This window comes from Anopheles coluzzii, chromosome 2, assembly GCF_943734685.1.
Source record: "Anopheles coluzzii chromosome 2, AcolN3, whole genome shotgun sequence".
NCBI lineage: Eukaryota > Metazoa > Arthropoda > Insecta > Diptera > Culicidae > Anopheles > Anopheles coluzzii.
The window spans coordinates 36,050,455-36,194,633 of record NC_064670.1 but is presented as its reverse complement, the minus strand read 5'-3'; the positions used below and the strand labels follow the sequence as shown (position 1 = coordinate 36,194,633).

The 144,179-nt window shown below is 43.3% G+C and overlaps 8 protein-coding genes across 20 annotated transcripts in view; 4 read left to right on the top strand and 4 right to left on the bottom strand.

Annotated features, from left to right (window-relative positions):
- The window catches only part of LOC120952976 (antigen 5 like allergen Cul n 1-like), a 2,226-nt gene extending 2,121 nt beyond the window's left edge, over positions 1-105 (top strand). The window contains exon 3 of the mRNA XM_040372592.2: positions 1-105. This exon is cut by the window's left edge and continues 306 nt beyond it. The gene's annotated coding sequence lies outside the window, so the exon portion shown is untranslated.
- A 41,194-nt stretch (positions 106-41,299) lies between these two features.
- Positions 41,300-42,555, bottom strand: LOC120952451 (antigen 5 like allergen Cul n 1-like). The gene is made up of 3 exons (XM_040371780.2): positions 42,128-42,555; positions 41,804-42,048; positions 41,300-41,711 (listed from the first exon to the last, which is right to left on the bottom strand). The coding sequence occupies exons 1-3, from the start codon at positions 42,419-42,421 to the stop codon at positions 41,468-41,470; spliced, it is 783 nt and encodes a 260-aa protein (XP_040227714.1). The 5' UTR covers positions 42,422-42,555; the 3' UTR covers positions 41,300-41,467.
- A 4,701-nt stretch (positions 42,556-47,256) lies between these two features.
- On the bottom strand, positions 47,257-48,449 carry LOC120952450 (antigen 5 like allergen Cul n 1-like). The gene is made up of 3 exons (XM_040371779.2): positions 48,027-48,449; positions 47,711-47,955; positions 47,257-47,616 (listed from the first exon to the last, which is right to left on the bottom strand). The coding sequence occupies exons 1-3, from the start codon at positions 48,318-48,320 to the stop codon at positions 47,373-47,375; spliced, it is 783 nt and encodes a 260-aa protein (XP_040227713.2). The 5' UTR covers positions 48,321-48,449; the 3' UTR covers positions 47,257-47,372.
- A 4,537-nt stretch (positions 48,450-52,986) lies between these two features.
- On the top strand, positions 52,987-54,086 carry LOC120948702 (uncharacterized). Its single transcript, XM_040365333.2, has 2 exons — positions 52,987-53,287; positions 53,362-54,086. The coding sequence occupies exons 1-2, from the start codon at positions 53,085-53,087 to the stop codon at positions 53,543-53,545; spliced, it is 387 nt and encodes a 128-aa protein (XP_040221267.1). The 5' UTR covers positions 52,987-53,084; the 3' UTR covers positions 53,546-54,086.
- A 1,788-nt stretch (positions 54,087-55,874) lies between these two features.
- Positions 55,875-85,425, top strand: LOC120948701 (band 7 protein AGAP004871-like). 6 transcript variants are annotated; one of them, XM_040365326.2, is made up of 4 exons: positions 66,920-67,575; positions 69,073-69,144; positions 83,879-84,395; positions 84,486-85,425. In XM_040365326.2, exons 1-4 carry the CDS (start codon positions 67,476-67,478, stop codon positions 84,880-84,882), a joined length of 1,086 nt encoding a protein of 361 aa, XP_040221260.2. In that variant the 5' UTR covers positions 66,920-67,475; the 3' UTR covers positions 84,883-85,425. The 6 variants fall into 6 exon arrangements, with proteins under 6 accessions (XP_040221259.1, XP_040221260.2, XP_040221261.1 ...); XM_040365325.2 differs by lacking the exons at positions 66,920-67,575; positions 69,073-69,144 and adding an exon at positions 55,875-56,338; XM_040365327.2 differs by lacking the exon at positions 69,073-69,144 and having other exon boundaries at positions 66,921-67,575.
- Positions 85,426-87,571: 2,146 nt separating this feature from the next.
- Positions 87,572-91,171, bottom strand: LOC120952412 (uncharacterized). Its single transcript, XM_040371728.2, has one exon. The coding sequence runs from the start codon at positions 90,919-90,921 to the stop codon at positions 88,822-88,824; it is 2,100 nt and encodes a 699-aa protein (XP_040227662.2). The 5' UTR covers positions 90,922-91,171; the 3' UTR covers positions 87,572-88,821.
- Positions 91,172-93,902: 2,731 nt separating this feature from the next.
- LOC120949311 (phosphoenolpyruvate carboxykinase [GTP]) lies at positions 93,903-97,474 on the bottom strand. Its single transcript, XM_040366531.2, has 3 exons — positions 97,100-97,474; positions 95,742-96,345; positions 93,903-95,626 (listed from the first exon to the last, which is right to left on the bottom strand). Exons 1-3 carry the CDS (start codon positions 97,126-97,128, stop codon positions 94,307-94,309), a joined length of 1,953 nt encoding a protein of 650 aa, XP_040222465.1. The 5' UTR covers positions 97,129-97,474; the 3' UTR covers positions 93,903-94,306.
- Positions 97,475-114,824: 17,350 nt separating this feature from the next.
- LOC120948468 (uncharacterized) overlaps positions 114,825-144,179 on the top strand; it is a 93,520-nt gene continuing 64,165 nt past the window's right edge. For 4 of the 8 annotated variants that reach the window (XM_049605541.1, XM_049605542.1, XM_049605545.1 and 1 more), the window contains exon 1: positions 114,826-115,375. The gene's annotated coding sequence lies outside the window, so the exon portion shown is untranslated. Of the gene's footprint in view, positions 115,376-125,900; positions 125,945-133,949; positions 134,168-144,179 lie in introns of those variants that run through there. The other 4 variants (XM_049605547.1, XM_049605543.1, XM_049605539.1 and 1 more) reach the window with 3 other exon arrangements.

Below are 144,179 nucleotides of genomic sequence, written 5' to 3'. Positions count from 1 at the left end.
AAAGTGACACTATTTATTCCGACACGATCCGAGCAAAAAGCGACCAAATGCAGGACAAGCACGTGATTGTGTAGCGCTTCCCCCCCAGAGCGGGCGGCGGGTGAAGATGGTTCGTTTGTTTGTTCTTTTATTTATCCATTCGTTGCCATTCGTTTCCAATTGCGGGCTCCGCTCAGGCCCTCTGTCTCGGGGGCATTTCGTTCAAACTTCTCCTCAAAACACCGAAACAGATCGCGCACGTCAGAACCAGATGGACCAAAACTTTTGTGACGTCTTGTCTATCCAGTTTGTGCGTGTTTGCGTGTGTGTGTGTGTGTGTGTGTGTGTGTGTTTTGCCTTTTTTCGTGACTCTCCTAGGCACGAATCAATTGTCCTATCACCGTTAGCTACGCCTGACTGCCGGCCGGGGACAGGTGGGGGAAAACAAAACACAAACATTCAAACTAGATTCCAGCCATCGTTCCCGGAAATGGAGCACAAAGTTAACCGCAGCGATAAACATGATCGGACTGATTAATGATTGTTTACCAAACAGCGACGGTAGGGTGGATAGTTTTGATTCCAAGTTTCGATTGCCTCAGGGTACAACAGAAAAACGGCTTGATTGTCTTATCAGTGCTTTTCGACGGGGCTTTGTGTGGTACAAGGGTGGGAGAGGTATCGATGGTAGCTTTAGAAGCCCCCTTCCACTGCAGCCGAGTGTCGATCAAAAGTGGGTAAGTTGAGATGTCAGAGATGTCACAAACAGTACCCGTTTGGGTAGAGAGGGTATAGTGACGGAATTAGATAGTATCTGGATTGTTTGGGGTAGAGCAAAACTGAAACGTTTATACAGGTCTGGCTTTGATAGGACGATAATCAATTACATTTAGCAATCGTTTTACAAACGCTGATTGCTGTTGGTTAATTAAACTGATACGTATGTTATATTTTTTTCATTTCACCGGCATTAAACACACGACGTATTAATGCTATTTGAATACTTTTGAATACCTTTAAGACAGTTTAGTGAGCCAATGCTTCAATTATTTTCTTCTATAGCGGCTTTTTCACCACATCTGGTATATCGATTCGAACAGAAAGTTGTTCATGATGTTAAAGCTTTTCAGCATATCTCGAATCGATAAAAAAATTGTTTGCAATGCATGCTATCTTTTCCAGGAGTACGTAAAGATAGCAAAATTAAACCAGTCTCTTCAAAAGGCGCTAAAAATATTTGTTAATTTAAGTAACAATTAATTGACCTTAACAATTTAAGTCACAATGCCCTTTAATCCTTTTGACAATGAAGTATAAACCATTGCTTGGTCGGTTCGGTAAGTTGAAGAGCAAAAAGTGTGACCTACCACCGGAGGTCCAATGCACCGATGAAATGCATCCTCTTTAAAAGGTATTAGTCCCCCGACAGTGAAGGTAACGCGAAGCCGACAAAGCAAGCACCTACACAGGAATGGATCCGAAAGAAAGTTGAGACGATTTATGTTTGCAATTTTCCATTTGATATTTTATTCATGCCATACAACCGGTAGCGGTACGAAGGGTATGGAGGGCCCTTTTTCCCGCACTTACACACTGATGCAAAAGAAAATCTACAAGAAATCGACCTCCGATACTTGAACGAAGTTTTGCAACAAATACAGCAGAAAGGAACAGAAAACATGCTCACGAAAAAAGGAAGGAAATAGAAAAGCACAAGCAAAGCCACGCCACTGGAAAGCGAATTACCAGTCGAATAACACATATCGTTCAGTCCATGGTCGGAAAAGAGCAATCGGTTGAACCGAACGTCAACGTTGGTTTTCGTTTTGTGTTTTCTCGGTTCAGTGGCCGTCGATTGTGGGTTGTGATGATTTTGCTGTGCTTGCTTCTTGCTCATTCAGCCCCCCTCTCCCTTTCTTCTCCACTCTCCTTTACCATGCCGGGCAAGAATGTGCAACTAGTTGGCATAGAGGCATGGCGCTATCGATACCCGTTGCCGATCGATGCGATTCGATTGCAACCCGGACGGTGTTCGATCTATTCGACTCGTGGTCGTCGTTACATTTGCGAACCGGTGAGTGCACCGGAACATTGGTATGCATTTCGATACGATCTGCCGAACCGGACCACACAAACCCCAATCAGCGTTTCCCTTTGCTTTTACTTCCCTCGGCCACCGAAGGAAAGTAATGATACGGACACGGCTGTGCGCATTGGTGTCCACATCACGTCGCCCGACGTAGCGCTGCAACGCGGTTGCAAAAATCAATAGCTTCCAGCGTGAAACTTTTGACTCGTCCGTTCTGCCGTCTTTCCTCGTCCTCGTTTGGTGACAAGTTTCCTTACCCACTGAGGTGGCCTGGTTGCCTCCCACGGCAAGACGACGGCGCAAAGAACCGATGACCCGTTTCTTCGAACCACAATCGATCGTTTTGCCGGCGGATGGAGTGTAACCGTTTACTTCATTTTTCAATTCCAGCTCGCTCTTTCCACCTAATTGCCTATCAATCAATCCCGCAGCCAATGGTAAGCGTGGTGCTGCTTGGTGGCACTGCGTTTTACAACCCTCCAGTAGGACGGATAACATTGTGGAACGATCTACGAAACGAGGCGTATTATATGTGTTCGCCCGGTCGTAGTGCAGAAGCAAGTGTAATAAAGGTAACATCAGATGCAAAGTTATTACACTGTCCTGAAGATGCTGCACCGGAATGTAAAATGAAGCTTTTACACCGTGCTTGGTAGCTGGGCAGGCAGATTCGCTACAATGTGTTGAAGTGCATCGCGCCAACTGGAGCGTAACACTGTGCACGGTGGCCATGCAGGAAGAGGTGAAGGTATGTTCGTATTGCAATGCAAAGCATTCGGGGAATTTGGAAATAAATTGTTCCGTCGATTGGACAGATGTTTTTCCCAATAAAAGACGTCACTTAAGCGTAATGAACTTACCCATAAACCGTTTTACATATTGATGATCAGATCTTGCATTGTACCCTGGCATCATTTAAATGTATGAAAAGAAATTATTTTTTAAGGTTCTTCTATTGAACAGTTCTTTTCCTGCTGTAGTTACTATGCTATGCTCATTAGACATTTGCGCCTACAATTATTTTTTTCACACTCACCGAAACCTGGACTTGCGAGCTAAAAATTTATAGCTGCACTTACCTTACTCTAAACCCTCTCTTGCTAATGAACTTGCCAAAGATTCATGCCCAAATTACGGATTTATGTGCTCATTATTATGTTCAGTCCGTACCTCCCGCTGGAATTGGGTTTGGGCGTGCGGTATGCATTATGTTCCGGACCATTGCTCGACACAGTGTCTGGCAAAGTTAATTGAAGCAATAAATAAGGACATGAGTGCGAACATGAAAGTATTCAATTTTAAGAACCACTCATTCAACCGTTCGTTCCTGTGCTAGTCAAGCGAGGAAAGCGAGAGTAAATACCATCGTTCTAAGCATATCGTAAGGATCCACCATCGACCGCCATAAATTGAATGCATCTCCGGAAAGTCAACCCTTCCGTTAATTTATGTTTCGTTATGGAATATGAAGCAATTTGCGTAAAATTTAATGAAAGCAAACACATGAGGGCTGGAGGATATTTACACATTTTAGTGGATTTGATTTTTATTAGTTAATAACTTACGAAGAACGTTATATGCGATGTATGATAAATCTATCACCCATTTCTCAAATATTTTCAAATATCTACTCATAAATTAAATCCAAACATTCTACTCAAATAAAATCTAAGAAAAGTATATCCCAAAAGCTTTTATTTGTACACTATCAAATATCTCTTCCATCACCATTGGCATAGCTCATACCCCCATCCGACTGAACGATGCAGTTTTCCGTGTCAGTAGAAACTGCAATGTATTAAAAAGCAAACCCCACAGCCAACTCCTTTTTCATTAATTTTGAAGCGCTATTCTTTGCAACCTTTTTCGGCTACTATTTGCACTGTGCATTCCGTGTCCCGAGAGCTGAATGCACAATGAGACGCCATTGCAGTTACTGTCACAGAATCGCTCTGGTTTCTAGTCGAGGACTACTTTTTCTGATAACCACCACTCATGTGAAACATCATAATTCAAACTTTCCGACAGGCATTAATCCTCCCGAGAAGCTTGGCTTAATTACGCTGGCTGAACGTTTGCTCGACCCGGAGCGTCCTCTTGCTAGACCGCACTAAATCCTGTTGAATGGCTAATTAGAGGAAGCTGTGTGCCGTAGTAGGTGGGCAGGTGGGGTCAAGATCGATGCTTCCGGGCAGGTGGACGTCGTATCGAGGCGGTTGGTAAGACATCTCATCTAACCGGAGATTTGCGGTTTCATGTGTGAGCGGGATCACAGTGTCTTTTGGCCTCACAGTTGAGACACGTGTAGAATTCTATATGCTCAATGCGCCACGCTGCAATATGAAACACTCAAGAGCATTTTGGCGAACTTCTATTTCAGATGTACAATCTGTTGAAAGAGTTGAAAACGATAGCGAATGAAATACAATGAACAATGGATTGTTGGCAGCTAGGGATTAAATGGATGATTTTTTTCAAACATTTCCATTCATAGCGGTTCTTTTTTGTACAGTTTTTGTATAGAATGAAAATCTATTTGAATAATTCGAGTTGTTTTTAAACTCATGAATGTAATATGGTAGAGATTAACAATACATAGTGCAAAGTTCTAGTTCATTCTTATATTCTGTAAATTATTATCAAACATTTTCTTACTATAGCAGAAGCGTGGAAGAAACAGAATACTCTTGGGAAAATTAATAACACGCAGGAACTTCTATTCAAATTTGTGCTCCTCACACGTAAATTGATTCCCATAAAAAGTATTTGATTTCGTAAATGCCCCAAGCACTCCACTAGACAAACTCAATATCGTCAATTTGTATCAGTTATCGAAATAGATAATCCTCACCGAATCGTTTCCACGAAACAGCGACCTGTTCCATCGACGCTACACACACATAACATAAATGAAGTTATTCACTAAATCCTTTAATTGAAAGCCCTTTCTTTGCCCCTCACATCATCAAGCACAGTAAAAGTTTCCCGAAAATGTAAAGTATTCCCACACCATCGAGAAAAATCCAGCGACACGAATACGGCTTACCACATGTACAAATTTGAATGGAGGTTTGGAAAAGATTTTTTCCCTCACTATGAGCCCAAACCGTCTTTATCTTGCGTAAGCATTCTTCGAAAAAATACCCCTCCCCACGCAGCGCATGGATGTGCGTCGCATTCCGGAAAACTTTCACCCCAACAGCCTCCGTCCTAACAAGCACATCCCGTACGCACACGCTTTAAAACCACTCACGATCGGTACTATGGCAACGGCAACTGCGTATTGTTATTGCCCGCCCGAGCGTTTCGAGCAACCCGTAACGATGCTGCGCCCGATCAGTACAATGGGAAACGGTGTCAAAGTTCCGTGGGCAAGTCGTTTGCCTTGTGTGCCGAGAAGGAGCGCTTTCTCCGCCCCAAAACCCCTGAGCAAACACGAACCCTTTTGCCCTACACTATGTTGTTATAATTTGAAAATCAGCTACATGACACCCGAACTCAAAAGCCACTGCCACCAAACCACGCCAACGAACCACTCCTAAGCTCCAATTCTGCCTCACCGTACGACCTCGACCTGGACGTACCCGCCCACCCGGACCATTGTACAATTGTTTGGGAAGCCATTTTTTATGACGCTCTTTTCGCAAACGCGCGCATCGTTCCCTCCATTGTGCCATCTTGTTGGCACTACGCGTGTGGCTGTGTGTGGATGGAATACGAGCTGGGTAAAGGAAAATGTAAACTACCCACCCACTTAACAGCTGTGTTAATTCGTAAGAGGACACGATTAAGACATTACTAGCAGTGTGGGCCGCTGCGGAAAATTACGTCCCGATGAAGCTTCAATAAATTCCTTCCGGCTGCCCTGCCCTGTTACTTCCCAGCGCGCAGCATTTGTGCTTCCCCGGGTGAGAGTTTCCCCGAGCACAACGGTACGGCTCTGATTATGGTCACACAGTGAAAACGGGAAAGACTGCGTTGTTGGTAAACAGACAAATAAGCTTTAGTCGCTGTCTGTCCTGCCGAAAACGAACGAACCTAATAGCAAAGGTCGTCGTCGTCGTCGTCGTCAGCGGAAACAATTCAATTGAGGGTAAACGATGATGATGAGCATAATAGGAGGAAAATCGTATCATTATAAGGATAATTACTAAATTAGTTCATATCGAGCGGATATGGAGAAGAGATAGCTGATTACGGTTTCGTGGTTGCCACGGTTCGAATTATAATTAGTGGCATATTTTCCTGCGCATGGTGAACGTTTGGAGTTCCTTTATAACTATTATTTTGTTCATATATTTAGAAAATTAAACATGAAAACGGCGTAGCAAAAGCAGGAGGAGCTTCTGTTAAAAATACCAAAATTATTGATTGTTGGAAATCAACAAAAAACCCGTTTTTTTATAGAAATCACATTTCCATGCCGCTTTAAACCGGCAACTAGTGGTGTTTACTACACTTTAACTTACCCTTTAATGCTTCGTTACAATGAGCGTAACACTTGGGAACAGTAACGCTTTCAAAGGTATCGTGCCAACCAGTGGTAAAGGAAGTGGTTTAATGTTTCACCAGAGACTATTTAATTTTTCATTCGATTCCACAACTTTGCACGCTGCTCCTGTTACATCCCCGTTGATTCGGAAGAGCGCACACGAGGGATAATGAAATGATTTAAAGTGTGAAACCTTCCACGTGCTTACACTTAGAAATGTGCAGTGTGCTAATGTGTGATTCTCATCGTGGCGTGCATCCATTAATAAATTCCCGTGATTGTAATTCATACTGCACTTGCACAGTTGCTTTATGCGCTGGTAACGTTTGAACTACAGCACTACAAACCGCATTCTATGCTTTATGTGTGAAAGTTTTTTTTACTTTATTTTTACTCCGAAAACTCCTCCACCTGTAACGACATTATCGTGCCTTGTATCACACCACAAACGATCAAAAACACACTCAAGCAGCGTGCCGCTCTCTTCAAGTGCCACCTGGGTGTGCACTCGATGTCGATGCAATTGCAGGTTTTTTTCCAATATTTGTTAGCAGCAACGATGGACTCAAAGAGTTTTCCCTTTTGTGCAACTGCTTAGAACGACTGAACGGAGCTGTTGCTGTTGCTGCTGCGCTTGCTGAATGCGTCCGACTGTCCGCAATGGCAACCGCATTTTCCCTCATCTTTACAGCAACCATCATCCCACCAGTTGCCAGTTGTTGCTTCATCGGTTTGCCGGTAGTACCCACTTCAAACGGGCCCTTCTGTCAAGTGCGTTGGGCTCATCTTCCGGCGCCACTGTTACGACACACCGGTTTTAAGAATCTTTCTCTTAACCGACTCTTAGTGAACGGGTTTTCACTGCACTGCGTGCTCATCCCGAGGTTGACTTGAAGCGCACGGCATGTTTTCCGCTCGAAGTGTGCAAGTACCCGGTTTAGCCGGCTGGAAAGGTTTTTATTGTTTTCAGCAAACCATAAAGCTGAAAATTCATCCCACCCGGGCGTGATGACGGGGCGCAATGGTTTGCGGGTGTTGTGCTTGGGCGCGAGACGCAGAATCCGTCACGCCAACACAACTGTCAGCCAGGGCTTGGGTAAAAAGGTTAGGCCCAAACAGACAGGTTGAGACCTTATGCTGGGAAACTGGGAGTAGATTTTGGTGCGGAGGGTGCCATTTTGGCTAGAAGGCAATACGGAGCCCGAACCCGAGTGAAGCGCGCGTGATAAGGAAGCAGTTAACGCGGCACAAAAGAACAGCCGGAAGTTTATGATGAGCAATACACTTCACAAGACGCCGTCAACTAGATGGGACCGTGCAGATGGGACGACGGTAGTTGTGAGCCAGGTTTGCACACACACACACACACACACACACACACACACACACACACACACACACACACACACACACACACACACACACACACACACACACACACACACACACACACACACACACACACACACACACACACACACACACACACACACACACACACACACACACACACACACACACACACATATACACACACACACAAAACGAAGGCAACGAGTTAATCGTGCGCCAAATTCGAACCGGCGACAGCGACCGCCGCATGTAAGCTGTGCACCGAAAAATTCGGCTTTTCTGCAAGTAAACCCACTTTACGGCGGTCGGGTATGGCTTGACATGATGGTTGGCTTTAAAGTCACATAAAATTTGCTACGCGCGCCAGAAACGGCACACAATTTATATGGCGGTTGAGCAATCGTGGCGTGTTGAATAGTTGTTCTTATCTCTTTGGCGATGGGAATAAAGCGATGGATCCCAATAGAGCTGTCTATTTAGGCGATGTTGGCGAGAAAATTGCCTGTACGATAAGAGTAAGACGATGAGACATTCGCTTGATAGCGTTGTTGTGCAATCCAAAATCATAACTTTAACCTTAACGTTTCCTTCGCACCAACAAAAATTCGCATCCATACCGAATCGATTCGATTTTCTACTAAATCTGTTCCACTTTTGTTTGCGACTCTTCTTGCTTCAAATTCCTGTCTCTCGGAACACCAAATGCCTATTGATTTGTATCGCAAGTGTATTAGATAGGAAGCAACGCTACCATCACAACCCAAAAGCGATCCACTGCTACTTCGGAATGCAATCAAGCGGTAAATTTCAATCATCCTTTACAGTAATGCTGCTGCCCCAGTTACCGCATAGCGCCAGGACAACGCAGACAGAAAGGCAAGCTGGCCGTTCAGCTCACACTAAGGCACGCAAACCCACAAAAAAAACTCATACACACGCACGGCATGGAGAAATAGGACTATCTTTGCGACTGAAAATAAGAACATGCCTTTTTTATACTTGGGACAACCTTTCTTGCACTCATCCATGGCAAACCAAATGGAAAGCAGGGAAGGCGAACGAACGAAACGGTGAATCAAAATTTAGTTCAATCCAGCAGGAGTATGCTTTGTGCGGTGACCATGCGGGGAAAGGAAGGAAAACCCAACGGCGACGTACCTTAGGTGATGCGTCGCTATTCATTTCCTAGCGACCAATTTTCCAAAATCTGATCGGACCCTAAAGTTCCACGGCACCATGGCAATGTCCAATTCGTTCGATTGGGTTGTTTGCTTGGATGATTAAATCACAATCAGTGCAACGGGTGTGGGTGGAGGACAGACATTCAAATGATGCCCGTCGGTGGAAAAAGCATTGCTTTTTTTCCTCTAGTTTGAATTATCTCACCGCCTCCTAAAATAGCCAGCAATTGCAACGTTATCTCTTTTGCGTTAGCGTTCAAAAAGTGCCAAGCAGAATAAAGTGAAAGTAATTCAAATACTGAAACCACCACCCACTGTGGTGTAACAGTGGTGGGTGCTTAATACACGCACCCACACTATTGCTTCGAGACATAATTTACTTCCCCAACCTTAAAGAGAAACCCTAAACCCCACGACTCGGCGCAAGGCGACAAGGTTATCCGTGCAAAAGCGGTCCTGTAAGTGCTGCCTACCGTAGGCCGCCCAGACCCTGCCCGTACCCAACAATCCGGCACGTTGTTTCCCCAGGTCCCCCCCTTGACAGTTTTGCCGCGGGCGTAAAATAGGGCCAGACGACGCCGACGCCTAATTTTCACATCCTTAAGAACGGAGCCGGGTTTGGCACCTACTTACATTTTCACACCCGTCACTTCCTTTGGGGGTGGAGATCGGCGGGCGAAAATATGCGAAAAACTTACACCTCGTTACCCGCGCGAGCCGCATGCTTCGCTGCCGGCGTTGGGCCGGATAACGCTAGTGGTTCGCGCACCAACGCTAGCACCTGCTCCAGGGAAAGCGTCCTGTTACTTGAAAACGCGTCTATGCTTTCTAGTTTGTGTTTCTCTCTCTCTCTTTCTCTCTTTCTCTTTTTCTCTCGGAAAGATGTGAACAATGTTTGGCAGTGAGTGGCAGCCTTTTTTTCGTGCTTGCCGTGCTTTTGTACGTGCTGTACAAATGTGTCACTATGCCGCTTCGCTTCAATGAACCGGAACAAGTTGGGTGCTACGCGTCGCGGTACAACTCGGATGGGAAAAATATCCTTTCTTTTCATTTTTGGCGTGTTTGCCTTCGGTTTTTTTCCTTCTTTTTTGCACATTTTGTGCATTTCTACCCTGTAAAAACGGAGTAGCTCTATCTTTTTATCCCTCTACTTCCTTGTTCGTGGAAAACTTTTCAGCACGCTTGTTCCACACACACACACAAATCGCATGCCTAACTATGGTTTGAAGTGCACCCGGTATAGCCTACACCGAAAGGATTGGTTAACGTGCCAGCTCTTTCGTTACATTGCTATCAGGCTTTACTTTCCGGTCGCCAAAATTCAAGGAATTGCGTTTTGGCTTGCATGTATTTGGTGGATGCGAGACGCGGTGTGCACTATTTAAATTACTAAAACATGCCAACCAGACACAGAACGATACGTATTATCCCCCGGGCCAATCGTGGATTTGCCAAAGCATTATGCAGATTCGCTCTGGGTTCTTGGGCTTGGAGGAGCAAAAGCAAGCATTCTTTTAGCTATTTTTGCCTCGATATTCCCTGTTCTGTGGTTCTAAATTTGTTCTTTTTTATTGACCCCCCCACACACTGGAAACTGCTGAGATCATCCGCTTGAGGAGATGTACTATATACATATCGGTCGCCTCACCAAATGATCTAATGGACCGTGTTCATCGTACTGATGTCGGTGGCTAGTCTGGCTTGGTAAACGTGACCGTACACAGTTGGCAAAGTGAGCGTGAACGAGAGATCGATCGAAGCACGGCAAACAGGACAGCTGGCAAGGGCGAACAAGCAAACAGCCGGTGGAAATGGATTATTCATGTAAAGGCATTACACGCCAGCAAAACCGTAAGCCTCCATGTGAATAATTGCGAACAATAAGACGAAGGCGAGGATAATTTATCGGACCACGCCGGACAAGACGATGGTGTCGGTAGTGTTTTAAAGCCAGTTCCAAACAGAAAACTGCAATGGTGTGCATTAATTGTCTCTTTAATTCGCTGGTGGAGTAGAGAGCTATTTGATTGTCAGCTGTTTTCTTTTTCCAATTTAATTGTTGAGGTATAGTCGTCAAATAGTACGACTTACCAACATGCCCGTCGTGGTTTCAAGCCTCATATAAACCTTCTTCCCGTTACATGGACTTTTTTTTCTTTATTTTTATAGAGACTTTGAGTCGATTTGCCTCATTCGCCTCTTTTAATAATTTAATTAATTCTTTACTTAAATTCTAACATTCTTCTATCGAGTAGACTAGGTTTACTTCAAGCTATTAACTGTTGATTTTATTTAAAAGGTGTCTGTGACAAATATGGTTTTGGTTGGTAAGCTTAGTAATACGAAAACATTTTAACAGTTTACGCTGGCAATCGCTGTCTGGTGAAAGAATGGTATCTATGTTGTGTTTCAATTTGCAGGTAGCAATGACTGTAGGCTTAACCGCGTATGCCATAACACCAAATAAAAAAGATTGTGAAGTTAACGGAGAAAGAACATAAAGAAATGAAATTAATAGCAAATATTTATCCAAATTCTCTCAGAATTAGTAGAGCAAATTGGAAAGCTTTGAGGTCTTGCTAAATATTACTCCACCGAAGCCGTATCGCTCTTCAAACTCCATTAGCCGCCCTCATTGTAACACATGCTTACGATTGTTGATCGGTTTGGCGATGCTAATCACGTATATCACACATACGTAGAAGACGCAGAAACATGAAACGGTTCAGCGGCGATTACAAAGCTTCACGCAACGCGGATTGCGTCTGTCCGTTAATCGACTGTACCGTGTTCGGGGCACATAAGTAATCACCAGTAACAACCACCAGATGAACTGCTTAGACCGAAGAGTTAACTACCTCAACCCACACACACACACACACACTAACACTACCTGGCCGGTATGGTACACATGGTCGCAATTTGGTTGTGTGAGTGGAAGAATTACGTTACGGACACGTTTTCCCTTTCACCTGCTACACCACCGCTGGACTGATCGGCGGTTTGTGGTAATGCGTTTTATGATTTATGTGCGTTTTAGCTGCACATGGGAGCCTGGAGGAAGCTTCCCGCACACCATTCTTCCTTACAGTTAGAGTTTTCCAGCTCACCCACGTGTGCCGTGCATGGCAATCCAGTTTTCTACCGAATGGCGCCACAACGACACCTCTCACCCGATAACCGCCCACGCGCATACACACACACACGTAACTGGCACGAAAAACAATTATTATCTTCTCGAGCAATAAATTGTAGCCCTTCCTGCACTCTCCCCTCTTTCTTTTCCCCTTATCCTCTGGGGTGGTTCATTCAATCGCTCTCACTTTTCTTTTACGATCGATGGTGAGACAGCTAGAGCTTAGACATTCGTAACACCTGCTTCTAGCAATCTTTTCTACTTGCTTCTTCTAGCAAGCAGTCGGTTGGGTGAGCATTTTACCAAGAAACTAACGGAAATGAAAGATATCGAGTCCATTTAGCACGAATCAATGAAGATATAGTGGTGTGTAGCCGAGTCCGTTGCTACCATGCTGGAATGATTTATCAAATACACAAATCCAATTCGAGCAGCTTCCCCTCAATGCTGCCAATCGAATTCGAGGTGCGGGGAAACTATTTATTCACGGAACAAAAGTGCATGATTCCCCTTTTCTAAAACCGCTTTCTCTTGTGGATCTACCGTGGTACGTGTGTATACTGTCTTGATGTGTAATATCCATACATCAATGGGTGCCACGCTACCATCTGCTAGCTATCCAAATCGTACTTTGCAATGAAGCTGCTTCTAATGGTAGTATTAAAATTTAAATGATGATTATCAGACAACATCGCTCGCTCTTTCTTTACCTCAACTTCCACTTTCCCTGGGCTGTGGACGGTGGTTGAATGTATCCATTATTGTGCAACGCTTTGTGGTAAGTACTCACACAATCACCATCACCACAGCAGGCCTTCGCCGAACCGGTATCGCTTTCATTAATGTTTCATATCGCTGTATGAGTAATGGTCTAGAAAACACACTGCTTTCGTTCATTTTCCAGTGGAGTAAAGTGTTTCAGAGGGGGGTTTTAAATTTATTATCATTTAGCAAATGTAATCGCTTTCTAAGGAGCTTAAGACTGACGATCTGTACAGTATCGTAAGTCAAATGTTTCCTATTCACATTCTTGCACTGCGTGATCGACGAGAACATTTCTGGTTATTGTTTTGATGTTAATACACATTGTTTCAAATGGAAAGGATTGATCAATAAGGTATAGTTTTATCACTTACGAGATAAAATTATCTTAAAGAAATATAACAGTTTAGATTCACTTTAGGCTACGGTACCAATCACAATCTTTATTAGATAAAAAATGAAAAAAAAAATTTAAACAAAATAAAAGCAATTTTATTTATCGAAGGCCTATGCCCAGGGATGTGGACCTATCGATATCTAAGAGGGAAATTATAATTAATTTTTACAATTTGTGCATTATTATATGCATAAAGTTAAGCAAGAAAATATGTTTTAATGTTATGAGATTTGATTCTATCAAGCTAGAATGATATGATTTAATCACTATCTGTAATGATACAAACGCAAGAGCTTTACAGCATTCTGTGCTTACCGACGCAGTAGAAACGTGTCGTAATTGAGATAAGCATGATTTGATGGCTTGAACAGACAGCGCTCACGTTGAACAATAGCATCGAAAATACGAAGCCTCTTTTGAAGTGTGACACTCTGGGACCCCATTCGCCGGCTTGCGCCTGGAATCTCTCACCAAACCAGCTCGTGGGCACGAATTGAGCATCGTTGAAATATCCCGGCATCGTTTTGAACACGTCCCAATATCCCCGCAGCTCCCTTGCTTGCTCTCGTTATTGTGTACTGCGCACATGAGCTGCATGCTTACCTTTTACACCTTGAAGGGCTAAGCGGTCCGGACAAAACCACCATAAACATATTTCACGCGTGCCACAACAATTGCCTATGCAAAAGGCGTCGTTCAGAGTGCCCGCGTGCGCCCTAAAACACATTCCCAGGCTCGATAGGCATTTGGCAAAGTGGTATAGCAACCGGCCCACCAATGTGGTAGGTATGGTGAAAAGCCGTCACACATTCTGGCCAGCCGTCACACTCGCCATCACCCTGCAGCACCGTTGTCGTGGCGACGTTTTGCCAGCCTCTGCAAAACACTACGAACGCATCGGAATTATGATGGTCACATTCCCCACCGAAGGATGTTTGTCATATTTCAAAAACCACCTGACCACCGCATCCGCTCCATCATTGCACCCATACAATGGCACACTCACACTGACACACACGCATTCGTGGCTGTAAGGAAGGATATCAGGAGCTGCAGATCCCGAGATATCAGTGCGCTCAGAGACCGAAAATGGCAGACCTTGGTGGTATCATGAATAACGTAACGTGAAAGTATGTGATTGCTTTCTTGTCGGCGATTATTTCTCGCCCAGGCAAGATAAAGCCGTACGCAATCGATCGCCATCGTGTCGGATTTTATGAGCATGTCGAGGAACGTAATTGCGCACTAGGAATGCGTGCCGTAGGAAGGATGAGTTTCTTTTCCCTCTATCCGAAATGGGCAAACAAACACATCATAAAATTTTTTCCCCCAAAAAACCCGCTCCTTCCTGTGCAAAGGGGAAAAGAAGCCTTGCTTCACGTAGTACATTATATTTTAACCTATTTATTTCCTTAACTTACATTTTAATGTTTTTTAAACCAATTTTCGAGAAAAAAGCCTATCCCTTGAATGTCCGCTTTAAAGGTCACTCTTTAAAAATACCACCTCAGGTGAGATGTTGGATTGCATGTTTCGGATCAAAAGTGAAATGTCTCTATTTCCCACTCTCGCTAATGCGTCAAGCCTCCGTCGAAAAACCTTACACGCGCTTGAACCTATTCGAACGCTACCCGCAGTAACGGTGTTTCCTTCTAATCGGTACCGTGTTGTCAGTTGGATTGATTGATTACGAAACGGATTTTTCTCATCCTCCCCAGGCTAGGGCTAGGGGATGTGTAGTACCCGTTTCACGCACGGCTAGCCATTCGATCGATTACATCCTGGCCACATTTCCAGTTCGCCACTAACAGAACGGCTTCATACCGGCTGGTGCCCGGCTGCTGGATAAATACTTTCCGACGTAAGGACACGTTTTGACGTTCATTTCATGCGCCCGACACCTAAACAAAGGGGGAAATCCCGGGAAGCTCAGAAATAACACACATTTTATTACTCCTGTGTACAATGAATTTGTGCGTGTTTGCCAACCAGGCTACCATCACAGCGCACAAATCAACCCCTTTGGTTCGGTCTCACGTTCGGTGCGCGGGCCAGCACGGTTCACGACCGTCACGTCAGTCAACGGAGCGCGCTCGACAAATGTCAATCGATGCGTATAAATCATATTTTCAATCATAAAGCGTGATAAATTGGGTGTGTTTTATTGAATCCATCGTGTGCATTGCGTGCCCGTGTTAGGTGCCACGGTTAGAGGATAAATCAATAGGATGGTCCCTTTTCCTCCCCTATTAACCGTTTCAGAGATCATGTAATGAAATACGCTTTGCTTTGATGAACGTAGCAATGTGCAGCAGACGAGCGATAAAAGTGGCGTTTTGCTGTAGTGTAGACGTGCAAAGGGTGGACAAAAAAAATCGCTAACACATTCCAGCCGGAAAATATAATCTATTTATCATTTAACGAAAGCTCTTCGTTATTGAGTGACGATTACAATGAAATGCTTTTTCACAAAAATCTTCTGAATGATCGCTAGTATATTGGAATTTATTCTATGCTATTCTACTAACCAAAACAAACCTTTGTAAAAGCTTCCGGTGAATAAATCTTCCCTTCAACCTCCCCCCCCCCTTCCCCTTCCAGACACACTTACTTTCCTGAAAGGTGGAATAAGGAAAAACTCCCCCCACGCTCCACAACAAAACAAAAAACATAAACAAATCCCACAGCTAAAGATTTATTGAATAATTCTGGGTCAGCACACTGGAGAAAGCGGGAGACCCGTTTGACCAGTTCAGCATATTTTTGTTTTCGTCCTTCGTTCAATAGCTGGAACTAGTTTCGTCGGTTCCGCCGGCTCAGACTTATCAAAAATTCACCCTCCAGAGATTTACTCCATAATCCCATCTATATTTTGTTGTACTTTTTTCTCCTCCATTCTGTTTGTTTGCGTCTCGCGCAAAAGTATGAATGATGGTGTGAACTGGAATCCCGGAATCTCAACCGTGTGCGGAGGCGAATGTAAGCAGAGACAGACGCATACCGCCACATTTGACACGGAAATGAGATCCATTCCCCGGGATCGATATCTTTGACCCGAGAGATTGATGATATCTATTTGTTACATCAAGAGACTGCAGCAGGAGAGGGAAGGGGCGGTGGCTTTGGAGCTGTGGAGAGGCACACAGTTGAAGCGAGCATGTATATGTCACAACACAATGAGTTTATGGGTAAGAGTGTTTGATAAAGCTTCAATTATTTTATGACTCTATTAAACGTAAACATTCAGAAAGTAATACTTTATCCTCCAGCCATCTGACTCCACATACCCGCAAAGGGAGAAGAATATTTGCAAAAGACTGACCGAAGTATCACTCCTGTAAAATTGCACCGCCTCCCTTGTAAAGCATTTCATGCATCTGTCCGGGGAAACAGTAAATATTGTTATTATGATTGCTAAATTTGTGGTAGAACTTTTGCAGCTTGCGCGAGCCCCTTTGTCGAGCGGTTGGCACGGCCGGTGGTGACCGAAGTGGGCTTAAAATAACTTGCTTCTCAAAAAATGATAATCCAACCAGGAAACATGGCTCCCCAGAAAGCTAATGACACGCAATCATCGGGCGTAGCAAAACTTGTCCCAGCAACCCAAAAGCTTGACAGCCGACAGCCTGGTTCCCGTACCATTCCGGCATACGCAGGGACGGTTTTTGCTATCCATTTCCTTGCGCTCCGGCCTTGGGAGGGTGTTGGGAAGGCGAAAACTTTTGCCACGGAAGAATAGCAATACTATTAACAAAAGGCGATGTATCGCTTACATTACTCCACGTTTGTGTCGGCATTTCCGCATGCTGCTCGTGCCGTCCATCGCCATCATCATGGATGGACGAAAGTTTTGGCCGCAAATTTATTTTCTTCCTCTCATGATCCCCGGAGGCATCCCAAGGCAGTGAACGAAGCAAACCGACAACAACAAAAAAGTATTCCATGCTCTACCCCGGGCAGGACTTTCTAGAAGATGTGCCGAAGAGACTTAGAACGAGAGAGAGAGAGAGAGAGAGAGAGAGAGAGAGAGAGAGAGAGTGCGACGGCGAGAGATAAGGTAGAGCAGCATAGAAAAAACGAAACTAAATAAATAAAATCCTGTCACGCTAACCTTGACGCGTTGAGGGTCGCTTACGCTTATCCATTTTTTATGGCTGTCCAATCGATCACAAGCGCACCAGGGAGAGTACGTAGAGTAAGCGTTGATCTGGTTTTAAAATATTCACCTTCTTTGAGGGAGCATTTTGCAGTTGCTTTTAAACGGCGCTGAATTGTTAAGAACCTTGAAGGGCAAAGTTCTATTCTTGTAAGGTTATTTAGAGCTTGTCGTGAATTCTAACGCATTTTGCATTTCATACAGTTTTACGTCACACATTTCTCTATGATTTTTAGACATTGTTTTTCCATTACACTCCTTTTCTATCACTCGTTTCGTTTTGAGAAGCATAAAATTTTCGTTCTAAATGTTTCCTGTTACTGCAAAACGGTTCACTGCATTCTGCCAACCATCACAACCAACCAGCTTCTTTGATTGATGCCCTACACAACAAACTACCCAACTTCGTAGAATGGTGAACACAAACCCCATGACCAACGGGAAGTTGTCAACTCATCAAACCACTTCAATAATGCATGACACAGGTATATCGATAACTGGTCTCGGGGAGCTCACCATACGTGAGGATATATCCATTCTTCCACATCATGGTTCAACCGAAAACCATCAACCTGCGTCCCTGTTTCGTGCCTCAATTGCTGCACGCTTGACGATGAACAAATAGGCCACTTTCTGAACCCCCCTCTCATCCTTTCCCATAGGGCAAAAGTGGGAATTATCTAGCTTCCTGTATTCAATTAAGAAATTATTACATCAAACATACCCTACCACGTCAGCTCGTACGGCATCAACCAGCTACCTATCCTTTGCACGTAAACGGATACCACGCTCAGTGCTGATCCTGTCTGGTGGAATGTTGTGCTGTGATGCGCAAGATGTTGCTTACCAACACAGAGACACCACACCCCACCCACACTGTAGCTTCCCATGTTTTATCCACTAGAAACCCGGAACACGACCATGAAGTGCTTCCAAGAGTGATCTTCTTTTTCAAGAATTGCTTGAAGAATTAATCCAGCTGGATACGCTTCCCTCTCTCTTACTTGCTCTGTCCTTCCCATCGGTCGGTCGGTTTCTCTGCCGTTTCGTCCCGGGGTGCCCTACGTGCGGCTACTGTTCTACGTTGCACTTGTACCGATGACTTTTTGTTAATTTTTACACTCTAATCTCACACAAGCGTACAGCTGCGCACGATGGTGGTGTATCGTGGATGTACTTCTATCCTCTATGCACATTGACACACGCTACACTTATGCAGTTTGTGCGGTAATTAAAATCCCTTGAACTTTGTCGTGGGGGAATGGCGTCCTGCTTGTTTGACTTCCCATCGTAACCTTTACTCGTTATGAGTGGATAGTGGTGTGAAAAGATGAAAGCGCAAAATAACAACCAGACTGTGACTAATTGTGACTGTGTGGCTAATATATGTGTGCCGGTGCAAGCAGCGAAACATTACATAGATGGGATACATTTAAGCACACAACGGCGCGCAAAGAGTTTTTAGTTTCAAAGTGTTTATGTGGCATTTGTGTTGTGAAAGAAAGACTTGCTTTAACAAGCAATGAATAATATAATATAAACGTTTTCAAAATTAAAAAAAGAGAAAATCGCTCTATTTTACCAACTCAGAACCAAACGACTACTACAGCGACAGCAGCAGTGAAGTAATTGCAGGTAAATTAAAATGAGTAATTTATGCATCTTTACCTCGTAATGCAATTCACCATCGCTCAAGGAACCAGTCAGCATAATAAACTAACGCTAAGTTCCCGCACTTTAAACTACTCCCAGCGCCATGAAAGACAACGACCGAACGTGGGAGCTTCCAACGAGTCGGGTTGATCGGATCAACACCGATTAAGACAGCGGTGATGGCGAGCAATAGTGCAGGCTGCAATTGCCCAAATAGCTTTCTATGCAAATTCACCACGAACGATAACATCCGTCACAGAAGTGCGAAAGCTCGGGAACGTTCAGTGGGTCGACCCGCTTTGTCCCGTTACTGCAAATTCACTCCAAAAATGCATAAAGCAAACGATAGGTAAGGGGAGCGGGCGCAAGAAGAGGAGATAAAGCGCATCCTCAGAACGGAACGCTCAAATGCAATGAACGCGGAGGAAATTAATTGAAGTACTCACAGGAACCCATTGCTACCCATTAATTTCCTTCAAATCCGACCCTTTCACCCTGCCCGGCTCGTCGCACGGCTCAGGGAAAAGTGGAACGACTTGGCTCAAGACTCAGATTTTCACCACACCCGTAGTCTCGCCGACGCGTCGCTTCTCGGAAACTTTCCGGACGATGGGAAAGATGGTGCAAAATAAATAACTCACTTCCCCGTGCCAAAGCAAAACAACAGACCGCCCGCCCACGGGTCGTCTGGCGTCTTTGGGCCTGGCCGCCTTCGACAGGTTTTCCATCCCGCCGCGTTCACCCTGCCGTGTTGTCTGCACTTTGCACGAACCAACTGCCACCACCACTACCACAAAGAATGCGATATTTGTCTGAAGTTTCGCTCGGCAAGTTTAGCCCCCCTTTGCTCTTTACTTGCTTTTTTAACGACAGTTTCGGATTGAGTTAATCTTTCGCGGTGTCCCCCTTACGGTGACCCCTTTTGCAGGCTGCAGCGGAGAGCTAGGGAAGCCGACAGGGCCCAAAGCGTGTAGATGGATAGCGATGTTTTGGATGATTTTATCATAATGTGCTCTGTTTAGAACGAACCCGTTGCGGGGTGCACCCTGCGTGGCAATAACAATAACACCCCGGACGGATGGTGTGCGGTCGGGGTCGGGCCGGTGCGTTGGTGACCTGAAACGGTACGGTGTAAACTTGAATCAATTTGCGAGAACAAACTTCTGCATTTGAGTTTTGTTTTTCTTGCGTTATTTCGTTGCCCGGCTCCCTGTCGGTCCCTTAACCTTTCGCCAGGGATTCAATTTCCTTCGAAATCGGGTTTGCCAAAACGGAGAATGAGAAATTCCCTTACGACATGTACTGTGCAGTGACTGTATGCCGAAAGGGATGTACACCGGGATACGCAATTTTGGGGCGAAAGAAGGTGGACAGTGCTTTTAACTTTTCCCATCGTGATTTAGTGGAAGGATGGCAATAAAACGGGAAAAATATGTTTGTTCATTGTTTTCTCGTTTATTTCCTACCCCCTGCGGAACGAACGATTTGCAGAACGTTTTATGTCACTTTAATTCGTTCGACACGACGGGACAACTAAATTCAATAATTAAATCAACGCCATGAACGTCAAATTGATTAGTACACGATTGGGTAAGTTTATGTTTGCCAGCTACTGAAGACTAAAAACAATACAATTCAGAACGTATTATCTTTAGAAAATAAAAATTGGAACATTGCAATCACTCAAGAAATAAAAACTTATCGATCTAATAATATATTTTTTAGTTTTCTTTTTTTTATCGACTTTTCGTCGACGAAACCATTTAGTGTAGTCTGTTGTGCACAATACAATTTACATAATGTATTCATTCTTTTTGCTGTTTGAATGGCAACTCTCTCCCTGCTGAGAACCGTCATCATCATCAGCTATTATTTTTACATTTTTTGGGAATGCATCTGGTTCGTTTGTAAAAATATAATTAATTTTTTTCTTTTTTTTATCGCAGCTGCCAATAATGTGACCTGATCAAGGCACTGAAGAGTTATCTTACGTACTAACCCCAACATAAAGAAGCAACAATTCATTTTTTCAACGTGAAGAACTAAAGCTAAAGTATTCGCAGTGTACGTTAAAGTTACACATCATCACTAGCACAGGTTCGATATTTCAAGATAATCGCCTCCGCAGCTGTCTATTTGTAATGTATCGTGGTGTTGAATAAATATTCACTCTAGCCAACAAGTTGCATTATCCTTATCTCTATCATTTTAATGACGAGCTACACTTTTACTTAACTCTGTTAGAATATTCTAAAAAACTGACCTAGCCTCAAATGCTTTTTTCCTATCTAGCGTAAATGTACCAATAGTGGTGCAATTTGTAGAGGTGCCTATGTGTTTTAATGGATTTAAAGTGCCAGGAAGGACAATTTCTGAATATTTTAACATATAGCAATTGGAATATGTTTTATCTTCGCAAATCACAACCATTTTTACCATGAAACACATCAAATTTACGAAAAAATACATATTTTTGTGATTGCTTCGTTGTACCTATGGTGGTATGGTTCCTATAGTCGTCGTATTGTGTTCCTATAGTGGTGGTAAACAAGGATGCCTCAAAACAGTGTATAATATCAATATAACTTAGTTTTGAAGATGTTTTCGTGTGAATAGCAACGATTACTGCCATAATATTGGTTTCTTGCGTAATTTGATCGTAAAAAAATGTATAAATTTGATTGATGAAACTATTCACTAAAGTACTGCATCACACCTGTCGTCAACCTACACCCGGAAGAGTGTGCTTGATTTGAAGTCAATTTTTCATTCAGCCAGATAAGCGAATTTTGGCCTGTTTTTGGTTAAAGACCTAAATAAAACTCATTTCTGTTGCTTATTTTAGTGAAAACAGTACGACATGTCAAAAATTTCCTCGAAAAAATCTAAATTGGCCTATATTTATTGATTTTATTACTATAACCACTATAGGAACATTTGTGTACCTATAATGGCACTATGGTAAAAAACACTTAAAAATGCATAAATATGGTCAAAATGCAAATAGTTTTAGTAAAACAATAACATTCCATAACAGTCATGTTGAAAAACTAGTAATTGCGTGGGTATGTGATCATTTAGAACGTTAACAGAAATATGAGTTTCGTTATGAAATCCTAAGGATTTTGGAAAAATGTTGACACATTTCACAAAATAATGGATTTTTCGGTCACTAAGTAACGGAATGGCCCCATTTAACTTGTAAACCCTTTGTAAAAGGCTAAAGAACATTTCACACTAACTTAAATAACTTAAATACTTTTAATTTGCCCTATGAGCCGCATTTTAGAGCAATAGCACCACTATTGGTACTACCACCACTATAGGTACATTTACCCTATATGTTTTAATTCATATCTATCTACACTCAACTTTTTGAAGGTTACCATTCAATTCTTATACATATCTTATATTTAATCGGTTTCACTTAAACAGCAAAATAGGATATAACAATAATCCAGCTCTTAGCATCCTGTACCGTGTTAATTGATATAAATAGGATTAGAATAAATGTGTACAATTTACCCACAATATACAATGATTATTTAATTTTAAAGTATAAAATATCTTTCTTACACATGTTTAAAAAACGCCGTGACATGCATTATTTGAAAAATTTTCAACTCAGATGTCAAAGCTTTACATTACATTCATCATCTTCTTGACGCCTGTCTTTCTGCCTTGTCTTCTTATGTTAGATATTTTGTCTCTCCATTGTATGTGTGCAACTTGTTCGAAACAAAGTTTTTTCTCCGAACAGCTATGTCAAGCATTTAATCAGCACAGTTGTAACGAGTTTTAAAATGCAAGTATTATATCCTACCCCAATGCTCACTGCCAATCTGCCAGAAAACAATACAATCTTATAACACACCGAACAACTTTCACCGGCAATCTGCCAACCAGTCCAAAGAACACACAAACATACGCCTAGGAGGAATGGTTCCATTTTCATCATTTAAAACAAGCATTCAGGAGAATAACTCATCACCCCAACCATTCAATCTAATAGAAACGAAATATTTGCTCAAGTTGAAGGTGAAGCACGCTCCCCGCTGCGCATACGTGCGTATTATCGATGGCGATGGCCGTACTTGCTCTCTCACTTTATTACGAACTGATTTCCGGGGGCTGCAAAATCTTGCCCAGAATACCAAAACTTCACCACCGCGCGCGCCAACAATCTTAAAAGCACGCGCACGTTTTCGGGAGAAGCGGAACGAAGGGATGTGGCAGCTGTGCGGGAGTGACAAAAAATCCACAGGTTTGTCCAAAAGTTTTTAATTAACAAACTTCACCGTCACAGTAGCGCACCGCACCAGACCGGTAAAGACAATTCTACTTTGAAGGCTGGTTAATGGGTAACGGGGCATGGGAAAAAAGGTAAAATTTCACTTCGTAGCAACGAGAGGCTGCACGAAAGGGGTGGTGATTTTTTTAATTAAGCGTTCCTGTGAACCAATCCACCCCTTTTTTAACCAGAGGCACCATTATCTTCCCGGCCGGCCGCTTCAGAAGACGGTAGCGCAGAAAATTCGGCCAAAATGTCCCGTACCTTTGCTCGGTACAATGTTACGCATTAACAAGAAGAAAAGAATAATACCAAGTTTATTCCCGTACCAAAGTAAAAACGAAGGAAAGAAAGAGGAAGAGAGAGAGAGAGAGAGGGAGCAAGAGAGAGAGAGAGAGAGGGACTTTTTTGCCGAAAGCATTGTCGAGTGAAACTGGGAGTCTACAGAACATTTCGCTCGGAAAAACAAGCCCTCCATGCCGGCAGCTCCGTCTTCAGCATCGTCTGGCACAGCAGAAGAAAGGTCGCCGCTTCGCCGAAATCAATGTTTAACAATTAATTACAGCTTTGTAACTTTTGCTTCCGTGTAGTCATGCTTTGCCACTTTCCCAAGGCAAGGCGTGTAAAATCGATGCGAACGGTCTGTAAAGCATGTAGTAATATTTTAAGCCCTGGCCCTCGGGAGGTTCAAATTACCTACTGCTTTGCTAAATTGATCAGCGATTACCGAGATGACATTTGATAAAAGTGAGGTGAGTAATGGGTTACCATGTTGACACGCAATGGCGGTGCTGGGGCTCGTGTTGCCCCGATGGGACCTACATGTGTTTTTGCAACATAATTTAAAATTCTCTTCGATCCTTTGGGTTGAAGCTCTTTTCGTTTCGTTGTGTTCTACCGTGTTTCGTGTGTTTCGAAGCATTGGAAGTTTTTAATCTAATTCCCCTTTCCTTCCACATGACACCGAGCCACGTGTCGCTTGGAGGTAATGCATCGCGAGACTGGAGGAGGAAATGTTGTCATCCATGACCGTTCGATTCGTTTCCTCGCACCCGTTTTCTACTGGGGCGCAAAACTTCCACACAAATCAAATCGAACAAATTCCACCCATTGTACCAGCAGTGGCATTGTCCGGGTGTAGCAAACTTTGCTCCCACTCCCGATCTGCCATCCAATCACAGGGATCCAATCCGATTGTCCTCCATCGACAGCGCTGGCGAATGGTAATGAATTCTTAATCGATAGCAACGTAGCAGATACCTGGGAGGCAGTGGCTCTTGCCAGGACCGTCCAACAGAAGGTTCATTGAAAATGTAATTTTGATAATTACACTCCCGCTAATCTAATGGATTTTCTTCGGGCACCGAGCACAGAACAGCGCCGAGCTATGGGTGTCAACAGATGGATCGTTACAGTTCGCGCTGGCCGACTGCACAAGGGATGGTTTGTAATCAAATAATAGTGTCCTAAAAATAAGACATTGTTCCAGGAACGTCCCATCCCATCGGAGCGCAGCGTACCTGTTTGGAAAACATAATTGTAGCGCTTCTTTCGACTGAGGCTCCTTTCAGCTTCACGGTGCAAATATAATAAGGGTAAGAAATTAAAACATTCTTAATGGCGCAACTTGTAAACTCTTTAGGTGATTGTTCAGCTTTAGCTGTAGGCGCTTTGGCATTATGGGTGCGTCCCATTCTTTACTTTGTGCACGTGTCACGCTCTTGCAAAACGCATGCAAATTACGGCTCGTTAAACAGAGACATAAAAATCAATGAAGCTCGTAACGTGTCCCGCACGGCTGCTAAACGATGCAATTTCAAAGCCCAAAACCCGGCGCAGGAACCATCCCGCCGAGAGCAGCAATCCCGACAACCCATTATATTCCATTATTCATACAACAAAATTACCCCCCTTTTTCTTGTGACCCGAAAAAGATCACACATACGAAAACTCGCTTGCTTTTGTCATTCAACAGTGCGCTCGTTCGTTCGCTGACTGCCGCTCATCAGAGCCTTCCTTTACAATGCTGGCCATGTTACAACTCTGCCCTGATTTGATACCATACTCCTTCCTCCGCCCTACTGTCCTTGTCCAGCATCCCGTCAAACGGCCCATTACATCATTACATTCATTCTAATGTCCTGTCACTCGGTCATATCAACTCAAATTCAAACGCCCCGCACTGACACTTTACCGATGGTCCTACGTCACCGAGTGGTGCCTCGGCAGCTCGTTAGTGCCGGGCGCTCCCCAACACTAAGCTCAGCCGGGTGAAAACTCATCTTGCAGTGGAATGGAAGCCAGATTGGTTAGTTGCAAAAAGCGAAGGGAAAGGCAAGATGCTCTGACAGACTCTTTATCTTTCATGTGTGTGTGTGGCCATGTGAGTGAATGCAAGTTGCCGTCTCTAGCTGCTTCTTCTCCTTTTACCCATTAACATTCATACAAGTGGCTCGCCTTTGCTTTGTCGGTTGTGCGAGTCGTTGCCGAGGTTCTGGCAATGTCTTTGACCCTTCTTTCCGATTGCCACCATCAGTCGCATCAGGCTCGCTTGCTAGGATATATGAATAATGCAAATTTATCGGAATTCTTTTGGGACGACAATCGAGCAACCCCTTTCCTCTTAGGGTGGCGCATGTGAGTACGACTGGGTAAGCGGTGAGGTGGAAGACAGGTTGAGCATTGTCTCTAGACGATGACAAAGAGTGTGAAGAATTTCATTGGAGGCATAAGGCATCTTTTTCTTAATATAGTTGAAGAGGATATTTAAGGAGCTTTATAAATGCATCACATTCCAAGAAGCCCTAATGAAGAAAGTAAGCCTAATCCAATAGTTAGCAACATATTAAAAAAAATAATAATAATAATAATAATAATACTAATAATAATAATAATAATAATGATAATAATAATAATAATAATAATAATAATAATAATAATAATAATAATAATAATAATTATTATTATTATAATAATAATAATAATAATAATAATAATCATAATAATAATAATAATAATAATAATAATAATAATAATAATAATAATAATAATAATAATAATAATAATAATCATAATAATCATAATAATAATAATAATATTAATAATAATAATAATAATAATAATAATAATAATAATAATAATAATAATTACTATAAGAATAATAATAATAATAATAATAATAAAAGTAAAAATAATAATAATAATAATAATAATAATAATAGTAAAATAAATAAGTATTAATGAATGACAAGTATCTTTTAACACTGCTTTTTTAGATAGATCCTTCTTGAGTCTTAATTAGCTTGGACAAAAGTTAGTCGTTCTTAATGTTCTACTATCTTTTATTATATTATGTAGATTTAATTTATTTTTTTAGTATAACAATCGTAGGTCACCTAGCAAGTTATTTTTGGCTAATTAATCTTACTATAGCAAGAGAGTGAGTACTGTTCATAATAGACACAGTCCATTTCAAACTTAGGTCCCTGAACGAGCATATCGTACGACTTGACGTATGTGTGAAAAAACCAATAGAATAATTTACATTTCTTTATGAAATTTAGTTTAAAAAATAATTAAAATTTCAACCATATTTTACCACTATGCCGAGAAAATAGACTTTATTTACCACTGCAATGTGATAGAATACACCAGAAAACTCCTCATTTGCAAGTATAAAGCTTTTTGCGTGTATCTCTTTGTCAATGTACAGAAAAAGGCTGCGTTTTATTTTACGATGAATCCCTAGCCGCCGCTAGTGCTATATTTATTCAGCATGTTTCATACTAATTTAAAATCTTTTATCCTACACTCTCTTACCCTTTTGCAGCGCTGGTGAAATGCAAACGATTTTAATACGAAAAGCACCCCACGGGGTCAGATCCAAATGGTATGTCGCTGGATCTCTTCGCTTCTCGCTAAAGCACACGGTGTCAGTTCACCTCGATTTGTCATTTGCCTTTGCCTGCGTACCGAAGAGTACGTAAAAATCTACATAAAACTCAACATGTGCCATAGTTCTCAGCTCGTATCGTTCGCCACCGGTACAGGGGAAAGATAAAATCGTTTCGATTTGTTGTTTTTTTTGTGCCCGCGCGTTCAATCGAATGAAGAAAATGCAATGAACCTCGTTCCAGCAAATGTGATAAACTCTCAGCGGAACGGTGATGAGAAGGTGCACCGTTTCATCACACTCGCCGATCGATGATCAGCTTCATCGATGCCTGCTCATCGTCGCCGAGATCAGCACTTTTACGTTCCGTCGGAAGCACGAGAACGATTCGGTTTCTAATCAAGCGGTTGGCTACCAGCTCTTTTTCTCACGCTCACACACGCTGCCACATGTGTGGGGTACTGTAATCATGACAGAGGCCGACGGGAGAGGAGGAGGTCTGAAAAACAATAAGAAACCACACAATGCACCCGTGCTGCGGTGGAAAGGGTGTGAAAGATTGAATTTCTCATTCGGTCAACCTTACCCGTTGGATAAGCTTCCCACTCGTCGTACCTTTTACATTAATATTCCATTGCCGTGCCGCAAGTTGCGTTGAAGTGCGTTGCGGAATCTTGATAAAACCCCGTCTAGCTCTTTCATCCATCTGCCGATCCATCTGAGATGGAAGTTGGCTAGTTTGAGATTTGTTGCACAGCGTATGCAGTCGTACAGCGCAGTGCTTGGAGCACTAACACAAAAAACAGCTCATGCGTTTCGCAGGTTCGTTTATGCTTTTGAAGCGAACCAGTGTAACGTACGCCAACGAAAGAAAATAAGATCTAAACCAATCCAGATGATGTAGTGTAGCAAATAAAGTTTCACACCCAAACAAAATTGTACTTTGTATGCATCCTTACACGCGTGAGTCCATCGTCCGTGATCGTCGTCACAGGCGAAAACCCCCGACCGACCGAGCAACAAAGAGCTTCTCGATCGTACATAAATCATCCTTATGCAGTGATTTAGTTTCGTGATACGGTAAAATGTTACGTCCTGTGTGTGTGCCTTCATTCAATTTTTTCCGTGTTTGATCCGCTTTGGTCGGTCGTGAGCGGTTTCTTCGTGTACGCTTTGGCGACGGCCGTCATTTTTCGTCTTTGAGACGAAATTTTTCCCCCATCCGGTCGTATGATTGAAGTGCAGGTTTCTGCTGTCGATGCTGCCGGAGCATAACGCTGGTTCCGCTCATCCCGTGGAAAGATCGCTTAAGCTGGCGCTCACTGCTCATCCCATTCCCGGCGAATTTGCCGGTGTCACCAGCCACCACGCAAGCAAATCGACTCACATGACGCGCTTTAGTTGCGTTACAAACGCTTTTGTCGAGGAAAACCATTTATCATGCCATTCAGTGGCTGTATCCTGTCTGTCGTCGGTTGGTAAAGAAAAGTTTACCCCCTCCCACACGCCACCACATACACATATCCATCGTTGTGCTTTTGTTGTGGTTTTTGGTCGCGTGAGCGGTACACTTTTCGCGATGATCATCAACGAGCGTCGTTACTGTTTTTATTTTGCCGTTATTTTGCTATGCTTTGGCCTCCCACGTTACGGGATCCCATTCGTGGTCAAACTTTCAAGCTTTGCAAAGTAAATTTCGTGACGGCGGCTACTCCAAGAAGGCCTCAGAAGACCTCGGTCTTGGTAATTTATGGCTTCCACTATTAGGCAGCACGAACCGACGCTTCCCTGCACGTCAAGTGCCGGCCACTACCATGTAAACATCGAACCAGCTCGGATGGGTCAAGTAGCATGAACCGGAAGAAACCTTTTTCAACAGCGGAGCACAGGCGGAACAAGAAAGAAAAGACCAAGACCGGAATTGGAAAACAAAAGGCGCAAAACTACCAGCAACTAACCGGTGGCTCCGGTTCGTGTAGCCACCACAAACGCCAACCATATTTTGGATACAGCGAGGTGTTGAAAATGACCCACAACTTTTCTGAGGGGTTGTTGAGATCTTTAATCGGGTCTTTAATCCGAACACAATATTCTTTATCACTGGTTTATTTACTCTAGATTTCAACACTTACGGAGCGTGCTCTTTTATGAGTCTGTGTGGTAAAGGAACGAAATGAAAAATTATCAAAACTGAAAACTTTTTCACGATTGATTTCTTACATTTGGCTTTCCTCGCTTATCAACTTCTTGTTTCACAACACGCCCTATTTCACCAGTGTAGGGCGCTATATTTTAAAAACGGAACAAATGATGCAAAAGATTACTTTTACTAGCTATCTATTTTGTCGGTCAACTTTCAGCCTTTTGGAACAAAAACATTAAGCTGTTTCGGATAATGTGTAGCAGGGAAAAAATGATTAAAACTTTCCCAATTTCGTTATCAATCAATCTTAACTTTTGCCACGAAAACGCAACCTTCTGGCCGGTGACCTAGAAGCCAAAGATTTGCTGTTCATTATAACTAGCACAACAGAACAACGCTCACCCCTGCCAAAAACCTGTCAGCTGCTCGGGGAAAAATGGATGACCCATTCGGGGATGTTGCTTTCTTTTTAAAATTACCGAATTTGGCAATATACCGGCAAGATAGCAAGGCGGTAAGTTATGAAACATAAAACAACAGTTGACGTGCTTCGCAATTTGCTCTCCGTGATCGCCGTCCGTGAGGCCAAAAGACACTTCACTTTATCCGTTCGGGCGAGCATCCGGAGACCTTAAGCGGTGACGCCGCACCAATTTCAGATCAAACTGTAAGCCTCAAACGTGCCTCGGTGAGCATGGTTAGTGTAGAAATCAACCCTACTTAACCAATCTTCAGCCCATTATGCTGCCGTAGGATATCCACCACTTTTCCGGCCACAAATAACGTTCCCGAGGGACACAAAAACGATGCACGGATTGCAACAGGCAACAGGAGGCGAAAACGGTCCCAGCTGAAGGCATTACCCTGGCCTGGCCTAGGAATGAAAAGCGCTTTTATCGGGCACCAACGAAGAGTACCCTCAAACCGCAACAAACCCCTTCGATCAACGCTCATTCCCCTCCCAGTAGCCAAGACCCAACGTTCCCAAAGTTTCAGTGCGCCCTATCGTACTTTGGTATTTGCATTTTATACCCTCACGTTTGTGGAAAGGTTTTCTGTGGAGCTTTTATGTAAAATGAAACGCTTCAGGTGTGGGTGCAAATGTCTAGAAATTTATCTATGACCGAGTGACAACTGTGCAATTCAATCCTAGGGTCTGTGTATGTATGTGTGTGTTTTTCCTCTCCGCCTCTTACTCACAATAAAATCGATGAACTAAACGCTCGTTATAAGTTTGGTGAGTGGTAGAGCGGGACCAAGACCGCAGGAACTATGTGTAAGCGTGTATGGGTGTTCCTGTGCGCTTGTGTGTGTATATGAAAGTGTTTTGTATGTGTCTGCCATTAGATGCCATTAGATTGTCATTATAGGTTATCATTTGGCAAATAGTCCTTTCACCTCTTACCATTCGATCCTCAAGACGTCTGCTTTACATTCTTCGCCTTGCATTCTTGGGTCTATGGTACGAGAAAACTGCCAGGCAAACATTATCGGAATCTATTGATGGCTTTAAAATTTAACACTTCATAGAATGGAGATATTTTTAGTGCCGCTAAGCATTTACCAGGTATGAGCACGTAATTTTTGACATATTTTATACGCATTTATATCCAAAAGATACTTTCTAGTGTGTAGTTATGTTCATCAGTATGAATAAAGGTTAATTAGAAAAAATGAACCGTTCGAAATTCACAATAAACCCACAAATATGAAAGAAAAGGATCTCACTATTAAAATAAAATATTTACAGAATGTATTAGTAAGAAGGGTACTGATTCCACATTCCATTTATTAAACCTTACAAAAAACGATTCCCAGCCTAGAATTAATATCAATCATACTTACTTTTGATGTCTTGAGAACTAACACTTTTCCGCCATCGCGGTCCTCCTGTTTCAGTTTAAGTTTTTGCAAAGATTTTGTGAGTAAATAAGTATCTCATTTGACAGAAAAAGATGTCGCGAGATATCTTCTTCTTCTTCTTTGGCCCAACAACCGATGTCGGTCAAGGCCTGCCTCTACCCACTTGTGGGCTTGGCTTTCAGTGACTAATTGATTCCCCCCACAGCAGGATAGTCGGTCCTACGTATGGCGGCACGGTCTGTTTGGGGATTGAACCCATGTTGTTAAGTCGTACGAGTTAACGACTGTACTACGAGACCGGCTATGATATCTAGATGCATAAAAAATCAACGTTTCACTGTTGTTTTTGTTTTTCATGAAATAAAACACCTGGTAACTTAAATCTATATCAGCTGAAATTAAGAAAATGTTCCAAAATCGTGGAAAGCAACTATCATGTAGGTTTGGAAAACATTACCCAGTTGACAACAAACATTTCACATCACATTTTCACGCTACCACTACTCTTTGATTTATGGCAAACAATAGCGACATGTGTTATTAGCTAGCATACAAATGTTAGACACTGCCTCTGTAGAACCAGCTGCTATTTAGTTTTGCCGAAATAATGTGCACAATAATGTGTAACATAATACTTGAGGTACATGTAAAGCCAGCATGGCGGACACGATTTTTTATCATTAATAAACATTTATAAACATTAACATTAATAATATTACCTATTTTTTCTTCAAGTAAGGTAGTTGTAGACCATTGATTAATCATCAATGTAAAAAAAGAACCAAAACCTTCACATCCTATTGCAATCGATGTAAATTTTCTAATTGCTTTCGGAGCTAATGGTTTCCTTCAGAAAAAAAAACTTTTGGGCCTACTTTACAGAATACAGAAATCGTACAATTTGTCCTACCACAGCGAACATGTAATGAATGAACAGCACATCGTAATTATCGATTTATTTCCATCCCAACCAACAATACAACCAAAAAAAAACATACAAACGATCAAACTTTGCATGCTTTCGCTCTTTAAGGTGCTTCACGGGTAAATCAATACGATTGCGCATAATTATTTGCACCGCACGAATGAAGACACGCTCTCGGCCACTTTACCCTCATTACCCTCGATGGAGAGGCCTACACATTTTACTTATTATTATCATCCCATCCCCGAATGCCCCACAATGCCCTCGTTACCTGGCTGCCCCTTGCACTGTTTCTGGTCCTTCAATCAAGGTTTTCCAGCCACCCATTCTCCTCCCCCTCCCCATCCCTATCCTCTTCCATCTCAAACCCTCCCGCAACCGCTCTAGCTGAAGTACTTTCAATTGACCTTAAATTCCTGGAGCGCTCCAAAACTGACGGTAAACAAGGCCCTCCAAACAATCTCACGCATTCCGGCCACGTCGTCGGGCCGGAGTCGTCTTTACGGTATGTGTGGTCTTGGCATTCTGGTACACCACTTACTTCCCCCCCCTTCCATCCCTCCAACCCCCTCGATTCTCGATACGGTCCATACAGCATGCGAAGATACTTTACGGCTGGTCGTTGGAGGGTTTTTTCTCTCTTTCTCTCAACCTTTCCTCTTCCGCACCACTCCCTAGGCGCGTAGCAACAAATTTATCTCGAGTGTTTTCCACCGTTCCGTTCCACCGAAATCGTTGTTTTCGAAACGCTAGCACTCCTTCCCCTTGGGGAAGGGAAACTAAATCGTGCCCCGTCGCTAGGGGAAGCATCTTTCCAAAGCAGCACTTGGACAAAAAACATTCCCCCCAAAAGCGTAAAAGAAAATGCAAAACTGTGTCTCCCGGCTCATTCAGTGAGGGAGTGAGTGGCTTTTTTCCGCTCGGTTTGGTTTTGGGCGATTTTGGGCAAAACAGAATGTAGCGGCAAAGCGTTCCGAGTACGAAATCGTCACTGTAAGTGGCCGCTTACGTGATTTATGAGTCATCAATTTTGGTTTCCGACTGTGAATCTAGCCGTGTATAAGCTTGCAGGTACGCTCGCAGGCAGCGTGGCTGATGAGAAATTAAACATATTTTTTCTAAAGTAAAAAAACATCGGAGTCTCGGTGAAATAAGATTTGATACTTTGAAGAACATTGTTTTCCCGGCGAAAGCAAGAACCGATTAAACATTAAACTTCAATTCACCGATTGTGCATGAGCATGTGCAACAGGTACAGTTACGTACAATGTTGAAATTCTTCCTTTTATGATCGATTTTCGGGCAAACGTAACGCAACGCAAAACGCGCCGCATACACGCAAGGAAACTGCAATTCAATTTCGTGCGCAAAGGCAAATGTTTGCCAGAAATTAATATCAACCGTTGAATAAAACATGAGCATGAGGGTTTTTTGTTTGAAATGTGCGCATTTCTGTTCCCTAGCTTTCAGTGCCTTCCGCCCGGACCCGGAGTGTGGGTAGACAAACTCGAACGCGTCGCACAAGCGCATTTCCTCCAACAGCAACAAATAAGCAAGTAAAACACGGTCACTTCAAACAGCCAACGCATAAAGATGAAACGCGACGGTGTGTTTAGACGAATTATGCGTTTGGCAGCCATTTCCTTGTTTACATTCTAGTGAAACGTTTTCCACCACGTGCTCGCACATCAGACGCCGCTGGTGTGGGTTTCTTAGATCTTCCACTTCATTTGCTGGTGGATGGGCGATACGGACATCCGTACTTCCGTCAAACAGGGCCCAGACATCCCGAGTTTGAAAAAGGATCTAGCAGAGTTCTGAAAAAACCGCTATGAGCTATGACATGAGATAAGGGGAACACAATAAATTCAAAACAGCGACACAGCTCTTTATATTGCAACACAGTCATACCGAAAGCAGCAAATGCTCCGAAATAAATGAAATAATAATGCGTGTGTTTAGTAACCTTCAGCCAACATTTCTACTCACACTTACTTCTACTCATGCAAGCGTACCCATGTTAGGCAATCTTTCGTGGTGAAGCGGGGGCAGAAAAAATCCCTGGAAAACGGGGAGTAAACATTTTCCTTCTACGAAAACCGTTCCCGATCATCCTAAACGAATATTTACCGGTGAGGATTTGAGGGAAACTGTGGAGTGGATTTCTCGTGGAGAGGCACGAAGATTCACAGTGAAGTGCACCGTGTGGGTGGCATTTAGCGTGTGTCTTCCACGTCTATGCCGACGACCTAACGCATGGGCAAAGTGGAACTTTTATAAGGTGGGACATTAAAATATGGATCAAAACGTACATTTCCATACAAATGAAATTATTCTATGTGTTGTGGTTCAGCGTATAACGAGGCTGAATTAGTATAGATTGCCATACATACATAGATAGTTGTAAGGGAACTTTTAGTTGTTTATATTAGATTTTTATGTGGATTTAAACATTTGACAGCTGAAACTACAGCAACACTTCTTTTCCTTCTCAATGTTTGGCAGCTTCTAGATGAACTTTACATTTGTTAATTTATTCAAATTTCAGCCTTTTAATAGCTAATGCAGTCCATGCGTTTTGGCAAAAACAAGATTAACAATCTAAATAATAATAGTTTAACAAGAAAATAAGTATATCTCTTTCCAACTCAATTTTTTTTCTTTATTTTTATAGAGACTTTGAGCCAAACCAAAGTCAATATGAGGGGGACTAAACAATGTTTGTACGCCTGATTTTCTAACATTTATAATTTTTTAAGAACACTTTTGCATTTTGAAACTGTCAATACGACAAAATCCATTTTTTGTCATTGATATGTTTTCATTCTTCATTAAAAAAAAACTTTTTTTTCTTATGGCCCAGTTTGACCAACCTCACCTTTTAGCACCCAACAGAAAAGAAACGAAAAAATAAGAACAATTGACTCATGTTACCGGGTGTGATAATAACTCTGGCTTACTAACTTTTCATCCTCATAGCTGGACGCTTCTGGAGCGGATTCTGGAGAAAAAAAAAACTGAACATAATATTCTGTTGACAATCTCTCACGCGCCTTCCCCTTTCAGTACCGTTTCCCTGCAGGGTATCAGATAGCAGAGGCCATGGGAAACAAACATCATCGCAGCTGCCATATCGATGCAGCCGCATCACCGGATATTCGGCAAGATTGTTAGAAAACAAACCGTCCAGCAGATCTCGCCCCGGGCCGGTGTTGTAAGTCCGGTTCCGCTGGTTCCGGTCGAAAATGTGCTTTAAGCGGTTGTAGAGCCGCACACCAACGAAAACAACTAAAGCAAAATACCTCCTCCCCCCTTCCAGAGGGAAGCGAAGATAGAGAAGAGATTATGAAAGATATCAACGTCAGTTGCTGTTGTTTTGTTACCCGCCTGTGAGCTTAGGGCCTAGATGAATAGGGAACGATTTAATGTTTGCTTCTTATGAAAGCGGTTGAGCAGAATGTTTTTTTGGAAGCATACCTTGGCGACGGTCATAGCTCGGTGTAACGGGCAGTGATGAAATACTTTTGTGGGTGGTTGTACTGTGTTTTTTTTACGTTTACTGCTTTCAGTAGGAGCACCATCGGCTTAAGGCTAAATGAGAATGCGGAATTTGTGTCTACTCTTGCTTTTCCTGGAAATTATTTCGTCTGTAGTGTGCAACGGTTATTAGTAAAATTCCAACCGTCAACGGTGTCCATTCTACATCTACATGTATTACCTAGAAAGCTCAGTCCCATGATAAAACCGGGAAATATGTGTTTGATATCTAGCTCTAGTTGAGAATATCTAGGACTCTTTTTCAATCTCTTTTCAAACAACGCCAGGAATAAACAACTATTGAGGGTTACACAATAGTTATTCATAATATGTTATGTTGCACGGCCGGGTTTGTTTCTCAGCAGGATCATCTCGTCGTAACAAACACTAACTAATTTATCATTGTAGAACTCTCTCTCTCTCCCTTTATCACTTGATTAGAAGTCACATATATATGGAGTAAGCCTGGACACTTATGAATAGCTCCACGTAAGTCATTATGTCAATAAAATGAAAGTAAACAGCAATAAAATGTTCATCAAATAAGGTTGTTTTTTATATAGATTTGTTCGATAGTCTTACGATACAGTTTCTCATAATCTCAGTGAATAGGTTAGAAGTTCTTGGAAATTGGTTCAATGCTGCCTGTTGCAAGTTCCCCACGTTATCTACCTAATTGGGCTGAAATAATGAACATTCATTAATCGATCGTTTCATTAATCTTAAATTAAGTACATGTATACAAATAAAAACATCACATATATTTGATTTGTTTTATTGTTTAGCAAATAAAACATAGCTTTATGGATTATCACACCGTACCTTAACGTCAATCGTTTCCTATGTAAAGTTTCACAATGTGATGTTCAAACATATTGTTTGGTTGATTCAAAATCATAATGTTTGTTGGAACATAAAGCTACATAAATAAAATTGATACTACAAAATGAGATGAAGTCAATTCATTCAACATTATTTAATTGTACAGTACACCTTACTGTTGCATATTGAATTTTAGCATTTAACTTAATCCTTTTTCAAAAGTGAAATGAAAACGCTCGACTGCATTCAATCATTTCCAATTTGCGATCCAGCATATACAAACAATACATACATGCACGAAACGAAAACAGAAACTTAAATTACTAACAGCAGTGCAGCTCAGTTCCACATGGCTACAAGCTTTCATCGTGCTTGAAACAACAGAGCAACAAAGCCGAATAAAACAAAGCATCGTGTTTTTATCGATGTGTGTACGTTTGCTTTCGTTTTTGTTAAACTTTTAACAAAGTTTTAATCAGAACAGTCGAACAATGGCACCAAACCGGTCCAATTACCGTATGTTCGATGAACGTGTTTGCTCTACTTTTTAACTTAAAAAAACGACATCACCCGCCTCGACACATTGAACGCATACATGAATATAGACGTACGTGCAACGGTCAACGGTCGGGGGCCAATCGGTTGACCGGAAGTTGCTTAAGCATAAACATGCTCCACCCAGGTTCAATAACTTTATCCGTGTGTTTCACGGGACCGATTCACCGCCGAAGACGAACCAACGAACGACTTCGATTCGCACGCCAACAGACCGAGGATTATGGATTTAATTTAACAGATCACCGATTTGTGCACTAACGCTACGTCGTGCCCGGAAGGAACGTCTCGGTGATGGCGTTGAACAGGCAGCTAACCATCACCGAAATTTGCAATCTGTTTCTTATCGTTAAACATCTTGCAGCGGAGGGGTTTCCCGTACGGTGTGTGCAGACGCACGGCCGGTTTGCCGAAAGATTAAGGAAAACTTTACTCTTATAGTTCCTTCACGTGCCTGATCGAATGCGGCGCGGCACTGCGATGTGTGTCTGACTGGCGGAAACAAGTGGAAGAATTTAATTAACAGTGTATCAGATGATGCCCGTACGGGCTTTACTTACATGGGGCCCAAACTTTGGCCTTGCGATGGGTTAAGCGATTTCAGCAATTCTGTAAGAAGCCTTGCTGAAGCTTTTTTGTGGAATGGGAAAGTGAGTCAGATGGGGGTGCTGGGTTTGCTGTAGTTTGGCTTGCTATCGCTTTATCATTCGGTAGTATTTGCTGCACTCGTAAATGTTAACGATGGGTCTACGATTCGATTGCCGTACTAAATTGCTCTCGTAGAGCGAGGTTTCCTTTTTTTTTATTGAGCCACGAAGTGTTAATTAGCAATTGCTCTTAACCGAACGGTTCAAGAAATCCTTCATAGGGTGTGATTGATGTAATTAAAGGTTTATAAAATCACTTGCTCAAGAAGATAGTTGAAATGAGATCACTCTCTATGATTAACGAATTGGATGTTTTTGGATATGCTGATCTTTCTGGAAGAAATATTTGGATCCAACTAACAAACTGATTATTCATGTCTTCATGTCATTGAACATCGCAGTTCTTAACAAGAGAAAAGCTACACGAAAATATAACCTTATGTTCGGTTCGCCATCTAGATCGAAATAAATATTGAAAAGGAAATGTTATTAGTTTCCTTCAAACTTTACATTTAATTCGACAATGCTGTTTCTTCGCTTCCATACGTTTCCTGCAATTTCAGTACACCCTTTGCTGGCACTTTTCGCTTATTAATTGTATTCATACATAATAAAACGTAACGACGTTCGGTGAAGCACAAAAAAAGTTTTCACAATGAAACGAGCTTAAGCAATTGCCACATTATCTATTCACACCGGAAGTGCATCACGATGTACTAAACTTTTAGTACATGCCGTATCGTATCGGTGGAAAATGTGTCGTAACGCACAAAACTACCACGTTGCAGTAAGTGTTCGGTTTCATGCAGACACCGCTACAGCACAGTCTCACACGATGCATTTCCATTGCAACAACCAGCAGCAAGTTCCGCGGGAGAAACTGTGTCGAACTTTGCCTCTATCATTAGCCGTAGTACAGGGTGGAGGTGAAGTTTTGCAGCAAAGATTTCTCCCCTTCGTTCTATCCGTTTCCGGCTCTCGTTAGGTCTCGTTGATCGCTTCGTATCAACGCGGACCGCGGACAGCCCCGGCATATCACCGTCATATACGATCCTTGGGCACTAGCTCCAACACGGGCACAACGTTTGCGATGCGTTCACTGTTCGTGTTTCGGCCGCAATCGCCTAAAGGACAGAAGAGAAGACTGTGCCATCTTTTGCACATCAAAACGCTTTCCACATCGGTCGGACGGTTAGCCAGGTGCACTTTTGCACGGTGCAGCGCGTGCAGCCGTGGTTGCGGATTCTTTGTCACTGATTTCTCTTCCTGTCGGTAGAATCTTTCAAATATCTTCCGTTTGCTAACTTTTGACTAGTGTTACGCTTTTTTTTCCTCGCAGTTCTTTTGCTTCCCACCAACGGGTACATCGTTGAGCAGACCTGTTATATGACTCGGGGTATAGTCCATGCTCTGGTACATACCATTAGCTGCAGAAAGTACGGAAAAGAGAGCAAATGGGAAAGTTTTCTTTTTCGATTCTCTACCGCATGACGCTTCCTTTTACACTGCTGACATTGCAGGATTTTGTCGAGTATAAGAAAGACACATTCAACAGCCACATTTGCCGTCGAGCACTATGCTATGACGATCTTGCGAACCCTTAAATATACAGCGTTAAAAAAGTTGGTTTAATTTTGGTTCATTTACAACAGCTGCCAGGCACAGCTTTAGCTTAGTTTTAATGAAGCTTTTCATTGTGCTTTACCAAGACCGTTTGACTGGGTGTGTAGTGCTCATCTTTCTATGTTATTGTTTTGGTGTGTGCTCACTCACTGGCGCATTAGATCACACTATCTAATAAAATGAGCAACATTATTCTTCTTCTTATTGGCGGTAACCACCTACGGCAACCACGGCCAGGTCTCCTATATCAGCAATTGATACTTTTTAAGTACCCCGCAGCTTTGCTACGAGGAGACGGCCCATGTGAGGCTTGAATCTACGACGGGCATGTTGTTAAGTTGTGCGTGTTGATGACTGTACCACGGGACCGCATTGAACGCAAACTAATTATTGTCTTAATTTATTAATTAACGAACACTTATTTCGAATATAGAATAAACTCACGCCTTACAAAAAACCACATACAGTCAGCATAAACGTCATAAATTAAACGGAACAGTGACGAAACGCTTTTGGAGAAAATATTAAGAAATAATTAGGAATAGCGCGTCCCAATATACGTTACAACATATTTTAAGTGAAAATAGGGACCCTTTTGACTTTTAGTTTCAAAACATCAGTCTGAATTACGAAAATGTTCAAATAGCAATTCATTTGAATGAAAGAGAGAAATCAAGGAAATAATTAGTGGTGCAGCCTACAGCTACGTCAGACATCAGTTAATATCAATACGATTGTAACATATTACAGTAATTTTCTAGGCAAAATCAATTATCAATTCAAAACACGTATGCCAATGCAGGAATTTAAAGTATCACATAACTCCAGCAGCATTTATTGGAACTAATACTACTAACCATGATCCAATTATGATCCAAAGTTAATTATACTAAAACATAACAAAACAGAGAGTTTGAATTCCTGGAAATCAATTCACCATCATGTGCAAATATTAACCACCAAAACAAACTGGGAGCAAAGTTAGCCGGAGAATGTGTCAACAATGGGTAACGATGGATAACAACAATTTCATCCACCTTAAAGCTCTTATCCATCGATAAATATGCAAACTGCTGTACTTCTCTGGTTACAAACATACTTCAAACAACCTCGAACTACCGTGGAAGCTAATGAAAAATCATTCATTACACACCATCGTTCTAATTACATTCAACGCACTTGTGCACTTCTATTACTGTACACTGCAGAAGGTAAACAAAAATACCAAAAATGTGCCCCCTCCAAATCGGATACAATGAAATGGTGTGAAAATTAATTTAACAATTACCCAACGCAAACGCAAACTAGGACATGGTTGCGGTTGAGCCGTGCAGCGATTGTTGCCCCCGTTCTTCTGTTTGAATGGGCACTGTCACCGGTAGCAAAATGGTTACAATTGAAGCTGAATGATGGTGGTGATGGATGAAATTCCAGCAGCAAATCAACCTGATGGAACATCAGCCGGCACAGCTGCACACTAATTAAACGTTCAATAATTCAATTGCCTGCACGGTGCCGTTCGTCAATCTGCTTAGAAACGACAGGAACCATATTTTGGTGGGATTGAGAGTTTAAATTCGGTTGATTGTTTAACGATCGCAATAATTTGCTTCAATATAGCAAACCATATGACGGATGACGGGGAACCATTTGTGCCGTGGCCATTTAAAATGAATCAATTCTGTGAGTAAATAATCGTGAGCTTTTAATTTTGACGTATTGAATGGTGACTGGTTGTGCAACTTAAAAGTGCTTAAAAATGCTTATTTTCTTTCAAATAGCAACTAATTAGATCACCTTCAATCATGCTAAATAATTTTATTATTTATTTACAACAATTTCTTTAGCAAATCCAAAAGATCTAATTTAATTAAACAACATTGAATAGCGAAAAGCTTCTACAAATATTGTCAATCAACGCTAGTAGTGATGTTGTTGTCAATCGTATGGCAAAGTCATTCCTGTTAATCCCTAGAACGGCACCGAAACCGGTTCGTCAGGATTGCAGAGGCCTTCGTAAGCCGAGTTGCAACCAGTAGTACAGCCAGTGCACGGATCGCCTGCCGCATACATCGGCAATCCAACGAAATCGGTAAACGAATAGTTGCACACCAGGTACAGGAAAGGGTCACCATTATCGGACCACTGGGACATCGCGCAACCCAGCTTGTTCGATTTATCCGCAGCCATTACGGCAAAGTGGAAGATCATGGTACTGCAATGAGTGAGGCCAAAATGAGGAGAATTAAAGATGAAGAAACAAACCATAGGGACGTCCCTTTCAGGACTTAAGCGTCCAACACTTACTGTTTTCCCGGATCGTACATGCTGTTGACCATGCGCGAGTTCACATCGAGACGCTCATCCCACCAGGACGAGATCAGGTCCTTGATCACCTGCGGGATGTTGTCGATCGACGGGGCCGTCGTTTTGATGTGGTTGAGGTTCTGACCCGAATAGCGAATCGTATCCGTGTTGTGACAGGCGTCATGCTTCTGCACGCACCGATTCGCGTTCAACTGAGCCATTTTTGCCAGCTCGTCGTCCCAGGTCTAAGCAAAGAATCACGATTTATTGACAGGTTGGAAACAATCACAGATCCAATAAAATCACAAATATACAAACACCTACCATCGTGGTCATTTGTTTGGCTTTTGGGAGCCACTTCACGCCACCGGTGGCGACGGTGCTACGATACTTGTTGTGCTCGTCGAGCATAATTTTCTTGTACTCCTCGGTAACCTCGATCACCTGTGCCCCTTCGGGACAGTTGCTGGTGAAGCCTCCCGGGTTGTTGCACCCAATGTGAGCGTCTCCAGGATCGCACAGATCGGGATTACAGTAATCCTGAGCTTCCGTCGTCTTCATGGCCGCTGCCACAAGCACTGCCAGCAGCAGCACCATCTTGCCTTTTCCATACGCCATTATAATGAAGCGTTCAATCCTTCACTGTACAGTAGTTACCTACTGCTCTCTAAAACAGAAACTGATGCTAGCCAATAGGATGGCTTGGAAATTTATACTAAAATGTACAACGAGATACATCTTCGTACGCATACGGATACTGTGGTTGTGCCTAACCCTCTCTGCTATTTGAGGGGGCTGGTCTAAATTAAGCTTGATATATTTCAATTCCACGAACACAAACAGCCGGCTTATAATGGCTCGAGATATCTTCCATTCGATCAAGCGGCTCATTTAGATAAATCTCATCAACCTCGATTATCCCATGAAAACGCCACTACAGCTACGCGTTTAATGTATTCAACAGAAATGACTATCGTACTAATGTAACGTGTTTTCTGACATAACGATAAATAATAATTTTAATCGTAGCAATAGAGAAATTATGAGTTGCAATATTTTATATTTTTATTTAAATTTGTGGAATCAATCAATGGATCACCAAATGGCAGAATTTTCATTTCATCAATCAATTTAAAGCCCTCAATTAGTGGTGCATTGACATGAGTGGATGTCCTCACGAATGTAGGCCCTGCGAGTGAGTATGAAGTGTCAAATGAGAAGGATTACTGAGAAATTGATTGCGGTGAAAGATCAAGATGCAAATTTTAGTAGTACTTCATTCACCCATGTCATCAATACGTCCTCACTATGTTGATGTCTATTAAACGTAACGAAACCATCGATTCGGAAAAGAATAATTAAATATTGTTGAGTGTGAAGTGGCAAAGGCAATTGATTTTATATCGCACAGATAAGATAATCCATTCCGGTGATAATTGTTTCACCCGCGGTCTATGACGTCAATAACTTCAATTCGAATTACATTCAACACAATTGCATATCCCACGAGGTGCAATGTGCATCAAGGTGGAATGGATTTCCATACCACACGTGATAAGGGTTTAACGAGCGGCTGCAAAAAAACAAAAACAAAATTGCTCGTTAACTTTATGCGTTAAGTTTAATTACACCTTGTGAACAATCGCACCCACAATCAGCTAGTTTATTGCCTTGGTTATTGTAAGTGTATAAAATCTAGAAGCAAAAGTTTTATAAAAGCAATTGCACACTACACAAACTAAAAGTTATGGACGAAAATACACATGATGTAGTGATACTAATTTGTAAATGTTAAAATATATCACCGAACAATATAAGCCAAGACAAAGTGCGTAAAATGTTCGTTGAACGGACGAAAAAGGTAATTAGCAAAAACGGGAAATTGAAAGAATATGTACAATAAATAAAACAGCCCACTCGAGACTGCTCTTATACATGTGCACCTACAAATCAACACAAAACGCGCAAGTCAGTGGTTCGGGTAGTTAATTCCTCCGCCGTGGTACTGAGCTCGTAAAGGTCACCAACGGAGTTCAGCAAACGGGTCATGCAGATCATGGGGTCGCGGGCGCCAAACGAAGTCCGCGATGCAGTTATAACCAGCTCCCGTTAACAAGTCCGGTGATTAATGCCAGCCTGGCATGCAGAATACAGTATGCGAGTTAAGGGAGCCCCAGCAGCAGCCATCTTGTCCAATAATGAAATACAAAAACATGCTTGTTTAGAAAAAATATAAGCTCTTAATAAGTCTACATCTATAGGACGTGACGGTTGACCCTATCACAATAAAGCATATCGTAATCTTAAAAAAAATCGAATTCTTACTGACGTATTCATTACAAAAAAGAACTTTATTCGGATGGATGTAGCCAAAAAACTAAGACAGAAAACGGGTGTCCATAAACATCCCCTTAAAGGTAATTATTTAACCATATTCATTATATAACCATGTTTTTAAGATCTGCCGTCGATCAATTCCTCTTCAGTTTGCTTGGCAAAATTGTTAGATTAGAGCTATTGGATCATGTCTAAAAATTCTCGATTGGACGCAGCTGGGGGATGTTGGTCTGATTCGCTGACTAGAGTATTACATCGATATTTAGGCACTGTATCGTCTAAAATGATACAGCTACAGTCTACCAGTGGACGCGATTTTCACTTCCTGACATGTATGTTCATGTTTCCTAGGTACTGTTTCACTGTTTGGCCGGTTGCATCGGCCAAGCGAAAGCAGCGATGTAGCGACTTCGCTACATCGGACTTCAATGTCAGCATCATTTGGAACCTCAAGACGCTCAGTGTCGTCGTCCATTCAGAACTCGGCATTCTTTCGATGCCCTGATTATTGTTTAATAGTGCCAAGCTGTTGTAGAGGACGGTCCCGTACAGTCGTTTTGAACTCGAAAGACTCAATAACATGCCCGTCATTGGATCAAGCCTAGAATGGACCGTTGCCCCATAGCCAGGACTGACTATCCAGCTGCCTGGTACAGAATAAAGTCTCAAAAGCCTGTATTACGGTGGCATGTCTCTTTTCGTCGTGACGTGGTGCCTTTTTTATCGCGCACGCCTCACTTGTTTGGCTTTCACGGTTAGAGTTCAACTGATGGAGGTGGCCAATTTCGTCTACTAACTTATGGGATACTATTATTGAAAGTATCATCATCCTTTCGTTGGTGCGGGTGAATAATTCATAAAAAATCTACAACAATTTCTGTGCATTTCTAATGTAAAGGTTACTCGTAACAGGTTGGCTGATAAGTTCCCGGTCTTACACATATATGGCGCCGCTAGTATTAAATGCATATTATGTTTATATAGTACCAACCTTCAAATGATTCGTGTCAAAATTTGACGTCTGTATGTCAATTAGTTTGTGAGACAGAGCGTCTTTTGTCAAGCAACTTTTATTAACTTTTTGTCCACCAAGACAACGAACCGTGCCACAAGTCATTGAGAACGATGGCAAAAATTCATGAATTGGGAAATATTCAATTCGAAGAATAATAAAAACGAATTTTGACAAAAAATGTGATTTTCTTTGTTAGACCGGGGACTTATCAGCCAACCTGTTAAATACTGTTACCAACCCTGCAAAAACCACTGTTATGAATGACTAGAATAATTCTGGTTGTACAGTAACGGACATTAAGATAGGACCCTTTTTTTTCAATGCACCGTGCACTTGTTTTGCCACGTTACTCGTGTTTGTGTGTGTGTATGTGTGTATTTGTGTGTGTATGTGTGTGTGTGAGTGTGTGTGTGTGTGTCTGTTTGTGTGTTTGTGTGTGTGTGTGTGTGTGTAGTAGTAGAAAGTGAATGTGCTTTTTAATGTGTATTTGCAAGTGCGCGGGTTTGTGTCTGAAAAACATAGCTTGCCATGATGTCATATTGCGTTGAACTTATTCTTATTATGTGTGTTATCATGTGAAACATTGTGCGTTTACACTTGGATAAAAACTAAAGTTTGCATCGACAGCAGCCCTTGTTCCTCGGACGAAAACGCAGGTGTGCTGTTTCATGAATGTGAATGCGACACCGGTGCGAAATGGACACACGCACAATAGCAATGAACTCGGCATTCTCTCACAGGTGTTTCTCCAGTGCATGCCATTGAAAGGCCTTCGTGCATCTCTGCGTTGCACGTTGTGTGCGAATGGTAAACTTTGTGCGTGCATTGAGCTGGCGCGCAGTTGTTCTTTTCAATGGGCGTTTTGTTTCATGAGCGCGGCAGTATTCTGTTCTCGATTTTGAAGGGAAGACGCTTACTCGCGTACTCGTTGATAGTTTTATCCATGCGATGTTTTCGCTGCTCGACAACAATGTAATTCATCGCGTATAGAAGTAGAACGCAGGCAGAGCACGGGATCAGCCGTGTCCAAGTTTTTAACCAGCGCGTTCTTGACGGTCCAAGCAAGCAATGTTAGTAACAATGGGTCGAGGTAAACGTTGTACCGATTATCAGCGCCATATGTAAAAGCGAATGGCTGCTGCTGGCATTAAGCGCAAAAGGATCGAGTTCGTAATGGAACGATCGCGCACTTTTGTGGCAAACGCGCTTCGGACAACCGAAACGTGCTTAGACAACTGAAACGCGCTTGGACAACCGAAACGCGCAAGTCAACCGGACGTCTTCTGAGGACCACGGCGAAAGAAGACCGTAACATTGTTAATATATCGAAAACACACTGATCGCGAGGGCGGTGGTCCTGCTTATCACACCAAAAACCTAACCCAAAACACAAAAAAGCTACTTACAAATCTATCCGAAACGACCTACTTGTGAAACAAACACACACATCACTACACATTCAAACATACATCCACACACACACACACACACATGCACACACACATACACACACACATACACACACATACACACACACATACACACACACACACAAACACATACAAACCACACATAAACTTGGCCCAACGGGTGCACGGTGCGTTAAAAACCCAATGCCCTATCTTTCTGTCCGATACTGTACCATACAATGCTATATTGGATGTGAAGGGGAAATTTGGACAAAAAAGAATGGAATAAAGACACAACATATCAACTGGGAGCAAGAACATCGAGGGCATTCGAATCGTTGGATCAATGTTATTGGATTATTGAGTACCTTACCAGATTATTGTATTTCAATGTGACCGGTAGAAGTTATTCAGTAGTGTTGAAAAGCCTGGGCAGGCGTACAACGCCGCTAGGTTTGGTTTATTGTACCTTCTATGGTGCTTCATCTTTTCACTCAGCGAATACATTGCAGAATTAAGATAAATTTCAAATGAAGCTTCTGAACTTGAATTTAATTACGTTACTTAGTGTCCCAGCTCCTATGTCTGTATAGACAGCGCGGAGAGATGCCTGGGACTATCCTCATTGTTAAAAATATATCGTTTAATGATATTGATCGTTTTTTTCGCTTCGGATACACACATTCAACCAATTATGTGCTGATGAATGATTATGCCTTTATTGAGCTGCCATAAAATATGGAGCAGATATTTGATCGTGATTGTCGCGCAGTTCCTTGATATAGCCTGGCATTATGGCCAGTGTCAATTAGTACGGCACCGAGACTGGTTCGTCGGGATTGCAAAGTCCTTCGTAGGCGGAGTTGCAGCCCTTGGTACAACCAGAGCACGGTTCACCCTTAGCATACATCGGCAGACCGACAATATCTGTGAAGGAATAGTTGCACACCAGGTACAGGTAAGGATTGCCATTCTCCGGCCACTGGCTGATAGCGCATCCGATCTTGTTCGCCTTATCCGCGGCCATCACGGCAAAGTGGAAGATCATGGTGCTGAAGGTTTATAGAAAAAAATTGTAAGGAGTCATTAATGTGTTCTCATATGGTTCCGATGGTAAATAAATAGGTTCTTTTGAAAAATACTTACTGTCTGCCCGGATCGTACATGGCCTTAACCATGCGCGAGTTCACATCGAAACGCTCATCCCACCAGGACGAGATCAGGTCCTTGACCACCTGCGGAATGTTGTCGATCGATGGTGCGGTGGTCATGATATGATTCAGGTTCTGGCCCGAGTACCGATGCTTGGCAGTGTTGTGGCAGTCGTCATGCTTCTGCACGCACCGATTTGCATTCAGCTTGGCCAACTTGGCCAGCTCGTCGTCCCAGGTCTAGAGAAATGGATCGATCAACTCATATCATTTGCTTTGTTAGTTAAGAAGTAACATCCCACAAAACCTACCATCGTGGTCATCTGCTTGGCCTTCGGCAGCCACTTCAAGCCACCGGTGGCGACGGTGCTACGATACTTGTTATGCTCGTCCAGGATGATCTTCTTCAGCTCGTCGGTCATCTTGATCACCTTGGCACCGGACGGACAGTTGCTGGTGAAGCCTCCCGGGTTGTTGCACCCAATATGATCATCCCCTGGATCGCACAGATCGGGATTGCAGTAGTCCTGGGCCACAGTTGTTTTCAAGGCCGCTGCAACAAGCACTGCCAGCAGCAGCACCATCTTGCCTTTTCCACTCGACATTTTCGTAACACCTTCCGAAACGCTTAAAATGTTGCAAGCAGATCACTGGCGGTACAGAAACACAGATTCAGTTGCCCACTAAACCTCTTCGTTCAGTGCCGTACAAATACTGATAACTTGAAGAGAAATTACATGAACCTTTATACCAACTACTGCTTCGCCTACGCTTTTGGCAGGGCAATTCGTTTTTATCAAATCGAAGGCATCAGTTTCATTAGAATTCCTTTCCACGCACCTAGATGCTTAAAGTAATTTACTCACACACATTCGCACAGGCAGCTACTGCTCGGCAATAAAAAAAAGAAAAAGATGATCGAGCACTACAAATCACTACCAGCCCGATTGAAGCTGCCCGATAATGCCAATTGTGCACAGTTTCACAATTAAGGCTTAGGCGTAGATCGAGAGCGATTAGCTTTCGATTAGAATCGCCACAGCAGCCGGCATATCGTAACTTGTAAAAAATGCAAACATGATATTCCGCACACAGATTACATTCGCTGATAAGGTGCAGCATGCATTATGTAATGTTGTAGATAAAAATAAATACCAAAAAAAACTCATATAGCGCCAATTAAACTGCAATCAATTGTTGATTCGTTTCTATTGCATATAAATTCACGTGGTCATTATTATTCTCATACCATTTGTGACGTTAATGGACCACTGCTATGCCCGTGTGTCCCTGGATTGTGATCCAGCGTAGCGAAGTCCGTTTTGTTCCGCGATGGCCAATCATACACGTGATTTTGTTTTGTTTTGGTTGGTTCGCTCGTTTCATATGATGAGCTAGTTCTATTTGCTTCATTTAGAAAAAAAAAAGCGTGAAAATGCAAGTATTATAAGACACTCCAAAGCATGTAAAGTTTTTTTTTAATCACTTGCAAGAGCCATGTGAACAATGAACTAAAGAATTTCAGTGTAGTGTCGTCTGATGAGCTATCTCATTTATTTGTTAGAAACCTTTTGCTGTTGAATTTGTCAGTTTATAAACAATAAAAGGAGACAAATGCAACAGCGTTTCGTTCTTCTTTTTAAACTTCTTTCTTCTTCTTCTTCTTTGGCTCAACAACCGATGTCGGTCAAGGCCTGCCTGTACCCACTTGTGGGCTTTGGCTTTCAGTGACTAATTGATTCCCCCCCATAGCAGGATAGTCAGTCCCACGTATGGCGGCGCGGTCTATTTGGGGATTGAACCCATGACGGGCATGTTGTTAAGTCGTACGAGTTGACGACTGTACTACGAGACCGACCGTACTAGATAATGACAGGGTAATTCTTTTGTTTGTATGAATATTTGGGCATATTACTTGACTCACACACGTTTTTAAAGATTGTGGAAACGTGAAAAAAATGCAAAATAATAACATTTTATAAGAACAACATATTTTATTTAATATTATAATAGTACCATTCATACAAGCGAATTAATAAAATAAATGGCATTTATATTTAAAGTGCGCATACATTTAAAAATAAATTTTATTATTATTCTCGTCAATGTTGTATGTTGAAATCTACAACAATTTTCTTTTATTCTTTTTTTCTGGCACAACCAACCATTGTCGGTCAATGTTTGCGCCTGAGCCACAAGTGGGCTTTTATTGGGGGCTTTCAGTGACTTATTGATTACCCATAGCAGGATAGTCAGTCCTACATAATGCGGCCCGATCTATTCGGGGTTTGAACCCATCACGGGCATATGTTGTAAAGTCGTGCGAGTTGACTACTGTACCACGAAACCGTTCCATTTTTTATTTCTTTTAAATATTATTACAACATGGATCATACGATACGTCCTTTGTCTCAGCTGGTGGGAAGAGAAGAGAACGAGAAGAGAATCCCTTTAGTCAGAAGCGCCTCGATCGTGTTTTCACGCACACGGCCGCCTATCATTGGGCGATATAATTCGATTCACCACACAATTAAATAAAGTAAAGAATGTAAACAACTATAAAAAGAGTTTATTGTTCATCCTTAAAAGCAACATAGGAATCTAATGCAGAGAAGAACAGCTGAGTTGTAAAATGAGCAGGTCAGGTTTCTCGACCGGGAAGTTGAATTTCAATCAATTTCAAGATTGGGACAGACGATCTGCACCAGCGATAGCTATTTGATCGGTTTCTAGATCGATTTGTGCTTCAAGTATATTCCTTCGGAATGATTAAAAACAATTCTATGGCTAGAAAATGTAGAAAAACAGTGGCAAAATCGGAACAGTGGCTGAAGCAATGCCTGAACCACGACAGGTTCAGCTCTTGGACACCTCTTGGACCGAGATTTATTCAACACCAGTTTCTGGATAGCAGTCGGGAAACAATGCTTTGAGTGTGGCTCAGCTTTGTTCATACTGGTTATTCATCACTCATGTATAAATTCAATGAAACTATTTTCATTTATTTATTGTTTTTGTGTCCAGTTCTCTAAGGACACACTTCTATTTCACTACCAAAAACAGCACCCACCCAAAACAAAGCTAGATCATTCGTGAAACTCCAATGTTCGCCATTTGCTTCCATAAACTACCAACATACGCATAGTCGCTACTGAAAACGGAGGAAGCAGTGTGGCGCGTTTAGTTCCCCCCTGTCCTAAACTGCTAATTAAATCCATTTTTCATGCACGATTAGCATCACACCTTGTGGCACACACTTCAATCGACACCACGTCCGGCCCCCCGCGAACCAGTAAACCCGATGCACACGTGCAATTTACGCATTCACGAGCAGGAAGCCAGCCAGGGAGGGTGGTGAAATTGATTAACGTCAGCCTCGGTGCCGATATGATTGAGCTGATTGGTGGCACTGCAAGAACGATGGTACATTATTGCTGCTGATGATTGGTTTCCTATTGCTCTAACTCCCGAGCCATATTCCCTCGTCCCATGTTACAACGAGCACTCAATATGCTGCTCACAATGAAGTTTTTTATTTGCTTGTTCATTCTCGTTTCAATACGTGTGTTGGCTTGCGGAAACAGTTCACATTTTTAACTGAATTACAGTCTTTCCCCGAGTTACGCGAATAATGCGTTCCGGAGACATTCGCGTAACTCGGATTTTCGCGTAAGTCGAATATCACATGTTACAGCAAAAAAATACTTTATTTATCATAATTTTTTATTGAATTTAGTTCATTTATGTAATTTAATACTTATTTGGTGCAATTGGTGCAGAAAATTTGGTTATTTATCGGTAATTATTTTTCATTTGACAATTGATGGAGAAAATTGTACTGATTTGACATCTGAACTGCCAAAAATAAAAATTCGCATAACTCGAATTCGCGTAACTCGAGTGTCGCGTAATTCGGGGAAAGACTGTATGATCTGGATTGGACGCTCCTGCTAGATAAACATGATACGTTTACAATGTTGTGTAAACGTCATCGTACATTCTATTAAACAGATCCACTACAATACGCATAACATACAAGGGGAAAATAAAATGATGGCCACTCTTGCTCTCCCGCTCGTCGGGTATTAATTATTCCATTTGCTTTAATCTTGTCGACTTAAGCCTGAGCTCATAAATTTAATTTAATCGATGCTTTTACTCGCATTTTTCTCGCGGGAACCGTTGCGATGCAATCCATCCCGGGCATTACTTATGTTGGTTTGAGTGTCACTTGATGGTAGTAGGAGCTGTTGTGCTATCAGGGGAGGGGATTTGTTGGTTTCGTTGTTTTTTGTCACACACACACACTCGCGCTGGTAATGAAACATTATGAGTGGTTTTCTCCCGGCAAGCTTTACCTTCATTACGGGTAATCAATTTCCATGTGGTTATCAATTATTGCACCACAGTACCCCAGTGCCTCGTGGAGGTGTATTTTTGCGTGTGAATGCTACATGACATAAGATGTGTTTTGTGATGTGTTTGGTAGGCTTTTTTTTAACACAAGCAGTATCAATTCACTGCTGTTCAACATTATGTTCATTAATTAAAACGATCCATGTTGCCAAACAGGTAGTACAAAATCCAAAATGCGGACAATGTACTTCTGGTATTTGCTGTGGCACAAATAATGAGTACTTCATTAACATTTGAGCAGAAAAAAATTCTTTTAATGATTATTATTTACTGAGCATGTTTTTTTGCATCCTTTATGCTTATTTCTACAAATAATGACATGTATCACAAAATGTACACAGTTAGTTTCAATTGCAGTTCTCAAAAGGCTTAAAATTCTTTCGCAAAAATAATGGTGTGATAGTTAGTTGATGAATGAAAACAACACACCATAATCTCACTAGTTGGGACTTATTTTAGATGGGTGCGAACTTGCTAATTGACACGCAATCGTATCACAACCAGTGAGATCATTCTGCTTTGAAATTTCCCATGCTATAGGTTGCTTTTAACCGTAATTTTTAAATGAAACACAAGCATTTTCACAACGAGATGTCGCTAGTGTCGCACCCTTCGAAAACGTGGTTGTTTCGAAGCGCAGTTTGTGCGTGTCCTCAATTGAGACAACTTATGTAGTCTGTATGAGTGAAAGTTTTACTTTGTTTTATTTAAACCAAATTTTACAGCAATTTATAATTATTCAACTTGCTTGCGCATTGCGCAAATCAAACATATGCTCACCCTGTATACGCAATTTATCAGATCAAGATGACCACTTACATCCCACTGTGAATTATTGACAGTTCTCTATTTGGTAAACAAAATCCCAAGCAGTATCAACAACGCTGCTGCTCGCAAGTGCAACAAACTAGCCGGAGCAAAAACCATTAACTACCAATTAAAAATAGCGCACCATGTCCGAGGACGAAAACTGGTCCGTAAGCTGCTTCGAGGCAACTGACTGGATGCCCTCACCGGAAGAGCTCGAAAATGCTTACTGTGCGCTCGAGAAGGGCACGTACACGCTCGAGCTAAACTGGAAGTGTCCTGGGCGGAGGGCACCATCGCCAGCGAAAAAAGACGAACCCAAAGTGACGGAAACAGTTGACAAGGAGGCGTAAGTACAAGCCCGACGTAATGTCTACCAAGCCGCGTCTTCCAAAACTAACCAACTACCCATTCCAAACGCAGTGCGGCTAAGAACAAAGAGTTCGACTTCATGGATGACGTTGCCCTGCCGCAGATGCGTGTGCGCGGCCAAACGAGCGGTCCGAAGGGGTCGGCCAAAAAGAAGACTACCAACTTTGCCGGCGTGCTGGACCACATGAAGAAGCACGGCCGGCTAACACAGTCCAAGGATAGCTCGGGAACATAAACTCGTACACCCGCCGCATTTGTGCTATGTGTGTAAGTGTGTTCCTTTCCTTCGCTTTGCTATCGTGATTCGGGTCGATTTGGTCGATATTTTTAAAAACTAAATTTATGTGCCCCTACCCCAATCGAAGATATTTGCGCGCGCCCATGTGGTCGCAACCTGGTGAACCGCGTCAATCATCTACCATCATTTGGTGTAGTCAATAACGGGAGGCGGGAGACGAGAGGAAAGGGGGCAGGGAAGGTCAACGAGGGACAAATTAATAGATCGATCGACCGTTAAACGACAGTAAACAGTTTATAAATAACATTTTACGATGAAGGTTTTACCCGTCGCTGCCAAACGCTTGCTGGCAGGAAGAGCAAACAGGGTTGATGGAGGTCCCCTATATGCGGCTAGCAGGTGTTCCCATAATTCAAAATTTGCGCGACCATATTTTACGAAGCAAGGGAGCAGACAACTCAGCCGATAGGAAGTAATCCCAGCTTTGATTGTATATATTTTTTGTATTAAAAAATGAAACAAATCTATTCAAATGTAACCCAAAACCCCTGCACATCATGGGGAATGTAAAATACTCACTATCCGAAACAATGTAAATATGATTCCCCGTCATAACGATAGCGTAACGACACACACACCTAACCCAAGGTGTGCCATTCCGTGCAAGTGTAAGCGAAACTGGTCACTGACGGGCCACCTTGAGCTAACGCCACCCGAGCCCCTCCACCATACGATATGAGCATCGACTGGCAGCGGTCCAACAATCATTAGGCAACATTCCTCCCAAATCGCATCACGCGTCATGTATTCGTGGTCAGGAAATGTGTTTCAAAGTTACGCCCCGCGCCCAAGGGATGCCTACCTACCAGACAGGAATCGCCGGCCGGAGGAGTTAAGATTTCCTTTTCGTGATTTTTAACGTATCAAGCAGCACGAATAATTGCTCGCAAACCTCCGTTCGGTGGACAGTGTGATGGATTGAAGGCAAATAGAAGATTTCTAACTATACAGTGAGTAACTCAAGCAACTCAACCAACCATCACATCCATCACATTCCCGCGCAACATCCCGTGTGTGGTTTTTGTTTTGGGGCGCACGAAGCTTACCGGTGCGGAACACACCGGGCCCGTGCCGTTTTCTTCAACAAAATTTCGTAGGATATTCTGTACATTCTTCGCAATGTACAATGGAGATTAACCTGGGCGAGATTGGTGGGCGAATAGGGTGGGTTGTGTTGGGGCGGCAGAGTGGGTAGTCGTAGTCCGGCTGCACAAATCCAAAACCGCGCTAAACGCATCAGAAATGTAAACACAGAATCTCGTTTGCCCCGATCGACACCCATAACCGATCGCCGACCACCACTAGCACCGACGAGGGGCAAAAGTAAACTTTGCCTTAAAGGTGCGAGGTAAATCTAGCAACGGGTAGTACCGGCCCCACCCCGGCCCCAGCATCGTGTGCCCAGTGAATCGGGGTTGCGTAGTTCATTTGTTAAACTATTCAATTCAAGAATAGAATTCGATGGAATTGAAATTTCCAATCAATCGGGGGAGTTCCTTGCCCCATTTTCCTCCCTTGGTTTTCGTGATCGTGATCTCAATCAATCGTGCCGAAGACAATCGAACCATTAATTTTCCGCCGAAGCTAGGAGGGAGCGCAATATACTGACTGGGTCGTTGCGTCGGTGGACCAAGTAAAAGAGTCCGAGTTTGGGTTTGGGAAATTATTACACCAATATTTACACCCGTCCCAAGGAGAAGGAAGCTAAACAGAAAAACTTAAGGCGAGTTTATATACACATTGGAGCGCGCCCGAGAACTAGCGAGAACGGTTGCCCGCTGGAGCAGTCACATCGGAATCGGGAAGATAAAAACTGCTCTCAGATCTTGCCACGCGGTTGAATAAACAGTGTCCAGTCGGTAAATTGCAGCTGTTTAGACCACAAGCACCGCAAGCAAGGCAAGCTCAGGTGCGTACCGGGACTGACTGCTGATACTTCTGTGATCTTGCAGACCGCTCGTGGACAAGCTGGGCCGTGTCTGAGCGGCAGCTTCCAGCAAAAAGAAAAAGATCGCACCAGAAACACCGACCAGGATAAGAGGATCAAAGTGAGGATTGGATCGAAACGACGGTTCCGTTTTTGCCCATCGGTCCCCGATCTACGCTGCACCGTTGGGTCTCGCGTGAGCTCAAAGGAAGGAAATTACGGTGTCTCGTGCTACTTTGCCGTGCCGTGGTGTGCCTCACCACACACTGCTCGCAGCCGTGTCCCAGGCCGTGTGCTTCTGGTGCGTGTTCGTGCCAGCTGCGCCACCGTTTCGCGCATCAGTACATCATAACGCTTCGGTACGGGCGGACTGCTGTTCGCGCTAGTGGCGCGCTTTCACCGTCAGCGCGCGTAACTGTGCTACACCGGTGCGTGTTTTTTGGCGTGCGACTGCGGCAAACGAACGGTGTGCTTGCTGGCGGAATTGTTGTCCGTAACTGGAACAGGCTAGTGTTGCGGTACAGTGAATTGTGCTTCCGCCAAGATGGATTGGGGTGAAAGAACGATCGTCGATGATCAGCAAAGTGTCGATGGGTTGCGAGCTGCCGACCTGCGCCACGAGCCACCGGCACATCAGCAGCAGCATCTGCTGCAGCAACCGCTACAGCAGCCCCTGCTGCAACCGGTACAGCAGCTGCACACGTACATGCCCCAGTCGACGACACCGTCGCAACTGCCGCCGCCACACCACAGCCCGCTCTCGCTGGCCATACCGATATCCGATGCGTTGCGCCATCGAACAGGTAAGCTTCTGTACAGGGAAAACGTGATCGTGGGGCGTGTGTTTTTTTACAGCAAAGAGTGTTACAAACTGAAAGATGAAGATGATTAAACTGTTGCCGTTTTCATGCGATATTATCTCCTCTGAAGATATCTGTAGCTTTACAGTAAAAGTGTACAAAATCCAGCAATCGCGATCACCACAAAACCCGAACGGAATGAAGCAATGCATCCGTTAATTCTTCACACCTCATGGGGGAGGGGTTCCGGCAAAGGTTTCGCTTTGGCACCATCGTGCACCTCCCTCCCAATTCTTCTTACTCTTCCCCGCGTATTCGTTTGCTTCACTGTTCGCTTCGCGATCGATACGTTTCCCGCTGGCCACCAGCAGTAGGTATCTCTCATACCGATCAACGACGGCGTGGAGAAGGCGTGTGGGTTAGTTTATTTTTATTTTGTTAACCAATCGATTAATGTAAAAATAAACACAAATCACGCAAAAAACAACACACACTCGCACTCCTTCCGCAGTGAAACACGCAACGCATCTTTTGGCGCACGTACTGGTCGCCCTCGGGGTGGAGTTTTTGACCGGCAACACGGTGGTTGTGGGTTGGTTGGAAGGGCGCATAATGGGGAATGTCGGAGTGCGCATCCTACGGGGGAAAAAGTGTGTTGTTGCGTCTTAGCAAGAGCGTCTTAGTTACCGATTATTATGATTTTTCTTCCTTGTAACGCTTGTAAAAATCGGTTCATCGTGTGCGCGAATGAGTTTAAAATGTTTTTGGACTGTGGATGGGGTTTTCTTTTTGCACATTCTTTGGCATTTTTGTTGTTGTTGTTATTTTTTATTCTGTTGTGAGTAGGATGAACATGTTGTTCGCAGTACCGCCGTGTCCGAGTGTTTTGGTTCGGATCCATTAATGGATAACGGTGAAAGGTAAAACGGAAAACGGGAAACCTTTTAATTTTTTTTATAGGATCATGTTAGTGTCATTTTTAAAGACATTTTAACTAATTACTTTTAAAAACATTTTTTGCATTAAAATGTTATACTTTTTGTATGTTTTTTTCTGTAATTTGCTATTTTAATACTGTCGAATTAACTCTTTCTTTAAGGTGTGTTTTTAATTTAATCGAATAAGGTAGTAAAACTCTACCTTGAAATTAAATGTTAAATTTTGATGCATATTTCAACATTACGTGATGCTTATGTCATAAAGAAAAACAAAAAAAAATATATATATATATAAATCGATTAAAGTTTTCAACTAACATTTCATTCGTTTCACGCTAAGCTTTCTTGTTTAGTTAAAAAAAAAGAAAATAAAGTGGAACTTATGATCCTGCGGACAAAATTTATGTATAAGCAGCAGGATTCGCATTATACGTCTTTATTCTCTAGTGGCCGTAATAAGAGTGCTCATCGAAAAGCTTGCTTATGTAAATCAACTGACATTTCATCGTTGTCTGTCATAACCATAATGGTCATAATAAGGTTTGACAAAATATAATAAATAAATAAATTATACCACTTATAACCATATCCTTTACCAAAGTCAAATCAACATAAATGCTGAAGCCCGCGCTTTCATAGTTACACTGTTTTAAACCATTTTCCTAACAAGAAAGCTGATAATTTGAAACGTTTCTACTTGCTTTGCTGTGCCTTTTGGTCACTCAAAAACAGCCAAAAAATGTTTAAACACTATTTTAAATCTAATAAAACGAAACATGTAAACACAACATGCACGCTTATTAAAAGCAAATACCGGTGCGAGATAATTAAATTATGTTCACCCAATATTTCAACCGACAACTTTCACGGGAAGGGGACGTTTAACATTCTCACCCGGGTCCCACCACCAACAGCAACAATAGGAAGTCTGTTCGTTTGTGTTGGCACCAGCATTCTTTCCCTCTCACCTCGCTGTCGTTCGTCGTCCGCATTCCGATCGTATGGCGATCGTTGGCCAGGGGGGGGGAGCAAAAAAACCTGGACACACACACACCAGGGTGTTGTTTTTTGTGTCTCGCACGCAATTTTTGAAAACGATCGTGACGTGACAAAGCACACGTTTGCGCATAACAGGATGTCCTGCTGGGTGTGCTCATAAATCAGACCCGAGCCGAACCGAAAGGAACCAAGCGCGCGGTCCATCGTCGCCGACAGGCCCCAGCGATAGTTTATTTTCGTTCGACCAAAGCCCTGAGTCTACCGGCACAAAGCGGCATTGTTGGGGCCTAGGTCGAGTCAATTGGAGGAAAATATTTATGTTTTTTCGGGGGAGCGCAATGATCCACTGGCTGGCGGTGGAAAAATATTTACCCTAAACCGTTGCGGAAATATCGGTCGCTTTCGATCGTACCCGGCGAATGGATGAAGTGTTTGCAGCCACCGGGTTTGCTGTGTGATTTTGTATTGATGTGTGTACCGATGCAGCTCCCCGTGATGGAAAGAGCACCAGTTTACTAAGCAAGCAGCTTAAAAGATGCAAACGGCCATAAATAAAAGCATTAGCAGGTGAAGGCAATTATTACATTAGCATCAAATTGCCACCTCGTACCAACTCCATCGATTTAACGCTGTTGATTCGGCTCCATTCATTTCTGCTAGCATGCGCTCGTATCAACTTACACGTCATTCCCCCCCTTGAACGGTGTGACAATCGAACAACCAGCGTGTTCCGTTCCACCTCGAACCACTTCGCCGTACGATCCCGCAGGGCAATGGAATCATTCACGGATAATTTATAGCGGCGAGCATCTAGAGCGGGCGGAATATTATAAGGGAAGCATATTTTTAGAACTCACGCTCCACACTTTTCTCACGCCCGCCGTTTGGCGCTGCGCTTCCAACACGTGGCTGTAACGGATAATCACTGCACACACCGGTTTTAACAGCAAATTATGTGTTTCTTTTTTTCTTCTTAGCTCTTTCTTGTGCGGTGCTTTGGAGTGTAAAACAACACAAACACATCCACCTATACACACTGCACCTAACAAAAACAGAAGGAGTCCGGAGACCCACCCAAGAGTGGCCCATCTCCATCTCAATTTTAAAGCGCTGAACACTTGAACTTTCTCCCGTTTCGTTGCCTCTCCGCTTCGCACACTCCATTATTCCCATTCTGTGTGTGTATGTACGTGTGTGTGGTACGTTAAAAATCCATAAATTAAGTCACTAATTAGCTAAAAAGTAAGGGAAAAGAGGGAACTCGGACTGCTGCATCCCTTACTGTTTGCATGTTTTGGTCCAGCGAGCGAGAGAGCGAGAGATAATAAACAGTAAGGCGTTTGTGCAATAAATACTTCACTTGCGCCAAGCAAATCCAGACACCCAGTGAGCGTTCCAGCAACGGGCGCGTGAGCTTAAGAAAACAATTATACCCAGACTCAGGGCCGGAAAGGAGGCCATTTTCACGCCTTGGAGGGATCCCAGAGTATTGGTACCACTTTCCTCCCGTCTTGAGGGAGAGTTTAACTCCGAATGGAAACAGGCAACCGCACCACTGGCTGACTCATGCAGCCTGTGCCGTCCAGAACTTTCGCACCCAAGACAAAACTCTTCCCCATCTGGGCAGCTTAGCAAGCAGCGAGAAATGTAAAGAGTTTAGCAAGCTAAATAAATCACAGTGCAAGACACATTTGCTCGAAAGCTACTGGGCGTCTCCACCGAACGACGGCAGCGAATGGGAACACCTTCGAAATCGATCGCTTGCTTTTCCCCCGTCTTCCAAAATTAGTATATCGTTTTCACACAAACACACACACTTTATCTTCTTGGCCGGTTTTTGCTAGCTTTTTGTTCTTTTCCTTGCAATCTCTCCGATGAATGGTTGTTGGTTGTTCTTCTGCTCCAAAAATCACGAACGCCTTGTCGCCTCCTTTTTTCGTTCGTTCTCCCCCTCGGGAATGTATCGACACCGACGCCGCGCCCGTCATCGCGCCCGGACCGGAAATGATTGTTCAAACCCTGACCTCTTGATCTGCTGGTGATGGTTCTGCTTTTGCTCCCAGTGAGCTCGTGTCCGTTCTTTTTTTCGCACGATTTGTGTTTTCTCACTTTCACCCTCCCCAGTGCTCTGGTCCTTCCGTTCAGCCATAATTGATAGACAGAGCGCGCCACCAGCATCAAGGCGCGGTAATCGAACAGAGATCGGTTCGTTTCCGTTTCTCGATTCACGATGCTGTCGTCTGGGACGAAACGGTTGATGGGAGTTTTGTTCCCCTTTTTTCGGCGTAGCTTGCTGCCTTCATCTATTCCATTTTCTTAAAGCACAAAGCAACGAAACGATAAACGGTACGACGACACACGGTGGCGGCAGTTTGTCTGGGGCGCCGGATGGAGTTCAATTTTCTTGCGTTTTCGTGGCCAGAAGATGGGACGTCGGTCGAACCGATACGCCGACGGACGACATTGTTTCATTTTCACGGCGGGCGTGAGTTTTCTATCTGCTGGGTTAGTTGTGTTTTTTCCTTCCTTCCTTCCCTTTTTGTCCTTTGCCCTGTCGTTCGATGTGCCATGCCGTGCTCATCTGGTGCTCATCCATGAATGGGAAAAGTGTGTACGGGAGTAGCAGCACCATTGAAGTAGTAGGGCCGAACAAAAGTCAGTCGTCGGCGTGATGGTCATTGAAGTGTGAACCACTGTGGGGTGGAAAGGTTTTGTTGTTCGGAAGCTAAGGAGCAAAAAATGCGGCAAAGATTAGTTAGTTGATGGCAGCAGCAATTTCCGGCATTGTTTATGCCTTTTAGCATGGAAGCGGAGTGGATCGGGAATGCCTCCCCCGTCCGAAGGCTTCAGAGTTCATAACTGCACAAGCAGTTAACCCACTCGTTCGCGTGTCCCAACGCTTTTATGTTTGCTAAATTGACGACAACGGCCACGCTCTGCGTTCGGTGGCAAAATGTGTTTTTCGCAGTTTTGTTGGAATTTTTCAATACCGAAGAAACCGAATAATCGGTGAAATGCATTATCCCACCCCACCGGCTAGTTTATTGCCCTTCCGGGACCGACGCCGAGACCGATGCCGGATGATCCTACTTACAGCACAAAAACACATTTATTTTGCTCAAATAATCTCGCCCCCAGGAACTGATAGGAAAATTATGCATGCAAATGTGATCCTTTGCTCGTTGCGCTTTTTTTTGTTTTGTTCGTTTGCTTTCTCTGTCGCCGGGTCGAGATTGGAGAACAAACAAGCTCATAATGTTCGTTTTCTTAGTGGGTTTGGTGCGGAAAGAAGGTGGTCTAGCGTGTGTTTACAGAGCGTGTGCGATTTTTTAATTAAATACTTTTACATGACAATTGATTTCATTTCAATTCATTTTATAAGTGAATTGAAGTGTGATAATGTATTTTAAAACGTCCAAAATTTCATTTTATTGTATAAAAAATAAAACTAATTTCAAATTTAGCAACTTACATACCTTTTATGAACTTTCAGATAGAAAAATCGTTTCAATTTCCTTAAAATGTTGTCCATTTCAACCAACGCAAACACACTGTCTGTCTCAATCTTACACTTTGCGCTGCATAATTTCACTTCCACAAGATACTATGCTAAGTACAAAGTGAATGGGAATAATAATATAAAAATGCACCACACTTTTGTTGCTTGTCCTTTTCTCCCGCTTTGAAGTGGATGCCACACAGCAAGGGTAGGTGGATGTTGGGGCAGCGTACCACAGCGCGCCTGGTGTCGTTTGCCAAGGTTTTTACACAACCAAGCACCACCAGTGCTGGGGAAGGAAGAAATGCATAAAGATGCTACAGGATTAGCTGCAGCTGTTTCCCCCCTTTTTTTGTTGTTGTGACTGTTTCTTACTGTTTACCCTCCGACGTGGCTGGATGTCTTGGCAGGGGATTTCTGGGCTTAATACTAATTTAGTCGTTATCTGCAATGATTCAAATCGTACAGTGAGCTCTGGATTCCGCTCGCAAGCTGATGGTCGGGCGCATGCTTTGTGCTGTGCAATTTGCACTGAATGCACTTCTGTGCGTAATCTGCCAGAAGTTTTGTACGATATGTATGGTATGGGGATTAGTTCTTGAATGCATAGCTAAAGTGAATCCTTTATCTCAGTTTTGAAACCCTCAATAAATGGCTCAAACATTACACTACTTTACATGGTTAAAAAATATCTTAAATATTTTTGTAATGCACAAAAAGTTATTTTCCATCTTTCTTTACTTCAACATGCACTTTTTCATCAACTTTTCTTATCCTTCCTGTATCCTTTCTTTCTACACGAACGCGCCGAACTGCAAGTGGCTGGGCGTTTTTTTGGGCTGTGACGAGTGCACTCGACGAAGAAAAGCCAATCGCCCCTCGCAGTGAAGTGGAGTAGAAAATACTTCTTACGACGTGACACAAGATGTGTGTGTGTCTCTTTCACTGAAAAACCCCATCGCCTCCCATTTGCAACATTCGGTTGTGTTTTTTTTCGGCTAGTCGCACTGTGTCACTGTGCGTCGTTACAGCGATGCGACTCATTGGGCAGCGACTAGAACCTAGGGAAAGCGGAGACCGGATGAACGGTTTGTCTATCTTTCCTGGCGCTTCTGCATGCGCGTCTGTGTCTGGGGCCGGGTCTGGTGGTCGTGAATATGTTTTGACTAGCGAGCGAAAAACCATTCGATTTCTGATTTAATGGAAATGTGTGTCGCCGTCGTTGGAGATCTTCGTCGAATGCGCTGTGTGGTTCTTGAGATCGAGACTGGAGGAACTGCTACCCGGGTGGGTGGTGTAAGGGGCGCAGGGAATGTTTTTAAATCAAACAGTATTATGTTTTCCCATTACTACTGTTACTACCATTCGGTTCTCTACGTCTTCATTGATGTGGGCCATCGTCTAACGGGTGCTTTGATCTGATGACTTTAATGTGGCTGCTGACTTGCTGACTGCACTGCCACTAAAATCTCAAATATCAAATGGAGAAGGATGCTGGTTTCAAGTAGTTTATACTACGAATGTTAATAAACATTCATTGCTCCAATGTTGGCAGGAAAGTCAGCGCCGACTGAATACCATTGAATGGCACTCACGTTGATGAAATGAGCTTATGAAGATGTTTTATAAATTCATATTTCGTTACATTGAGTGCAATAATGTCAAAAAGACATGTGTTTGGATACGAAATTATTATTGATTTTTTCGATTTTCACAATATAAATTTAAGTTTAAATAAGCAAATAGATCTAGTTCCGCTACTGATTAAAAGAAATATTCGAAACACTCTGTTTATTTTACACCTACTCGAAATGTTTTGTTATACATGTTTAATGTTCAACCATTTCGGCATCAGCATCTCGACCCTTCCCTCAACGACAACTGCAATTTAGGAGGGTCACCAGCTAAAAAGCAAAGAAAGAAACTGAACAAAACTGAGCGTACAACAGTCATTACGTGACCCCAAATACCGACACCGTCGCACGATTGAAAAAAGTTGTAACATTGAATGGGGCAAGTCGTTAGAATGAAGGTAGTGCCATAAGTTACGCCAACTCGCCAGGATGCTGTCAAATGGAAACCGGCTACAGCATGCGTCACCTACCGCCACCTACCGGACACAATATCAGACACCCTCGGACACCGAATCTCAAGGGTTTCAACATAAATCTGTGTTTTAAACATGAGCAGAGACAATAGAAGACCACAGAAAAATGTGATTTTGTTTGTCATTCCTATGGGTTTTCCACAATTTCGATGTTTTCTTTGTATCTCCGTCAAGGATTACACTGTCATTGGTGTGCATAGTTTGGACATTTGCTGTGTCAAACCGTCTCAACGCAATTGCCGTTGGAAGATGTTGTGGATATGATTTTATTTTATATCTTGAAGTCAAATTGATATGTCTAACGCATACGACAAATATGGTTGCCACCGTTATGCTCCTTCAGCAATCAATAGTGTTGTAATGGTTTAGTAAAAATCACACACTCAAAAACCAACACGCACGCATCGTAACGTTTGTGGGCGACATTCATTCGCACGCCTGCCTCTATTGTGGTCCGAAGTCGTGTGTTTGCACTAAACAACAGCGTCCTGCTAAAGTAAACTATCCTGTCCGGCAAGCACCGAGCACACGGTACGGAGCCAACTCATCTACCACAGCTGTCAAAGACAACAGAAGCTGCATGGATTGCCGGCGGCCTGCTCAATATCTGCCTTTACCACGCGCACGGCCAGCGCCACAATGATTCTGCTCTAGTGTTCGGATCATCCATTCGTGAACAGAACCATGAGGAGTGTTGCCGTTATTACAGTAATGGATAAAAACAATCATCTTTATAAATTAATAGCTTTTATGTTTAATGTTTACCGTTGAATTGATTCATGCCGTATTTTATTAATATTTACTTTTATATTATTTTCTCAAATAATCTGTTTAGATCTGGCTGTTTAGACTGAAATAATAGAAAATGGGCTTATGTGACAAAAATTGGAATGTAGCTTTAGAATATTTCTAAATAACTAGTTTTATAAATATCTTAATTATAAATTAAGAAATTTTTAATGTATTTTTTATTTGAAATTATTATTCCACCGAAAATTATTAAACCGTTGTGAAATCGTCGAAGACATAAACATAACGGTAAAAAAAGGAAAAAAACTAGTGTACAATTTAGAATCATTAACCACTTGCTATTTTTTACGATCATATGCATGCTAATAATTTTTAGCTCGCTAATCGACTAAAAAGATCCCAAATAAAGCGCGTTCAACAAAATAAAACATTGGTGAAAGCTTGCATTTTTCCTGAAACATTGAGTATTTCTGACTTAATTTCAAGTGGTTTTTTTAAAGAACACCTTCTCAATTTTTTTAATGCAAATGAAAATATATCGAGTGATTTCGATCAAAACGAATAGATTTCTTAGCTAAACTCTTAGCAGTTTGTGCTCCACAAAGTAAGGCGAATTTCACGTTGTAAACCACTTAAACTGTATATGTTGATTGAAATCAAACAAATGTCGTTTATTCTCACGGTAAAGAGTAAAAAATATTGAGTTTTTTTTGTGAAAAAAAAAACACATTTTAGTCCACTGTTTAGTAATTAGAACAAAGAGGGCATCTCGATCCTTTGTCATTGCACAGCCCAAAGCCTCCTTTTTACATCGTGCCATCATTTTGAAAGTGTTTCGTTTACCACTGGCGTGCGGAAGCTGGCGCAACTTTGCTACTTATTTTGCCGAATTCCGGCTTGAATTAAGGACAAACGTGTAATTTTACAGCGTTTCGTATTGTCCTAAACACTATTTGATAGAAAAAAAAAACATCAATTTCAGGATTCTTTTTTGTCTATTTGAGTGTGTTGCAAAGCGTGCAATAATTGGATTTAAATAGTGCACAAATAGAAATTCAATTTCTATCTTTAATTTCTATCTTTCTTCTTTACTTTAATATAATTTAGATTTAAATAGTGCACTAAATGTTGATACAGGGTTTCCCAAGATTTATTGGTCATTTCCCATATTTTTTATTTTTTCTTTTTTTTAGCTCGTCTTGAGATTTATTCATTTCTATAGATTTTTAGTACGTTCCCATAATTTATTGTAACTCATAATTTTTCTATCTAAAATATAATGCACATATTATTTTTCCAACAATATTTATGTATACTAGACACACATAACATGAATATTGTACATCTCATACAATACTTTGAATGCTTCCTTAAGTGTGCAACAATTGGCAAATTACCCTATTATTTTCTCAACAAATAATGCATCTGTTTAAAAAAACTAAAAGCGTCGGTGACAAAATACACTTACACCTATTGTCCGAGTTACATGCGTATCAAGGATCGGTCTTAAAATAAGTGGTTCCGTTTTTCATTCATCACTGTAAAACTACGTTCCCCATGGAGCAATGGGTGTATAAATTTCAGGTATATGCTAAAGATTTCGCCCCTTGGTCGCAGTTCCGTCTACCCGAAGGACCACCATGCCCATGATACAATCTAATGAAGGGAGTTTTCCCTCAAATTTCTCTCCCCCTGCTCGACTGTGCGACATAAAAGAGTAAGCAGAATCATTCTCTTTCATACGGTGCCCCTCTTGTGTGTATCCCACTCTATCCACTTTCCACTCTCATTGAAGATATTGAGGGATGTGGGGGGAAATTCTAAAAAAAACCCACTAAAAAGAAACAAAACCCATTAACAAGTGCCCGGTTGGTAGGCGGGTTGGGGCGCCGGCCGAACGGCCGAAAAACAAAAGAATCTCCCGCACACGAAAGCATCGTAAAACAAGCGGACGCTGACTACGGCGCTGGTGGAAAATCGGCTGCCCGAGTGTAGAGTCGAGAGAGCCGTCGTGGCCGTCCACAGGCGTGCTCTCGCACCGTTGGGAAACGATGAAATACCATCGACCGAAGATTCGGTCCCATCCCGACTCGAAGATGGAAACACTTTACGCGGCACAGTGGTGGCGCTAGGAAAAAGTGTGCCAGGCGATAAAAGAGTAATGGTTTATTAGGTCGGGACGAGTTTCGGGAGAGCACCGGACACGGCTGACGAACCGCTGCTAGCGTAACAGCCACCACTGTAGCTGCCGCTGTTCGCGCTCTGGTCGCCTCGAGAGTACGGCTTCCTTGAGAGTCTCCTCGAACATCTCGAGACAGCGGGACAGCACGCGAATGCGCCGAGGCGCGAAAACCGATGACAATGCGAAGCGCCGCGTTCCGTTTGGTACGCCGACCCGATGCTGCTGATGCTGGGTGCGTGCGTACCGTGCCTATCAGAGGACACAGTCCTGTCAACGGAGTCACCGGTGCAAGATAACGAAGCGTGTGCTGCTGCTGCTGCTCGCTGCTCTCGTGTGCGCGTGATTTTGATCGTTCGTGCTTAAGTACTGTTCACTTGCGTTATTTGAAAGTTTGTTAACGAAAATACGTCCCCCTGTTAGCACTGCTCGTAAGTTGGTGTCGATCGTTTTGTGTAATTGTCAGTAGTGATCGGTAGGAAGTGGTTGCTTATAGCTACACCAAACGTAAAAGATGTTTTATTCGACACGATAAACGTACAAAACAGTTGCGTTGGCCTCGATCGATGATTGGTGGTGATCATACCGTGAAATTTCAGCTCCAATAACGTGAAATAGAACACAAATTCAACGAAAAAAATACTCATCAAAAACCACCCCCAGAAACGATGTATCACGCACAGCATTTGCAAACGCAGCAGCTACAACCACCAAACCAGCAGCATACCTCCCAGCAACAGCAAGATCAAGTGCGATGGAAAGTGAAAAGTACGTTCAATGTTCTTGCTCTCTCTCTCTCCTCCACACACTGTTTCTCTCCTACTCATCTAAAACATGCCCCATTTTATGAACGATTTTTGTGAGTTATGCTAATGAGTGTGCCACTATTTATATTACTAACACTACATCTTTTACCAAAAACCCTCTCTGAAAGCCTTTACAATGGAGGTGTGATTCGGTGTGAATTATTACAACAATCGACGGAAAGGCCAATGCAACCGGCCGTCGCTTCCCCCCACGCGTGTCCCCGACACAAGCTCGGAAAAATGGCAACCTGTTCCCAATTTGTATTGCTGTTAATTTTCCCCCGCCCGCACAGAGCGCGTGTACATCTTTCACCCGTACGCACGCACGCACGCATCATCATCATCGCTCTCTTCGATGAGGATCACCATTGTTTACTTCATTCACCAACCCGCGTGCGGCCCCCGTTTCCTGCCGCGTACCGAAATTTCGGGGAAGAAGAAAGAAAAAAATCCACACGAACTCTGTTTAGCACGGACAGGCACAAATCCGAAGAGTGCCGGCTCCCTTCCCCGGCTCGATCGGCTCTCGGTCGGAGGCAGATTAGTTCCACCCCTTCGGGGTCGCTCGCACCGCCCGCGATGCGTTTATGTTTACGCGAGCAGCATTCTTCTTTGCGTCGGGGTATGGTTTTATAAATAATCTTCTGCCGGATTTTGGTTCGCCGTTTGGGTACTTTCTGTCTTCTTCTTTTTTTGCACCACTCTCACACACACACACACATTCACACACGTCACACACCTCTTTACCTTAGTGATTGCACTTTCGTGGACGCTATTTTCGGGTGCGTTTGACGGTTATCAAAGATTTGAATATCTCTTACTAAGCGCACAAGAAACAGTAGAATGAGCTGTGATGCTGGCACGATTAAAGATTGTGTGTTTTTATTTTGTACCGCCACTGTCCCCTCAAACAAAGCGAAGACAAATGGGTCAAACTTTCCCTCTTCGTACCGGTGATTTATTCCCATTGTAGAGGAAAATTTTGTTAAATTAGATTGTCCTTCCTGTTGTCAACAATTTGGCGTTGAATGGCATCATGGATGAAGAAGATTAATACATTTTTTTTTGTTACGATTCAACATGCTCTTCATTAGACACGCTTGGTACGTATTCAAATGCAATAAAGTGCATCGAAAACTGCCACTTTTGCTTAAGTTGATTTCATTAATCTGCTTCCGCTTCGTCCCCGGGATGTGTGTACAGTTTTTAATCACTTAAAGCTGCTCCACTACCTGGTGGTGCTTCGATTGCAGCTACTCTTTCTCCCCTTGGAGGTGCATTTGGCTTTCCCGTTAACTCGCTAATGGCTTACGCTGGTAACCATGCTTAGCAAAAAGCAATATCAATTGTTTCGCCCATTTACTCATGCTGCCGTGGCTGCCACCCCGTACAAAAAAAAACTCCCCATTGAATGTAACGTAATACGCTGATACTAATGCAGCACACGAACCGTTCGCAGTTCCGATGCACTCTCCGCAGAGTACTTCCGAAGCGTCTCGCAAGCAACCCTACCCTCGGCCACAGTATTACGGTAAGTGTCGGTGGTTAGTGTTTGTGTGTGCGTGTGTTTGTATTTGTTGTGTGTATGTGGAGGCGAAACGCATGGTTGTTTACCACTTACACTGCTTGCACTATCAGACGTTGGAGCAAACAAAAAAATCGGGAAAGCACTTGCTTAGGCTGATAGCACCACACGCTGCACGCGCTGTAAACGCTTGGCGCTGATGTTGTGTCACGCCGTAACGGTTGATTCACTGGCTGCAGAGTGGTAGAGTAGACTGAGCCAAGTGATTCATCAAACAACCATCCATTAAAACAATAGAAAACGGGGATTTTGCTGCACCAGCTCCTGCAATTTATGTGTATACTAGGAAAACACACACGTCGTATCTTTGCTTATTTACGCTTGCATGTATTGGTGTCAATCGTGTCTTTTAGCAGAGCAATGTATTCCCGTTTTGTTAAGTTAATTTACTATTATGTTGGGTAATTATTTTTGCGCTGTATTTTTATTAAACATTTATTATTTTTTCGGGTTCTGTGTAGATATTTTCACAGCAAGAAATGTTTACACATGGCTAAGTAAAGCGTAAACAACTACAACATTGTCGAAGCCTCAATAGAGTAACCGACAATGTACACAATGTATAAAATAGAATCATTTAAAGTGGAGTTTACTGTATGGTGCCAAACTTTCTTTCAGTGGGTGCGTTTTATTTGGGGTATTTATGGTGTTTCAACTTTACTCTAAATAATAATTTTTATTTCCTGCTGAACAGCCAAAGCACAATTTCATGCATTTTAACACTGAAAAAAATCTGTTTAAAGCATTTATTATCTTTTTTTAACCATTATCAAACCCACGACAATGCTACGTTTTGTCCCTGGGCCATAAAGCCATCATTGCCGCAACACAAATGAATCAACACGCAAGCAGCCGAAAAATTCCATCACACGCATGTTGTATCGCATGCCGTAATTAATTATATACAGGGAGGGGTTACAATATTTACGGTCCCGCCAAAGACCAACCGGATAGTGAAAAAAAAATGGAAGCAACAACAAAAATCTCATCCCACATTCCCTCGCTTCACTATAAATAGGGATTTTCGATCTGATTGTTTTACGATCCGGCATGACAGTGAAAGCGGCGATGTGTGCCTACGTTTCATCCCTTTCGTCCAAAAGATAGCTTCACCATCTTAATCTAGCTGCGTCCGTTGTTTCTTTTTCGTTTTTTTTTTGTTTTTTGTTTTGTCATCTTCTAGCGGAAACGCCTATTATACCAACATTCGCAACACAGTTGAACATATTTACTCGTGCATGGATTATGGTCGGCGAAATTTGTAAATACATTTACCCGCTGGATTAAGCAAGTAGATTAAACGGATTTTAAACCCCACAGTTTCAAACGCGCATAACGCACACACCAACGCAACTCTTTGCGTGTGTAACGCACGCGTAATCACACACTGTGCTTACCACCCGTTGCCGTAGTAACGCCCCGGCAATAGTAACCACCGGCAGGTCTTATCTTACCTTCTCGAGAGACTAAACAGCAGGGAGCATGTGTTTGTGAACGTAGCCGACTACGGGTTTGGCCTCCTCGCCGGACCAAGGGGAAAAGGGGACCGGGCGATGTTGTCATTTGAATGAGTTCGATTAGACGGGAACCGGTCATACCGGTGAAGTCAGTACTCGTTAGCGGTTCCAACGAACCGGATCGTTTTGTGGCGCGTTCGTCTCGACGCACTGTTTACAACCGTTCGCGTTGGCCGTGTGTAGTGCCACCCACACGACTCGATTAGCTGGTGGAGGTGTGTGTGTGCGATTGGAGTTTGTTTTGCTTGCGATCGAGACAAACAGTGCGTTGAAGTGGTGTAAGCTGATGCAATGACCGCTGCACTGATGGAACCGACGCCCTCGACATCATCAGCTGCCGTTATCATAAACGATGATAAACGACGTACCAGTGGTAAGGCGAGCAATAACTGATAAATGTGCATTCTTTTCCAGTGGGAATGTAGATTAGAATGACAAAATATCGATCCAAAACGTCGATTGGACATGTATTTTAGATAAGAGACGTTTTCGTGTCGATTGCTTCACAAATTAATACCAAAAACAGATAGCAAACGACACGTAGCAAAAGGCTTGCTATCTGTTACCACAGCCGCTGCTGCATATTGTGCAATGTAAACCTCATGCACCAAAAGCGCGACGTTATTACTTCTGCAGAAGGGCATTTGCGCCAAGTGTTTACATTAAAACATAAACCGTCCTAATAGTTGCACCAGCAATCAAACTAGTTTCCGCTGCCTAGTTGATAGGCCATCAAAATATAATTACTCCATTGAAGCCATCCGTCATCGCAATACTGTTTACTATTCAGCACGCTGTGTAAGGGCATTGCAATCGAAACAGAGTGAGCGAGAGAGAGAGAGAGAGAGAGAGAGTAGGATGAAATAGAAATCATTCCCCAGTGTACCAACCCTTTTGGCCGGCTGCAGTTTGGCTGGAAGATTAAATAAACTATTTACACTGGCAAACCCTTCGCAAAACCACAGGCACGCAGTGTATAAGCAAATGGGAGAAAACATTTCCCATCCGACATTAAATATTATTCCATTTCCTGTCCTGGTTAGATCGGTTCGGCAGTATGATGGATTGATGTTAAAAAGCCATTTCAATTGTGTTTTCGTGATAGAGATACTAGGAGTGTGTTGCATTACTTAAACAAGCAATAACGATTTACGAAGTTTACGAATCTTTCAAAGTATCTTCCATTCATCCTTGACAATTAAGATTTGAAAATAACAGTGAGGAAATGGGCACTTAGAGAATGATTCTTTTTTGTAGTTTTTCTAAATATCATAGCCTGAAGCTGTTGGATGGTGGTGTAATTATTAATTATTAACATTGAAAACAGATCAAGTGCGATCTAATAGTCGTCCGTATTTGAAGCTTTCATTGCTCTTCTACATGCAGAACTATGCATTGGCATTCTACATGGGACCACACATTGGCAGGGGTCGAATAAGACCACAGAATCGTATCGGCTACCCTACCTTTTTTAAGGGATTGAGCGTTATGACGAATCTAGCACAGTTCTTCTTAGAGAATTTCATAAATAGTTAACGAACAAAAACATTAAAACAGTTTCAAACTAAAACATGAGAATAGTGCTACAACTTGAATCCAATGATTTCACAACTTCCAAGAAATTGACCTCATCACATGATGGTTATTTATTCATAAAATTTGATAATCGAACACAAACGCTGAGCGCATGATCTGGTGAGCGAGTGTCACCACGCGTGTTGTAGCATCATTTACCATGTTTAATAAGACTAAACACCTCGTACACTTTGAGTACACAATAATTGAAGTTTTTTTTTTTAAATAACATTTCAACAATTACAGTCGTTTGTTTTACATGTTTACATTCATTGAAATACGCGGTACTAGGCGTCCCCATATGTGATATTTTAGCTATAGTTATGTACAACGTTATAGTTAAGTACATTCTCGTTAAATTCAAGCTACCGCCACATTGTGTTGTATGTGGACTTGATGCACAAATATAAAACATGATCTACTATAAAAATTAGGAACAAGTCATTTTCCATCAAATTATTTACTATAATGGCAGCCGCTGCTGACAAAATTGCAAAATTCCACAAATCACGTGTTGCAAAATTCCAAAAATGCGTATTGCAATCTATTGATCAAAATTGCACAATGCAACTCACCTTTTAAAAAAGGGATTTCACTTCTGATTGTTGCTATATTGTTTAATTATGTGACATAAAATATCATTTACATGTTATTCATTAACATGTTCGTCCATCATTGTTTACTGCACGCTCTGCAAAATAACTCACCGATGAATCATCGGCACCAGCACCCGCATGATGCTTGACAGTGCAATGATGTGTGTATTGGTGTGGTCCAGCTCGTTTGAGGCCATTCGCTGTACACATCGGTGATGAAGCAAATTGTTTATTCTGACAAGATGATACACATTCATACACACATTGCACATATCAACCCATTACGCGTACGGCTCGTTTGCTATGAAATGTTTCCACGAAATCTTCGCCTAAGTAGTAGCAGGAAGAATTACACGTACTTTACCATACCAGCCCAACGAAGGGACAAGTGCCTTACGTAATGGCAATAAATGTGTAAGACGACTAGACGAGTCTCGTCATCTTTTTATGATTCCGCGCGTGTGTGGTGCATCATGTGTGCGTTTGGGCCACCCGCGAATTTCAGCCCCTTGCTCAGCGGCCCAAATGGTACAAATCTATCCCATGCCGAACCATCCAACCACGGTCAAACTGAAGCCAAAAGGGCATTAATCATCGGCTTTAGGCAAGGCGGGTGGAGTCCATTTGCATATTTCCGCCATTCGATGATTACACTCATCCGTGCATGCGTGTGTGTTAAAACGACGCACGTTTCAGACGCTCGTTGAAACGTCACAGTACAGCAATGCAAGCCATCAATGGGTGAACTTAGCAAAGAGTACATACATACAAGCTTTTCCACGGAAAAAAGGGAAAAAGTAATCCCTCTACCATGTAGAAAGCTCCATTTAGGAAGAGGAATGAAAGGAGCGGTCGCTCATCCGTACAATCCACACCGTCAGTTCCTGACGACGGAACGGCGGAACGGAAGCGATTCCGAGTCGAGCATCTGTTACCCTTACGCCCGCGTACGCGAGCGAACGTTAGGCGGGGAGGGCGAAATGGGCAATTTATTTTCCGCACTCGGACAAAATCTCAACAAATCCGGCGCTCCGTTCCGTTACTTCCCATACGCGCGCAGTCACATTCCATTACGTGAAATCGCGCCACTCATCCACTGATGGGTGTATGTGTTTGTGTGTGTGTGTGTGATTGTCCAGCATCAACGAAGCTCAGCTCAAATAAAAAAGGATTCCCAAGATATGTGCTGTATCATTTCGGCCGTGCCCCGGATTGAAACAATATTCCAAACGACGCACCACACGCACTGTCCCATCGGCCGCTCGCGCAGAAAGCATTCACCAGCACGGCCGCCAGCAGGCTAATGGGCTTTGCTCGAAACTAATTTGGAAAATGTGCTGCGTGTGGGATACGATCATAAAGAGGATGAGTAGGGGAGGGGGAAGAGAAGAACCCCTTTTACTCACTTCTGTTTTGCTGTCGTTGTTTTTCTTTCGACTTTCTTCACATCACTTACTGTATCGAGATGGGATTTATTTTATTTCCAAAATGATACCGCAACGATACCGAGGCCACACTTGCCGGAAGGTCATTAGGGACCCCCCCACGAAGCATCTTCCACGTCGGAGTGCACAACCTCTTTCTCTTTGCCTGCTGGTTAACCCTTTACGGCTGCTTGCCGGTGACTAATGGTACCTTAATAAATCTTTATTCAAATAGCCTTTCCACCCGACCGATGTCTGTATTGAATACGGTGATATAGAACACAATTCCCCCCTCCCCCCTCCTCCTGGGCAACACTTAAATGAATGAGAAACTTGGGCCCAATACAAACAAACCAAACGTAATAAGCGGAAAGCGCGCTTTCCCACGCGAAGAAGTTATTAGCAGGGTGACAAATCGGCCCCGGCAAGAAAGGGGAGGGGAGGGCGATTCACCCGGAAGAATGAATTTTCAGTTCATATTTTTTAACCCCACTGCTCGTTCATCATCATATGTGTGTGTGTGTGTGTGTGTGTGTCGCACCATAACGGCACAAAGGCGCCCGATACAAACTCCAATGCCACCACTTCCAACCAAATCGCCTGCACCAGACCCACTCGTTCTGCTCGGTGTGCTCATTTATCATCTTCGCTTAATGACCCACTGTCGTGGCGCTTGCGTGGGGATGGGTGCGTCGAGCCGCGTACTACCACTTGTTGAGCACGATCGGCCAAACGGCATGTCAAACGCGGGACATGGCCCTCCGACTATACGCAACCGTTCGCGCAACCATTTGCTGCGAACAAAGTTTTCACCGCATTACCGACCGACCATGCGGGCAAAGGAAAACGATCGAAGTGAGCTGTGAAAATGGTGTGTTTCACACCGAAACGCCGATTGGAAGCAAGCAACATTGCTTCAAAGTAAAAAGCGACCGGTGGAAGACAAAACGTTGCCGACGCCACCTGATTGGGAACGCCGTTTGGGGTGAAATGAAGGGATCATTCGTCGCATGCCGGTCCAGTTTGAAACAAAAAAAAAACCTCACATTGCCTTTTCCAATCACTTGCAAACGTGTCAAACGTGAGGGATCGTGGCACAAACTGGCCCGGCACGCACACACCGTTCGACGATGATGTACATCTGTCCGACCGGGGTCCGCCCCGGGAATGATGCTGTGCCGCAACGTGTTTCGTCTCGACGTAAATGGCGATTTGATGGTCGAGCAGATTTGAACGGTCCCACACCCGGCCGTCCGCTGACACGATCGCCGTTCATTCGACAGTTTATGCTTCGGGTCACGTTCCGTTAATCCCGGTTTGAAAATTCTTTCTGTAGTTCTGCGAGAGAACGGGAAGGAGGGGTTCGTTTTAAAACGCCGTAAGCGCTTCGCAAAGGGAATAAGAAATCAGCTCGCATCAGTTTCGCCCGCTAGCAACAGGGTAGCGATTATCTTATTCATGGGAAGGGGAGCATTTTTTTGTTGTATGCTTTGCAACCACTATCGAGAATGGAGAATGCATTGTTTATCGATTTTCGATTCGATTCGTTGTTTATTGTTGCTTTCTCAATTTCCTTTCCCAAGGCAAGTCCCAAAAAAACCCTTTCCCGAGCCTAAATCTAAACAAACCGCGTAGATGGCGCGACGTTTGATTGATAGTAAATTATTTATTGTCTTACCTAAATCGAACGCGTCGTGAAGGTCGAAAGGCCCTATAGGTGTTTGATGGATTGTTTGTGCAATTTCGCCTAAAAAGTGTGGCCGTATGGAATTTGTTTGCGGCTTTGAAATGGGTTTTAAAGTAAACAATTTTTGTGTGCACCATGTGTAGTGGAAGGTATAGGCATAGAAACGCTCGGCTAATGGGGTCGAAGGACGAAGTGTCCCACTGACTGGTCTAAATAGCTTCATTGTATTAATAAAGTAAGCTCCCATGCGTGTGTTGCGAACTAATCCCGCTTAATCTCACCCAATCTCGAGCTCGCCCTTCATGACACACATCTTCGGCTCAAGCCAGGGATTAGCTTGGTTCCGATTACATTCCTAACTGCTTCGCCGAAGCCACTTCCCTGTCAGTTGTATCGGGCAGTCGAGATCAATGTAACAAAACCCCACCCCAGCCAGGCTAACTAATCTGGGAAAGATCAAATCACCCCGACCCAACCCTTCCACAGTGGCGTGGTGGGACTGATGGTGCACCTTTAACGCACGTCGCGTCAATATTTGGACAACGTTGGAACGGGTCGGAATGCACACATCCCACCGCCTTCACACTCCCGTACGTCCACCCTACCAACTTACAGTGGCTCATTTAGTCCACGATTTATAAATATAATTAACACCCTTTCACCGGGGGACACCGTCCCTTCCTGTCCGATCGCGATCCGTGAACAGTCGTCGACCGATGATCATGTTGTTGCATTTTGCACGCAGCGCAGCGAATTGACTTTTTGACATTTCCACAAACCAACCAGAACGGTTTCTCACTCTCTCGCCTTGGTTTGGTCCACTTTTGCACGGCGTCTGAAAGGAAAAGATACACCACACGACGACGACGGGTTTGGTCGCCAGGCTGTCATCAAAGCGCAATCTTCCGGGGTAGCATCTTGGCCAAACTCACTCCCCGGCAAAACCAACCACCGACAAAAAAAAGAAACCTCCGCCCGTGCTGAAGCTCATCAGACTGTGGACAGACTATCGTCGTCGTCGCCGTCGCCGGGTTTTTATCACGATCGTGGGTTTTTCGGATGGGCTACATTCGCACTAGTGGCTAAAGAATCCAAGACCTGTCTGGTCGGCACACAAAGCACCAAAAACGGACCCCCGGAAACATACCCAACCAAGCCGAACGACTGGCACGAACTTAATTCGCCAAATAAACTGTGCTTATCAGCCAGAGAATGGAAGCGAAATAGAGCGATAGATCGTAGTTTCTATTTCTTCTGAATGTGTGTTTCTGTGTTGTCGTGGGCTTGGTTTAAGAATGTCACATCAGCAGAGATTAAGACGTGACATGAGAGTGGGTAGGATGCTGCATTTATGTTCCTGCTTGTTTTCGGGGCGGCATTTCCGTGCTCGCTCGCTGATGAGATGTAAAGTTCGTTATCAATAAACAACTTCCGAAATGGCCCCTTAAATTTGTAACACAAAATCCAACTTCAAAGATGGGGAAGGTTTTTCAATCAAACCCTTCGCTTGGTCGCTTGAATGTGTTTACAATCAATTAAGGGACGGCGACTGTACCCGAACGGAGACTGTAAATCAGGCATACCGAGACAGATCACACTGCATCGCGGTGGATTTATTCCCCTGTCCAATAAAAGCCACCATACTTAAACCGAACTGAAGTCATCAAATTTAAAGGGGAAAATTCATTCGTTTAGTGCTCTTCTAGTTCGCTCTTTAATGTGCTGCTGGCATTACCAATTGTTAAGATCCGATTTGCTAGCTTCATCGTCTTATGCACACGGAACAGGATGATCGTTTAGTTTTATTACCATTAATCGCCGCCCCTCGACGCAGCATTTTTGTCACAGTCTTGTCTTTTTCTTTCCACCCTACTTCTACTCATCAGTAATAGTGCTGTGGAAATTGGATACGACATCACCGAGTGTCTCCGGCGCGCGGTACACGTTGTTGCGGTCTCATTGTGAGGTTTTTTATTGTGCACGTTTTTCCCACCCTCACACACACACACAGCAAGGGACATCATTAATGCTTTTGGATGGAATGTGAAATCAAAAGAACACACAGACTAAACGTGGGCTGCGGAAGAAGGGATGATGTCGTTTGCAAACCCCACCCCCCCACGGTGGTGGTCAAGTACATGGCTCAAGAATGTTGCTCGTTCTGTGCGGCTCAAGATGGATTGCTTTCAATAGACGCCATGCATGTGACGGCCGCCCGGGCAGAGATTTAGATCCCGTGCCGTCAAGCTAGCCAGATAGATAAGGGAAATGAGTTTTAACTGATTCATTTTTACTGCCTAGGCCAGTTTGTTTATGTACCGGGTTTGTACGATAACGATGCGTTTGTTCGCTCTTAAACGCTCTTCTACATTCGGGTTCGGTTTGACAAATAAATGGACTGTTTGGGTGGATTAGCGCCTTCAAGGCGCCCTAATTTTACGGTGTTATTCGCTTAAATATTGTTGCTTCACAGCGCACAAATTGGGCGGGTTTACACATACATAACCCCGTCAAATTTGATGCTTAATAGAGGGGTTCAGGTTCAAGATAAGATAAATTAGAGAGTGGGGAGAGGGTTAATGCGTTGGTCAGCAAAGACAATGGGATACAGATACAGATTTGAGAGCTGTGTTTATCAATCAGCGCCTATTGTATTCTGCTATCATCACAGGCAGATTACAGCTGCATTTACGGTAACGTGTTTTCACAACAACGAGAGCTTAAAAAAACAGCTCGAACTGTTTTTTAGGAATTAAAACATATCGATATTTTGTCACAGGTTTCCACTCGTGGCACAATCGAATTCTTACGCAACGATTCCGACACATTTAAATGCAATTTCTTCTTCTTCTTTAATTTATTAAATATAACACGGCTTTTACAAAGTTTCTCAAAGGTTTTTGGTTCCATAATCGAATGGCGCATTGCATGTAAAAAAAGGAGTTATCTAAAAACTCTCCGGTAAACAACCAAAAAATCACGTTAAACCTGACAATAACGACAATCAACAGGTACAACTTATATTTTCCTAATTTTTACATCATAAACTGGACTATCTGACTATTATTATTATTAACTATTATTTTTTTATAAATTTCAATATGTTTAATTCTTTTTTCAAAACTAAAATGCTGCATAAATATTTGTTTCCAAATTACCTTCAACAACCTTATTAACGTTATATGTAAGTTCAAACGTGATAGTTTAAGTTGCAGTTTAGAAGTAATCGGGATGTATTAGAATTCAGAGGAAAAAATACAAGAAATATCGCAAAAGTCGTGTTCTTTTCACAGTCACTCGTCCATAGAGTAGAGTTATTAGTTCCTAAATTTGAAGTGAATCCTTTATCTATTATTTTTGGAGTGGGATTTTGCCATTTTTTACGAATTTACAACATTTTTCGAATAATAAGGCATGTTTTCATATTCGATATATAGCCCTGTCAATCAATGAGCTTAAAATTCGTCAAAATAACATAATAAACACATATATGATAAATTATCACTAAAGCGCTGGTTGTGATAAACGAATTGCCGAAAACCGTATAGTGTTGTGAAAAGCCGTTGTGTCCTTTGCGCCAATCAATTTGCTACTGTTGATTCACTTGTTATTTCAGTGCACATAGTTCATTTGTTTCTTCATTTAAATTAACTCCCACTCCTAAGAGTTAATTCTCCAGTTCGAATCGGTAATTGATCTAGTTTAGTTGAAATAATTCACCATTGGAAATAATTCACGAAACGCATACAATTTGAATAAATGTATGAAATAAAAAATTAAGCTTGTTCAATTCAATTTGAAACAACATATTTTAAATATTCTCCATATCTCAGAATTTTGGTTGTGCATAATTTATTGTTTTATATCTCTCTGATAGTATTAAAAGACGTAAACAGAATTTCAAAACAATAAAATTGCACCCGACCACTTATACAAGATTAAATTCACACAAAATTTTATTTTTCTACAAACAAAAACTAAATTACATTGCATTTAACAATACGTGGCATAGCCGTTAAATACATGTCACCTATAAACTCATTTACTGTCTATGTCACATAATAAAGAAATTATATTTTTTTATTATTTATTAAACCTGTATCAACTATATTTTATTGTATATTTTCCATCCTTCCCCTACATTGATTAATGGAATTATGATAAATTATATTAATATTAACACAATCATAATTCGAGCATAAAATAAACTTTTTAAGATACTGTACAAAGTTTTCTTAACGTTTGCTAAACAATCTGCCACCCCCAAAGAAAAGCAACATCCTTCAATGCCCTGCACTGACAACGATAGATTGCAATGTCACTTTGTGGAAGCGTACGACCGAAATTCCGTGCCAAACGGTACCACCCCACAAACACAGGGGTCAAACAACCCAAACCGAACATTCGCTGTACGTTTGCATCGTTCTGGTTGTAAATGTAAAATGCTACTAGGGAAAAAAGAGGGCACGGACAGGGAATCTATGTACGATTCGAGCAAAATCTAAATTCCGAGAAGAGGGGGAAAGATCGGTCAGGATTTACCGAGCGCGCAACGTTCGAACTCGATTTACACTCATGGTCACTCGCGTAACGAATTTGATGTCGTTCCGATCCTCCCGTTTCCCATCCATTTCCCTCTTCAGCTCCGTACAACATGGTGCGATTTCGTGTGAGCAGCTTTTCCGTGTTTTTTTATCTGTCGAAGATCATTACTTGCCCCCTTCGTACCTTTCCTTTCCATCTTGCATTGGCAATTTAAAAAAAAGAAAAATTCGTAGTGGTGGTGGTGTGTTTTTTTATGCTCCCTTTACACATCTAAACTCATTCTCAAGAAAGAGCACTCATCCATTGCCCCTACTTTGCCGCGCGAGGATGGAGAATCTCTGGCTGCCGCTGGTTTGCGGTGCGGTTTTGCAGCAGTTCGATCCGAATTACTACACCGGGTGGTGCCCATCGTGGGTGTGTACGCGGTACGCGTGCTACGCTGCGGCTAGAGCTGCTGCTACATTGTGCCCGGTCGCACGCTTGCCAGCGAGAGGGGTGGTCCACCGTTCTCTGGCCTGTCTCGGGACCGTGTGAAAAGTGTCACTTTTTGTATAACACGCGACCAAACATCGATCACACTTCCTTGTGCTTAGTGTGTGTGTGTGCGTGCTTTTCTTCTTCGCCCTTACTCCCTCGAGTGCCATTTACGCGCGTGTTTGATGGAGGAAGACATTGTCGGGAAATAAATTATGCTCGCCGACCGTTTGCGCGCACCATGGAACGAGGACGCCATCGTGACAGCCGCCCGACCGTAGCGGGAGCGTGAAAATCGTGACCCTCTTGCTTCGCCGTTCAATTCGCTATGGACACCGACTGTCTCAGTACCGAGTCCGGTGGCTGCGAGTGCTACGTTGACGTTCGTACGTATCATTGGGTAGGCTTTTTTTTGTTATTGAGGTATAATGGGTGTGTTGGACAGAGGAGAAAAAACGTACACACTGTCGCATCATTTTGCTGAAACTAGATGGAGACGCCTGGTGCGGCACGATCAAGCAGGCGTGCGCCGGCCGTTTTCTCGGCTTTCGGTTGCCCGTTCGTGCGCCCTTGCCAACAGACGTGGTCGTCTAGTGTGATGATCCTCTCACGAAAGGTGGAGAGCGTTGTTAGTCTGCTGCTGGTCGTCGTAAGTGTCAGTGCTGCCCGAGTGCTGCCCCGGGGCCGTTACGTTTTGTCTTTGATTTTCCTCGTAAAAACTCGTGATTTGAACGTGAACCGCAAGCTTAAGTGATTTAAAAAAAAAAAAACTCGGAGTGACTCGTTGTGTTCCGCAGTTTTGGGCACGGGAAAGGTCGAAGCAGCGAAAAGTTCGAATGAAAACGCGTTGCAAAATAAGCAAGTAATCACACGGTTTGATGCTCCGGGGGGTTTGATGTGTGTGTGTGTGTTTGTGTCTGGTTTGTGTTCCGGTGTGCGATTAATTAATATCCAATTACGGTTCTCACACGTCGGTGCTCCAATACGGATGGTTCACCAATTAATTATGGGGCTGCTTCGTAATCGGGCGCAAAAAGCGGCCAAGCTTACTTCCTCTCGAGATGTACTCGAGATTGAACAGAGCGCCGCGTGAAGCGCATCAACCACTTGGGCAAAGATTGGGCGCACCATAAACAAGATAATTTATAACGATCGATTTAAGATAAATCTGTTTAAAACAAAAAAGAGCTGTGAGAGAGGTGGTAACCAGATAGGCCAAACCAAAACCAGATAGGCCGCATGTGCTCCACGCTTGCGTGTAAAACCAAAGTGTTCGTAGGATAAAGATATATTTCGCTTAACCCGTTGTCTTTAACCCAAACTCTCGACCACAACCGTTCGTTTACGCGCAAGACACAAGAACTACACACAACGGCCAATTAGTCAGTGTTGTACATCGTGTAAAGCATTTGGCCCCCTCAAAAAAAACCTTCCTTCTCGCGCACACGATCACTGGAGCGAAGTGGAAGCTAAACTCGACGGCCAACCGCCCACCAAAAACTCCCCCCAAACACCGAACACTCCCTCCCCGGGCGCATTAGTCGGCGAAACCATAAACAAACCATTCCCAAACGTACAACCAAGGGAAAGTAGCTCTCCAGGCCCCACTCTGGGCCTTTTGCACTTTTTCGAAACGATTCGTGCTAATTGGCCTATCCACCAACCACCCACACTGGTGCCGGGCGTCTGCTTGGTAGGAGTGTTTCGTGTTGCGCTGTGCGTCGAGCAGTCGCGGCAGTGCTCCACGACGTTGCTGGCGTTCATGCACAAACCAAGCGCGCCATCGATCAAAACACACGCGCACACACGATCGACACGGGCTGTGAAGAGAGCATCATCATCATCATCATAACGCAAACACCAGCGCAAACGCAGCTCACTTTATTATTCAATCACCAGCAGCCTCCCGCGGTCCCGAATGCGATCGAATGAGCCTGTGAATGAAGGTGGTTTGGAAAACGTCCGGCGGTAATATACTGCAAGTTAAGTTGCGTTTCTTCACTCCTGTGTGTGTTTAGGTTCGGTTGATGAAGTTGCTGTGGAAGGGTTTGTGTGCCTGTTTGTGCGTCAGTTTTAGTTTAGCGGATAGAGATAGTGTTGTGCGGAAGAACGGGTACACACAGTGGAGATAGTTTTGATTTGCAAAGTTTTCAATGAAGTGTTTGCTGCAAAGGCAAAGTGTTTCCACTTGAACAAAACAAGTTACTCAACACACTTCATCATTTAACTGAAGAAACCCGTCCCCATTATGAAACGACTTACACTTACACACGGTCCTACACCAAACGTACATATCCTTCATTTACACTGGCAGCAGTTCTTTCGATTTGAATTTTCCATCCCTTTTGGGCCGCTCGCAATCCCATCACACCCGTGGCGCAAACAAAGACGATGCATCCAGTTTGCGTGCATCCCAAGACGACGCCCTTGAGGGTGGCAGCAGGCTGTGTGCCATTCATTCCGCAAAGAGCACAAAGAGCCGCTTCGTGCAGACAAACAACACCTGATGCAACAATCGCAAACCGCAGCAGGCGGGCTCTGTTCCTCTATGACAATTAGTCTCACTCGGTGGGGGTAAGCGTGGCTTTTTGATTAATTTTCCCGTTCAGCTGGTGCGCTTGACGATGTGATGTAGATGGGAAATGAGGAAAACAATTCCAAACTCCAACACCCACGATGAAAGGCGTTCCTGAATCAAGTCTGTTGGTGTTGGTTGGGCACATGGTTTAATTATCCGTTATTATTTGCTTGAAAGTTTGAGTTTAAATAACGTTTAGTAAAGAATTTCAAAAAAAAAACATGCTAATTTTGATCTCCTCTCCATTTTTCACCATCCCCTTTTTGCATCCCCCGTCAAAACAGCCGAAGCCGATTCGATAGGATGCGTGGAAGTGCTGGCGACCGTGTGCTCGATCGTGCTGATGGTGCTGACCCTCCCGATCTCGCTGTTCCTCTGCTTCAAGGTGGTGCAGGAGTACGAGCGGGCGGTCATCTTTCGGCTCGGCCGATTGCGGTCCGGTGGGGCCCGCGGGCCCGGCGTGTTCTTCGTGCTGCCCTGCATCGACAACTACTGCAAGGTCGACCTGCGTACCGTGTCGTTCGATGTGCCGCCGCAGGAGGTGCTGACGCGCGATTCCGTCACCGTGTCGGTCGATGCCGTCGTGTACTATCGCATCCGCGACCCGCTCAACGCGGTGGTGCAGGTCGCGAACTACAGCCACTCGACGCGCCTGCTGGCGGCCACCACGCTGCGCAACGTGCTCGGTACGCGCAACCTGTCCGAGCTGCTGACGGAGCGGGAAGCGATCTCGCACTCGATGCAGGTGACGCTGGACGAGGCCACCGATCCGTGGGGCGTACAGGTGGAGCGTGTTGAGATGTAAGTGTGGATGTGGGCTAAATTGAACGCAAAAAAAATGATTCTAATACGTACGATCTTTGTCTCTTTCTCTCTGTTCTTCACTCACAGTAAGGACGTTTCCCTGCCCGACTCACTGCAGCGCTCGATGGCGGCCGAGGCGGAGGCGGCCCGGGAAGCCCGTGCCAAGGTGATCGCGGCCGAGGGTGAGATGAAATCGTCCCGCGCCCTCAAGGAAGCGTCCGACATTATGTGCGAAAGCCCGGCCGCGCTGCAGCTGCGCTACCTGCAGACCCTGAGCAGCATTGCGGGCGAGAAAAACTCCACGATCGTGTTCCCGCTGCCGATCGAACTGATCGGACCGCTGATGAACTTTACCTCCTCGCTGGGCGTGCAGCGCACCACTGCCCCAGTGCGACCGATGGCACCGCCGGCCGCACCACCGTCCACAACGACCAGCACCTCGTCACCGCTCGGCGATCCGAGCCAGCAGCAGTCGTTTGAGTAGCAACAGCAGCAACAGCAGCAGCAGCAGCTACCGAGGGTACACTTGCAGCGGCGTCACCATCATCAGCACCGACGACATCAGCAGCGGCTTCCGCACCACCACCGGGCCCGGGAAGCTTCCGGGCCGGCCGGCGGAGACCGTAAGATCGGACCCGGCGCGATCGTCGGGTCGGCATCGTCTTACTCCATCTCCTCGGCGGAGGACTCTGCCCTCTGCTCTCCCACCAACCGTTTGGCACGATTTATTCTAGACCTGTAAGGTCCAGCGCCAGGAGGAAGAGAAGAAAGAAATGCTCGAACTCACAGTCACACACACACTCCCACACATACAGATATACAAGCAAACGACGGTCTACTGGTTGGCAGGATGCAAATACTTTTCCATCCACGTTGAACGAGCCACAATCAAACGAATTACCTAGTTGTTGATGTTTTAACAGTGTTATCATTTTTGTCATTCTATTATCTTTTGAATGTGTTTTAACGTACTCCGAACATGATTGTAAATAAAAATAAATAAAAGCCGTATTCGTACTAAAACTAACCGTGTGCGGTCGGTACATACATACACTCTACGGTTGAAGGATACTGGGAATGGTCAAACGTACAGTAAGTGCTGCCTATGAAAGGTTGATGATTTTGTATGGATTATTTAAATGATAAAGCTTTTATTTAACTGTTAAACTAGAATGCCATAAAAAAATACATGAAACACATGGCACATGGAAATATTTAATATTTAAGCATATAAAATCACACACAGAAATATTTCAAAACATTATAAAATCATTACCCCCGAAAAAGATTCACGGGCTTGGCGGGATATCAGTGGATTTAATTAGTTTATTACCATAAACCATATGGTCAACAGTTATGCATTTCATAGTGTCGATCTAGACGGGACTTGAACTCATGACGGGCTTTCTGTTGGGTTGTTCGGGCACGACTTAACAATCGGACAGATCCAACGGCTACATGGATCGAAAACGAATGGTAATGGTCTGGTCTTAACAGCAGCCTGCGCGTCTACTGCTAGACCACTTGGTTGCTAGACTATCACTACAAATTCTACTAAATTTCTTACACTTTCTTACACAGTATTTCCTACGCTAATACCTACACTATCCCTACGCTGCTCATTTACTACCAGATATGGTTTGTCGACTGAAACTGGAATTGTATCGGTGCCAGGTACTGAGCAGCTTTAAGTATCGTTCCTAATCTAAATCCGGAACAGTTCCAGGGACTGGAAAATCGAGGAAATAACTAAAACCGAGAGCTGTTTCTGAATAGGAATGGGTGCAGTATCAGTTCCAGGTCAAATGTGGATTTACAGGATATGGATCAGTTCCAGGACCGGTATGTATTCATGATTGGTTCCAGGCCCGGTATGGGTTCATTATATGTATGCGAACATGATAGACTCCAGGACAGATATGGGTTCATGCTATATTTCAGGGCAGATAAGAGTTCACGACAGGTCTCAGGACCGATATGGGTTCATGATCGGTTCCAGGAGCGTAATGGGTTCATGATATGTTCCAGGACCGATTATGGGGTCATAATCGATTTCAGAACCAGGATGGGTTCCTGTTCGGTTCCAGGACCGATATGGATTCATGATTGGTTCCTGGACAGGTATGGGTTCATGATATGTTCCAGAACCAGTATGGGTTCATGGTAGGCTCCAGGGCAGGTATGGGTTCATGATAAGTTCTAGGGCAGGTAAGGGTTCATGACAGGTCTCAGGACCGATATGGTTTCATGATTGGTTCCAGGACCGATATGGGTTCATTATATGTATGCGAACATGATAGACTCCAGGACAGATATGGGTTCATGCTATATTTCAGGGCAGATAAGAGTTCACGACAGGTCTCAGGACCGATATGGGTTCATGATCGGTTCCAGGAGCGTAATGGGTTCATGATATGTTCCAGGACCGATTATGGGGTCATAATCGATTTCAGAACCAGGATGGGTTCCTGTTCGGTTCCAGGACCGATATGGATTCATGATTGGTTCCTGGACAGGTATGGGTTCATGATATGTTCCAGAACCAGTATGGGTTCATGGTAGGCTCCAGGGCAGGTATGGGTTCATGATAAGTTCTAGGGCAGGTAAGGGTTCATGACAGGTCTCAGGACCGATATGGTTTCATGATTGGTTCCAGGACCGATATGGGTTCATTATAGGTTCCACGACAGGTGTGGGTTCATGTTTGATTCTAGAACCGGTATGGGTTCATGGTTAGTGCCAGTTTGAGTGATTGGTCCCAAGACCTGTATGAGTTCATGATCAGTTTATGGATCGGTTTGACCAGTATTGGTACCTGGAACGTTATGGGTTCATGATCGATTTCAGCACCAGTATAGGTTCAGTATCAGATCCAGGGCAGGCATCAGGTCATGTGCAGTTCTTGAACCAGAATATGCATTTTATTGGTGTCAGGACCAGTATGGGTTAGGTTTGGGGTCTCTTAAGGGGTAATTATCTCATTTTAAATGGGTTTCGAGGCCGCTAATTTCGGCGTACTTTTAAGGAGATCTCTGCAATTTATTTGTGCAGTCCTGTAACCTGGCCAAACTAACTAATTATTAATAAAAGTTGTTAAATTTAAGATTTTCAAAATAAGGAGCGAATTCCACATAAGATTTCTAACACTATCAAGGAAAAGCCATTCAAAATATCTAAAGCATTGTGAGCAAATCCCCACGAAAGGACATTTCTTTCCAACACCAAAAGAAAGCGTCTTACACAGCTTAATCACCTTTTCAAAATTGCAAGAAAAAAGGTTTCTTCTACCCTGTAGTTCCCTCCAGCGAAGATTGAAATGTGGGTTTCGAAAGTCAGAGAAAAGGACTGCTCAGCTCAGCGATGTGTTACCCGCTTTAGCACGCAGTGGAAAAAAAAACCCATTTACCTGTCGTCAGACAATCGGCTCACCATTCCCGTAGTAAATCCGCTTAATGCATCCTAAATTCGCTTTCAAATTCGCATCTACCAAAATCATCCCATCCTGCGCATCAAGTGTCTCGTTTTCACCATCCTTCAATCCGTCTCATCTTTACCTGTTAAAGTAGCAAATAGCAACAGCAACTATTTACATTGTGTCGACATCTATATTACATCGGAATTCAATTCAGGCAGCACGTTACAAACGACAATATATACGGCAGCACATCTCATCAATCTAACGCAGCAATTCTGCTGCTTCCCTCGCGGTGCATCCTACGACAGGTCGGTTGTCACGTGTTCAGCCCTGCCTGTCGAAACGTGACAATGAGTAATGAAATTTTACAATTTGCATACAAAATGCTCTCCGATGCTGAGATCCTCCTATGCGAACTTTCAGAAGGGGGGAAATATGTGATATTTTTAGGCTTTCTCTCTTCTGGCAGTGCCGACAATAACGGAAACGCTTGCACGAGTTTAAGTAACATTGTTTCGAATAATATTAAAAATACAATCATAATAAAACACTGATCGATTAAGTTGTGCCACAAAAGAAGCAGACAAAACAAGGTTGTAATAACCTTTGCAAACTTACACTACTACGAAGCATAACTTATAATAATTTAAGCAAAAATTAAGTGTTTTGGTGCAACTGAGTTGAGAAAATCGTGTCCGCGATTAAGATTAAACGAAAAACAAGCTGCATTCCGAGTGATGGAACAAAATTAAATAAAAGTTATGTGAAAATGGTAAATTTCCAACAAATTGCTGCCTTTCGCTTGATTAAAATTCGCTCAAAAAAGCCTTCTTTGGTTCTTTTTGTAGAACAACGCGTGATAACTGTTTCTTTTGGTAAACTGGGATTTGGTGCTGTGCTTAACGATAATAATAATAATAATAATAATAATAATAATAAAGCAATAATAATGATAAAAAATGGTAATGTCAGGTTGCGCCTTCAGTCTTCCCTATAAGCCTTCTCCATTTAAATCAATTGTCCCACATGCTGGCCATGATCGCCGTCCAAATCGCCGGACTGCTTGCGAAACACCGACTTCATCATCTGCTTCCGGATGTCCTTGGTCGAGCGGCGCAAACTGCTCCGTAGCGTGCCCCCGCCGGATGGAGCGGCCGCAATCGGTTTGTACTGGTCCAGCGACGGCTGCCGGAACACGGCACGCGGCTGCTCGGCAATGATGGACATTTCCAGCGCCGATTCGCCGGCTTGCTCGGGTTGCTTCGACTCAGCCACGACGATGTTCTCTTCTTCGCCCGTCGTCGGTTTGGCTTTGGCGGTCTGGCGGCGCCTTAAGCTGTGCCGGATGGTAGAGATTAACCCGTGGCCTTCCCCATCGCGCTGCGACGCTGGTTGTTTCTCTTCCCCTTCTTTTTGCGGTTCGTCCGCGTGTACCGCCTGTCCGCGCGGTATCAATCGACGGAAGCTACGGCGTATAACGTCACGCACTTTGTGCGATTTCACCGGTGCACCAGCTTCGGGTGCTCCTTCCGCCACCTGGCCACCGATCTGTGCCGGATGCTTGAACTCATCGGATACGACGATTGCTTCCGTCGGCTTGTCCGCGAGCGGCTCTTTCTTGCGGTACGCGCGCTGAAACGGTGCCGGATTGTGTAGCAACTCTACGTCCTGCTCTTCGTCTTCGAAGTCTTCCACCTCCTCGAACTGTACGTCCGGGTTGGACACGTCAATACGGATCTCTTCCCGCGCCGTCGTTTCTTTGGTAATGGTGAATGTCATTTGGTTGCAATGGGGCATTTCCGCGTGCGTCTCAGTTGTATCAGTCTCATCAATTTTGCTGTTCAGTTCCTTACCGATCGCAACCGGTGTGGCCGGTTTTCTATTTTCTTTGTCTTCCTCCTCCTTCTCCCCCTCATCCTCCTCCTCTTGCTCCTGATCCACCGCAACTTCCGGAACCTTTGCATCGTCCTCCAGCTTGGTAAAATCGCTCTGGTCGTCATCAAGCTCGTGCAGCCGCTGGGACAGATTGCTGATGTGCTTCATGTCGATCAAGCTGCGTCTGACCGATCGACGCCGATGGCCCGTTCCGCTGAACGTGAACGGGGTTGTTTCGCCCTGCCGCTGCTTTCTTGCCTTCGCTTCGTTAATGCTGTTCTCCAGTTCCAGCTGGTAGCAGTCCAACTTCTCACCGATGTCCGACTCTTCGCTGATGACCGATAGGGACCGTCGTTTGGTCAGCGTGACCGTTACGTTCCTGTTCAGCGTATCTCCCCCATAGCCGGATGCCGCCTTCGTCGGCTCGGGGCTACAAACAACCATGTTGGCCAGCATTTGGCACGGTGTTAAGGCACTGGGCGGCAGCTCCTGGAAATTGATACGATGCTTCAGTGATGGTGTGAACGGAACGGCAATAGCGTACTGTGGCATCTCCATCGCAGGATTCTCAATGCCAGCCAGTTCCGGTACCGGCAGCCCCCGGCTGCCTGGTGGTGCCTCCGGGGCCGCCTCTTTCGGGCGCACGATCTCGAACGGATTGTATCGTTCCGTTCCCTTCTCTGTCCCGCGAATGTTAAGCGCACTGTTGACGAAGCAGCGGCTCAACTCTTCCGCCTCCTTGCGTTTGCTTTCGTCTCCATCACGTGGTACCTCGAACGGGTTTACCGGTTGCTTATCGGCGGCGGCCAGATTCAAACCAGGATTCTCGAAACAGCTCTCCTCAAGCGGTACCGTACCGGCCGGGTGCATCTGTTTCTTCTTTTTCTTCGGCGGTTTGCGTATCACCTCGAACGGGTTGCACGTGTCGGGCGTGTTCGCTTTCGGGCGCTTGGATGCACCGGCCAAATCCGCAATCGACTTCACCTCCATGCACGAGTCGGAAAACAGATTGTAGTTCTCTTTGTTCGCCACCCGGAAGGACGGATTCTCGAAGGCACTGCTATCGATCTGCCGATTGTGGATCGGCGTCGACGAAGGGATGCTAAACGTTTGTTCGGTAAAGTTAAGGAATGGATTCGTTTCCGCATTCCGCTTGCGCTTCTTTCCCGGAGTTTCCATCATCGCACCGATCGGTGGTTCACAGAAGGCACTTTCCAATGTGGCAAGGGACATCGCAGGACTGCAAGCAGATGTTTGCCCCACCGTTTGGCTGACCTTGGACGAATGATTGGTATCAAATTTCACCACTTCACTAAACTAATCTTGTTTTATGTTAGTTGCTTTCACACTGATCATTAGCGTAAATATCATGCATATAAATAAACGGATCTAGTTAAATAAACTGGGACCACGGTACTTTCAACAATTTAGTCCACTTGCTCTGCAGATGGTGCAAGTTTGTTGTCGGTTTCGAATCTAATTTGTTTTTAACCGCTTTTTAACGGCGTCATTGTTTGACAGTAGCAAACCACCTGGACATGGTAAATGACGTTTCAAGGATATTTTCCATACATAAACTACCAATGAAGAACAAAAAGCAGCTAAATTTTTCATAACTTCAGACTAATTACATTGTTTAAGTTTTGAAATAACAAAATAACTCCAAATTAGTTTTTTTCCGATGAAAAAAGAGAAAATCTCGTAATGAACAACAAAAGATCTACACGAACGCAACTACCGAATATAAACATACGGCCGGTGCTGGAAACAGCCGGTGACCCAACTTACAAAAAAATTGCCGTCGGTTGTCGAGCTCCAAAAACTACTCGAATGCTGGTTCTGCTCGAATTTGCATCATATATTTTATTTTTTCGTGTGATACATGTGTTTTTTTTTCAAAATACAATCGGTTTGCTTCTTTATTTCATTTGTTTTATATTCAACACATATGCATATTTTGTGATCGATTTTCAGCGAGAAAACGTGTGAGAAAAAATCTCAACCCAAAAGAAATTCAAAAATACTTTTTTTAACACTGGAGCTATGGGGCTTTGCTTTTATTTTCTTTGGGCATTTTATTTTCCAATCATTTAAGCTTAATCTGTAGCGAGTGGGTGTAAATCAAATGCAAGAAAATGACTACATCATTATAGTAAACGTCGATTATCCGGTCGATTAAACTGCCAAATTCATATGCACGGTTAAGCCGCCCACCGGTTAATCCGTCCCCAGACCATCGACGTTCTAATGTATGTATGTAGTATGGAATTGAGATTTTATTACTGATTTGGAATTTCAGCAAAGGTAGGGAATAGTGATGTGCTGTATGGAGCGCACCCACGACTCCGATCCGACTCCGACTATTGTTAGTCCGATTCCGACTCCGGCAAAATGGAACCACTAAATCCGCCCGGAGACGGAGTCGTTCGGAGTCGTCCGGAGTCGACCGGAGTCGTCCGGAGTCGACGACTCCGAACGACTCCGAACGACTCCGACTCCGGACGACTCCGGACGACTCCGAACGACTCCGAACGACTCCGGACGACTCCGAACGACTCCGAACGACTCCGGACGACTCCGACTCCGGGCGACTCCAGACGACTCCGACGACTCCGAACGACTCCGAACGACTCCGAACGACTCCGAACGACTCCGAATGACTCCGGACGACTCCGACTCCGGGCGACTCCGGACGACTCCGAACGACTCCGAACGACTCCGGATGACTCCGGATGACTCCGACTCCGGGCGACTCCGGGCGACTCCGGACGACTCCGGGCGACTCCGGGCGACTCCGGACGATTCCGAACGACTCCGGATATTGAAGCGCGGACCTACCTTCCGGAGTCGATTCCGAATTTATCGGAATCGGATCGGAGTCGACTCCGGATTTTTGCCAACTTTACCCATCACTAGTAGGGAAGCAGCCCCAAGTGACATTTGCTCGAAATTGTTTTTCCATATCAGCTCGACAAGTACTCGATACACCGTAAATTATTGATCCATTTTATACTTAAATTATACTCATTTTTTATAGAATAACGTCACACAATATTAGCTTTTGTTTTTCATCAAAAACCATAGCTAAGAATGAAAAATGAGATCGACGGCATCGTCAATCGATAGTAAAATGTCTAATTTACGAGCTCACCAAAACTTAGCGCTTTCAACTCACTCGATCACACACAAATCTACAAATTCAGGCGTATCGAGTATTAATCGAGCAGATATGGGAAAACAATTTCGAGCAAATGTCACTTGGGTTAGTTTCAGCCCCTTTCGCACACACAATACAGGGTTTCCCATAATGTATTGCTTAATACCCATACATTTTTGGTTGGTTCGCATATTTTTTTTTGGTATGTTCCTACGATTTTTTGGCTGTTTCCCAGAACTGGCTCAATTATATTGATATCCAATCGGACGATACCAATTAAGTATGGGAACGAATCAAAAATCTATGGGATACGATGAACAAATCGTGAGACGAGCCCAACAAATTATGGGAACCAACCAATAAATTGTGGGAAACCCTGTAAACTAAAGATTTAAATATGAAAATATGAGCCGTGGTATGCTTTAATGAACACTTACAGGAGTGAACCTATGAACCTGTCCTACCAGGCTCATTGATGAATGCTTCAGCTACCCTCTTGTCTGCTGAGTTTTAATTTCAACTGAAAGAAAAATATATTACATCAACTAATACCATAAAGCTATATTTGGCTATTACTAAATTCGGGCTCTAATTGGGATCTTGCTTTCTACCCGATTTTGTCGTTTAGAACAGACGCCAAAAGGTTGCTAACCGTATACTAACTCATCCTGATTATTATGCAAAAGAATCTCCATAGATTTTATTTTGGATGAAAAATAAATTGGTATACTTGAAATTGGAGTCCCCTAGCCTTATCATAAAAACAAATCTTTAGCTAATCCCTTCGATGTCCGAAGACATTTAGATTAAGAGGAGTAGTTTGAGTTGTGTTTCCTTGACACATTTTTACACCAATCGGCCTTTGTGTGCTGGAAGAGGATCGGTTGCTGATTAGCTGTCTCGGTACGCGGCATTGACCGTGGAAACTATGGTAAACAACAAACAGCAATCAAACGATAATCCAACAAGTAACCACAAATATAAATTTTCCATTCAGCTCCCTACTCCTCAAGTTGAACAACAAGCACAGCATTCAGCGAAAAAACAAGGCACTGTGTAAATTATTGTATTTTTTGTTTTATTTTTAATCTTCTTAGCTTACGTACATTTGTGTTGTGTGCTCCTTATTAGCAGATTGGTGGGCTTGTGTTTTCGTAAAACCAAGCCCACTCCAGTTATTCTTCTTCTCCTTATGCTTCTTCTTCTTACAGCGTCTATCACAATACTTACTATAGTGACTTACGTTACTATGTGCCCTACATTGTTTAATACAAAATATCTACACCTAAACACTCCTGACTCGCGTCTGACTTCGCCTAGCTTTTTGCGTCAGCCCATTCGGCGGCCCTGGTCAATAAACCCTGCCTTTGGTAGAGCTACCTAATTCCTGTCTGTTTCACTTATCTATTAGTGGTTTGTGTCTTGGTTTTTTGTTTTGTCATTCAATCAGTGCAATGCGCATTACATCTTCTCAATGCGACTCTTCAGCTGCTCCAGCTCGGAGGCAATCTCCGCCGGCAGATCCTGGGGCAGCTGGTTGTCGTAGTACTGCTTCACCTCCTCCACCTCCCGCAGCCAGAAGTCCTTTGGAATGGAAAACAGTTCCCGCTCGTTGACCGGGCTGCTCAAACCGTCCAGATTGAGCGAACCTTCCGTCGGCACACGGCCAATCGGCGTATCCCGGTAGCAGTCGGCGTCATCGATACGGTGCAGGATCCACTCCAGCACGCGGCTGTTCTCGCCGAATCCGGGCCACAGGAACTTGCCGTTCGCATCCTTGCGGAACCAGTTGACATGGAAGATCTTGGGCGCATGGCCACCGGCCGCACTGGCCCGCTGCTCCATGCTCAGCCAGTGCTTCAGATAGTCACCGAAGTTGTAGCCGAAGAATGGCCGCATCGCGAACGGATCGTTCATGATGACCTTGGCCTTGTGTTCCGCGGCCGCCGTACTTTCGCTACGCATCGACGAGCCAACGAACACACCGTGCGACCACGAGTTGGCCTCGTACACCAGCGGCACACCCTGGGGACGGCGGCCACCGAACAGGATGGCCGAGATCGGGACACCCTCCGAGTCTTCCCACGCCGGATCGATGATCGGACACTGGCCGGCGGGTGCACAGAAGCGCGAGTTAGGGTGGGCGGCCGGAGTCTTCGACTCACCCAGCTTCCACGGGTTGCCCAGCCAGTCGGTGATTTCGACATCCGAGGACACTTCCTTCTCCATGCCCTCCCAGAAGACGCCACCGTCCGAGGTGGACGCGACGTTCGTGAAGATCGTGTTCTTGTAGATCGTCTCCATCGCGTTCGGGTTCGTTTCCGATGAGGTGCCGGGAGCAACGCCGAAGAAACCATTTTCCGGATTGATGGCTCGCAGCTGGCCCTTGGAGTCGAACTTCATCCAGGCGATGTCATCGCCGACACACTCGATCTTGTAGCCGGGCAGAGTGGGGTTCATCATGGCGAGATTCGTCTTGCCGCAGGCCGACGGGAACGCGGCCGCGATGTATTTCTTCACACCGTTCGGATCGGTGATGCCCAGGATCAGCATGTGCTCCGCCAGCCAGCCTTCCCGCTGGGCGATGGTGCTACCGATGCGCAGGGCAAAGCATTTCTTGCCGAGCAGCGAGTTGCCACCGTAACCGGAACCGTACGAAACGATCTCGTTGTTGGCCGGTTTGTGCAGAATGATGGTACGCTCGGGATCGCACGGCCACGACGGCACCGCGATCTTACCGTTGGCGGGTGTGCCAACCGAGTGCAGACACCGGATGAAGTCCTAAAGTGAGAAGAAAGAAAAAAAAAACACACCGTTAGTATGCAAGCCCTTGTGCAACTGCCACACCGAGGCGAACGCCCATCCGTGCAGAGACTGGGAACGCGCAGAAACTTACCGAGTTGTCGGACAGCTTGTCCAGCACTTCCGCGCCCATGCGCGTCATGATGCGCATCGACGCCACGACGTACGCCGAGTCGGTGATTTCGATGCCGATCTTCGACAGCGGCGATGCGATCGGACCCATCGAGAACGGGACGACAAACATGGTGCGGCCCTTCATGCAGCCCGGGAAGCGGCTCATGATCGCGCGATCGTAGTCAGCGGGCGAGATCCAGTTGCCGAGGGCACCGTTCACGCCCGGCTTCGGTGTCGGGATGGCCTGCTCCGGCCGCTCGGTGCAGATGAACGTCTTCGATTCGACGCGCGCCACATCGGCCGGGTTGGTGCGAGCCAGCCAGCAGTTGTCGTACTTGGGCAGCGGCTTGATCGTGCCCTGGCTGTGCAGCGTCTTCAGCAGCGTGCTGCTTTCGCTCTCACTGCCGTCCACGATGTGGATACGGTCCGGCTGGCACATGGCGGCTGATTCCTCCACGAAGCGGCGCACCTTGTCCGACAGCAGCGACACCTCCCCATTAACGACCGGGAAGCCGCGCAGATGGTTGTACAGGTTCTTGGGCAGCGTCTTCAGCTTCGGGCTGCATCCCAGGGTGGTCGGGAGCCTGAGCAGGGCGAATAGTTTAACCATCGCGGAAGGGAATGGTAAGATAGAGCACAAAAACAAACGCGTTAGCGAACACTGTTTCGAGACGTCGGGTAATGTTTCCAGCAGAACAATGCACTGGAACACACTATGCTCATTGGTAGAACTGGTAGAACGCGGCGAGTTTAAGTGTTAGGAGCAAGAAAAGGGCTCGTCGCACAGCTGTAAGCAGTTACTGAGCCTGTCCGGGCTCGGGTGCACGGCTTATATACATACATGTTTCCATCTCAGTTATCAGCCCAGACCGGACTGGCCGCACGTAGGCAAAAAAAAAGAAACATCTCACTCTGACGTAGATCATTTCCTAGCTGATTATCAACTAGATGGGTGACCTACGTCGATCGAGGGATTTCACAGACGCCTACCCCTGGTGGGCAGAAAAGCAGGAAATCCTCAACGATGACAAAACAAATACACCGATACCAAACTGAGGCAATGTCAAAGTGCAAAGGTTTTGCTATCCTCAGCAAGGTTCGGTACGGCTGCCGGGTCGAGATCTTGAGGGGCACGGCCCGATAAGATCACCCATCTATCGGTTCCAAGTCGAGCCGATAGCTTTATCAGAAATCGTGTTATGAGGGTATGTGCACACACACCCCGAGAAAGGTCGGGACGGGATGGCAAAAGGAAGTATTCCAGAGGGACTGTTCTAGAGTCGAGCAAGGGTGTGTTCCAGCGGGTTCGGAAGGTCATATGCGGGAAAAGATACTTACGGTGTGTACTGTTCGATGAGCTGAGGCATTTTGTTGGTATGTTAGATAGACACAGGCTGATAAACTTCAAGAAAGATGAGTTGACTAAAGGCAACACAACGGCGACACAATTAACACTGGTATAAATTCACACACGATGACTTGATTAAGCAAGTAGGAAAGCGGAGTAGTAGCTTGAACTGGGATATAAACTTTTCTTAAACTTTCTAACTTTTTCGCTTAGTGAAGCGTAATTTTTAAGGATCTTTTTATGTTTTTGTTAAGGAAGATGCACTTAGGCACGAGAGTGTAAAACACAGGAGCTTGGAAAACTAGCTTGTTTTCATCTTCTGAATTGGATTGGTTCTGCTGAACTGATGCTGCTACCTTCGGAACCGGGCCTTCTTATATTCGCACCAGCGTGGTACGCTTTCGAGCGCACGGGTAGCGCAAGGGACGGTACGGTACGGCAGGGTAGGGCAGGTCCGGGAGCAAAGGGGGCGCAATTTCGGTGTGTCGGGTAGATGGCGAATCCACTCGGGCGGGAAAGAGACGGAGCGGGACATGAGCGAAAAATAGAACCTGCCACACACGGCTCCTTTTTTCTACCTTCCCTTTTCCTGCCGCGCGCGCACCGGCACCGACCTGCGATAAGGGTGCCACAGAGACACACTCGGCAGCACAGTTGTTGGGCCCAAAACTTACCCCCGTCGTATCCGTAGCATGGCACTGGGCGTGAGCGAGAGAGAGCGAAAGTGAGAGAGCAAGCGAGAGCGACCGAGCTTGGATGCAGCTGATTGGCAGGCTGGCCCAGTACGGTGTGTGTGGGTCCGCACACCCATACCACGAACGAGGGCGCGCGCGTTGCTGAGCCCGTGGTGGATGACGTTGCCCTGTTGCCGCGGCCTGTTGTTGTTGTGTCCCTCCCGGTTGCTCCCACGACCTGTTGCGCTTGTTTTGATGGGTGACGTCACAAGTGCGGATGGCCGGGATGGGTGTGTGGTGGAATCGCTGTCGCTCGCTGACCACAGCAGCTGTAAGATCCCCTGTCCATCCCACTATGCCCGTTCGCTCTCCTTCGTCTCTCGAAGCTTCTTCAGCTTTTGCTGCCCCGCGCTGGTGCGTTTTCTTCCGCGATGGCCACGCGCGCTGCTTATCGTCTCCAGAGCACTCGCCGAGCACGCTGTTTCCATCTGATTGATCCGATTTGGGGTGCGCCGGGTGAAGGCGACGCATTGCCGATTGTGGTGCATTGTCTTTCCGCTTGCGATGGCTGCCATTTCCAGCGATGGCACTCTTCCTTCGGTGCCGTCGTAGCAAAAGCGGACAGACGGACGAGCAATTTATGACCCAGTGCAAGGGCAAGGGACGGTTCGCACAAGGCGACTGTGGTGGTGTCTTGCGGTGCCCTGCCGAAGAAGGGCTACAGGGCCGAGGACGGCAAAGGACGGGGCTTATTCGTAGGGATGAAATATTGCTGTTGTTTTTTTTTCTATTTCATGCACATCTTTTTACTCGCTCTGGCCGTGTACCAGCCTTCAGAGTTTTCGCATCATTCACAGTCCTGCAAAACACACCAGCCCCGTTGAACAATTCAATATTTTGGATGGGCCGGTACGATTAGGTGGCTGGAGCTGGGCTTAACCGGTTCAAACTGATCCAGATGGGTTGGGAATTGGCTATTGCCATTGCCCAACGCGTCGGTGTGTGGCGTTATGTGATTCCCTGGACTATTGCTCCCATCCCAGGGTTTAAAGTCCCAGGCTGGGGAGGGTTTACTGCGTTTTGGCGACCGGATCTGCTGACGGTCACAAATTTTGCCGTGCCTTTGCTACGCTTTGGCTTCGTGTAGCAGTTCAGGGCCGGAGCCGATTGTTTGGTCTGGATGAGTGCGGCGTGTGTGTTTGTTCCGTGGGCGTTTGTTATGATGCAATGGATGGTGATGGTGCATCTGTTATTGATTGCAGCATGATGGAATGCTGTTTGTGGTGAAATGTTCTAATGATATACTGGGATTAGCCTCAGACTAGGAAGAAATGTTATTCATCACGTTTGAGAATTGATTGGCGATATTTTCTTAGTATGCAGCTCATGAAGTAGATTTCTAATAATGATAATCAAACTTGAAGAACTGCTGAGAAAAGCCAAAGTTTATTACAATTAACATTTCACAATTCTCATTGCGACGAAGGTATAAAGTTTTGATGACAAATTGTCTTTTAATTCTTCTGGTATATGCTATCGATTACTAACCAATATCTAGGCCTTTTTGTTCAGTAGCTCAAATTAATAATATAAACATAATGAAATTTACTAAATACTAATCGTCTCATTTTTTACCGTTACACATTTTTTATCACTTATTCCTTTCCTACATTATTTAACTGAAAATGAATGCTTTTGGTTTGCACTCTAAACCGAATTCATTAATCAACAGACTCTTTTTACTAAGATTGTTAGCTAAACTATCCAAAATAAACCACTCTTACGCAAATGGCCATATTCCAAAAACAAAGGTCTACTAGACTGTAAACACAGAATCAAAAATATGCATTTTTACTGGTTTTATGTGTAGAAAAAAGGGTTGAAATCAGATTTCCGAAAATTAATTTAAAAAAATATGCCATTTACTTTTTTTTGTCTAAATATATTATAAGTTCTTCGTTGTTGATATCCAGTGGTCCATGTAGTTAAGCATGGATATTGCCCTCTCACTTAAAAAAACTATGTCAGTGTAAGTAGCTTAGAAATTTTCCACTTTAACGTCTACAGGCATTTTTTGTAAGGTTAGCAATCTTACCTAGTGTCCTCACGAAATAAAATTCCAAAACGAAGGAAGGACAATGGGCCACCATTCGCTTGGTACTGGACAGGTAAACAGTACTTCCAACTTCAATACCTTTTACCAACGACAGCCCAAATCCAACATTTTGGCAGCCATTACGTACCATTCCAGTACTTTTCCACTTCTGGTAATAGTTTGAGGCACAAGACCCGGTGGTTACAACATTTCTAGGCCATCCCTAATATTTCCTCAGCACTGCTCAGCAGCGGATGATGAGTTTACTGCCATGAGTTCTGAGATGCCACAGCGAACATAGCATAGAACGGGATGGCACGACCCTTCGATCGATAGACACACACGCGAGCAGGAAAAGGATGCACTGCTAGATGCCGGATGGAAGAGTGGAAATTTCCATCCACAATCCTCCTAGATGGCTTGTTTCAGAAGTATGCTTCTTGATGGATGCTGATCATGTACCACTTTATGGCGGTTTGGTGAAGCTTCGAGCCGCTGCGTCTGTACTGCGACTCGGTTACAATCCAGTCGCTAACTGGTACGGTCTGGTTTGGTCCTCTCTTTTCGGGAACTGGTGGATCGAGGGTAGTTTGTCCATGGTGCTTTGTTTAGTTCAATGCCGGATGCGTAACCGTAGCGCTAAGAATGAATTACATTTTATTATGGTTAATGGGTGCTTTCATGGATCTAATATGCATTCCGTGAAACATTCGGACGGATAATTTAATTGAAGGTCATAGGTTGGATGTAAAAATAGACACATTAGATGCAAGTTTATTGGACATATGTTTTGGATGCTGCAAAATACGCAATTATCGTTTGTGTGTGATCAAAAACCCTCTTGAACTTCTTGAACCCCCAGACATCGTAATCGATCTAGAATAGCAAAAATCGCGTTGGTAACTAAAACATTTTCCTCAAAACACTGAATTTTGATTACCGGTAATGACTTTTTTTTCGGGTGCATACATTGTCCCGCCAACAACAGACAACACCCATGGCAACACCGAACGCTACCGAGCCGTACCAAAACAAAACTCGCCCCCATTTGCCCTCGCCCCGATCGGCTCGGGCTAATCGGCCGAATCAACCTTTCGCGTTGGCCCCTAGAAAGCGCTCTTGATATCAACAACGTCCAGCCGACCGACCACATTACACGACGGGGACGGGGAATTAGGTCTCTCGCAGCAAGGTCTAATTGGGAGTTCCGCCGATTCCGCCCGGGCGCTTCGCCTTCATTCCAGCAACACATTTCGGTGGGGAAATCGGGCAAGTCATTCTACCGGCTTGACGATAAGGCACCTACGGGTTGCGAGTTTTGCAGTACGCCGTGTTCAATCAAAACAAACCCCGCCCGTCACGCCCAACGGCCTCGCGCGAGCCTCCCATCCCACACTGGCGGGAGTGATAGTACGCGAGTTCAACAGACCTTTTTTTCGTGTCGAAACCTTCGAGATTTGCTGCTCGCCATCATGCGAAAGAGCTGCCCATATGCCCGTATTGAACCCCGGACGAGCCCTCGCGCGCCTGGAATGATTTCGATGTCCGATAGGAACCGGCTTATCGTACCCCTGGATTCCCCGCACATCCTAGCCGCACACACATACAGCAGATCGGGGACTCGGAAACAAAACACAAACAATCCCGGCCGTGCGTTTGCCTACCCAAGCGGGAGGGTGTGAACAGGGCGGAACGGTATTGCAAAAATAGCAAGACGCAGGCCGCATATTGACTGGATTCGGTTAGCAACAGCGTTAAACCACAGTCACAGCGAATGGTTTTGTTTTGGGGGGCGGCGTTGGCTTTCGCTGTGGCTGTAAGCCACGCTTACAGTTGTTTTCGGTCGTACAAAATGATGCAAATAAACGATCGCAGTTACATCAGTGAGCACAGGCTTCTTCTGTTCGGCTGCCTTCGTTTGTTATGATTTTCATCTTTCACCCAGGTTGTGCTTCTACGATTACTAGCATTTCACGGTGATCCGTTCGAGCGAAGACACCCTTTGCGTAGGGGTCGTCAATGAATTCAATAAACGTGTGCCTTTATTTGAGGGTGACAGAATAGGCACGCGCTCTTGCACTAGATTCTAGCGGTACCGGTTGGACGAGAATCAGTTCCGGATCGAACTGGCTAAGCCAGTTCGCGAGCAAATAGAAGCGAATGGAACCGTCTTAACATAGGCCAGACTTGCCCCGCCAGCCCAGCAAGTTGCGCCAAGTCGAACTTTGATCCGTTGGTGCAGTTGCTCCACTAAAGAGAGCGCGATGCGTTACAGCCCCCTTACAACCAGCTAGTTTTGCTGTGGTTGCAACAGTCCTATGGTATGCGTAGGATGAAATCTTCCAAGGCCTTGATCGCTGATCGACAACTTTTGTCGGACGGTTGTTACAACTCGAAGCAGCGGAGGCAAGAGTCGGAAAGCCGTCAACAATGTGTTTACTCCAATGTAGCGTTGACTGTTGAACGGACAGAGAAACGGGAAGCTATAGGGGAATGGAAACGGCCGCACGCTTATCACAGAAGTCAAAGCAAGAAGCGTGTCAAGTGCCGAACAGCTTGCCAGCCGGGGACAGGCCCCTGGTAAAAACCGAGCCCCGCGTTGATTGATCCGCAGCTGCCAACGGATCCGCCCGACCCGCTTACTAGTCGTGGTGGCGGCTGGCTATGTTTGTGTGTCATTACGAAGTTTATTGGCGACGTTCGGGACGTTGGAGTGATAAGGGAAAAACGGGGCCGGTGCGCAGCAGCAAAACAACCGCGTTGATGCTCACTGTTGCCAGGCGCTCTAAAATCGCAAACGGTCAACGGGGAGAGAACGAGAGATTGGTTGCGTGCGCGCGTGTGTGCATGAGGGGTGGAATGCGATTGGTTCGCGAAACAGCTGATGGGGCCGCAAGTGAACTGGCACGGTGCAGTGTAGGGGAATGTTTGGGGAGTTCGTACCCTGGTGGAGCGGACGGGGTTGAAAACACATTCGCGCACTTCGTTCGCTTAACCGTTGGAGGCTTGTCTCGCTGGCAACGGCACGTGATTGGTCCATTTGGTCAGGGTCGAACATTTCCTCTGGCTGACGCAAGCTACCGGTTGTGTTCGTCAGCTTGGCAGTGCTTCTCTGGGTTTGTACCCTTCGCCGCACACGCATACGCTTTCGGAAACAACACCCCATTCGCATGTTTGCTGACAAAAATACGACCGTTCGCGTTCGTCGATCTTTCCCCCCTTGAGCTGGTGGTGGTAGTAGTAGTAGTAGTAGTAGTATTAGCAGAGGGAAGTTGTTGATGGCGATGCCGGTTTGTTATTGTTTTGATAGAATTCTGCTTGATGATGATGGAGCCAAGCGAGATCCACAGGAAAGGAGGGGAGAGAGAGCGATATATTGAGGCAGAAAGAGAAGGCGTAAAAACAAAGAATCTTCTATGAAATTATACCATGTGTATGTTGCCGAGTCGGAACGAAATCACATGATACCATGGCTGAATGGTTCGTTTTGTGCGACAACATGTTGCCTCTGTGCGAGCATTGTTGTTTGTGCGTCTTTCGTAGGTTTAATCATACGCACGTCAAAGAATGGGACACGCATGTGGCGGATATGATCAACATGCGATGCCTAGTTTATTTTTGCACTCAAATATCATTTACAATGTATAACGTCCACAAGCAGAGAAATAAACAAGTTGTCTTGAACATTTACTAAATGCTATCAATGATGAATTAGTTAAAATTATTTTACGCACAGTGAAACATTGATAAAAAAAACTCCAGATGTATGGAAAATGTATGTTGCCGTGACCGTTTGTTCTGAAAATAATACAGTTATATAAATATGACCTTTCAAAACTAAAACAGAGTGTCAATTTTATACGATTTCGCCAGATATTAGCGATTTCTATTATGATCGTTCGTCTAAGGCATCGATTAATAGCAAGCATCGTGCAAGTAATAGTTCATGAATATAAATCAATTTAGAGTAGGATCAACTAAGGCCAATCACAAATTTGGTTGTAGTAAAAATATGGCTTCATTCAGGTTTCATTGTGTTTGATTTAATGTACAGAACACATATATACAGGCGGTCCCGTGGCGGTCTCGAACGACTCAATAACATCTCGAAAGCCTGTACAGTTACGGTATGTCCGCGTAGGACGTTACGCCAAATAGAAGAAGCAGAAGAAGAACACATATGTAAAAGTGTAAATGTGTTTTGCTACAAACCATTGGAATGGATATTCAAATGATCCTCTCTGATCGATTGGAACTCCGTTATCATTCTACCTCTTCATGTTTTTCCGCTCTCACAATGCCCTCTGTACATTGAAGCGTGTTTGTCAACATACTTGAATGCTACAGCTTAATGAACCTAACTATTTGCTTGAAGATGTTATTTATAGAGCATGGTGCTAAATACTGCACTTGAAAAACTAACGGAAAATACCACACCAATCAATGGCTTTGTGCATCAGCACTCGTCACCGAATGGAATCTCCTCTTACAGCAATGGAACGCGCGAGAGCCTTTTTCGCTGCCAACCGTTGTTACCGCGAGCAATCCGTTCGAATCTGCTACAATTACCAGGGTCAAACGATTTGTTTTGCATCTTCCCATTAAAAAAGGGAACCGTACCGATGGTTTCGAAAGCAATACGCCCGTCGAGGTAAACAAGGGCTCGATCGTGCAACTATCAGGCTATCTGGCTGTAGTTTGTTTACTGGGCAATGTCTGTGCAGGATTTGTTGTTTGTTGATCGTGCAACGATGGTGTTATCAATTTTTTTTTTTGTATTTTGTTTGGTTGCAAAAAGCAACAGCCCCTAGTCCCTACCCCTCACCTACCCGGGCTGCGCTCTCCGTTTCGTCCAATCTACCACTGCTTCCAGGCCGTTCCAACTTGATCCCTCCACTTGATCCCGGAATTTGTGTGCGGAATCGGTAGGAGTCGGGCGACCCGCTGGGGTTTCTTTCGGGGTTGGCAATGTTTACAGCAACCAGGCGGACGGCTGAAGGATCGCTATCGGTTGACGAGGAATGCATAATACATCGCGTGGCAGCTGGGATTGTGTATTTGAAAAAGTGTAGCTTAGCGTATTGCTCACACTTGAGACACGTTTTGTGTAAAACCACGGGAAATGAAAGCACCCTAGAGTACGTCAATGACTTAAGTGGTTAATCGAATTGTGGGGTGGTCTTGTGAATCGGACTGCCATATTACCAGGATGTGATACTTGGGAGGTAAGCCCTGGTGGCTCAATGGAAGAACCGTTTCGGTTATCTGAAGTGTGCATTGAGTCATAACTGTAATATTTACTATTTTCTACCAGCTATTGCTGATAGATTAAGGGCATAACATGGAACAAGGCTCACAAAGGTAGTGCGCAGAATACAAAGTAGCAACAAAACGTTTAACTTATAAGCATGCAGATATATTGTGAAAATTCAACCAAATTTGAGCTGCACATCGTTTTAAAAAGCTGACATCTTGAAAATGATTGAAAACCCCGTTCCTATGCCGAATACAAACTTTCAATGAATTTTTGTAGCATTCGATTGATGAAGTAGAAAGAAGTATAATTAAATACTATTATAAATCACTTGTTTTACTTTATTCCGTCTGATACATATTTAAAAATAAAATGACGTTATATATTAAACTATATCAACACCCATATAACAACAATTGGTTTGGTACGAGCCCCCTTCTCTCTCAAAGTCAGCAGGGCCGCATGTTTTGCTTTATACTCCATGCGGTGCGGTTCAGTATTGAAACTCCACCGCAACAACACCCCTCTACATTGTGCGTCACACAAGATGAACGCTGTAGCCGTTGGGTTACTTTCCCTTTCGCTTAGGAACGGCTAGCTAGAAACCTGCCCAGCAGCAATCGCAACGAACATCGACGTCATTGGTGCAGCACCTCCGTCACAGTCACAGCAGATTGTGTTCCCCTGAAGCTGAAGCGCTGCGCATCAGCGGCGATAATAGATGATGATTGTAATGTAACAAGTGTTTTACTGTACGCAAATTAAACGCGTATCAGCGCAATGACGTTTGGCACACATTATCGACTAATGCGTGACCATGACGTGGGTTCATGGATGGTTCGGCCAATTCGGGAAAAAAATTGAAAAAAATTTGTTAAAAAAATTAACACACTGTCTTAGCCCACCAGTGATAATGTTTTTATTTGCGTACTTCATCTGCTGTTTTCTTTTTATGTTTAAAGTACGATAACGTGCGAACTAACTGTTCATTGATCGCAGGATTGTTCCAAGGCTACGGGGCGGATGTGGAAACTCATGCAAGCCAAACTACGCCTAACTCAAAGTCCAAAAATAACACTTTGATCCTAACCACTTGTCCATTTTACAATGTTCATGCCGGGCCCATAAAGCCACACTTTACCACCGGTGGAGATTCCAAAACAAAGCAATCGCCTCGGGCAAGTGTAATCAGCTCGTTTTACTTATGGTTGTCCATGAGCGAAGCGTAAAGAGACAGATAAATGCTAACTGTTCGATTGGTTAGGATCCCCTTTCGTGTGGCAGCTTATCTTTGCGGTGGTAAAATGTTTTCCGGCCAGCATTTATAAGGCACCCTCGGCTGTATCATTTCTATCAATTGCATTCGCGTTGTTTGGTGAGTGTTTATTTTTGTAGGCGCGATGACGCGGTAATGATAATGCTGCCGAGTGGGTGTGTGCTTGGGACTACGTTTATCACAAACAGCAATTGTAGATGCAATCAATGAGAGGGCCGGTGCTTCATAAAAAACAGGCGATGCTAGACGACGATATTTCATCATGCTTGTCGTTTTGAAAACAATACCACAAACGTTTATAGCTTGAACAGATGATAGCAAAAGGAAATGGAGCTTGCGTGATAAGAGCATTCGGTCACCGTTTATAGCAAAATTCATGAATAAAATGGTTCAAATGATGGAATCAATTTTACACCCAATTGAAGTCTGTTTCCTTTTTTAATGTAACATAATATTCTAGCATTAGATTCAATAAAATTACATTTACTGCGTTGGAGGTATGTTCCCACTATTACTCGTTCTGAAAGGAGGGAGCTAAACATTGCTTGAATTTTCCACTGTTCCATACATTCCATGCAGGCACGAAACATGGTCTGATTGATTAGTTTCGGATCCTCTTGAAGTACAGCTTCCCGTTGGCGGTGTGTGTGTGTGGTCCGAAAGCCTTTTCCGTCGTTTGTGTTTTCCTGCAATTGCATGATATGTGGATCTAGCTCTTTTTTGTGCTATGGCATGTCACACCACGTACGCGAAGTGATCGGAACGCTCGATCGATAAATTGCAACCGTGCTCATGCATGTCCATGGCAGCGCGTCCAAGCTGGCCATAATCGATAAAAAATGGAGCGGAAGTTGAGGTGTATGGTGACAAAGATTAAAAATCGCTGCATTTCACAGCCATACAGCTCACAAACAAACGCTCATAAAAAATGACAGAGATCGAAACAAATGAAGGCGGAAGTGGAGTGTATATTATTTTTTTTCTTTTCTACTCTCTGGTTATTTGCCGGTCATCCACCAACATCCACAGGGAGGAAGAAAACGCAAACCAACGGCTGCATTGTTCTGTCCGTTCGAGGACAGCGATGCTCGTTAGTGTATGGACTGCGGTGTATCACCCGCGGATGGTTTGTGGTGGGTTGGTGGTTCGTCAAATGACGAGGCGCTTATATATCGTGGAAAACCATTAAACCTTAATGATACTTCCTGCCGCAGCTGCGCTCGTCATTACTCGAGGTTAAGAGTAGTTGCAGATGATTGGTGAAGTTTGGTGATTGAAATTGCAAACTGCAGCTTGATAGCTTGATAATTTTTTTTGCAAGGTTTGATGCCGTGAGGTCAAAATTCCATGTTACACAATTTGTTTGGGACATTTCCTGGCGTAGGTACTTCATTTGAAAGGATCATTCGCTTATGTGTAAGTGTTGTCCCTCATGCCTATTGACCTGCAGTTGAAGGATGATGATTTGCTCATTATTGATGTCAGATGCATGAAGCGAAATTTGGATGCACTGAGCGATATAATTAGGATGCACTTATGAGCGAAAACTAATGGATGTTATTTTTTACTCAGCTATCAGAATAGGAAAAGAAGGAATGAAGACGACCTGTGATAGTAATAAAAGTACTATAATCGTTGCACTAATGATGTTCAAATGGGCTTTTTTTACATCGCCTGATAAAAGTGCTTGATGTTAAAAAAAAGGTTAGTCGATCAAATTTTTGCAATCAAGAGTTACGTTGCTTATAACCACTTAATTTATTTTTTACTTAATTACCTAATCACTTAATTTACTATCATGAGAAATTGTTTCTAAAAAAAATTAAAGCTAGTTTCGCAAAATTGGGTAAAATTGGTAAGTATTTAAGACCTAATTATTTGTAATTCACAGCAGGTTCACCCCAAACTAACTTATCAACGGTTCTAAAGAACACTGCCAAGATACTGCTTATCACTCATCACTGTCATCATTACACTCACTAATGAAGCGCCGTGCTGGATGCTGCCATGAGCAATCAATTGGATTCTCTCGCAAAAACACTGTACTAATGTTTGTTGAAGTAGCATTAATATCAATGCTAGTAATTAAATTATGATCTGCATTCACCCTGAGGGACGCCACTGGTACAAGCCAAAGGTTCAGTTCAGTAATGTTATTACGCTCAACCTCCAGCAATTCTAACTTCATTGGAAATTGAGAACTGTTCAGCGTGAGCGTTCGTAAGTTGTTGCCATTAAGATGTAAATACTGTAAATTATCAAGCCATGCCAACTCTTCCATTTCAAGAGCAGAAAGATTATTGGATTCAAGTGATAGTTTGTTAAGACTTCTGATATTATCTAAACATGCAGGCAGCTCTGTTAGCTGATTTGTATCAACCCGAAGCGTCTGGAGGAACGGAATTCTCCACTGACAAACGGAAAACGATCTCAACTTGTTACACGAAAGGTCTAATATTTGCAGCTCATCGGAAACGAAAACACCTGACAGCATTCGAAGCAAGTTATTGCTCAAAATCAACTTGCTGAGAGCAGTTAATTGACTGAATGGTGTCATGCTTAACGTTTTCAGTCTATTTTTTGTCAGATCTATCCCCTCAAGAGACTCGTATAGCTTGCATTCCTTCGTGCAACTGTTCACAATGCTACGTATTTTGTTGTCGCTTAAGAGCAGCTTCTTCAGCTCGGGTAGATCACAAAATGATGCGAAATCGATTGTACGAATGGATGAACTCGATATTTCAAGTATTTTCAAACCTTGTGCCCTGAATATTGTAGGTGGTATGGACGATAGATAACTGTACGAGATCATTAGGGAACGCAGGTGAACGTTATCCTCGAAACCGATGCTGCTCAAGCCCGTCCGTTTGATGTCAAGCGTTCTTAGCACGGACATCGTAGGGATGCTGATTCCTTTAAGTTTTTTCGAATTTTGTATCATGTTATTACGATTTGCACTTCGTGTTGGATTGAGATGCGATATATCAAGCTGGTCGAACTGTAAATTATCCAACACTATAAAGTGCGTTCTGTTCGGAAAGTACCGGAACACGAAGAAATCTTCGATAGATTTCATCCCGGTTACGACACACTTGCTTCCCCAACACTGCACGTGAACTGACACGGTGAGTTTAATGGCTATCAAGAGCAGTAGCAAGCTGTAACGAAACGTTTGTGGATATTATATTGTAGAGTCAGCACTGATGAGCTAACAAACCAAACGTTAATATCCATCAAAAGGTGATCGTGGTGGAAAATGACACTGCCAATGCGGTGAAGCTTACTAACGCGAATGAAATTTTAAGCTGTTCATTGGGGTTAATTTGTTCGTAAAACTTTCCAAAAACCAATTTGTACTGTGTAATGTGAATAATAATGGTTATTTATTACATGTTTGGTTCTGTGCCAGATATAGCTTTCGGGTATATTTGTGATGATTCGTGATAATGGGTTTCGATTTTTGTATTTAAATTTAAACGACGTAAGTGAGTAACTGTATAGTTATCATGATTTAATTATTATTATTAAACAATCAACAATGGTTTAAATTGCTCCTGTGCCAAAAGCTATTATCTCTGAAGCATCTGTCGGTTACTTCAGAAGATCAACTAAGGAGGACCAAAAGTAAAGAGTTTATTAATTACTCGCGATAAGTCTTCCTTGTTGAAAATATTGCTTCAGTTGTGTTAGTTGCATCTGACACTGTAGCTGTTTTGGACATTTTCCACCGTTCTCTTGTACATCCGCTGAACGACCATACTGCCCTAGGGCTGATTAAGGATAATTTGGTATGATTCACGAGCAATGTGCAGAAAGTTTCACCCAAAGATTGTGTAAGTTCATTTTGCATTACTTGCACATGTTAAAGAGAGTCTCTTATACTGCTTCATACCTGTGGTACGAATCTAAAAAGAGTACTTAAACTACCTTAAACATTGAAGAAAGTTTAATGAACCACATTCCACTAGATTGAATGTTGCTCGCAAGTGTATTTATTTAAAGGAGCTAAAAATAGTATAAAAACAATCCTCAAAGTGATTGAGCGGGAAAATATGCTATTCCACAAATGGGTAGTATTTAAAATTAATGAAACAATGCCAACTGTAAACAGCCGTATAAGCGATTGATGCGAAAGAAAAACAAAACAAAAGAGAATTCCTCCAAACCGCAAAGTCTTGCCGTCATCCCCATCTTAACAGGTTCGCGGTTTGGCTGTGGGAGTTTGCTGCATTTCCAATAGGAAGAAACCCCTCCGATTCTTAGTAAAAGTTTACGAAAAAGTGAAAATCCTCGGTTGGATGGGTGCCAACAAGAAGAAGAAGTAATGTGTTTGCCAACAGACACATATACACACACACACACACTCCCACTTGGAAGTGAATGAGAATCTTTGCAGAGAGTTAGTGTAGATTGCATTCCACTAAAACTTTCCAACTTTGATGCAAGAGTCTGGAACAAAAATCTCCCTTTGGGTAACATTGGTACTAGTGTGTGGTTTCGGGGGCTTAACAGGTAACTGACTGATTTAACTGTGTGTTAGGTGGCAGCTTGTTGGACTAGCTTTAAATATAGAACAAATGGGTGCTTTAAACACACTAAATTTGATAACCTTACTTTTGCATACATTTCATAGACATAAAACTTAAAAACTGGCGATTAAAGCCGTTGAAGAGCAGAGCGTGGACAATATTTTGGATGATTTACGAAACTGATTAGGTGATTTAGAAAATATTGTTGTTCGCTGCATAAGAGTAATTCACAAAAATAATGATGTCGAAGTTCGGCATAGCTAAGGATAAATCATGCATGAAAAAATCGAATTTTACAGTATCGACGTACTTTATCCCGCTGTCCTGTTACTACAAATATTGCAGTGCATGCATCGCGGTGGAAACTGGTGTAAGTGCCGCGAGAAGAGTAGCGCAAGCAAGGCCAAACGTCCATCTTGGTGCTCTTGAATCTCGATAGTACCCCGAAGGGCTTTAAACTCAAAAGTCTACGTCATTATTTATGGGACCAAAGAGGAAGCTCTCTGGTGGCAGTAACGAATTTTCGTTGGGTGGGTGAGTTGGAATTTTGAAACTTGCTTTTATCCCGTCTTCGGTGTCTTATTGTCTAGTAAGAACTTTCTTGTTGTTTTCTGATTTCGATCCAGCTCTATGATTTTACCCCATTTTTCCTTGCGTTGCATAAATCTTTCTTTAAGTTTTTTTACCTCTCTGCTATGCACCGCAAAGAACTACCGATCCTTGAGTTCTGTAAAGTGAAGATCGTTTGTATCAGTTTTGTTTTCTTTCTTGTGCTGGCAGTGCAGCCAATGCTTTTATTCGTTGGCCAGCAAGTGGTGCGGATAGAATCATAAATATGTCCTGGATTTCATATCCCTTTGCTTCCCGATACTCCACTCCACTATGAAGATACAGTTTCTCGAAATATTAAGCAGCATTTATCAAAACGATGTGGACTAGACAGGACCGTTATTCTTCCGCCTGAGTAGACGATACAACTACACCCAAACGTTTTAGCCAGGGATATGCAGTACGAAGTGTAAACTGTATTCTTGTATCAACAATAAAATGTACTCAGAAGAATGCCAATTTCTTTTTAGCAATGTTTCATACCACAAATACGGTCTAAGTTTGAATCATGTGTGATTGTACATAATTCATGCATATGCTTGAAATAATCAAAAGAATTTTATAAGCAAAACAATCAGATGCAATAGGATACACCTTTATTTATATACCTTTATTTTTGTCCTAGTTTAGACAACATAACGTAATTAATCATGACCAGCTCGGACGGCAGTGCAATGTGTCAATTAACTCCCTATTTCTCTAGTAGCAAAAGTATCATGATGCCTGATTTTACGACGCAAAAAAGGTTGACTAATTTAAGATTGATTGCTTTCATTATGAAACATATTCGTGGCCCGCGAAATAGGTGACCGAAAAGATTGATGTCTGCTTTGTACTTTTTGACTTTTATATGATTGACATTTTCGGAGGTTTTCACTTGTAAAAAAACAACATGATTTTAAGTTCGGATATCTCAGGCTTACTTTGTCTTTGGTGAAAGTCTATAATAGATTTTCATGCTAATAGAGTTTAAACTGTCTTCAAACACAAGGGTTGAACAGAGTAAATGAAAATTGATTGATACTGATTTTTTTATGTCTTTGTAGAAAGATATATATTAATCGGTCCTAAAAATCAATGAAAACTTTACCAAATAAACTAATTTAAGTTATTACTAATAAATAAATAACAGTTTATATTTATTAAATATCGATTGCAAATACAATATTTTCTTTCAAAACATACAATTCACAATAATTGTAAAATAATTATTAGTTCAAGTGATATTCATCGCATCAAACTTGTCTTTCATTATAATTTCAATCTTTAGTAAGAAGATAAATTCCATAATTTTAATTCGTTTGTTATAATTTCGAATAATTTTTGTGAAGTAATGCTCCATGACAGTAACATTGGATTATTATTATTATTATTATTTTCAAGAGTCGAAGCATCTTTTTCCATACCACCATAATTCAAGGGCAGTGAAAAATCTGTGCCAAAGTTCAACAGACGAACTGTTTGAGTTTTACGAGAGTTTTGCACTGTTTCGCCGCGCAGGAGCTACTTATTCGCCAAACCTATCCCGCTGCACAGCTGCCAGTGGACCCGAATGCGAAGCAGGCAGGATGTTTATTTTCCTTCGGCACTCTAACAATGGCACGTGAGTTTAGAGTTTTTGCCACAAATTGCTACTCACTCACGGCACATTGCCGTTGCCTCAAACGATACAAACCAGCCCCGAAACGGTAGTGTGACGCTGATGAAGGCTGTAGATAGCGCGGAAGTTTTGATAGTGTTTTTTTACCTCCCCCACCATCGTACTGTTTTGCAAACGTGCCTTTAGGTAAATCAGTCCAGAGTACACTTTTGTCCATTTTGGCGATGAATTAGGTTGGAACAATGCCAACACTTCGCACCAGTATCGAAACAGTGCACAGCGAGCGGTAACGAATGAAAAAGGAAAGAAGCAACAAAAAATAAATAATAAAACCTGTCACTCGTTTTCAAATCGCGTGTGTGTGTGCGTGAGCCGAGAGCGTCTCTTTCGATTTGCCTTGGGTGGAATATCACGCACAGCAAATGGCTCTGCCAACAGCTTCTAGCCGAATTTCCCTTACGCTTGCAAAACTGTACCATTTTCAATACACTCGCACCGCAAGGGTGGCGGTATAAATTTGATAAAGCATCCCGGTTTCGTTGCCCTTTTCTCCCCATTTTGTAAGAGATTAGGAGCTGGTGTCATTTTACGACGGAAACAATTACACTCTGGACGCAGATCAGTGTTCGTACAGCGGTTCGGCTACAGGTCAGTTACTGAAGAGGAAGTAAATTAAGTTTTCCCAAATTACAAGTATTTATGGCCGGCACACGGATACTGACTTTACACAACATGCATTCGTTTATCTGTTTTTTCCCTCACTCTCTATGATCACTCCATTACGACAGTGTGTGTGTGCCTGCAGGGAAAAGTTTCCCAATGACAGAGTGTCTCAACTGTCCCACTGTAATTTGCATCACATGAGCATTGAAAAACATAATTCACAGCACATTTCATCTATCATCTTTACAGTGTGCCCCTAATTGCAAACGGGAAGGAAACTTTTCCAGTCCCCTCCCATCTACGAACGAAGCTTCAGCTTTGATTCAATTGCGAAAAGTTTTTGGCACAAACTTAACTGTGTCTCACTCATTCACACTCACCCTGGGTCAGGTTGGGCTTGAGCAGGAAACGATGATGATGATCACAAGCTTGATACCCACATCACAGGTACACACGTTTCGATGAAGTAAGCAACTAAATTTACAGCTAACTTGCACCGTTTCAACCACGCACCCGCCACATAATGATGCATAAAAGTTTCACTCGGCGACTTTACTGTTGCTGGGGGTGGTTGCGAATTAACATTCGTTTGATATGGTAACTGGCAAGAGCAAACGTTAGCTGAGCAATGGAGCAAAGAACCATGCTAGAGTATGTGTGTTTTTTAAACTTGTGTTTGTGACTTTTTTTGGACCGAGTTAAACTTTAAAATGCGACAGTTGGAATAATATTATCTTAACCATCGAACAAAGTTTTTTTCCCCGTCTACATTTTACCGTTCCTGAAGTAATTCCCCACTTCACTCACAATCGACACGCAACACGAGCGTATTAGAATTCAAATTTCAAACCGTACGATTGAAATGACACAGCAACGGCCAACGGTCGGAAAGCATGGTACTGTGTCTTGGCTAAACTCACCACGGCCCCGTGGTGAGTCGCCGCATACTTTCGGGCACGGAACGTTTCGGGACATTCTCGGACGGGCGAGTTGGCGTGTTTCGTGTTCGCATTTTCCCGTACCGTTCAGTACTGTGCCAAATTCCATGCCGTTAAGTTACCCGGCTCCTGTCGCTGGAAAATACCCCGGCTGGTGTGTCCGATCAACCGGGACCGGGGATCAATGAGCCTGTGGAACACTTGCTCACACCGAGAGGGCGGCAGACTGTGGGTGGGAGCGTGTGGATGTGTTCTGGAAAGGTGTAGAGTGTGCGCTGCGTGTGCAGTCACGTTTCAGTGAGTACTTTGTAAGATCGTATCGTGCGAATCGTGGAAGGAGAAAAGCCTTCGGAAAAGTGTCGTATCAGATTCTGATGCTTCCTGTAGACCGAAAACGTGCAAAGGATCACACGGGATGTGTAAAGTGAGCAACGGAAAAAAAGTTTTAACCAAACCAAAGGGCAAAAAAGAATGAAGCAAAGCACTCGTGTCTGGTTCAAGCACACGTTACATGGCATGAAAAAATCGATCGAGAAACCAACATGGTGCTAGTGGTGAAGGACGCCATTACAGTTTTCGAATGCGACAAAAGCAAATTGTTCGAGAAGTGATCGCACGGTGGTTTAAAGTGAGTATCTGTTGTAAAATACCTTCAGTTCGGTTTAATTTCGATCATCGTTTACCATAAATGTGTCATTTTTTGGTCAAACAAAACGGTTTGGAAGTTTCTTAGTGATTTTAGGAAAAGTTATTTGGTTGATTTACACTAGCCCAAAATTACGTTATGTGCATTTACCTATCGTAATATTGGGATCGTTTAATCGGTTCAAGATCGCCCGATAATGAACGCGTTAGAAGTGAGGGCTTGGGTTGCGGGGTTGTGTTTTCGCGACTGACGAGCATGGCGGCCGATCGCTATCGAATTTCAAGTACTTCCTGTGCAACGATCGTGTGCGGTGCGGATCGAGATTGATGAATATCCAACAGTGCCGTAACATTACTATGCTATTGCTTCCTGCTATGTGTCCCTGTGTTGTGTCCGTTAGGGAGTTAGTGCTGGTGTCGGTTTTCACAGTGTCTAATAAAAATAGCTCACAAAAATCTACCGCTTGTGTGGTTGTGAGCGTGATGGCGTTCATAAATTAAATTAGCGGCAATTATTAGAGCTCGACCCCGCACTCGGTTGTGCCCTGGCATGTTCTATGTACCTGGTCCAGTTTATGGATAGTAATGTTAAAACATTTGCTTTAGCGTCTAGTTTTATTTTTTGAATTTGCATGTTTTTGATGAAAAGAGTTTACAGTTGAAAAATGTGGGATAGTGCATGTTTGTTCCGTCATTGGCGAGAAAAGTGATTGGTGACGATTGCGCAAGGTTAGGCAGCAGTTACGTTGACATTGTGGTACAGTTTGTACAATATATCCGATCAATGCGCAAGTGTGCAAAACTGTGGAAGCAAAATGTTAAATTGAAGAAAAGTTGTTCTGTAAACTTAAAACCAATTAATTGGGACTATGATCAACCGATCTTTAAAATGTGTTTTGTAACGACTGAATAGAAACCGTCACTAGTTGAGCTGTAGCTTGTAGCTTTGTCCACCTTTGAAGCGTAGACAAGTGTTACGTAAAATGTAAGACCCGAGTAACGTCTTCCAGGAACGATTATCACGATAGAGTTTTCCCGAATTTTACGCTCCGTACATTTCCTTGGCCAAGGGAAATAATGACTGTAATCAGCAATGTAAGTCCAGGAAGTGATCAGTATCAGTGGAAAAGCCGAGGTTGCTCGGTGCGCCCCAGTTGCCATAAAACGTGGTTGACATTGGTGACATTCCGTCGGTTCCGCTCGAGCGTTGTCACTTCCTAGTTGATTTCGTCGTCACTGTCTTCGTTGTCGTCGTCTGTGTGAAATGTGCAGTAACTGGATAAGATTGTGCACGGTACTGCCAGGTGGCCGTTGCGAACCGTTTCCAGTTGTTCGTGGAAGAAAGATAAATTGGATTAGCGTGAAAGTGGTGCTAGTGATTGCGTTCAATAAAGCGAATAGTTGGGGGAAGTTTTGTGACCATCGGTTAGTGGTACATGATTGGTGTGGTACGAATTACTTTCCGATTTTCTTATAGCACCCCAGAGGTAAAGAGCGCATGTATGTGTGTTCCCATATCCACTGACAGTTCAACCGCGCCTTCGGGAATTCAGCTAGGATGGTTAATAATAATCCATTACGATTCCCGCCGGGAAATGGTTCGGTGCAGTGAGGGATATCATTTGAATATTGAATAGACGAGCACGGTGTCGGTGGACGGCTTCGCGTTACGTACTGGAGTCAGCTGTCGCACGTTTTCCCATGCAGCATTGTTACGTGAGAACATTTCTCCTGTTCACCTTCAGTGTGCTTCGTCTCAGTGTCTTAGTTTTGCTTTTTATTATGGTCAATCGTATGAAATGATGTGCATTCTGGGGCAACAGCTATGCTAGTTTAAGGTGCTTCAGTCAAACACGGAAATCGATAAGTAATTGAACCGAGCAACAGCAGACGCCGTTCAAACACACATTCCTTTCTTTGCTACAGTGTCTGGGAAATACGTACCTCATGCATGCTGCTGCTCAACTGCATAGGTCTGCTGGTGTAACCAATCGTAAAGGCTTGAGGATATTCAACAGCTTAAGCCAACAGGGTGCATTCTGAGAACGATGGAAAATGGACAATTGTTGTATGAATTTTATATGAACTGTATCAACTGTACTCTCTAGACAACAGTCAATCGATTGGCTTGAGTCAAAGGGTTGTTTACCTCATGGTATCCTTGCTGGGAAAGGATCGTAAAATGATACAGTTGAAACCAATCCAGTAAGAAATGCGAATGTGAGTGCTGAAGGAAGTTATCCAAAATCACATTGGACTAAATTCAAAATCTCATTACTATGTTGTGCAAAATTCTGATATTCATGCACCCTTTATCCCATTAAAGATGTTCAGATTTAGCTTTCAAACAAAAGGGGTTTATGGTGCCTTAATTGAACAGCTTTCCTTTTGTTTTTAAACCAACCGCGCCTAAAACAAGAACTTCCATCGTGTGTGATTCAAACAAATTGTACATTCCCTTTCATCTTGCAGCCGGTAATTTACACTCATTAAAGTATACAGTAGTAAAAATATGAAACCAATGTATGATGTACGTAAACAGACACAAAACTTACACAGCGCAGCAGCTAATTTCCCATATAAGGGGAAGGAAGGGTAGACGGTGTGTTGGGATAGTATTTGTTTGTCTAGCAAGTTTGCTTTGCTGCTCGATTAGTGTGTATCTGGTTTTGTGTTTCGAGCACAAAAACCCACAACCACGCCGTCGACGGTAGCAACGCCGTGCGGAAGGTGAGAGACAACGTCGTAAATCATCAACCTGATCTTAGGACCATCCACCACCGTTCGTGTACCGACGGTTCAGTGTTGTTGCGAGGAGTGCGAAATAATCCAGATCGTGCTGTGTGCGTGTGTTTCATTTCGAAATTGGCAGACCTGCCCAAGTGCCCACCCAGCGTTGGAGGGTATTTAAACATCTTCACTGATTAATCCGGAGATCCGGCAGGAAATTTGACCACAATATTGAGGCGCATGGAACTGCGGGAGGGAGGTGGGAGTGTACTGTAAGGCTGCATGAAGCGTTTAAAACAAACGCATTTAAGCAAAGCAACAAAAAAACAAAGAACATGTAAAACACTTGAATATCACGAACGAACGCATTGGTGGTGGTGTGAGTTCACAATTAAGTTGCCGCCATCTCTGCGCAATTATGTTAATCACATTAATCACTCTCAGACATCCATTTCAATTACGCAGTCTTGTTCCGGCCTCGTAGGCTTTTGCTCTCTGGTAGCAGTAAACGTACGTTGTCGGTTTTATAGATAACCTGCTTCCTTGAAGGACCAATTCGCTGTAAGCTGTAATAATGACGATGGGCAAAAAAAAAGCTCACGAACATAAAAAGAAACAAGTGGCCACGCGCTACTTGCTGACTCCCACCAGGGTGTGAGAGCTGTACCAGCTGAAGCGGGGCTTTGAATAAATAATTCGCCCCGCAGGAAAGCTTATCTGCAAAAGCCAAAATTAATTGCATTTTTCCAGGCTGTACAATTCTTGCCGAGTTAAACGTCATAACAGCAACAGTGCATTTGCATTACAGCCAGCCAGCCAGCGTTGCAATTGATGTTGGCAGGCATGTTTACTTTACAACTGTCCGGGTTGTACGGCATCAGTTAAGCCAAAACCCGTGCCAAAGCATTAGCTAGACCGCATCGTTTACAAAATGTCGAGTAGACGCTGTCACAATATTCAGCAATTGCTGGTTGGGTCCCCCGAACAGTTAGCTGCAGCAGGATGAAAGTAAACGGTACGGTACAAGCAAACAAAATGCACATAAATAATGAACGCTTTTTCATTCCACTGTAATATTACGCTTACAGTGGAAAAGGGCGGCACAGTACGTGGCCTTCGCCCGTTAGTCAAATATTCTGCCCATCGTTTGCACGGCCTCTTTCAGCTGTATATATCTCTTTGAGACAGTCCACGCTCTCCCCTCACGAAGCATCGGCCCAGATTGTGGGATATTTTCTTCGATCTGCGGTTGATTATATTATAATATTTCCGTTCCGTGTTCGTGCAGAAACATCACCTCAGCCGCCGGGTCAGGAAAGGGCGGAACCGAATCTTGGTTCGCGATATGTAATTCAGACTCTGCTAGTACTTGCCTCACTCGACTTTTGGCATTTGGGTATTCCCGTTCTTTTCACAACGCCCGCTGCAACGTGCTTTGGGCGCACACGCCTGAAGATGCGGCACATACGGGGAGTAAGTGTCTGTAGCAACATTCGGCAACGTTCGATTGCTCGCTATCACCGGCAAATGTGCCGCCCGTCGGAGGATGTAATAAAATCAATAACGTAATGATTATGGAAAACCCTGTTCCTGCCGATTGATAGCGTTACCTTTCCCTTCCGATACCCATCATTATCTTGACTTCCTGTTGTAGCTTCCGGAAGATTAAGCAACCGAGCAGCAATCGATAGCTCACGGGATTGGAGCGATCTTATTAGTGATGCTATCGAGTGGCTGTGCTTGATTTTTCTCGAACGTTGGATACACAGCTTGCGGTTAATATGATCAGCAGTTTACCGCAAATCGCGTCTATGCAAGAATGCCGCGAGGCTCGTGGGAATTCGATTGTTTGCAAATGCTATCAAAAGCTAATCTGGGTGTGATTGGAACGGTGACTGTTTTGTATTCAGCTCGACGCGAATGTGTGCAATGTGGAAGTGTGATTTTCACATTTGTACAGCACGGTTTATAAAAATGAATACGATTTAATGCGTCGACTTTAAACAGAATAGATGAAATCTCAAATAAGAACTTTTTAGTTGGAGATTTAGAACAATTTTGCCAAGGTGGTAATATTGAAACAGATATCTATAACAGTAACTTATATATATTTGAGCAATAGAATAGATTCGATTGTCATCTCTAAAAAGATGTGTTTTCTATTTCACGCAAAACTTTATTCAGTCTATATCTTTCAATGCCACATATAGACAATTAGGACCTGCAAGAACATAGTCTTTACCACATTTGAACACATCACGGACCGCCTGTTGTTAGGTCATACATCTTGATGAAAGTATCAGACGGCGGAAATCAAGTAAAATACTAAAAAGTTTTAAAGAAACATAACAAGGACCCTAACTTCTGTAATTAGTCATGACAGTATATTCTGTTTTGGCAAGAAGTATAGATTTGAGGTGCATAAAGCCTGCCAAAAGCATAGCATTGCCAATGAGGAATGAATAGTATCCATACCGTCCTACAAACAGCATCCACCTGATCTTAAACCAGGGTCTAATGTCCAATAATTCGTTGTTGTATGTTCCTATATAATTTAATTATACCAGTCACATTTATGCTGCCCATACAATCGAGCCCACTGCTCAATAGAATTTCGTTAAGCAATTTTACTTAATTTTCTCAACTCCCAACGCGCACTCAGATCATGCTGAAAGAAGGCAGTCGCTGTAGGCAGTTGGAAAGTATAAAAAGTAATACATTTGAAAATATGAGTCTAATACGCTATCTTTTGGCAGGGATTTTGCTTCGCCCTCGTAATAAAGCCGACTAGCGGCAGAGCCGGCCTAAGCAGTGAGGTGGGCGAACGAGCCGAGGTCGATAAAGCCGTTAAAAGTGAGCGCCGCGGGCCCCTGCCCCCGACCTCCTTTGTTGTGGCGAAAAACGCTCACCTGGGTAGGGCATAAGCTCCGGGTATAAGCGGGGCACAAAATATTATCTCGCTCGTCAGGCATCGTTAGGACCGAAACGTTCCTGGGCGCCATCAAGCTGTAGTAAGGAAGCAATACTATCATACAATTTTCATGCGATGGAAAACGATCCTGGGGAAAAAGGTGGCTCATCGCCGTTTATGTGTGGTAACATTGATTTGGGATTTAAGCGAAGAGTGTATATGACCCTGTATCAGCAGTGATTGGATGGTGGTAACACTTAAGCAATAAGTAAAATTATTTTCGAACCTATGGAAGAGACTGGGCGGCTGGTAAGGTCTTGGTTATCGCTTTAATAAATGCATTGATGAGTGTTGAATTGATGGAACACGGGATTATTAACATCATTTGTTAAACATAAACAATCAATTTCAATATTGGTCAATGAATTTTCTATCGCGTATCACGCTTCAAAGTACATTGGCGCGCATTGTTGTATAGATGTTTTCTCTTCGTGATTCTATTACATCTACACAGGGCAAAATCAATTCCTCAAATGGCGTTTAGCACCTTACGCAAAATACTTATGTTAGCTTCCTAAGCTACCTATAAAAGTATGCCATCTGCTGATCATAAAAAAGTTTGAAATATTAATTATCATGCTCCTCGCGCTTTCTCCCCATCTCACGTTGCCTTAAGCCATAATCGTACACATGTTCAGCATCTCCATGCTCATTAAATCGCCACGAACTAACGTCGATTGCACTCGTCACGGTTTCATGGACCATTGCGTGTCGGCTAGGTGCCATACTACCAAGGTGTGATCATTATCGGCATGTTATCCGTCTGAGTGCGTTTGATAAATTTTTGCCCGCAGCCAATCGTTTTGCCGCATGTGTTACCGTTGAGCCGCTTGAGCTGGGTTTTCCTTTGCTAGGAAAACATGAAAGCAGAAAAAACACATACCCACAAGCCGGGAACATGGAAAAAGCGGGCTACATCCTTGTTTTCTACCATTGGATTGTCACGTTTGCGGGTTTTTTGCGTTGCTTCTTCTCTCGTGGTCGAATTGCTTCTTCTCCATTTGATCGGGTATATTGCTGTAGCAGCGCTCTGTACGAGCCATCGAATCCATTTCGCCCTGGCTCCAGCCGGTCATACATCATGGCCATCATCAGTGGTCTGACGTCGGTGGGGAGCCTGGCCGAGGTGAGAAACGATTGTTCATTTGATCATATTTTTCTCTGTCACCTTGTGTGCCACAGTTCTATGCGAAGCGATATTAGCACCTGTCTGCCCGAAGCGTAACGCTACCCCCGTGTGTCCATCGTTAGTCCACTTTGCCTCAATATTATGGGCAGATACTGGCAGACCGAAAGGGCAATGGTTTTTCATCCTGATTGATGATGCTTACCGTACACTTCACGTGTTCAGGGATTTGTTTTTTTTTAGCCAGGTGGGCCCAGAAGCTGACGGGTACCATCAACACCGATGGGACGGTGTCGGGGAATATTTTATTTAGCTTTTGCTTTCAACTTGACCACCGCATAATTTGGGTAAACAATTCTCTCCGAAGGTTATGGGCAGTTGCACAGGTAAAAAGTTTTGAAAGCTCTGATGCTTTACGGAAAAAATCGTATCAGTGCGTTCGAGGTCACGCATGAGTTTCAGATTAACTTCATCCTTTCCCAACGGAGATTTCGGTGGAAAGAGTATCTCCCTATCAAGCACCTGAGGAGCTTTGAACTGTGATGTAAGGCAGATTATAGTTTAATATTTCATAGACATAAAATGGAAATAATCTCTCTCTTGCTCTCTATCTTTCTGTGTATCTCTCAATCTTGTTAGTCTACTTACAATTCAGCAGTATTAAAAACTTGCCAAACTATTGAAGCTGTTAAGCATATTGACAAACTTAACAAATAAAAAAGGATAATCGCAAATTGATTATGAGACATTTAACAAAATAATATGCACCTTTTGCTTCAATTGCCTGCGTTTCTTTGTTTAAGTATTTTATTTTATGGAGGTAAAAGAGACTTTTTTCATTGTTAACTTTTTTCCACTGTTCTATTTTCCATGACAATAAACCGTAAAACGTTGCTTGGTAGTAGAGTAAAATTTCAATCTTCTTGATTGTGCTTTGCAACAATTTGTAATTGTTTTACGCCATACAATGCCCACCGGTTACCGACGGGTAACTCGTCATATTCACACTTTAACGGTAGTTTGTCAATTGTTAAGCGGCATCAGCATTTTCCTCGCCGTAGAGAAGCTTTGCTCTACTGTTCAACGAAGCCTGTAGGCGTTTTTCACATGTCAAGAGTGACTTTTTCCATACCTGCAACTTCATCCTTTTGTCGCGCAAAGTTATGGTAGTTAATTAAAAACTTTCCGTTCGTCGTGATTTCCATGTTTTGTTTCCTGGTGTGGAATGTGCTGGACAAAAAAGAAGATCACAACCTTACACCTTCACAGCGTTACAGAGGCCAGTGGGAGTGTCGGAACTAACTTTGCTTCCTGTCGCTTTCACGTTCAGTTTCTATCATATCAGTTGATGAAATATTCAGCAGCAAAACGATGATGCTGATCGTATGATGAGGGACTGGCCCGTTCTATTCCCCCTATACACGTGGGTAGATTTTTCGCAGGCTAAGGCTATACAAAGGCTATAATAAGTTAAATTAAAATTCCCACCCATCCGGCTCGTTTGCTCTGGATCGATTGATTAGTAATGCGACCTCGGGGCCAGTTTATCCACCCTACATATGGGACGGGAAGCTGGGACGGGGAAATGATAGGGGACGCCCGTTATTTCCAACCGCCTCGCGCGTACGACAGGGTCACTGGCTTACCAAGGACCAGCTCTTGGTATCGATCGGTTAATGAAGAAAACTGAACGTTAACGAACGCCCATGTAACGGCAAAAATAAACAGGAAAGTCCAAGGAGACTTTTTTCTATCCTGTGGCTGGTAGGAACAGAAAAACACACTCGTTTGGTCCGTCCTTTTATTTGGCTGCGCTGTTCGCTACGTTTAGCTCCAAAATTGAACTTGATACGGCTTAATCATTGTGCTGGAATTCGGGAATCGTTCACGTCGAGGTTAAGGCTTCATGGGCCGCTTTCCCTTTCCTCGATTGGTGCAGCCAATATCACGGGCGCACTATTGAAAGTCAAATCAAAGTCAGCAAAAGGACATGTATTTTTTATGATAGCCAACGCGAGCACCGCTCTTCGCCGATACGGATTCGACGGTTTTGGGTGGTAAGAAATAGGGCCCTTGTATAACCTTTTCATTGCTGTCGCTTCCACTCTTTATAATTAGGTTAGGTAACGCGGTACACGGTCATAATATTTGAACCTTTTTGTATTACATTTCCCTGGGCTGGTACAACCAGTTTGCCACTTTCCCCATCCCATGTGCCCAAAATGTGCGAGAGCAATAGTTGCAGGAAGCGGACTGTCGGCGCGTGCACTTAGGGGAGATTATTTTTATCTTTTAATCAATAAACCTATTAAGCTCGGAGGCATTTTCATCCGGGATGAATTATTCATCCAACGTTGTCGATGTTTGCCCACCATCATAGACGGAGGGTCAATTTGCTTTTGCTAGAAGTGAAAAAAGTGAAAAGTTTGCAAAAACCAAACCTCCGGCAGACTGTAAGGAGGATAACGGTAAAGTAGAAAAAAGGAACGGAAGAAAAAACTAAATTTGACTAGGTGAAAATGGCACTTCAAAGAAGGTGCGAAACAAAGATGTACTTATTTCACGGAAGCTGTCCCTTCATTAGCTGCGACAGTGCGAGCCACCCGAGAGCTTTCGGTAAAGGGAGACAATCTTGAAGGACATAAACTCTCGCTACCGGGCCAATGGAGTGCATAATAAGGTTTAGTGGATGAAAAAGACAGCACAAAAAAAACATGCTCATAATTAAAGGTACATTACGTGCAGGAGAAGTAATTTCTAGGATTTCCGTCTAGCATCACGTTCCTCCAACAAAGTAGCAAGGGTGCTCCAAGTCGTGGCTACTGAAAAATGTTGCGAAACAACAAAAATAAAACACAAATACCCGATAATAACCACCATGCTCGAGACGTTGATGTTCCATGCGATGAACAAAATATAATAACACAACAAAACAAAAAAAACGGCTACTTCAGACCACAGGTTTGGATCAGGCCAATGGAAAGTTGATCCTGATTTGTGACAGTCTGGCGAAGAAGTTCGTAGAAATATTTTTTTTCTTCTTCTAAATCTTTCATCCTTCCCTACGACTCACTCGGCAACAACATCGCCGTGGAGGGGGGGGGGGGGGGGTGAAGGTGAAATTCCAAAGATTCCCGAAGAGCGATTAACGGGTTCGTTCAGGGCACGGGATGAAAGCACCTTCAGCGTTTAGTCTTGAAGTGCCGGAATTTGGTGCAAAATGAAATAACTTTGAAGTGTTTCCGCTGAGCATGCGAAGGGTTCGTCCGAATTTGACAGCTGTCAGTAAGGTGATTTCCCATTGCCATTTCCGGCCACGCGCCGGTGTCCCTTCGCCAATAAGGGGCTTGCTTTAAGCTTTTGGGTAGTTAAATAACGCGGTGTTTGGATAATGCAGAAAGTACTATTTAAACTGCTGTAAAATGTCTAGACGAAGTTTCACATTCCACACTAACTATCTTCAACGGTGGTGGATATTGCTCGTAGCTCATGAATGTTGCATTAATGTTGCGCTTATTAAATGCGTTGACTAAAACTTCTATTTCATACCATCCAACAAAACATTAAATATGTTCGTACATAAATTGTAGAAATTTTGATAAGTAATAATCGTGTTACATAAATCAGCAAACTTTAAGCATAAATTATAATTTATTTATTTTTCCTTTCTTCCATTTCAAGTGAATCAAACCAATGGCATCCGTTTCATGACGTAAGGAAGTAAGGTAAGGCTTTATACATCATAACACTTCTTGTTTCACAAACCGCAGTGCAAAGCTTACAGTATAGGAAGAAAACATCCCGGTTATAAATTTTACAACAACAGCTAATCTCACCACCGGAACAAGTTGCTCGGGCGTTGATCGGGAAGTGCGTTTGCGTTTTTTTTAAACACTTTGTCATGTTCGTCGCTCACGTTTCCATGCTTACGTTAAGCTGTTAAATCTTTTTCCGAACCCCTTTTGAGAGGGTAATTAATTTCGGTACTTTTAAAAGAATCTTTGCCACCGATGAAAGAACATACAATACTTAACGATACTGGGGCAAAAACAAATGGTTCCTTAGCGGGAAAAAAACGGAACCAGCCGGATGGTTTACATAGCAGAAATGTAAAATGTTTGTTTGCGGAAAGCTTTTGCGGCAACGCGCACCCTGTTGCTAAGGATCCCTTTGCTTTTCAGGCAAAATGTTGCCTAATTTCTTTGAACGAACCCCGTAAGTGGAGGTGATTTAGATTTCGTTAAGGTTTTTTTTTTCAATGCAATCCATACAAAAAACAGTTTGGGAGCTTTTTTCACGAATGTTGCCAAATGAAATTGACAGTTTTTTTAGAATGATAGCAAGTAAAATTTATCGTATGTGGGTTAGGCTCAATTTTATGACCAAGTGCAATTGAGCTATATTGAAATTAACCATGAGATAGCTTGAAAATGTAGGGACTCGCTCTAATTATTATTATAATTTTTATGATTATTTTCATCATTGTAAAGCTTTTTTTATAATATATTTTCTGTTATTATTATTATTATTATTATTATTATTATTAGTATAATTATTATTATTATGATTTTTAAATAATTTATTTTTTATTTTTTAAATAATTTTATTTTTATTATTATTATAATTATTATTATTATTATTATAAATATTATTAGTATTAATATTATTACTATTATTATTATTATTACTATTATTATTATTAATATTATTGTTACTATTATTATTATTATTATTATTTTCGATTATTCATTTTCTTGTTGTTGTTTTGTCTTGGAACACTCAATCTTAATTATAGAAGGTTGTGAGAAATTCGAATAAAAACAGAAGTCTGGTAAAACACTAACGAACTGAGAACCTCTTCGGATTCCGAAGACTATCTGGTTACTAATTAAATAACGCAACAAGAACAACAATCGACAATAAAAACCACCCTTTCAAAAGCAGCAGGAGCATCTTATGAAAAGAGAAACGTATAAACAAGCCCCTTCAAGAGATTCTAACGATCTTTGTTTATTTTGATGGAGTAAAGATGGCGAGAATCATTTTATGTATTTTGTTTTGCTTGCTTGAAAGTAATAATTCAAAGTATTGAAAAAGCAGTGTAATATACAACACAGCAGTTTTACTTAACAGCGTAAAATTGAAACGAGTTGGAGAACAAAACATATATTTTTCAATCATCTGCCGATCCCATTCCCGACGGTCCATTGTAGCATACTATCAATCGAAAGAGAGAAAAAATCCTTCAATTTCATCAAGTGCGTTGTTATGATTGATGATCCAAACCGCAACACAGAAACAACTACCCAAACAAAAACAAAAATCGGTTAATAATTTATTCCCAACCAGTCTGCAATCAAACGATAGCGTGTACAGTTGACGCCGACCACTTCAAACTGCAATCAGGTTCCATGCGATCGCCTGAATGGTGGTAGGTGGTGAACTGATATTAATTGAATTTTAATTAGAGCTTCAATTTACTGCAACACTTCACGTATGAATGGCTGTACTGGAGTGAAGAAAAAAAAATGGCACATGTACGTAGGCCGTACTGATTGGATGTTTATTAGCAGCGGCTTCGCTCCGCTTTGTGTTTATGGTGATGAGCAGAGGAAAACCAAATTTTAATCCCAATCATCCGCTGTGGTGGAACGGTTTAAGCGATAGCTTTAAAGGGAAGAATATAGTTGGAAAAGCCACAGCAAAAATTGGCATGGCTCAAAGTATAGAGAAATTAATTTATGAGCTTAGTTGTATATTCATTATGTACACCTCGATTAGCGTTCTAGTATATATCACCGAAAGCATCAGCCAAGACTGCTATCTATTGTCCGTTGTACACCTTGCGTGTGTGTCTGTGTGTAGGTTGTAGACAGGCTAAAGCTGTTAATGTGTTTCTGTGAGCTACACACTGGGCCGCCAGTGTTTGCTCTTGCTAAAGGGTGATAGAGTTGGCCAAATATATGAAACGAACATGTACGGTGCGATCCGTTGAACGCTTCACGAAATCCTACGTTTTAACGGAGAACCATAATCAAATGCAAACTGCTTTCGCAACTGCGCCTCTATCGCGTAGGAGGTGTGGTAGTAGATTGCCTAGCCCACCATCGCACATCCTAACATGTTTGTCTAGCCTTTTCACACACTCGCATACACAGATAAACAAACAAGCGCGATGATGCGCGGAGAACATAGTTTTAAGCTCAATCTTCTACTCGATGCCGTCGGAAAGTCGGGGTGACAACGTATGCATATGGGAAAGATAAACAGCTGCCGATGGAAAGGGCAACGAAATTCCATCACGCCTCATGATGAAGGGCGGTTGAGGAGCGGGATAAGGGTGAGTTCTTAAGGAAACATTGGTCGGCCTTATTCATTTTCTCATCACCCTTGATACTAAATAGCACTGAGAAGCTGGGCAAACGTCGAGGCAAGTGTGTAGGGTACGTCGTGCGAAATGTTCTTTTATTCGACATAATTGGCACCAATGTTTATGCTGCGGATTTTTGTTTTGTTGCTGCCTCTGCAAACTGCGCGGGTGCGAGCCGACAGTGACGGGTAGCAAATGTCTGCCGACTATAAAATTTCGGTTGACAGAGTAAAGCTGTTGCTTCATTCGCGCTAGTCGCATGTTTGTTTTGCTAGCGCTTGGGTCTGAAAGCGGGAAGAAAATTTCCCTCAAGGTTTCAGACGAATTGATTGACTCGGGCTTTGACCGGATCGGAATTGGATGGTAGTAAAATATGTGTTTGTTTTAAGTTTCACATGCTAGTGGTTGCGGTCGTGCAAGATACATACTTGCACACTGCGTTAAGCCGTAAAACGGCACTAAACATCGAGTGGATCGTAACTGTACGGCATGTGCCGGTCGGATGTGGCAAAACATTATTCATCAGGCACGAACCGACCGTTCACTCCGGTTGGCGTGTGGTGCTTGTTTTCTAAAATTGAGACGGAATTTGTTTTTTTCACTTAATATTATTATGTACAATTTAAAATATCTGACATGCTGCTTCATTAAATATAAAAATTGTATAGCTTGAGAATGTGTAGTCCAATGTTAAAATATGATAAAAAAGGACCTAGATCTAGAAGTGAAACAGGAATAACAAACGTTAAAGACAAAATATCCGGTACCACAAATTGGCCACAAAACGTACAATTCCAGCAGAACGAGCACAGTGATTTATTCGCCAAACGTGTCCAGTCATGCACAAACCATAAGCGAACGGAATGTAAGTGACACACCAACCATTTAGCTGGAATTTGGTACAAAAGGACAAGGATTTTAGTGACCGCCACCACACCCACCACCAACAACTCCATCACCACTACGATCATGCGTTTTGAAATGGATTTGGAAGCTTAAGACTTGAGGTTGGAAAATAATTAAACCCAACCACGTTCCCTACACCGATGCGATACCGACCGATGGTTGGGAGTGTGTTTTTTACCCGAATTAATTAAATAATAAGCCAGCGCTTATTTTTCATTCAAATCTGAAGCACACAGTCGTAGGCACTCGTCGCTCGTTCCCGCTTTGCCGCTTTCAACGTTGTCATCCTCATCACAAACCGCATCAGTGGAGCGTCCCGGAGAGGGAGAGAGAGAATGTGTGTGTGTGCGTGTGCACGAGAAAGGAAAAATATTGAAACAAATGCGAGCCCTTTGACACAGGCACCAACGTGTATGCGGCTTGGAGACACCACTGTCTGCGACTAACCGACCCGGGGTTGGCTTAAGTGTACGTTTCAATCGAATGGAGGCGCACGGTACCGCCCAAGGGCTGCCGCAGCACATGAAGCGTACGACCCGGGTAAAGTTTGAACCGCACGAGTGCCATCAAGCGGGTAACACTTTACCCTCTTTGCTCGTAGTACCGAGTCGCACCATTAGCGAAAGTGGCCTAGACTTTCAGCTCTTCGGCAGCACCACCCGGCCTTAAAGTCGAGATCCGAGCAAGTTGAGAAATTTTACCGATGGGTTGCGTGGATATCCGGCACGCATGCCTCACTCATGCCTAAGCCTGTCCAGGCAGCCACACAGCCAACCGGGCGAACGACACATCCGCCAGCGCTGGATTTGCTTTTAGCCCGAGGACCTGCGAAGACAAAAGGATGAAGTTTTAATTGAATATGGGATTATGATGGGTTGCCCGTGTTACGAGTCAGGCGTAAGCGGTCTGCCAACATGTCCGTTCGACTTTTGCGCTGACTCAAGCCGCCAGCAACACCGTCTACACGAACATACGGTACACGGTACAACAGTTGGTTCTGAGGTCATTGTTTCCAACGTTTCAGCGCCAGCGGCGCTTATCGCATGCCATTGGCCTGACCGTTGGCTGAACGACGAAGCCCTAGCTGCAATGCCAACTTGATCTATTGTGTTGTCGAAAATATGGCTCTGAAGTTCCCTAGCAACACCTATCCTTTTTTTTTGCAAACAAATGCACAACAATAACATGCCACTTCCGGCATTCAAACGGACCGGAGCGAAAACGTTTTGGCAGGTTTCGCTGCTGCTTTGTTGCCATAGTCTTGATTGAGCTTTAGCTGCCAGCGGATAAGGATTAAGATAAGACATGATTACCGTGATGGATGTTTGGCTTCGGATGAGAACGGGGTTTCAGTTTATATTTAAGACTAAAAAGAAAAGGGGTTTTTTTATGATACGCTTTTCTTCCAACTGAATATGCATTCTTGAGAGAAAATATATTGCGGGTTGTTAATTCATATCTGGCTGGTTCACCGTTAAAAATTTTTTACGGAACCTTTGGTTAAATTAAAAAAGGTCAAATTTACACAAAATGAAGGCTACATTGAAAATGCTGATATTTGACTGTTCTATCGATATTTAATTTTAACAGAATGATTTATCACATTTCATTATGGGATATTTATGTTCCTACCATTTCGGAGACAATGTATGCACTCTATCATTTATTCATCATCAAAACTCATCAGCAATCACTTAATGCAAATATCAAATATAGATAAACTCTTTTCCCGTTCTTCAAAAGCCTAAGGCAGTAAATCAATAAGTTCGAACTAGGAAATCAAAATGGCACACCTAGTTTCTATTCGATATGAAAAACGGGATACACATTTACAGTCCGATAGTAATTGATTCTTAAAATCTAATAGCAAATCCCATCCAATCTGCTCATAAACATCACTCCGTTCCGATAAAAGTACCCCCCCCCCACTCCTCTCCCCTCACCCACGTGTACGTTTCACATCGGCAACGAATAGCATAGCGAAGTTCAGGGCCAGCGAATGTTTGAAGCTAATTTTAGCATCGGAAATCTGCTTTCCCAGGATTTCCACGCTGCTCACTGTTTCCAATCGAGCCGCACGTTTGTTTCCATGTAAACCGGTTCACTATCAGCTTCACTGCTTTGCGCTTACCAATATCTAGTCAAATGGATTCAGTTAAAAGCGATAGATTAAGAGGAACGCATCATGGGCGCATCGCTTTGTAATGCTTTATCATGGGTACTGTTTCCGTGAGAGTGGTTCGTTGCATAGTGACAACCTTTTTTAATACAGTTTTTAGTTTCACGTTGCATGATTTGAACAAAAGATAATCTGTTTTAAGTGAAAGATCTTCAAACAGTGACGCTAACCAAACCACTCACGCTAACAAAGAAGCAAACATGCATCCATATTATTTAAACTACGAGATGCATCAACATCAATTTTTTTACCTTAATTGCTCATAAATTTTGGAAAAGAATAGAGCGGAAAAGTTTAAAAATAATTACCATCATTGCCATCCGTAAGTGGCAGCCAATCATCTAGCTTGTTTTCACGCCCAGACAGTATTTGGTCGATGCATTTGCCAACAGGAGAACCACACAAAAACTTTTGATATTTATAGCTACCGAGCGTGGAGGAACGAATCAAAGATCACCCGGCCCGAAGCGACGTCCAATGTGACGGGATTGAAGATTGAGGGGCTCAAGTTCTGCTCGAATTGAATAGATCGAATTGCATCTTGACCATGCAATGCTTCCAAAGGTTTCATGATCAACTTCCAAGGTCGTTGTGTCATTGTGAGGTCAAATAACTTTTCTTGATTTTTCCTTACCCTGTAACAGCTTAACAAACATTCAATGCTATGCATTTTCCTATTGGATATTTTTAACCATTTTACATTGCCTGGGAAGCCTTTTACATCTAACCTAAATTGGTTTGGTAGCATTTTTTTTCCTGCTAGCATAAATTGAATTCTATCCAAACGTATGCATTTCATCGCGATGTAAGCATACACACTTTGTGCGTTTCCTATTGAATTTCCATTTCCATCTGTAGTAGTATCATTGCTACCCACGGAGCTAGAAGAGCAAATTGCAATTTTCTATCAAAACTGGGCATAAACCATACCGATCGACAACTCGGTCAAACTTTGAGTGGGATTTACTTGTATGTCAAACCACTTACTTTGTATCCATGAGTTCTCCATCTTCGTCATCCATCACGACATAACGAAATACGGAAAGAAATATTTCTCCACCGCTCACGAAGGCAGATGATGGCATCATCGGATGCACCATGAGATAACTTTACCAATTTTTTCCCCCGGTTTGATATTTGCCCGGATCACTTGCTTGTCGTTTCCTTTCTGGATCGGTCGTAGGTGATGAGCTGAGTGGTTGTGGTGGTAGATCAGATTGATGACTAGATCGATGCAACTGCGCCACCGAACGCCGTTGACTGAATGCCGCTGTGGACACAAATATAGATGAAGATTTCGGCGCGCTGCACTAACCGATCCGGGACCGTCGACAGGAATCCATTAGTGACGAACATATATTTTACATTTGCTTTCCAAATACTGCTCCTCTTCCTCTTCTTCCTAGCTCACTTCCTTGCTATTGGCAGTGGTGGGCTTGCCAAAACGGAAACCCGCGAACCGGTGAAAGACAAACGTGTCGACCGTTGCAGCTAGGTAAATGGCAAACAGTGAACACGTAGCTCAGATCGCGTTCCGAAGGTGAACGGGAAATGGTGTGGAATTTCGGCAACCCGTGTTCGGGGCCCGTGTTTGCTTGCAATTAGCGCCGGGGCGACAACATAGTTGATGGACAGCTGGAATTTGACGTGAAATTTCGCCGCTACCGAAAACATGTGAGCGAGAAAGTGATGGAAAAGGGGAAAATTTTGAATATGAAAATGTTTAAACACGCATCACGAGGAGGGGAGAAAATGTGCTGCGGGATTGGTTTGATTTTCCCTGTCTTACTAGATCTGGAGAGAGGTGGGAAAACATTTGATCATGTTTCGCCCATTGCTGCCTCTAATTGGCTGACGATGGAGTGTACGTGAGCAGCAATTGCTACCAGCAAGGTAAAAGTTTCAATGGGGCAATTTAACCACAGGCAAGAGTAATTAGGTACAAGCAGCATATACTTATCAGCTCATGGCCGAGCATTAGCAGAGCAAACGAGTCGTGAAAGCTATTACAGAAGGTACTTTAGTCGCACAGAAAATACGCAATTTCATATTCATTAAAAATCTTTACCTATCATGCATCACACCATCTCAAAAGGCCATTTATCGCGATTAAAGCTCCTGGTTTCATCAGGTATTGGGCAAATAAAACCACTATCATAAAGTTGCCTAACAAATGTCAACAAATTTATCAATGAATCCTTCTTACGGCAAAGCTTTCTGATTTCATTTCTGCCCAACATTACTGCACTACTCTTATACCGTGCGTGAAATTTATGTCCCTACCAGTGGTTACAAGATTTTATCGTGCAGCAAGCAGGCCCCACAATGCTTCACGGTAATCGATGGAGGAGCCGATAGCCGTGTTCTGATAATCGGAGCAGATTCTAGCTGAGTGTCTCACCGCCATTTCCTCCGTTTCGCTCGTTGAGGTTATGCTGAGTGGCGTGGGATCGTTTGCTGATGGTGTGATTTCGACCGCTGGTTTTTCTTTGTGTAAGTAAAAGTTTCTAAAAGATATCCCTCTTACTTCTACTCTTCAACTACTGTAATGGCTGAGTGCGCAAGCTTTTTCCTGCTGGTCTAGTGAACTAAAGGATAAAACGAGTATCAATCATGAATAAGGCATTTTGAGAGTTTCTTTCTATCCTTTAAGAAAGAAGCTTTCGATGTATTTTCGAACATTGAAAAATGAAGGCAATATGATATGAGGCATTTGTGGTAAATGGTTCAGTATATAATAAAGGTAAGCATAGAGGATATTTGTACAGTCTCAGTACAGTATTTGTACAGTAGCAAGGACTAACTATTCGAGTCTTCTTCACTAGCTTAAAGGTAAGGAAGTCTGCGGAAGCTAGCATGAGGGTCGCTACGGTACAGAGGAAATGATTTTCAAAATTGATAAGACAACATTTGTGGCTAACAAAAAAAATTTTTTGTCAGTTCGTGATATGCAAGCATAATCGTATCTGCAATTAGCACCAATTTATTTGTACTTACTACATTTGTGGTTACTCAAAACCCGAAAAAAAACAAGTAGTCACAAACCTTTTGTAATAAAAAACGCTTCAAAAACGTTCGTTTCCTTGCTCATAAATAAGTTTAATCAAGAATGCTTCGCTGTTTTTTGTCATTGTCAGGCACTTTTCGCTATCCTTCCCACCGGAAGCTCAATCCACCTCGGCAGCACAAGTGCATAAAGTTCGTTTCGCCCACAGCATCCATTATCTGCGGTCCTGCAGCCAGTACGGCTGTCATTAACCTCAAATTGGCGGAATGAAATAACGGAAGAATGCAAAGTATTTCTGCCCATCCCATTTCCCACCGACACGCACAGAGCGTTTGCTTTATCCACTTAATTCACTGCCGCACAACGGTGGAAACAGCTCGTCGCACTGGTGCCAGAAGAAGGTGCCATCATCCGCTCGTCTGGCAGACAAAGAAGCAGATGTGCGGCGAAAGGAAAAGGGGTGACAAATAGTTGAGTGATGCACGTGGAAAATTTTTTCCCACCGGTCGCTTTCACAGTTTCTTTCACTCTTTAACAGTTGAAGAATTTTTATAACGCTTTTCTATACGAGCGTTTACAAACCTTTTTTTATCTTTATTATACAAAACTTCAACATAAAAAAACAAACTCACAAAAAGCATAAATCGCTTGTAAAACAAGCTTCTTTCAGCGACAATTTTAATATAGAGCCAAGTTAAATTAAATGCATCTCCAGCAGCTATGTAGCATTATTAATGCATATCTTTGAGCACCCTTGGCACTGGGAAAACTACGTGACGGGGAAATAAAAGGAGACACCAGTTTAAAATGTGCACCTTGTTGTGATCACTTTAGCTCTAGTTGGGACAGGAAAAACGATCAAAGGAATTATTAAACACAAGAAAATGAAAATATTTTAATGACAGTCAGTCGATGTAAAGCGTGTACTGCATTATTAATGAAATTTGTTTTCCTATGCGTTTGAGGAAAGTTAGCTTTTAGTATTAAAAGCTTTTCTATATGTTTTTTTTTGATAAAATTACGTAACTTAATTAAAAACACGTACTCATTTGGAATGATTTTCGACTTGGTTTGAAAAAGAAATAAGATATCATATAAAGAATCGTGACCAGTAAATTTAATTCACGAAAAAAAACAGACTACGAAGAATCAGCGTCATATCACTGCACAACATAATCCATAATGCATGCAATAATCCACCGTGCTGCCTCAGGTACCATGGATGAGCTAACAAAATCCTAATACATCCTGTCCGGATAGAATCAATCTATTTTTATCATCTCATATTTTATAGCAACACAAACAATTCCACCATGTCTGTGCAAATTTTGTTTTTCTAGAGAAATAATTTGATGTTTGGTTTCTGACCATTTCAATAAATTAGTGCCTCAAACATAAATATCTTGTTACTTAGTAAAATATATTAATTGAGGATTACATCTTCCATTAAATATACGTTTGTTTGTACTGTAATAGATATTTGAATAATTATATTTTTATAAAGTAAAATAAAGATAATAATATAACCATTTCAGATGAAATGATATAGTTAAATTTCGAAAAGTGAATAAATAACATTTTGATTGAACAGTAAACTAAATACCACTTTATTAAACATCTCAACCACTCTTGCAGCGAAAAAATCAATCATTATTTTCTATGATATAATCTTTAAAGACACTGATTAAACTATACACAATGTCACCAAATTAAAATGAGGTTATTGATATTTGACTCCATCGTTCCATATCATAAGATTCAGCCGCATAGTGATGCAAACCCCCATAGATATCACACCAGTTGTCAAAAGCAAACATGATGATGATGATGATGTCACTCGACCTACAACCAACATAACTACCATGATTGTAGAGTGTGGAATAACGTTTACAGCACAAAGTTTTCGATGGGCCTGACTTATTGCAAATCCAAATAAAAAAAAAAACAGATCCATTTCCTTCCGAAATGTTGCAATGTCCAGCGGCTCTATCGCACTAAAGAAAGGAACACTGTGTATGCGAATGTAGAATAGCTTCTTGGCAGCTTGATTGCTTGTTAGGGCTGGAGAACGATCTAGTCGAAATGCAATTGATGTTACTGCTGCTGACCAAAACCATCATGCATTCAGGCAAGAGAACGTAAAGCCCGAAACGATGCAACCCATTCGGCCGTACCATGAAGGATGCAGTAATGTATTATGAATACATCAGCATCATTGCCACTTGTTTCCATCCAATAGGCGTCGGCAAACTGTGTGTACCGCAGCCCTGGTGAAAGCAGTGGGAGGACAAAGTTTGGCAATCTGCCTGGTACGTCTTACACCAGTATGGAACCGTCAGCTGGCCGAACGAGCAGCATGACCGGTTCAGTTGACCTGATTTCGGAACCGAAAGGGTATCATCGGTACATTGTTTGGTTTGCCGGAGTTGTCGGAGATTTCCACCCGCACTATTTGTATGCCGAATGTCACAGCAAATCGCAAACCGGCAGATATGTGGATGGAAATTGAATTCACTCTTCATTTTGCTGCCTTGAGCGGGTTTCCAGCTTTTTAAACAAAAAAAAATGTTTCTTTTAAGGTTAAAATCGAAAAATCGAGTTTTTATGGGTGCGCGACGATGCTTGCGATGATGTAACTAGATCGTGACAGAAGAAGTGTCCGGGAACATGGAAATGAACTTTAAAGTTTCCTAAAACACAGTGCCCTTAGTATTGAAAGGGAAGAGAAATCGTTACATAAAACCCGGTTTTCAATGAAATGTTTTTGATACCATTAAAAGCTAGCCGATGATGGAAAATCCAATCAAAAAGTGCTCGATTGTAATAACCCCCGGTTTGGGACGCAGAAGACGTTTAACAAGCGCTCTACATTGATTCGTTCGAGCAATCGAGGAACAATAAAAACGATTTTGACAGACATAAAAATACTGTAAAAGGAATGGCCAAGACATAACCTCGAAAACCATCCTTGCTGTCGGTGCCGAAAGGACGACGACATTTGACTGGTCATTAAAACCAGCCGGAGAATGACCCTTGTCGTTCTACGGTTACAGCACATGCCAAATGGAACCACATGTTGCCGTAATGAAATCGAAGACGTTGTTTGGGGAAGTAGCAACCATGTTTGTGCCGTTGTTTGACTGGGTTTGAGCATATAAATACATCTGGAACATCGAATAATTGGAATGCAAAACTGTCGTAAAGATAATTGAGGCTAACCTTCTTTATTGCAAGCCTTTACATCTACCTTGCTTTTCACACACAATATTGCATTAAATGGATAAACTTTTAATTAACTAACTCGTTCATTCTCACGTTCAAGTTCAATTTTCATGCAAATTTAAAACGATCGATTGTGAGCCTTACTATGTTGAGGTCACTTTTCTCTTACCGTGCTTTTGAACTAGAAAATGAGGATAGTTTTTTTTTATTTGCTTAAATCTATTAACACCCCTTTTTATCACTAACGACAAAGGCGGGTCGGGGAAAAAACAAGCATTGTCGCCTCACCGCGGTCGATAAATCGGGAGCGAACGAAGCTCATTGGCGTTTTCTTTCCCAGTGCTTGTCTCCTACTTTTGCCTTTGCTTTGCCACTATAGGGGCCATCAAACAGTAGCAGTAGCACCATCACCATCACCTTCCCCAATGCCACCCTTCCAAGACGGAATCGGAAGGAATAGGGAAATCGGGGAAGGTCCGGATTAACAGCTCGTTAGCATAATTTAGCCATACCGCACCGTCCAATGACACTGCCGAAGACGAAGCCGTTGTTCGTGGCAAATGTGCAGAAGAACGGACTGAAAAGTGACGACAATTCTGGGAGAAACCTCACAAGCACACTTCCGACCCACCGCGACATTGAACCGACCGGGTAATGATGCTTTTCCGAGGCTCGAACGGGGCGAATCCATCACTCATGCCTATCGACGGTGTCGAAAACAGTGCCTCTCAGCCCTGACAATGGTGACCGTCGCGGGGAGGCCGTTTTGTATGAAATATATTGTGTGTGAGGGTGTGTATTTTTTATACTTTATTTTTCCTACCCCATTCACTCACCTCTCGATTCGTTTATGTCAACATCGCTTCACCAGAGGGGATAAACGCAGCCTCCGACCGCGTCCCCGGGTGATCGTGAATCTGCGCGTCGAGAGCATTCGATAAAACTCGTCCGAAATCAATCACTACTGCGCGCCCGTTCGTTCAGATACACTTGCCACGGCTACAGTACAGTTTGATTACGTACGCTGGATTTTATATACACCGACACGGATTCAAATATTGTACATCTTTGCACCATGCCGTTACTATGGGCTCCCAATCGCCCAGCATAGTGAAATATTGTATGCAGGATGTTCAATCAATTTTTTGACGACGATTACACAATTGATTTATGGAGTGCTGTGGGTAGCGATTTACCACGTTTGCCACGTGTCATGGTGGAAATTTCCACACGATTTTGGTTTGAAGTGAAACAGGAAGGTTTGGCACAGGCATCGCCCGCGTGGCAAAGTTGAGCTGGATAGAAATAAAAAAGAAAGAACCCTTCGCTCTACCGCATGTTGGATATGTTCTGCGCTATCGTGGAACCATGTGGATGCTACAAGCACGACGCTTGCTTCGACATGAGTTGTCAGAAGTTGAGCGACGCGCTACCGGATGTGTTGACAAGCTAGGGGTGTCTAGTTTGTCTTGGCGCCGGATCGTGCGTGTTCGGTGCTGGAGTGATCCAAATGTATGATGTTAGCCGTCAATCTGACAGCGTTGCTCAACTGGAAGCAAGACAATCCTTGCTGAGCAAACAACAATTTACACGAGATCAACTCAAACATAACTATTTTTTTGATATGATCGTGATTCAGTTTCGTTCACTTTTCGCTTATTTGAATGGCAAGAATCATAGAATCATGAAAAAGGTCTCGATTCAAGCTATCAATTAATTATGCTGATAGGTCTGATGGGGACAAATTGCCATGTTTTGTAAATAAAAGCTCCTTTTTACGTAGCAATGAATGTCTACATCTGACCTTCAAACATTTTGCCTTCAAGCCTAAACAGCATAATTATCACACAACCTTTCTTTCCACCGAAGTACTCCAGTGTGCTGCTTTTCCGGCTGTCAATCGTGTGGCGAGTGTCAAAAGCGTCAAAAGGAGGCGCACGGTCGTTCATTCAGTCATGGCCTCAAGAGCGGAGAAGGTTGCTATGATCTAGCCTACCGTTCGCAGCCCTTCATCGTTCCAGACGCCCCTCGACGGGAAGAACACACACCATCATTAAAAGGTCAACCATTTTGAACCACTCGCTATCGTCGGGCAGGCTCTCTTGATCTGAAGTACCCTAGCGCAATTTTGAGCTCCTTTCACTAACCAGTGTCAGAACACCTCATTAACGGTGCACTTAGTGGGTGTTTGTCGGCCTGTGGCGCTGTAGGGTGTAATAAGAGCACCAGTTTCTATGCTAATGTACCAGCGACCGGGCGAACGTTTGTGTACGTGTGTGTAAACTCTGTTGGCCTACTAATGCGAGCGAGATGAATGCGGCGTATGGGGTACACGCGAATAGTGTTACATGAATAGTGGGAAAGTCTCTATATCACCTGGACGTGAGGCTTTTTTTGGTACACAAGTAGCAGAATAAAGCGTGGGAACAAAGCTGTACTGCATAAAGGCGAGATAATATCAACACAATTACCATATTAGACGAGCCGGTGAAATAAAGGCACGAAGGCAATTGTACCGTTGTAACGTGCAAGAAGAAAAAAAAAACACACACACTCACACATAAGGATCCACCTCGCTCGTTACATTTATTTGAAGGTGAACTGCACATGTGACCCTTTGCGGCGACGGTTGCACATGTTGGTCATAGTCGGCATATTCTACATCCCTCCAGGGAGGATGGCCTAGCTTTAATTCCACTAAACCACTCTAGCTGCCCTGTGTCATCAGCATTTTGCTCACATGTCATTTACACCACATGCAGGATCACGTCATTACGTGTCATCTGCAATCAGTGGAGTGTGTATGTGTGTGTGTGTCTGTACCCAGCACGGTCTACGATGGAATAGATAAACGTTTCTTCATGCTTTCTCCGTTCGTTTGCTCTTTTCATCCGTTTTCCGTTTGTTCAGTGTTCTATGTGTATGTGTCTGCCTTGGGCTCGTCTTTTTTGCAGTCATTTTGTCTTCTTTACCGTTTCCTACGGGTAGTAACAATAGCACTAATTAATTAATTCTGATGGCAGCAGGGTGTCAGGTCAGGAGCAGCACGAGCTTGTGAGCCTGTGTGTCAAGTGAACGAGTTGCAACTGTGCATAGAATGCACGCGTTCTTTTTTCTCCTATTTTTGCTGTTCCACTTTTGCCCCTTTTGTCACAGGCGTCGGTGGGAGGTTGAAATCCTGTGAACGAAAGACAAATGTCGATTTGCTCGACAATGAAGCAAGCAATTGAATTGGTAGCAATTCCAAGCTTACGGTAACATGTGCCATTTCGGTTTGATGATGTTGCCGGAACGGAACAAAGGATAAGAGCTCAAGCATGCTAAGGTTCGCAAACACCTTACCGTACACTTGATGTGATGTGCAAATGAGAGCGTCATTTCCGGTAGCAATCCATTAAAAAGTTCTAACATAGACAAGCGTACCCAGGGTGAGTGCACAAAAATGAGTTAAAATGTGTTTGATTGCGGTAAACAACTTCTGTGCGGTTACAGCGACGAGGTACCAAATAATAAAAGCTCCAATGTTGCAGTTTTGTCATTAATTTCAATTAGTATAAGTTGATAATTTGATAAATATTTTCAGTAGAAAACACATTTTAAATAGCATAAAAAATAAAAGATAAAAAATGTAGAATGATTTTTCACCATCAACAAACTGTCCTTTCTTTTTGAGTCAAAGACAAAATATGAAACACTAATTCAACAAAACAAATGCATCTTCTGCCCGAAAACAACGATGCACCCAAAAAGCTTTTGACCAAAGTTTACTTCCTTCTTCAAGTTTCCTGTTATTTATCCGCCAGCTTCCGTTCCACAGCCACATCATTCCGTTTTTATCCAATCGCTTTCATATCTAACCAGTAAATAGGCACTCGGAATGGCAAAAAACAGTCACTGAAATGGGACAAAATCCATCAACCATTCTGACGCCACATTACGGTTTCCTCTCCACACACACTCACACACACTGGAAAGAGCATTGGAAAACTGTCTTTCCGTCTATTCCTCCCTTTCTTTCGCTCTCTCTCTCTCTCTGTCTCTCTCACTCCCGAAACCATTGATGCCATGGGTCATCAATCATGTTTATCTATCGTGGGCTCCGTTGGTCCACGGATCATCCCGTAAAAGCAAGGCAGCAAGTAAGTAGAAATCAAGGGCATCGAAGTAGCCGGGCATTAGCAGGCCAGCATGACTAAAGCTGGCAATGCAGCGCGCAGTGTGGCACTAGACGCTTGTGGTTCGTTTTTTTTCATTTTTTATGTCCATTTGCTTGGATTTCTAAGCGCAGCCTCTCGATAAAACCGAACCCGTTGCGGAATAGTGGCGAATTGCCCTTTCGGGATGCTAGGCGTTTATGAGAAATCAACGCCCCGGGCGCATGATGAATAGCCTTTTCATTGCAACATTGAGCTGCTGGCAAAGAGTGGACGGCCGCAATGAAACCGGCAGTAGAACTCACTTTTGCACAAAAACAAAACCATAGAACCAATCTAAACGAAACTCCTCCAAATGGTCGCCAGCATGGGAACGCCGTGGACCGTACGACGGTTTGCAGTTGAATCGATTGTAGAGTGAATGGCGTTTGGATCGCTTTTGGGGCTAGGATTTGATTTCAATCCTCACCATCCGTTCGAAGCATCCTTCAGCTTAACCGAGCGATCTATTTTCGTCCGTAGCCCAGAGCGAATTGAGCAATTGAAAGGTGCGGCGGATGGCTTTTTATTACATCGACATTGAAAACTTTGAGTGCTGTAAAATTGATCCCAAGACTGCAAAGTGCAATGTTGCACTTTCGACCCAGCTGAACGTTGTCTGAGTGAACGGCATAAATCCATGAAATGAATTTGCACAGAATTACATAGTGCTCGATCACAGGGATGTTCACCATGCTCTCAGAATGTTCAGTGCTTTCATTCGGATATGGCTTGTTTAGAATTTGGAAGTGTGCTGTAGACGCTACGTTTATTTCTTTGAACCGATTTCACTGGTATATTGAACTTGTATCTGAAATAAGGTGATTTGAAACAAAAAGCACAAATACCTTTAATTCTATTTTCATCCCTTAATCCATACCACCGACAATGCTCTACTGTGTTTGAACAACCGTACAAGATAGATTAGGACAAAGCCGATGAAATTCTCTTCCTGTACTATGGTCTCTTACGTAAAATGCAAAAATGCGCCTAACCGATGCTGTGGCATCTAAATAGTACAAGTGCATTTCAAACATAGAGAGAGATGGACCGGAGCAAAATAGACCAATTGAAGGAAAGAGGCTAATTGATGGTAAGTGTTTACTTTCCGGCCGATTAAGTGGCTCACGAAATAATTTACAAAACTTGGAACAAGAAAATATGTGCTCTTTGACATTGGAAACTAACAAAAAGATGAACTGTGTTTAAGCTGATAATACGATTACAGCGGATCATCAATTATGCAGGAAGATCGAGATGGGACGGTTTATTGCCAGTTTATTGATTTACAAAGATTGTTCTGTTAAAACTGATTGCTGGTTGAATTCTTTTTGAGGTTACCCTTTTCTACAAGATTACATCATAATATATGTTAATAGTACTAATAGTTTGAATACATGTAGGATATAGAAAGAAAAAGCATCTCTGTAGCTCAAATTACCGCGCTGTCAGCTTCGACTGCCACCAGCACAGAGTGATCCCAAATTGACTCTATGACAGTTGTCCCCTATTCTCTATTTGCCAACTGGCAGTTGTCTTCTATTTCCTACATATATTGCAGCTATTTTTTTATATGCAATATTGTTAGGATGATACTTGTATTGATTTATATGCATATCTGTAAATGATTTTTACACTACACTATTTCATTAATTCCATTAAAACGTAAAACCAAAACTTGAAAAAAGGCAGTTGAAAACGTAACGTCTAAATTGTATTTTTCATTACCTGAAAATCCATCGTGATCCATGTACGCTATAACCTAACTCGGGACATTTCATTTTAATATTTTTGTAATAAAGCTTGTTAAACTTTTAGTTAAAAATGTTTAAAAGCTTAAAACACAAATATTAGTTTATTCATAAGCTATTTCACAATAGTTCGATGCACAGCATATCTTACCGTGCAGCATCCAAACCGCTCGACAAAGTATTGACTCGCTGACATAGCAAAGCGACCGATTTCATTTTCTGTGGTTAAAATAAACACTAAACACCAAATCCATTTTGCCAAGTACAATATGACATTTACTGTACTGCCTCTCTTCATCCATTTCGGTTGCTAGCATTAAAATTGTTCCGAT

Coding starts and splice junctions, on each gene's coding strand:
- LOC120952451 (XM_040371780.2), bottom strand. CDS start 42,421: ATGGCGTATGGAAAAGGCAAGATGGTGCTGCTGCTGGCAGTGCTTGTG. Junction 42,049..42,127: donor CCAAACAAATGACCACGATG/GTAGGTGTTTGT, acceptor TTCTTTGCTTAG/ACCTGGGACGACGAGCTGGC. Junction 41,712..41,803: donor ATGTACGATCCGGGAAAACA/GTAAGTGTTGGA, acceptor CACTCATTGCAG/TACCATGATCTTCCACTTTG.
- LOC120952450 (XM_040371779.2), bottom strand. CDS start 48,320: ATGTCGAGTGGAAAAGGCAAGATGGTGCTGCTGCTGGCAGTGCTTGTT. Junction 47,956..48,026: donor CCAAGCAGATGACCACGATG/GTAGGTTTTGTG, acceptor CCATTTCTCTAG/ACCTGGGACGACGAGCTGGC. Junction 47,617..47,710: donor ATGTACGATCCGGGCAGACA/GTAAGTATTTTT, acceptor ATAAACCTTCAG/CACCATGATCTTCCACTTTG.
- LOC120948702 (XM_040365333.2), top strand. CDS start 53,085: ATGTCCGAGGACGAAAACTGGTCCGTAAGCTGCTTCGAGGCAACTGAC. Junction 53,288..53,361: donor GAAACAGTTGACAAGGAGGC/GTAAGTACAAGC, acceptor TTCCAAACGCAG/TGCGGCTAAGAACAAAGAGT.
- LOC120948701 (XM_040365325.2), top strand. CDS start 56,080: ATGGATTGGGGTGAAAGAACGATCGTCGATGATCAGCAAAGTGTCGAT. Junction 56,339..83,878: donor TGCGTTGCGCCATCGAACAG/GTAAGCTTCTGT, acceptor CCGTCAAAACAG/CCGAAGCCGATTCGATAGGA. Junction 84,396..84,485: donor CAGGTGGAGCGTGTTGAGAT/GTAAGTGTGGAT, acceptor CTTCACTCACAG/TAAGGACGTTTCCCTGCCCG.
- LOC120952412 (XM_040371728.2), bottom strand. CDS start 90,921: ATGTCCCTTGCCACATTGGAAAGTGCCTTCTGTGAACCACCGATCGGT.
- LOC120949311 (XM_040366531.2), bottom strand. CDS start 97,128: ATGCCTCAGCTCATCGAACAGTACACACC. Junction 96,346..97,099: donor CTCATCGAACAGTACACACC/GTAAGTATCTTT, acceptor CGCCCTGCTCAG/GCTCCCGACCACCCTGGGAT. Junction 95,627..95,741: donor ACAAGCTGTCCGACAACTCG/GTAAGTTTCTGC, acceptor TTCTCACTTTAG/GACTTCATCCGGTGTCTGCA.